Source organism: Hyperolius riggenbachi, chromosome 1, assembly GCF_040937935.1.
Source record: "Hyperolius riggenbachi isolate aHypRig1 chromosome 1, aHypRig1.pri, whole genome shotgun sequence".
NCBI lineage: Eukaryota > Metazoa > Chordata > Amphibia > Anura > Hyperoliidae > Hyperolius > Hyperolius riggenbachi.
In genome coordinates this window covers 274,513,884-274,658,062 of record NC_090646.1, presented here as the reverse complement: position 1 = coordinate 274,658,062, position 144,179 = coordinate 274,513,884, and positions in this window count along the sequence as shown.

Genomic DNA, 144,179 nt, shown 5'->3' with positions numbered 1-144,179 from the left:
TAGCCCTATGTATGAATAAGTAGGTGATCAGGAAAATGATTGTAGCTGTGTAAGTGCAATTGCAACATTGCACATGAAACATATTTCATTCATTGCAAGCTGCATACAATTTGCATTAGGCTTGCATGCACGCCAAATTTATTGCATCTCACTTATCATCTCTAATAAAAATATAAGTGATATGCTCATCTTTTACAACATAGCTTAAACCAGTAATGAAAGTGAATTGCAAATCTTAGAGCTGGTGCACACCAAGAGCGCTTCTGAGCACTTGCTAGCGCTTTGAAGATCAATTGGTTTATGTATTTGAATGGGATGAACACACCAGAGCGATGTGATTTTCTCCCAAACGCAAATGCGGGTCCTGCAGTATTTCTGCGCTTTTCTGAGGTATTCAGCCTCAATGTTAAGTATAGGAACGTGGAAAATCATTCTGAATAGCGCTAGAACAGAGCGATTTTCCAAGCGTTTTTGTTACAGAAGCTGTTCAATTCAAGCTCTACTGAAACAAAAAATAAAAAAACGATACACCAAAACGCTCCAAAAATCGCTAGGCATGCTTAGAAAATCGCTAGGCACAATTCGCCTAGAGTTTCTCTGAAAAATCACTTCAATAAGCGCGGAGCGTTTGCCATTACGCTAGCGCTTTCTGGTGTGCACTGGCCCTTACTTTAACCCCTTGTACTTTAAATGTATGTTGCTGATGCTAATAACCCGCAGAGCAGGAAGGTTCATTTGCTGACCATGCCTGCACTTTTCCTGCTTGTACTAATCTCTGGGACTGAGCATTAGCCTTAGCGTTTGGAGCATGATCAGAGACCAATCAGTGGGGTCTCTCAATAGGTTATGCCCGATGATCACCATGATTGGCCAATAGAGGCAATCAAAAGGGAAAATTTGTTCTGATGGAAGAAACTTCACAGATCATCCAGACATTAAGAAAGTTATAAGATAAGCACACTGAGGCCACACCCACAGTGGTCTGTGACAGCAAGAATGCAAAGCAATGGATTAAGAAACCAATGGCACACATTAACCACTTATGTACCAGCAGTCTCTAGCCCCTTAAGGACCAGAGACTGCTGGTGCCAAAGAACGGTGCCTCCTGATGAATAGTCATTGATACCCACCACTCACGTTGCTCCTCCATCCCCGCAGGCAGTCCTCTCTGCCGTTTCATTGACGGCAGAGCTGTGTGAGCAGGTCAGGCGCCGATTTTATTGGCTCCTGACGCTGTCTATCAATGCAAGCCAATAGGATTGGCCTACAGTGATGACAGTTTCAGGAGCCAATGAAATTGGCTCCTGACTGGCTCATATAGATCTGCCCTCATATACACGCCAGGGCGAGTGATCTGGGGCGGGGAGAGAGCTGCGCGATTGGCGGTAGTGGCAAGGACGCGTGACGGGATGATTGAAGTCTATGCCCGTAGCAGTAAGGGGATCAAAACAGGGCTTAGATTTTAATCAACATGGTCCGAAAATAGTTAAAGGCAAACTATCAATGCCCAAGTGTTCTAAAATGACAATATATAAATAATGTCTAAGTAGCTGTGTAAACATCTTCCGACTTTTCATGTTAAATATCAGAGGCAAAAGCTTTAATTCATTGTGTGTAGATTTTAGCTATGTTTGGAATGTCTCTTTTGCAGAGGTGTGAATCTCTGCAGTCTGACATGCTAAGAACAGTGTAATATTAAAGCAGAGTTATATGAAATTATTCTGGTATCAGGTGTCACACAAACAATTACACGTTTATTTTGCACATAAGATACATTTCCTCTGCTCTCTGTGAGGGCTCGTTTCCACTATAGCGAATCCGCATGCGGGCACTGCATGGGGATTCGCATAGTCAATGTAAGTGGATGGGGCTGTTTCCACTTGTGCGGCGGCAGGAGCGTTTTTCGGTGCGGCAGAAATCTGCACGGCAGAGCCGTCAGATTTCGCGTGCGGGAGGAATGCGGGCGAATCGCCGCTAATGCATTTAATAGGGAAATCGCATGCGGCTTTGTCATGCGGATTTCCCCGTGATTTCGCATGGTTTGCTATGGAGCTTTACTCAGGCAGTGACATGGTTAAATTCACCTGGCTCCTTGCCATGCGAAATCGCGGGGAAATACGCATGCGGAAACGCAGCCGCATGCGATTTCTTCTGCGGTGGAATCCAGGCGATTCCGCACCGCAACAGTGGAAACGAGCCCAGCAGTGGCGGCTCCAGCCTCAGATTTTTGGGGGGGCTCAAAGGGGGCACGAGGGCTGGCAGGCTGGGCTTGGGGGGGGGGGGGGGGGATTTGCGGCGCGTGAAGAGCGCCGTGGTGAAAAATTGGGCGTGGTCAGGATGTCATGTGGGCGGGGCTAACTGTAATGTAGTTGTACCAGCTAACGTAGTTACATGGAAAAAAAATGAAGTAAACGCACATAATGACAGGTAGCCTTTCACCAGTAAATGCACATAAGAATCAGCTTTTCAGCAGTTAATGCACGTAATGACAGACAGCGTTTCCCCATTAAATGGACATAAGAGACAGCTTTTCACCAGTTAATGCACATAATGACAGACTGCGTTTCTGCAGTAAATGCACATAAGAGCCTGCTTTTCACCAGTTAATGCATGTAATGACAGACAGTTTCCCCATTAAATGCACATAAGAGACAGCTTTTCACCAGTTAATTCACATAATGATAGACTGCGTTTCCGCAGTAAATGCACATAAGGGACAGCTTTTCACCAGTTAATGCACATAATGACAGACAGCATTTCCCCAGTAAATGCACATAAGAGACAGCTTTTCACCAGTTAATGCACATAATGACAGACAGCCTTTCACCAGTTAATGCCCATAAGAGACAGCTTTTCACCGGTAAATGCACATAAGAGACAGCTTTTCACCAGCTAACGCACGTAATGACAGACAGCCTTTCACCAGTAAATGCACATAAGAGACAGCTTTTCACCAGTAAATGCACGTAATGACAGACAGCTTTTCACCAGTAAATGCACGTAATGACAGACAGCTTTTCACCAGTAAATGCATGTAATAACAGACAGCGTTTCCCCATTAAATGCACATAAGAGACAGCTTTTCACCAGTAAATGCACGTAATGACAGACAGCGTTTCTGCAGTAAATGCACATAAGAGACAGCTTTTCGCCAGTTAATGTACGTAATGACAGACAGAGTTTCCCCATTAAATGCACATAAGAGACAGCTTTTCACCAGTTAATGCACATAATGACAGACAGCGTTTCCCCAGTAAATGCATGTAATGAGAGACAGCGTTTCACCAGTTAATGCACATAATGACAGACAGCCAGTGTCCCCAGTATATGTAGCCAGGCGTATAGCTGTCCCCAGTATATGTAGTCAGGCTAGTGATGGTGGGCTGGGGGCCCCAGGGCACCTCAGGCCTGGCTGGTGGTGGGCTGGAGGCCTGAGACCTGGCTGGTGGTGGTGGGCTGGGGGCCCCAGGGCAGCTAAGGCCTGGCTGGTGGTGGTAGGCTGGGGGCCCCAGGGCAGCTAAGGCCTGGCTGATGGTTGTTGGATGGGGGGCCCCAGGGCAGCTCAGGCCTGGCTGGTGGTGGTGGGATGGGGGGCCCCAGGGAGGGCAGCTCAGGCCTGGTGGGAAGGCCTCAGGCCTGGCTGGTGGTGGTGGGATGGGGAGGCCCCAGGGCAGCTGGGGCAGAAAAACAATTTGGCAGTTGTCGACTGGCTAGCTGGAGAGGACAGCCACTGCACCCACCTTGTCGGAGTTCCGACTTCCAAGTCCTGCTGGCTGTCCTGTCAGCTCCAGCCTACTCCAGAGTCCAGCCTGAGCCTCCAGTCCCGAGCCGTGCGCTGTCTGACTGTCCGACCGTCCGTGTGGGTCGGTGCCTGGCCTGGGTGGGGGGGTGTGTCACACTGGCACTGCGTGACTGGCCTGGCGTGCCGCAGAGAGAGTGGAGAGTGACGCAGACACTCTCACTCTCATGATGTCGGACTCGGCGGCAACTGGCTGCGCGGCGGCGGCGGGCGTCACGTGTCACGTCGGACGTCCGTGACACATTTTTTAATGCCGCTAGACGCGGCGAGACATCACCACCACTACGTACCTCCCCCTGGGGCGGGCCTCTGTGCGTGACTGAGGCAGAGCTCAGCCTGCGCCCGTCCCAGGGTGGAAGCAGAGACATGTCGCCAGCCAGGGTAGGTGGGTGGGAGTCCGTGTGATGGGAGTGGGACTGATCGCGCTGATTCGCTGGGGTGGGTGGTGCCAGCCCAAGCCCTCGCCCTCCAGACTCCAGTCCTCCCAGCCCCAGGCAGCCAGGCTCGGCTCCACTGCAGTGCAGACTGCATGACGAGCTGAGGTCGGGTCGGAGCAGACACTTGCGGCAGCCGCCGGCGGCGGGGGGGCTTTGAGGGGGGCTAATGAGTTGCCAGCTGGGGCTGAAACCTGGGTAAGCCCCAGCGTGGCGCCGCCACTGGAGCCCAGAGAGAAAGCTCTGCCTGTCTCTGACTGAGCTCTCTGCACACAGGATTGACTTAACACTGCAATGTGAGGGAATTCCCCCTCCCCTCATGGATCACTCTGGCATCAGATTACAGCAGACTGACATCAGAAAAATGTGAAAGGAATTAGATAACAGTAAACAAAGTGATAAAGATTCAAATGTATACACCACTACTTAGCAGCACCTCCCAAACATTTACTATCTCAATTAAAAAATATATGTTAATCGATGCTTCACTGTGACTGTTAGCGCGCACATTTTGCAGTAATGCACTGCATGCAGTGTGTTACTATGCCGCACTCTCTTGTACCGCAACACACCTGCCACACTGTGAGCATCACATAGCTTGTGTAATGCACTACTGTGAATGGTCTTACGCTAATGATTTAAGTTTCAGATGAAAAATCATTGCTTTATTCATGTTTTCTTCTCTTCTTCCAGAATCCTGCCTCTAGCTGCAATTACCATCTCGGTTCAGCACAAAGAGGGAACCATCACTCTGCAGTTGGACTCTGGCAAGAGCTATGTGCTCAAGCCGTATAGAGCCAACCTCCAGGACAGAGTGCTACTTGATTGGGAGGCCTTGAGTCACATGTCTCATGAAGCTGTAAGTTTTTATTTCCTTTTATATCATGTAATCTACAGTTTAGTTGTATAAAGCTGCCCAGATTAGAGCTAACGGGCTCACTACATGTACCACCACCACCGCCACCCCGCCTATGAGGCGGGGTGAGGCAGCTTCCTCAGGAGGTGGAAGTGTGGGGTACAAGCAAAAGAAGGATCCGCAAGCCAGACTAGGTAGAAGAAAAAAGCTGAAAAAATCTTTATTTGCAAAATTCCACAAAACAGTGCAATAAAAGGAAGACTTCCTTTTATTCCACTGTTTTGTGGAATTTTGCAAATAAAGATTTTTTTCAGCTTTTTTCTTCTACCTGGTCTGGCTTGCGGATCCTTCTTTGCTTGTACTCTTGGATTGGCCTGGCTTCCCAGATCCTGCACCGACTGGCTGGAGGTGAGGGAGGTAGATCATATTTGAACTTTCCAATTTTGCATCTGCGTGGAAGTGTGGGGGCAGCACCCGCCTGACCGTAAGTGGGGGGTTTCCACTGAGCTGCAGGAGTAGTGGCCAGGAAGGGGGAGCAGCGGGCTCAGCGGTGGGAAGGGAGGTCAGACCTCCCCTCCCTCACCTGGGGCTCCCCTGTCCACGCTCCCCCTCCAGCTAATTACACAGCATCACCGTCAAGCAGCGGGAGGGGAAAGCAATGACTCACCAGCTTGCATTCCACCGCTGTGTCACTTCCTGCAATGCCATCCACTGTACAGTGGAAGGCATTGCAGGAAGTGACACGGTGGTGGAACACAAGCTAGTGAATCAGTGCTTTCCCCGCTCGCTGCTGTGCAAATGCTGTGCAATTAGCTGGAGGGGGAGCGGGGAGCCCAAGGTGAGGGAGTGGGGTCTGCTCCCTCCCCACCGCTATGCCAACTGCTCCCTCTTCCTTGCTGCTACCCCTCCATGCTACCTATACTGGGGGCAATAATACTATCTATGGGGGGGGCAGCATCCTCAGTTTGTCTCAGTCTAGTCTAGAACCGGCCCTGTTTACCACTTACTTTACACTGTTCTTCACTCCTCCCAAGCATATTCTCTGGATGTTTAAAGTAGGCCTATCAGAAAAATCCACAGAAAAAATAAATGTATTGGGCGCATGGCAGTTATCACACAACATTACATTTTTTTTACTCTCAAAATTTCTTAATTTGAAAATAAAGTGCATTCCATGGGCACAATGGCCCATATGCAATTAACTTTTTCTCCTGAGTTAGTCTCCTAGGTGATATTTTTAAATGTGTCAATGAAATACATTTTAAACCACCAGAAAGCAAGAAAAGACTCTAAATAATTTTGATAGTACTTTTTAATTTACTTTTCGGTACTTTTTTAGTTAAAAAATGCTAGAAAGTTATTTTAAATAGAAAATGAAAAATGATCTCCTAGGAGAAAACTCAGGTGAAAAAGTGAATTGCATATGGCCCAATGTGTTTAAAAAAGTTTCACAAAATGTATAAAAAATACAAAGGTAGTAAACTGTAAATATAGCAAATATCAACTAAAGTAATGCCATATCTAACTTGTGTTTTCTCTTCGGAATATAGAAAGAAAAAGCTAAACAGGCTGAAAAAAAGCCGAAAAGAGACGAAAGTGACTCACGCTCCTTACCGGAGCCAGATACAGCAGAGACTCCTGAAACACAGGTAAGAATTTTTTTATTTTGTTTTAGAAAATGGCTTAACCACCTTAGCGGTATGGACGAGCTCAGCTCGTCCATTACCGCCAGAGGGTGCCGCTCAGGCCCTGCTGGGCCGATTCTTACCAAATAAAAAGCAGCACACGCAGCCGGCACTTTGCCAGCCGCGTGTGCTGCCTGATCGCCGCCGCTCTGCGGCGATCCGCCGCGAGCAGCGGCGAAAGAGGGTCCCCCCAACCGCCTGAGCCCTGCGCAGCCGGAACAAATAGTTTTGGCCAGCGCTAAGGGCTGGATTGGAGGCGGCAGACGTCAGGACGTCGGCTGACGTCCATGACGTCACTCCGCTCGTCGCCATGGCGACAAAGTAAGCAAAACACGGAAGGCCGCTCATTGCGGCCTTCCGTGTTACTTTTGGCCGCCGGAGGCGATCAGAAGAACGCCTCCGGAGCGCCATCTAGTGGGCTTTCATGCAGCCAACTTTCAGTTGGCTGCATGAAATAGTTTTTTTTTAATTTAAAAAAAACCCTCCCGCAGCCGCCCTGGTGATCCTAATAGAACGCCAGGGTGGTTAACCTAGAAGGAGTTAGGTAGGCTCTGAATACAGTTTTGAGGGAGATTTCAAGAGGATAGACATTCTATTGGCAGGCCACCTAGGCCATGGCCTAAGGCACCACAGGAGAAAGGGCACCTTGCTTCTGTGGTTTAGCAGCAGTTTAGCAGCTAAACTTTAGTAGCAGCTCAGCAGCAGGCTAAACTGGTGCAGCATTTGTAAGCTTGCAAATGCTGCAATGCAGGGAGATGAGGTAAGCGCCTGACCGTGGAACTCTGCTGCTTGCCACCTGTGCAGCAGCCATCTTGCTCTCTGTGCATGTTTGCATTGTGGCCAGTGGCTATGGATTTGGGCAGCATTGGAGATGGAAAGAAGAGGAAGCTTCTGCACTGGATATGAGTGGAAAAATGAGTGGCACTGATGGCTGCTGCAGTGTGAAGGCGAGCTGGCTACCTATACTGAAGGGGGTGGGAAAAGGAGAGATTAAGGGAGTCATCTGGCTACTATACTGGAGGGAAAGGGGGAGCGGCCATCTGGCTACCTATACTGGGGGTCATCAGGCTACCTATACTAGAGGGAAGGGTCATCTCGCTACCCATACCGAAGGGGGGCGGCTGGTGACAGTGGCCTTGGGCGGTAAAGAGTACAAATCCAGTCCTGTCTATTGGATTCAGAGCCTTCCCTCTCCATAGGTATGTGACTTTTTATTTTAATTTTGCTTCAGATTTGCTTTAAGACCACATCTAACTGTTCTCTTATCATCTGAATGTGTCATAAATACAAACCCCATGCAGATAGTGCCCTGCCACTTGAATGATGCCATTTGATTACATGACATGCAATTTTGTATTGCTCAGGCAACATGGGTTGAAACACCTCTGCAAGCTGGCGTGGGACCTCTGTACACAAGCTAGTAAGTACAGTTAGTGCACCCGACTCAATGTTTGCACACGCTTTAAGGAAGTAATATTGTGGCATGGTTCCATGTATGTAGCTGTATTTATTCTGTGTGATAACTGGTTGTATTTGCTGGTACTAATTATTATTATTATTCTTTTATTTATAGGAGAGAAGGATGAAAGAAGGGCGTGAAAATGCAGGCCACAAGAAGAGGAGACGCCGAAAGAGGGTAGTGGTGCGCCTCAACCCTCCCAAGTGTACTCCTCAGTGGAAGAAGAGCAGCAGTACTCTTCCAAAGGTATGTGTTTATCAAAGGTTCTTGGCTCTTGAGCCTGGACTGCACAATGTCATGCACAATAGCCTCCCTCCACAGCACTTAGTGACTTTGATTCACCGAAAACTTCCTTACACAACGCACACACTTTCTGATTTTTTTTTAAGGCTTTACAATAGTACTTCCGTAAGTAAGTAAGTACTTACTTACTTTTTAAAACACACCACTTTGTACAACGACCTTTTCACGATCTATGGCGACTTGATCCGTCATGTTGGTCTTTCAACATGCCCAATGTCTTTCATGGTTCTTTGTGCATATTTTTGTACTGATCATTAAACAATACCCACATCTTACATGGTTATAATGAGATTCAAAAGGTCCACAGAATGTATAAAAATACAAACATGTAGTAAACCGCAATCACATATCAACTAAAGTAATGCCATATCTAAGAAAATAATCTAATTTGTGGTTTCCTTCCTGAATATAGAACGAAGACACTAAACAGGCTGAAAACATACCTGAAACAGCCGAAAGTGACTCCACTGCTACGCCACTTCAACCAGAGACAGTAGAAACTCCCAGCCAGACAAAGGTAAGGAAAACTATTCATGTGGAAAAATTCTAACAGAAGGCACCAAATGTTCCAACAATATAGGCTGCATCACTTTCTCATAGTGATCTATAATTTGGTAGAACTACATTAGAGTATAGTAATGGAAACAATCAAATTTGTGTTTTCCTTTTGAAATATTGAAAGAATAGAGTTTAACTTCCCGAGTGTGCCAGCCCACTTTCTGCCCTTTGTTTCCTGGTGCTCTAGGCCATGGCATTTGTGGCCTTTCTTTAAATCCGGCCATAATTGGGATACCAAGAATGCATAACATCAGTAGGCGTATCATTGTGACTAAGAGGAAGAGAGGCGTTGCGACCAGTTGCCAGGACTGGCAATTCAACACATGGAGAGTATTGGTATTGTAGTGTATCGGTGTGCTCCCCTTTCTCATCTAACTGGGCTGAGAGGATGTGTACAGCGGACCTAATCTCTGATCTGAATGTCTCTTTCAGGTCCGCTATGAGTGCCCAAATACCTTTCAGTGCATATGGGAAATTAGAAGCCTGCTCATTCTCAGTGTCAGCTGGAGCTTTATTCTCTGCATTCTTCCTGGACACCACCTTGGGCTGTGTAGTCCAGTGATTTAGCTGGCAGATCTTTCCTCTGCTGCTTTGAGGAGGTCATAATGGGATGCAGCGGCAGTTGGGGTGCCTGGCTGTGCAATTTGGTCTTGCTGTGTGTTGTATAACAGGCGGTTCGGCTGAATAAGGCAGAGCTGTGAGCAGAGCTCACGGAAGGTTTGTCTACATCAGTCCGCACCAAGCATGTGCCCCCACAACATTACAATTTTATTAGAAGTCATTGAAAAAAAAAGGTCCCATGGTTAAGTCAGAAGTTAGAGAGGATTAGTAGCTTTTGTATCTTAAATATAATTAGAAGAAACTGCAATTATAACAAAGAGAATCTATTGTTTTTCATTAGATAAAGGGCTCGTTTCCACTATCGCGAATCTGCATGCGTCCAACGCATGCAGATCCGCACATGTAATACAAGTGGATGGGCCTGTTTCCACTGTAGCGTTGTTGAGGTGCGTTTTTTTCAGCGTGAAAAAAACGCACAAAAGAGCCAACGATTTCGCCTGCGTCGGGAATCCGTGCGAATCGCCGCTAATGTATTTAATAGTAAAAACGCATGCGTTTGTTACATGCGTTTTTACCCGCGATTTCGCGTGCGATTTCGCACCTTTTTCAATTTTATTTAGCCCTGGCAGTGTCATGGTTAATTTCGCATGGCACCCTGCCATGCGAAATCGCAGGCGAAATCGCGGGTAAAAACGCATGTGGAAACGCATCCGCATGCATTTTTACAAGCGTCGGAATGCGGCCGAAATCGCGTCGCAACAGTGGAAACAAGCCCAAAACCTCGATGGCATTATAGGTAATTGCCTCTACTGAGTCAAGTGGAATGTAATCGTAATGTCAGGTCCACTTAAATATTGCCTAGTTGTCTTTTATACATTTATGCTGGAGGATCAGGTTATACAGTGTCTGGTAACTCATCCATACTTGTTGTGTGTGGACTATTGTTAGTTATGGAGTGAATCCGAAGAAATAACAACAATGTTTGGGTAATACTCTTAATGACTAATTGTAGAAGAAGTCTTGTACACTTTGTTTCTTCTTCAGGCATGATAGAGAACTGGATCAGAATTGGTTCTGATGCAGTTCTGTATGATGCCTGAGGAAGAAATTTAACGCTTTGAAAGTAGCCATCTTACTTGGGAACTGCTTTACACTTCCAGGTTCTCTATACAATTTGAACTCGAGGTGAGTGACACGGAGGCTGAAATGTTTATTTCCTTTTAAACAATACCCGTTGCCTGGTGGTCCTGTTAATCTTCTGGCATCAGTAGTGTCTGAGTCACAACCCTGAAACAAGCATGTGGCTAATTCAGTTAGATTTAATTCAGTCAGAGCACCTGATCTACATGCTTGTTAAGGGCCTATGGCTAAAAGTATTAGAGGAACACAATCAGGGAGACAAGCGGGCAATTTTCATTGTTTTAAAGGAAATAAATATGGAAGCCTGCATATCACTCTCTCACCCACCTCAGAATCCCTTCAAGGGCTGTCAAGAATCTACTATATGCTTACTTATAAATGTATAGTAAAATGAAACACTGTACTAAATTCCCTTTTCTTTTTACAGGGAGAAAAACTGACAGGTGAAGACTTGGTAAACACCATCATAGAACAGATAAATGAGTGCGTTCCAACTGTGGACGTTGCCATCGATGGTGTCGCTATGAGAGGACTATTTGACTCTAAAGCTTCAGCTTCTATGCTTCACACCAATGTCTTCTATCAGTATTGGACATCCGCAGATCTGAGCCCTCTTCCCAGAGACTTACATCAGACATTCTGCAATGCCAATGGTTTTCATCCTTCACTAACAGGCTACTTTGTAGCCGATGTTACAATTGGAAGACACACCTATTACAATAAGGTCTTCGTTGTAACGATGTCTATGAACAGCCCCTTGATATTGGGCATGAATATCATCAAGGACTGGTGTAAAGATGTTGAGATGATCACCTGCGCTCCAGGATATCAGTGCAGCAGGCATGACTTCAGAAACATCCTGGCCTCCCGTATATCCTACTAAAGTAGGTTATACCTAAACACCACCCTATGTAAATAATAAAGTTAATAAATTAATCATAAATGTTGTTACCCTGTGTTCTTTTATAATGGTAATATTGATATTATACAGATTATTTTCTTGGGGGAGAGAAGGTATAACAGGGGTAAAATGGAACGTCACACAGGAATGACACAGGAATAAAGACATTTTAGAATTTTGTTATTTAATGTATTTTAATAGTGACAGGAGGTACAGGCAGCAACAATCTGGATATCAGGGCTGCATGTACCACCACAATATCATGCATCTAGTTAAATAACACTGGGACTTCTACCCAGGGCCGGTTCAAGGGGCCCTGTGGCCCTGGGGCAGACTTCATCGTTGGGGCCCCCCCATTACCCCTCTGCTCCCCGGGGCCCTGCTGCAAGTATATTAGCAGCCATAATCACCATAATTAGCAGCCATAATCACCTTATCTCTGTCAGGTGAGGGAACGGGCAGCGGCTTCACTCGGAGACACTCTGTCTCCCTCTAACTGTATGACCCGGCGCGTCAAGTGTAAACACACGCCGGGTCATAGAGTGGGAGGGAGACAGAGTGTCTCTGAGTGCTGCCGCCCGCTCACCCGATGGGGATAAGGTGATTATGGCTGCTAATATACTTGCAGCAAGGCCCCGGGGAGCAGTGCGAGCAGGAAGGGGGTCGGGGGGGTGTAGCAAATATATCAGGGTCGGTGCTGCTGGGGCCCAATCAGAGGTCGGGGCCCGGGGCAAATGCCCCCTTGCCTTTATAGTAGCGCCGGCCCTGGTTCAGAGTGATGTGCAGTGTTAGTTTTACGCCACACATAGCGTTTTGCATTTTGCCAAAAAGTTCAATTTTGGTCTCATCTCACCAGAGCATCTTCTTCCACATGTTTGCTGTGTCCCCCACATGGCTTGTGGCAAACTGCAAACGGGACTTCTTATACTTTTCTGTTAACAATGGCTTTCGTCTTGCCAGTCTTCCATAAAGGCCAACTTTGTACAGTGCATGACTAATAGTTGTCCTATGGACAGAGTCTCCCACCTGAGCTGTAGATCTCTGCAGCTTGTCCAGAGTCACCATGGGCCTCTTGACTGCATTTCTGATCAGCGCTCTCCTTGTTCGGCCTGTGAGTTTAGGTGGATGGCCTTGTCTTGGTAGGTTTACAGTTGTGCCATACTCCTTTCATTTCTGAATGATCGCTTGAACAGTGCTCCGTGGGATGTTCAAGGCTTTGGAAATCTTTGTGTAGCCTAAGCCTTATTTACATTTCTCAATAACTTGATCCCTGACTAGAGTTGGGCCGAACCTCCGATTTTAGGTTCGCGAACTTCCGCGGAAGGTTCGGTTCGCGTTAAAGTTCGCGAACCGCAATAGACTTCAATGGGGATGCGAACTTTGAAAAAAAAAAAAATTATGCTGGCCACAAAAGTGATGGAAAAGATGTTTCAAGGGGTCTAACACCTGGAGGGGAGCATGGCGGAGTGGGATACACGCCAAAAGTCCCCGGGAAAAATCTGGATTTGACGAAAAGCAGCGTTTTAAGGGCAGAAATCACATTGAATAATAAATGACAGGCCTAAAGTGCTTTAAAACATCTTGCATGTGTATACATCAATCAGGTAGTGTAATTAAGGTACTGCTTCACACTGACACACCAAATTCCACTGAACAGAACAGGTATGCAGTGGCGGGTTCACTGAACAGGTATGCAGTGGCGGGTTCACTGAACAGGTATGCAGTGGTGGGTTCACAGAACAGGTATTGTCACAGGAGCCCTCAGTGGCTGACCGCACTTAGCCTTCTAAACGGTGCCAGCGCACAGATCGTGCGAACTCTGGTCGCAGTCAATGCGCAGGAACCGTTAAGAATTAGCCGCAGACAACTCAGAAGGGAGCCTGTGAGACACGGGTGATTACCACTTCACCCACTGGTTCAGAGTAAACTGCCACCACCGCGGTTATCATGGGACCGTGGGGCCCACTAACTGACTGACTAATCCTGCGAATAAAACGGTTAAACACACGATATTCTGTCTGGCCAACAACAAACAAACAGTAGCGTATCTTCAGAGACCCGGGATCATTTCTGTGTGTGCTGATAAGCAGGGTAGCGGAAAGTGAATGACTTGGAGAAAGTCGTTTATTCACGCAATATAAATAATTAATATATACAGACAATTATGAAAATCAACAATTATGAAAACAGTAATAGCCAGTATGAAAAATAAAAGAAGGGAGAAAAATACTTAGTTGCTGGAAAGATGTCCTTATTGTGGGAAGAATCATAAAGTCCTTGGTTTCAAAGTCCAGAGTTCAGAGTTCAGACCAGGTGGATGCCAGCATATCCTCAAGCTGGCATCTGATGAGTGCAAGATGGTTCAGTGTGGAGGACCTGAGTTTTTGTCCTCAGCCATTCTTATGCCCCTGCTTCAGTAGGAGGGAGTGAGGGCGGGGAGCTATACACCTCCTTCAAAGATGAGATGAGCCCTCCTCTTGTACTGGGGCTAGAAATCATATCTACCCATATATGGGCTCTATCTCACAGAACCGTACAGGTCAGGGCAGATTTACTAATATTTCCAGATCTGCCTCGATGTACCCAGCAGTCTGATACCAAACATGAGGGGTGGGACCCCTGTGGTACCATTAGGGCACTGTTGGACTGCCTAATGGGCAGTCTTTACCTCAGAAGGTTCTGAAATGTGCTCAGAACCAACGCCAGGCAGGGCCCTACCTGCTCTGTTAGTTTGGAGGGTCTGCCAGCCTGGCAACACAGAAAATATGATACATATAGCAATTTATGGAATATGAGAGACCCCTGGGATTTATACCAGGTCATTCCCAGGCAAAGGTTCTTTGAAGTTGGCAGCAGCAAGCCACATGTCGGCTCCCTGCTGGGAAAAGGAGTCGGAGTGTCTGAGTTCCCTCACTCTAAATTTGGTTCTGTCATGGTGTTTGTCACCTTATACCTGATGGATGGGCCATCAGCACAGCTTGAAGCCAGGGACTCTCTGGGCCCAGGCTCATTAGCATATCAAAAGGGCCAACCAGCATTTGGAATGGTGCTCTCTTTGCTAAGAAAAGGACTGCAGACCTCCTACACAATAAATCCAGATTGTACCGATTTGAAGCGCAATCGACGCAGGAATCGAGTGCGATCGTTCTTTTCTTCACGGGCGATTCCAGGACGCGCCTGCGTCCCCGCAATCGTCCGTGACAGCCCCCCCCCTTGTCCGTGGCTTAGCCACTCATCCGCAAGATGTGTGGCGGCGCCGCTAACCTGGCTGACGGGCCTCGAGTTGCCGGTACGGCGGGAAAACCTATTGGAGCCTGTGGCTCGGTTCCCCTGGACCGGTCGCGGTCTGCTACCCTCAGGGTTGACCCAACATGGACCGTTCTGGACAGGGCGTTTGCGCCACTGCAGTCGGACGTGGTGTCTGCCGGGACTGCGGACAACGGGCAGTGGGTTGGTTAGGTCAACAGCCAGCCCACGCAGGGTTCCCCTGCTGAGTGGCTGTGGACCTAAGGGAACCCCGCGGGAATCCCTGGACCTGCCCAGCTCCTGACAGACGGCACATGCCCTGCAGTAGTTTGCTACATCCCTGTTCACCAGGGGCCAATAAAACTGGTTCCGAATACCGGCGAGTGTCTTGCGGACCCCTGAGTGCCCTGTCAGAGGATTACCATGTGCGAATTTCAGCACATGTCCCCTGAACGCACTCGGGACCACAAGCCATTTGGTATTCGCGTGGGATCTACCTGTAGGGGGCTGTACAGACTCACTGTACAGTCTCCCACCTTCCCAGTACACCTTGAAAGCGGCCCCGTCTGCGAGGGGCTCAGCGGCTTGCTTCCTGAGCACCTCCAGGCTTGGGTCACTTTGTAGTGCGGCTGAGAATACGGCGCTGTCAGTTTCAGCCAACTGGCTCATGTCACACGAGGCCAGCGGCTGAAAGGTCTCATCCCTGCGGTCAGAGGAGGGGGAGGAGGCCGGAACCCCCTCCACCTGTTCTGAGCTCGGGTTCTGAGCAGTGCAGCTGCGCGGTATTGCTAGCACAGGTACACTGTCAGAATGGCACAGACGGACATTACTCGGATCATCATTGCATGCAGTAATGACATTGACGGGTATAGACATTTTTTCATTACAGACAGGTTGTACAGGAGACTCAGGTACAGTTACAGCATCATCACAACAGACAGTCTGTACCTCAAACTCAGGTGCCTTTGAAGCAGGCACTATTGAACCTGGTACCCTTGAACTGGGCACATTCAACCCACCTCCCCCTGGTGCTCCCCCAAGTGTATAAAGTACCTGGTGGTGGGTGGAGAGTCCGTCTCCTTCCGTGAGCGACAAGGCGGTCGTGGCAGGTTCATAGTAGGACACAAGCTTGCCCAAATCAGTCCCTAGCAACACAGGGACTGGGAGATCCTTCATAACCCCAACAACCCTTTCGTGGACCCCTCCCACTCCCCAATCCAGCTTCACTCTGGCGTGGGCTATGTGGAAAAGGGTGCCCTCTACTCCAGTAAGGGCAAGGGATCGGCTGGAGCTGATGCTCTCCTTTGGCACAAGATGTGAGTGAACTAACGTGATGTCTGCTCCGGTGTCTCGAAATCCGGTGACAACTTTGCCGTTCACTCTAACAAGTTGCTGCTGGTCGGTTCGGTCGCGGATTTCCTGTCCGCGTGCAAACAGGACAAAATCCGATGATCCAGGCTGTGGTTCGCTGGCGGGTTGCCTCTGCTGTGGGTGAGGTGCAGGTGATGCAGATGATCCAGGTGCTGGTGGTGTCTGTCTCCGCTCCGGACAGTCGAATTTCATGTGTCCGGGCTGGCGGCAGTAGTGACAGGTGACCTCTCCAGGCGCTGCGGGCCTGGGTGCAGCAGCTGCGCTGGGTGGCCTCTGTGGCGGACGGCTCACAGGGGCAGGAGGGTCTGCCGAGGTATTGGGCTGACCTCCTCTCCAGCTGGATGGGACAGTTCTGCGTGTATCAGCCACCCGGGTAGTTGCAAAAGTCTCAGCAAGGTCTGCAGCGACAGTTGCTGAAGTCGGCTTGCGTTCTAACACAAATTGTCGTACATCAGCAGGGCAAATGTTCAGAAATTGCTCGAGGACTATCAAGTCCTCCAGGACGCCATAAGACCCTTTGGTGAGGCCTAGAGTCCACTGACGGAGTGTGGTGAGCAAGCTGCTGACCACATCTCGGTACGAATCAGAAGACTTTTTCTGCCAGGCCCTGAACTTTTTGCGATAGGCTTCTGGCGTCAGCTGGTACTTAGTAATGATAGCGTCTTTTATAGCAGCATAATCATTATCCTTCTCCGCAGGCAATTCTGCGAAGGCATCAAGCGCTTTGTAGCGCAGCAAAGGTGTCAGATGTCTGGCCCACTGGTCTTGGGACAGACGATACTGACGGCATGCTTTTTCAAAAGACCGCAAAAACAAGTCAATGTCTGTGTCTTTTTCAATGTTAGCAAATTTAAACTTTGCACTTACGGGTGGTGCAGCTCCTTCAGCAGGGAGACTGGGCGGTGAACTCCGGCTGGCCTGTTGAACCTTTGCCATGTTGAGCTCATGCTGTCGTTGGCGCTCCCGCTCAGCGGCATCCCTCTCTGCGTGGCGTTCAGCAGCAGCAGCTTGCCGCTCCCGTTCCTCTCGTGCTTCCATGTACTGCATGTACTTGTCCAGGTCAGTCTCCATCAGCTTTTGTAATGCCTGCTGCATTACCGGGTCAGCACCCCTGGACAGTCCAGTACTGGCCAGTTCCGGGCGAGTAATGTCAGAAACTCTGGGATTGGGGTCCATACTGACAGTCTCTGGCGTAACTGTTGCAACAGGGCCCGCAGGATGCTCAACCTCTGTACGCCTAAGATCTTCAGCCTCTGGTTCCCATTGATTGTCAGATGGGCTGGTATCCACCTCAGCGGACACTCCCGGCTCCCGCAGTTGCTGGGTATCCCATCTGGACAAGTCGGCTATCAGGTCCCGTTTTGTCTTGCGGAGGATGCCAATGCCCCTCTCTTCGCAAAGATTTTCCAGGTCTGCTAGGCACATGTTCTGGTAGTTCCCGGACATTTCCATGCCAAATAAAATAAAACTTTTGGGGAGGGGTACTGGCTACACAGTCTCTCTGTATATATAAAAAATATATTGCCTTCCAGCTACACCAACAAATTAGTTCGTTTCTCGATAGCGCTAGCGCTATCGCAGATACTTTCAGCACAACACAGGTCTCACCGCTGCCTACCACTGTCACAGGAGCCCTCAGTGGCTGACCGCACTTAGCCTTCTAAACGGTGCCAGCGCACAGATCGTGCGAACTCTGGTCGCAGTCAATGCGCAGGAACCGTTAAGAATTAGCCGCAGACAACTCAGAAGGGAGCCTGTGAGACACGGGTGATTACCACTTCACCCACTGGTTCAGAGTAAACTGCCACCACCGCGGTTATCATGGGACCGTGGGGCCCACTAACTGACTGACTAATCCTGCGAATAAAACGGTTAAACACACGATATTCTGTCTGGCCAACAACAAACAAACAGTAGCGTATCTTCAGAGACCCGGGATCATTTCTGTGTGTGCTGATAAGCAGGGTAGCGGAAAGTGAATGACTTGGAGAAAGTCGTTTATTCACGCAATATAAATAATTAATATATACAGACAATTATGAAAATCAACAATTATGAAAACAGTAATAGCCAGTATGAAAAATAAAAGAAGGGAGAAAAATACTTAGTTGCTGGAAAGATGTCCTTATTGTGGGAAGAATCATAAAGTCCTTGGTTTCAAAGTCCAGAGTTCAGAGTTCAGACCAGGTGGATGCCAGCATATCCTCAAGCTGGCATCTGATGAGTGCAAGATGGTTCAGTGTGGAGGACCTGAGTTTTTGTCCTCAGCCATTCTTATGCCCCTGCTTCAGTAGGAGGGAGTGAGGGCGGGGAGCTATACACCTCCTTCAAAGATGAGATGAGCCCTCCTCTTGTACTGGGGCTAGAAATCATATCTACCCATATATGGGCTCTATCTCACAGAACCGTACAGGTCAGGGCAGATTTACTAATATTTCCAGATCTGCCTCGATGTACCCAGCAGTCTGATACCAAACATGAGGGGTGGGACCCCTGTGGTACCATTAGGGCACTGTTGGACTGCCTAACGGGCAGTCTTTACCTCAGAAGGTTCTGAAATGTGCTCAGAACCAACGCCAGGCAGGGCCCTACCTGCTCTGTTAGTTTGGAGGGTCTGCCAGCCTGGCAACACAGAAAATATGATACATATAGCAATTTATGGAATATGAGAGACCCCTGGGATTTATACCAGGTCATTCCCAGGCAAAGGTTCTTTGAAGTTGGCAGCAGCAAGCCACATGTCGGCTCCCTGCTGGGAAAAGGAGTCGGAGTGTCTGAGTTCCCTCACTCTAAATTTGGTTCTGTCATGGTGTTTGTCACCTTATACCTGATGGATGGGCCATCAGCACAGCTTGAAGCCAGGGACTCTCTGGGCCCAGGCTCATTAGCATATCAAAAGGGCCAACCAGCATTTGGAATGGTGCTCTCTTTGCTAAGAAAAGGACTGCAGACCTCCTACACAATAAATCCAGATTGTACCGATTTGAAGCGCAATCGACGCAGGAATCGAGTGCGATTGTTCTTTTCTTCACGGGCGATTCCAGGACGCGCCTGCGTCCCCGCAATCGTCCGTGACAGGTATGCAGTGGTGGGTTCACAGAACAGGTATGCAGTGGCAGCAGGATCACTGAACAGGTATGCAGTGGTGGGTGGGTTCACAGAACAGGTATGCAGTGGTGGGTTCACAGAACAGGTATGCAGTGGCAGGATCACTGAACAGGTATGCAGTGGTGGTGGGTGGGTTCACAGAACAAGTATGCAGTGGCAGGATCACTGAACAGGTATGCAGTGGTGGGTGGGTTCACAGAACAGGTATGCAGTGGGCTGAGGGCTCACTGAACAGAACAGGTATGCAGCCAGGAAGAAGTTAAGCCTAACTAATCTTTCCCTATATGAGAGACTGCAGCAGCTCGCCCTACTCTCACTAATGCAGGCACACGAGTGGCCGTAATGGCCGCCGCTGCCTGCCTTATATAAGGGGGGTGGGGCTCCAGGGGCTAGTGTAGCCTAATTGGCTACACTGGGCCTGCTGACTGTGATGTAGAGGGTCAAAGTTGACCCTCAGGTGCATTATGGGGCGAACCGAACTTCTTCCGCAAAACGTTCACGTGCGGTACCCGCACGCGAACCACCTAAGTTCGCGCGAACCACGTTCGCCGGCGAACCGTTCGGCCCAACTCTATCCCTGACCTGTCTTGTGTGTGCTTTGGACTTCACAGTGTTGTTGCTCCCAATATCCTCTTAGACAACCTCTGAGGCCCTCACAGAGCATCTGTATTTGTACTGACATTAGATTACACACAGGTGCACTCTATTTAGTCATTAGCACTCATCAGGCAATATCTATAGGCAACTGACTGCACTCAGATCAAAGGAGGCCGAATAATTATGCACACACTACTTTGCAGTTATTTATTTGTAAAAAAATGTTTGGAATCATGTATGATTTTCGTTCCACTTCTCACGTGTACACCACTTTGTATTGGTCTTTCACGTGGAATTTCAATAAAATTGATTCACGTTTGTAGCAGTAATGTGGTATAATGTGAAAAACTTCGAGGGGGCCGAATACTTTTGCAAGCCACTATATATATATATATATATATATATATATATATATATACTAGCTGGACGCCCGGCGTTGCCCGGGTATGTATTTGGCTGGTGTTGGCCCTGCCCCCTTTTCCTAACCCTAACGCTCAATTACTTAATGACCAAGTTTGTGAGCTTTGCGGTCTTTGGCATCAATAAGTTGCATTGAAATAAAATAAATCTGATTGGCTGTGGCTCCCCCCCCCCTTTTCTGAATTTAAATCCCAATCACCCAATGGCCAACTGTACCAGGTACAGGTGATTAACAATGCAAGAGGCTTGTGCCATTAACAGTGCAAGAATGGCAGTAATTAAATATTCCCCTTAAAAATCAATAGGAAGATTTTAATTGGCTTTTGTAGGCTCCACCCACATTTCTGAATATTAATCCCAGTCACTCAGTGACAAACTGTGCAAAGTTTGAGAACCCTACCATTAACAGTGTAAGAATGGCTGCAGTTTACATTTTTCCAATGAAATTTGTATTTTTCTCCACCCACTGATTTCCTGACATTGTTCGGGTATGTATTTGGCTGGTGTTGGCTCCGCCTACTTTTTCTAACCCTAAAACACAATTACTCAATGACCAAGTTTGTGCGCTTTGCGGTCTTTGGCATCAATAATTTGCATTGAGATTAAATAAATCTGATTGGCTGTTTGTGGCTCCACCCCTTTGTCTAAATTTGAACCCCAGTCACCCAATGACCAACTGTACCAGGTTTAAGGCTTGTGCCATTAACAGTGCAAGAATGGCAGCAATTACATATTCCTCTTGAAAATCAATAGGTGAATTTTGATTAGTTTTTGTAGGCTCCACCCACTTTTCTGAATATTAATCCCAGTCACCCAGTGACCAATTGTGCAAAGTTTGAGAACCCTACCATTAAAAGTGTAAAATGGCTGCAGTTTACATTTTCTCAATGAAATGTGTATTTGTCTCCGCCCACTGTTGACCCGGTATTGCCCTATTATGTATTTGGCTGGTGTTGGCTGCGCCCACTTTTCCTAACCCTAACACACAATTACTCAATTACTCAATGACCAAGTTTGTGAGCTTTGCGGTTATTGGCATCAATAACCTGCGTTAAAATGAAACAAATAAGATTGGCTGTTTGTGGCTCCACCCCCTTTTATCAATTCAAACCCAAGTCACCCAATGATGAACTGTACCAGGTTTGAGGCTTGTGCCATTAACAGTGCAAGAATAGCAGCAATTAAATATTCCCCTGAAAAATCAATAGGTAATTTTTGATTGGCTTTTGTAGGCTCCGCCCACTTTTCTGAATATTTATCCAAGTTACCCAGTAATTAACTGTGTAAAGTTTGAGAACCCTACAATTAACAGTGTAAGAATGGTTGATGTTTACATTTTCCCAGTAAAATTTGTATTTGTCTCCTCCCACTTATGACCCGGCGTTGCCCGCTTATGTATTTGGCTGGTGTTGGCTGTGCCCACTTTTCTAACCCTCACACACAATTAATCAATTACTCAATTACCAAGTTTGTAAGCTTTGCGGTGTTTGACATCAATAATTTGCATTGGAATGAAACAAATCTGATTAGCTGTTTGTGGCTCCACCCCCTTTCTGAAATTGAACCCTAGTCACCCAATGATCAACTGTACCAGGTTTGAGGCTTGTGCCATTAACAGTGCAAGAATGGTAGCAATTACATATTCCCTTTGAAAATCAATAGGTAAATTTTGATTGGCTTTTATAGGCTCCACCCACTTTTCTGAATATTAATACCAGTCACCCAGTGACCAATTGTGCAAAGTTTGAGAACCCTACCATTAACAGTGTAAGAATTGCTGCAGTTTACACTTTCCAGTGAAATTTGTATTTCTCTCCGCACCCTTTTTGGTTATGGGAATAAAAAGTATCCTATACTTTATTCCAGGTAGTGTACTATGTGTGTGACAAATTTCATTCAAATCCGTTCAGCCATTTTTGCGTGATCGAGTAACAAACATCCAAACATCTAAACATCCAAACATCCGAACTTTCCCATTATATTAGTAGGATATATATATATATATATATATATATATATATATATATATATATATATATATATATATATATATATATATATATATATATATATATATATTAGAATAGATAGCCCTACAATCACGTACGCATTGAAAATCTTAAAATAACGGTAATATTAAAGGCGATATATTAGAAAACTATAATCAACGCATTATAAGTGTAAAAAACAAAGTAAATACCAAAAGCGACGTATTTCCAATAGAACAAGTTTGAAAACGATATTTAAGCATTATACGTTTGAAAACAAATTTTAAATGATAAAATAGGTGTAAATGAAAATTTACTTGTTACAGCCCTGAAAGCGAAATTTAAAAACGGAAAAATAAGTAAACCACAGAGTTAAGACGAACGTGTAAATGATATTTGTAATAAACCTTATTCTGTAAACGAAAACTTTTGTTAACACGATCCCTGCAACTGCTATTTCTCGGGCGCCCAAATTTCCTGTCGGGCGCCCAATAGCCGATATTTTGCATTGCAGTCTATGGCGGCGCCCTTTTTGTCCATGAGCCATATGCGCCCTTTTTTACTGGCCCAGCAGCAGCAACAACAAAATGGGACCTCTCAGCAAAATTATTATGGGGTCCCATCTTGGTATCCAAACACTCCCCTCCCTGTCCCACCCTTCTCCCCCGATCTCAGCTTACCAAAAAGACTATGGGGAAGTGAAGGCTAGCATCTTGCCTTGCGTGGCATTTTATCTTAAAGCGGAACTGAAGATTACTGTAAAACAAACAGTTTCACTTATCTGGGGCAAGACCCAAGCAGCTGTCCTGTCCCGCATCGGTCCTCCATGATCCTCCGTTCTCCTGCCGCCGCTCCATTTCGTTCCTCGACTTATAAATCGAGGCCTGCGCAGCCCTGCTAAGCTTATCCATTCTACGCGTTCCCGTCTGCAATAGCGCTATTGCGGACTGAAACGCGAAGGATACGCCTGGCCAGAGCTGCGCAGGCACAGTGGCCCGGCAGCAAAACCGAAAGTAGCTGGCGGTGGGAGAACAGAGAATCGTGGATGGCCGGCGTGGGACAGGACAGCTGCTGGGGGCAGTGGCGTAGCTAAGGAGCTGTGGGCCCCGATGCAAATCTTACAATGGGGCCCCTCAAGCACTCTATACATAACAATTGATACGGCGCACCAAAACCTGCCAATGGTAACTACAGTGTCAGAGGAGCAAGAAGGGGATGGGGAACAGCTTGTTAATGATTACCACTATTCAAAGCTATCTATAGAAGTGATTATTATGAGCACAGGACCAATAGAGAGCTAATACTGTAGTTGAGGGAGGGCCCTTCGGGGCCCCTCTGGCCCAAGGGCCCCGATGCGGTCGCTACCGCAGCACCCCCTATTGCTACGCCCCTGGCTGGGGGCTTGGAGAAACAGGTCAGGTAACGGTTTGTTGTAAAATGAACTTCAGTTCCGCTTTAATCCCTTTCTGCCAAAGCAGCACTGGGACAGGTAAACATTAAACTTCTCCACAGCCCTACTCTGCAGAAGGGTAAAGAGTTGCCCCCATGTCTACTTAAGTTACCTCACTTAGTTTGATACTGTTCAGTAAGTGTTAAACCTTAATAAACAATTTGGCCTGCAACTTAGACTGTGTTTTAGATTTTGCCCCCTTACTTAATTGAGTTTGACACCCTTGATTTAAATCTTCATTGCTGTGTGCTATGGATTTCTAGAATGTGCAATCTCATTTTTAGGCACAAACCATAAAACATATCCCTGGAGTGCCACCTATTGATTAGAATAAGTTTGCATCCTTTTCACTGTGCATTTGTTGCTGCCTGATTACTAGTGATGGGAATTCCGTCTCTTTTAAGAGAATCGGCTCTTTTGGCTTGGCTCCCATTAACCACTTCAGGACTCAGCCTTTACCCCCCCTGTAAGGACCAGCGCTGATTTCTAAGATCTGTGCTGGGTGGGCTCTACAGCCCCTTGCACAGATCAAATAACAGGCAGAGCGACCAGATCGCCCCCTTTTTTCCCCACTAGGGGGATGATGTGCTGGGGGGGTCTGATCGCTCCTGCATGCGTGTGGGTGGCGGGGGCACCTTAAAGCCCCCTCCACCGCAGGATTCCCCCTCTGCCTCTTCTCCCTCCCTGCCCCGGAGATCGGAGGCTGCACAGGAATGGATCTGTCCTGTGCAGCCTCTAATAGGCTCCTGCCTGTCATGTGACAGCGATCCCCGGCCGCTGATTGGTCGGGGATCGCTGATCAAGTACAACGCTGCTACTATTAGCAGCGTTGTAAAAATGTAAACAAAGCGGATTATTTCCGCTTGTGTTTACATTTAGCCTGCGAGCCACGATCGGCAGCCCGCAGGCTATTCACGGAGCCCCCCGCCGTGAATTAACAGGAAGCAGCCGCTCGCGCGAGCGGCTGTTTCCTGATTAATTAACCTGCAGCCGGTGACGCAGATGTGCGTAGCTGGTCCTGCAGCTACCACTTTGCCGACGTGCGTTATGTGTGGTTAAAGAGCCGGCTCGTATGGCTCTCAAACGGCTCTTCATTTAATATCATTAGAAGCCACTCAGATACAGAAGAAAAGCCCCGCCCCGTCTCCATGACAACTCCAGGCTGCTTCTCTGAGTGTGGCAATCCCTCCTGCTGCTGCTGCTTTGCTCCGCCCCATACACCCCTGCAAGCTACAAGAGGAGGACTACATCTCCCGGCATGCCTCAGCGCCCTTTATTACAGAGCAGAGGGCACTGGTGAGTGACTCACAGGCATCGGCTCTTTTTAACCACTTGAGGACCGCCCCCAGCCGATGGGCGGCGGCAAAGTCCGGGCCCAAACGACCGCAATACGCCCATCGGCGAGGGCGGCATCAGCGGTGGCTGTGCGGCGATCGCGTCATCAATGACGCGATCGCCGCCGGCAATAGGCTCCGCCCACCCTACTCGGAAACCCGCCGGCCAATCAGCAGCGCCGGCGGGTTTCAAACTTGCGCGATCTGGCCAATCAGAGTGTATAATACACTTTGTTATTGTAACAAAGTGTATTATACTGGCTGCCTCCTCCGCTGATGGTCACTCGTCGTGCGACCATCAGAGAGGACGGCAGCCCTGACAGTAAGCACAGCAACACACACTTTAGCCCACCCAGACCCCCCGATCGCCCACCCCAGCCCTCAGAACCCCCCCTGACCACCCCAGCACACCAGTATCTGCACCCCACCACCCACCTAAAAACCCATCAATCACTCCCTGTCACTATCTAGGGACACTATCCCCTAGGGTAGGTCCCTAACTGCCCCCTAGGGTTCCCTGATCACCCTCCCTACCCTCAGATCCCCCCCAGACCACCCCCCAGACCACTCCCCTGTATACTGTATACGTTTGTATACAGCTGCCATACCCACTGATCACCTGTCTATCACCTGCTTATCACCTGCCTATCACCCCTTGTCACCACCACCCATCAGAGCAGACCCTAAACTGTCCCTTGGGGGCACCTGATCACCCACCCAGACCCTCAGATTGCCCTCAACCCCCCCCCCCCCCCCCCCCGCTGATAACCTCCCCAGTGCATTGTTTACACCTATTCTCCCCTGTAATCTCTCACTGATCTCCTATCGTCACCCCCTGTGTCTGCCACCCACCAGATCAGGACCCAGTCTGCCCCGTGCGGACACCTAGTCAACCCCCCACACCCTCTGATCGCCCTCAGACCCCCCCCCCCCCCTCCCCCCCCATCACCTTCCCAGTGCATTGTAATTGATTGTGCTGTAATTGCATTTGATTGTGCTGACATTCAATTTCATTGTGCTGACATTCAATTTGATTGTGCTGTAATTGTATGTGATTGTCCCGTGATTGTCCCGTGATTGGCCTGTGATTGGCTTTGATTGGCCTGTGATTGGCTTTGATTGGCCTGTGATTGGCTTTGATTGTCCCGTGATCGGCTTTGTCCCGCGATTGGCTTTGATTGTGCCGTGATTGGTTTGATTGGCCTGTGATTGGCTTTGATTGCCCCGTGATTGGCTTTGATTGTCCCGTGAATTGAGTGCCCTGTGATTGGCCTGCGATTGCCTTTGATTGTCCTGTGATTGTTTCTGATTGCCTCTGATTCCCCACTCACCACCACCCCCCTGTCACTATCGTAGTGATCTAAAAACAGTGATCAGTGAAAACTGTCACTTTTTTAGTATCAGTAGTGTTAGCAGTTAGGCCAGTTAGCTAGGCCCCTTTGTAAGTGTCAGTTAGTGCTCAGCCCACTGCACCACAGTCACTAATTAGCGTCATCACTGTCGCTAATCAACATTGGTACTATATAGTATCTGTAAGTGATCATTACTGATCGCAGTCAGATCTATTAGGGTCACTAGGATCCACAAAAAAAAACGCAGTGTTTGCCCGATCAGGCCTGATCGCTCGCCTGCACTTGCGTTCAGCCCGCCCCACCGCAGTGACAGAATTTTTTTTCTGATCACTGCAAAAAACACTGTACAATAGCTGTGGCACTGTAAACCTCAGTTTTGATTTTTTTTTTTTAACAAAACTCAGTGACCACAGCTTTCTACCTCTCAAATACTCCCTTTTGCTAGGTAGGTGCTCTTTTTTCTGCGTAGTCTCAGAGGAATACCCCCTAAATTTAGCAGCCCACCATGGCAAGAAAGGGGTATTCCGATGATGAGGTTCTCAGGTACATGGCCCAGTCGGATGAGGACGATTGGGACGCCTCATTCGACGAATCTTCCGGGTCAGTTTGAACCTGAATTGAGCAGTGGCTCACTGACCGATAGTGATGACGAGGTTGAGGTCCCGGCTAAAGCCAGGCGTACCACACCCCATGTTGTTGGACCGCAGGTGGCGCAGGATCAGCCTCAAGGGCAGCAGAGTGGTGTTCGTGCTGGTCTGAGATTTCATGGTGGGGCAGGCACCAGCAGCACAACATCTCCTGGACCTAGCACCAGTACTTCCGTAAACCCTGGTGAAGTGGCGAGCACCAGCATGGAAGTTGAAACTGGTTCGGTGGCACGTGCAGTAAGATCCCAGTCGCAGCCACCAAGAAGACGGACCCGTACTACCCCTAATTTACCAGAGGTGCTGGCAAACCCAAATTGGCAATCCCCTGATTCCGCCGCACCCGTACTTCCCCCTTTCACCGCCCAGTCTGGAGTCCAGGTGGAGACAGATAATCTAGGATCGGCCCTAGACTTTTTCTATCTGTTCTTCACCCAGGATCTCTTGGACTTAATTGTGGCAGAGACCAACCGTAAGGCCACACAATATATAACCGCCAATCCGGAAAAGTTCCTTGCCCAGCCTTTTCGGTGGAAACCAGTCCAAGTTTCCGAAATGAAAATTTTTTTGGGCCTTCTCCTTCACACGGGACTAGTAAAGCAGAATGTGTTGCGGTCTTATTGGTCTACGGACCCAGCACATCATGTTCCCCTGTACTCTGCTGCCATGTCCAGGACACGATTTGAGAACATCCTGCGCTTCCTGCACTTCAATGACAACGAAACCTGTCATCGAAGTGACCACCCTGCTTTTGACCGGCTCCACAAAATTCGACCCCTCATAGACCACCTGTCATCCAGATTTTCAGATGCTTATACCTCTGACCAGGACATCTGCGTAGACGAGTCCCTCATACGCTTTACCGGGCGCCTTCGCATCAAACAGTACATCCCAAACAAGCGCGCCCGGTATGGGGTGAAACTGTATAAGCTCTGTGAAAGGGCCACAGGCTATACATCTTATTTTAGGGTCTATGAGGGAAAAGACTCAAAATTGGAGCCGGTCGGATGCCCTGACTACCTGGGGAGCAGTGGAAAGGTTGTGTGGGACTTGGTGTCACCCTTGTTCCAGAAGGGGTACCATCTTTTTGTGGACAATTATTACACAAGTGTGGCCCTCTTTCAGCACTTAAAAATAGAAAAAATCCGATGCTGTGGCACCGTGCGGCCTAGTCGCCGGGGCTTCCCCCAACGGCTCATTACCACCAGACTTCAACGGGGGCAGAGGGCCGCCTTGTGTGCTGACGACCTGCTCGCGGTGAAATGGAAGGACAAGAGGGAGGTTTACTTCCTGTCCACCATTCACGCAGACACGACAGTTGAAATTCAACGGCGAACTGAGGTCATTGAAAAACCCCTTGTCGTCCACGAGTATAATACTAACATGGGAGGGGTGGACTTCAATGACCAGAGGTTAGCGCCCTATTTAGTTGCCCGAAAAACAAGACGCTGGTATAAAAAAGTGTCTTTTTACCTCATTCAATTGGCAATTTACAACAGCTTTGTTCTCTACAGTAAGGCTGGGAGAACTGGCTCGTTTATTCAATTTAATAAACAGATCGTGATGGAACTCCTGTATCCAGGAGGTGCCGTGGCCCAACCCCAAGATGCAACTAGCCGGCTGCATGGAAGGCATTACGCCTATCCAATTCCGACTACCCCAGGTCAACGAATCCGAAGAAAACGCTGTCGTGTCTGCAGCAGGGCTGGAATAAGGCGTGACACCACTGTTTATTGTCCCACCTGTCCTGACCAGCCTGGCCTATGCCTAGGGGAGTGTTTTGAGAGGTACCACGAGCAGGTACACTATTAGAGAGTAGGGAACTCCACACACAGCGGTAGGCACACAAGGGTCTCTCAGTGCTATTTCACACTGCTGCGATGCGTTAGGGCAAAATGCCTAGCAAAAGTCACACTTTGCGGTCCCCCCCTACGCCGGAAGTGCTTGACTTAACGCTAGTGCATGCCTACGTTACTGCGTAGCTTCTGTGGCAATATCGATCGGCCCGGAAGTCATGTTAGTCTATGGCGACGCAGTTCATTACTAGGCCGAATGCTACTCTTGTGGTATTGCCTGAAGGTCTGTTTTGGACGATACGGTGCGGCGGGCTCGACCCACCGGATATGTCAATATGCAGTGTGAAACCAAACATCGGGTTTCCAGAGACCCTAATACACAGGGCTGTCAGAAACCTCTCCTTTCACTTGGGACAAATTGCGTAATGTATTTCGCCACAACTCTGTGCGATTTGCACTTCGCACATTGTTCCATGGGGGAGGAGAGGTTTGTCCTCAGGAGGTAAGTTAAAAAAAAACAAAAAACAGGTAAGCAAAGAAGTTAATGTTTGGTTTGCAATGTTAAGTTTTTTATTTAAAAAGTTCAAAGGTTATTAATGTTAATGAAGTAATTGCTTTGCTGTTTGCTTGTTTTTTGTTTTTTTTTGTATTTTTTTTTCTCTTTTTCCATCCAATAACCTTCCAGGTGGACCGAGCGAATGACTAACCAGCTGCAGTACTGATGGTGCATCCTGACAGAACATTGCGCGTCTGTCAGCTTACACACAAGTCGGTGCATGCAGCGCTGCAGGACGAGATTTCTCCTCCGCAGTCAAAAAGATACGTTTGCCGAGGCATATGGGCCGAGGAGTGGTGTTGGGGTTTCATATGCTTTGGCAAACACTTTGTATCAAAAAAGAACTCTGGCAATGATTTGTTCATCCACATCGATCGGTGTGAATGGATAAATCAGGATTGCCAGGGCATACGAGCTGGTGGGTTTGGATTTTTGGGGCGGCAGCTCCTATGTCCTGGCAGATGCCTTCCTCCTCTTTTTTTTTTTTTTTTTTCAAAATTTTTTGGCAGATATTTTTTCATCCATATTGATTGATTGTTTGACGTTCATTTTTCCTTTCAGCCCACAGTGCATTACCCTTATGCCCAATATAAGGAGTATAGCAGAAACTCCTAATACTGGCCATACATGTAATGATTGCAGAGACCCTATAATGCCAGGACAGACCCCACGAATGATGCCATTTTGGAAAGAGGACACCCAAAAGTATTCTGTGAGGTGCATGGTGAGTTCATAGAATGTTTTATTTTTTGTCACAAGTTAGCAGAAATTGCGGTTTTGTGTTTTTTTTTTTTTTTCCCCACAAAATGTCATTTTCCGCTAACTTGTGACAAAAAATAAAATTTTCTATGAACTCACCATGGCCCTCATGGAATACCTTAGCGTGTATTCCTTCCAAAATGGGATCATTTGTGGGGGTTTTTAACTGTCCTGGCAAGTGGGCGGGGTGCTAAATTTTGAGCACCCCTGTAAAGCCTAAAGGTACTCATTGGACTCTGGGCCCCTTAGCGCAGTTAGGGTGCAAAAAAGTGCCACACATGGGGTATCGCCGTACTCGGGAGAAGTAGTACAATGTGTTTTGGGGTATATTTTTACACATACCCATGCTGGGTGGGAGAAATACCTCTGTAAATGACAATCTTTTGATTTTTTAACACACAATTGTCCATTTACAGAGTTATTTCTCCCACCCAGCATGGGTATGTGTAAAAATACACCCCAAAACACATTGTACTACTTCTCCCGAGTACGGCGATACCACATGTGTGGCACTTTTTTGCACCCTAACTGCGCTAAAGGGCCCAAAGTCCAATGAGTACCTTTAGGATTTCACAGGTCATTTTGCGGAATTTGATTTCCAGACTACTCCTCACGGTTTAGGGCCCCTAAAATGCCAGGGCAGTATAGGAACCCCACAAATGACCCCATTTTAGAAAGAAGACACCCCAAGGTATTCAGTTAGGAGTATGGTGAGTTCATATAAGTTTTTATTTTTTTGTCACAAGTTAGCGGAAATTGATTTTAATTGTTTTTTTTTTGCAAAGTGTCATGTTCCGCTAACTTGTGACAAAAAATAAAATCTTCTATGAACTCACCATACTCCTAACGGAATACCTTGGGGTGTCTTCTTTCTAAAATGGGGTCATTTGTGGGGTTCCTATACTGCCCTGGCATTTTAGGGGCCAGTGGCGTAGCTACAAACCTCTGGGCCCCGATGCGGAATCTGGATGTGGGCCCCCCCCCACGGCAACAACAGCCCCCCTCCCCTGGCAACACCCGACGCACACACATATCCAAATCCCTATAGCCAGCTATAGGTCCCCCCAGTATAGGTAGCCAGGCATAGGTAAGCCAGTATAGTTGCCCCCGGTATAGGTTAGCCAGGTAGGTGCCTCCAGCATAGGTAGCCAGTATAGTTGCCCCCAGTATAGGTTAGATAGGCAGGCGCCGCCGGTATAGGTTAGATAGATAGGTGCCCCCAGTATAGGTTAGTTAGGTAGGTGCCTCCAATATAGGTAGCCAGTATAGTTGCCACCTGTATAGGCTAGCTAGGTGCCCCGAATACAGGTTAGACAAGTAAGTGCCCCCAGGTTAGATAGATAGGTGCCCCCCAGTATAGGTTAGATTAGGTAGCTGCCCCCCAGTATAGGTTAGATGAGGTAGGTGCCCCCCAGTATAGGTTAGGTAGCTGCCCCCCAGGATAGATTAGGTAGCTTTCCCCCAGGATAGGTTAGATTAGGTAGCTGCCCCCAGGATAGGTTAGAATAGGTAGCTGCCCCCCAGAATAGGTTAGAGTAGGTAGCTGCCCCCGGGATAGGTTAGAGTAGGTAGCTGCCCCCCCGGGATAGGTTAGAGTAGGTAGCTGCCCCCCAGGATAGGTTAGAGTAGGTAGCTGCCCCCCAGAATAGGTTAGAGTAGGTAGCTGCCCCCCGGGATAGGTTAGAGTAGGTAGCTGCCCCCCAGGATAGGTTAGAGTAGGTAGCTGCCCCCCAGGATAGATTAGGTAGGTAGCTGCCCCCCCAGGATAGGTTAGGTGGGTAGCTGCCCCCCAGGATAGGTTAGGTAGGTAGCTGCCCCCCCAGGATAGATTAGGTAGGTAGCTGTCCCCCAGGATAGGTTAGGTAGGTAGCTGCCCCCCCAGGATAGGTTAGGTAGGTAGCTGCCCCCCCCCAGGATAGGTTAGGTAGGTAGCTGCCCCCCCAGGATAGGTTAGGTAGGTAGCTGCCCCCCCAGGATTAGGTAGGTAGCTGCCCCCCCCAGGATTAGGTAGGTGCCCCCCCAGGATTAGGTAGGTGCCCCCCCCCCCATAATGAAGGGGGGAGCCGCAGCTGCGGGGAGGGCAGCCCGACCTCTCCCTCCCTTCCTCTCCCCGGGGCCCCCCCCCTTCAAATGCAGAGTGCGTGGCGCACGGAAGCGCTGTAGCAGGCAGAACTCACCTCCGTCCCTGCGCCGCTGATCTCCTCCCGCTCTGGCTGCATAGATGTTGTTACACACTGCTTCCTGTTTAGCCGGAAGCAGTGTGTATCAGCATCTATACAGCCAGAGCGGGAGGAGATCAGCGGCGCTTGGAACGCAGGGACGGAGGTGAGTTCTGCCTGCTACAGCGCTTCCGTGCGCCGCGCACTCTGCATTTGAAGGGGGGGGCCCGGGGAGAGGAAGGGAGGGAGAGGTCGGGCTGCCCTCGCCGCGGCTGCGGCTTCCCCCTCCCAATATCGCGCACGGGCACTACAAAAAGACATGGCCCCCCCCCGGGCCCCTCCCCCGCCTCTTCAGGAGCCGGGCCCGGTCGCCGTGGCGACCGTTGCGACCACAGGCCCTACGCCCCTGTTAGGGGCCCTAAACCGTGAGGAGTAGTCTGGAAATCAAATTCCGCAAAATGACCTGTGAAATCCTAAAGGTACTCATTGGACTTTGGGCCCTTTAGCGCAGTTAGGGTGCAAAAAAGTGCCACACATGTGGTATTGCCGTACTCGGGAGAAGTAGTATAATGTGTTTTGGGGTGTATTTTTACACATACCCATGCTGGGTGGGAGAAATACCTCTGTAAATGACAATCTTTTGATTTTTTTACACACAATTGTCCATTTACAGAGTTATTTCTCCCACCCAGCATGGGTATGTGTAAAAATACACCCCAAAACACATTGTACTACTTCTCCCGAGTACGGCGATACCACATGTGTGGCACTTTTTTGCACCCCAACTGCGCTAAAGGGCCCAAAGTCCAATGAGTACCTTTAGGATTTCACAGGTCTTTTTGCGGAATTTGATTTCCAGACTACTCCTCACGGTTTAGGCAGTGCTGGGCCGAAATTACGCATGAGCGTAATTACGCATCGTAATTCAATGTAAATTTACGCGTAAGCGCTACGCGTAAATTACGGTCTTACGCGTAATTATTTACGCGTAAGCAGTAGAGTGGTATCATAATTACACTGTCTACCGTAATTGCTAGGTATGCGTAATTTTACGAACACTTACGCGTAATTTTACGCGTAATTACTAACGTAAAAACTCCCCTTTTCTAAGAGTAGCCAATCAGTCAACATCCTAAGCAACCAATAGTATCTTCTCCCGCCCTTCAGTATAAGCGTACGTTTTGACGCATACGAATGATATGTACGCAATAACTGTCACATTGACGGCTATTGCGTACATATCGTCCGTATGCGTAAAAAAATACGCATTAATGGGTATTACAGCACTACGCGTAACATCGTAGTGTAAGCGCCTACATTACAGTATCCTTACGCGTAACTGCGTAAGTTTACGCGTAATTACAGTGATGTACTGTAGATAATTTCCTACGCCGTAACCATAATTGCGTAATGCGTAATAGCGTAAAATTACGCGTAATGATCCGTAAGCGTAGATTTTTCCATTACGACCAGCACTGGGTTTAGGGCCCCTAAAATGCCAGGGCAGTATAGGAACCCCACAAATGACCCCATTTTAGAAAGAAGACACCCCAAGGTATTCAGTTAGGAGTATGGTGAGTTCATAGAAGTTTTTTTTTTTTTTTTATTAAGATTGTATCATTAGTGGCCACCTTTAGCTGCAGCTGCCTTAGTTTCCCTGCTGGTTCTCTGAGGCTGGGAAACTGCAGATGAAAACCCCCAGCACTGCCACACTGATAGGTACCTAATGCCTTTCCCTAATTTTAACACTAGGTATTGTAAGATTGATCTGTGACATTCATGTCATCCAGTTTATGATGCAAACTAGCAATATCATCTACCTTCCTACTTCTGCCTGGAGCAAAGACTACAGCAACAGTGCTGGCACACACAATCTTCAGAATAGTAAATACTTTCAGGTACAGATCTAGCTTGAGTCTAATCAGGAGAAGGAAATAGCAGGTGGCTTATTTTTAAAGATTCCTTCAAGGCCTGGGATAGGTAAAAAGAAAAAGATAAGGTAGCATGACTTCCACATGAAATAACTAAAGAGGCATCTCCCCAGATAACACAATTAGATGCCCTTCCACCTTTCCCAGATAAAATTAGATGACATGTCAAAAGCAAATTTTCCCTAAATAGTTGGGCATCTAGGAAGGCATGTCATGTCCCCCATATAACAAAATTAGGCAGTAAGTCCCCAGAATAAGAACATTAGGCTCCATCAAATAACATAAACCCACCACTGGAGAGAGAAAGAAAGGTAGAAGCACTAAGCAATGCAGAGTACCTTAGAGATATGTGGACCAGGTATATTTAAGCAGAAAGGGTTTACTGCCATCCAGAGCCGGGCCGAGGCAGAGGCAAGAGAGGCTCCAGCCTCAGGACACAGGGTAGGAGGGGGCGCACAACTCACTCAGCTATCATTCCCCTATTGTGTTTGAAGAAAAGCGAAATAAGAAAAAGGGATACATGGCAGTGACTGCAAGCCAGATATCTAGAGATTTAGGTGTTGGGGGGTTGGGGGCGCTGGAGCGCCTCTTAGTCTAATAGTTAATCAGTGTTTGACGGCTGGGGTGGGAGAGATGGAGGGGCGCACTTTGGTGTCTCAGCCTCAGGTGCTGGAGGACCTTGTCCTGGCTCTGCTGCCATCTCTGATTGATTCCATGTTTTCAGCAGGGTGCTTATGGGCCCTCAGGAGCATGGGCCTAGTTAAGGTAGCCATACACTGGTCGATTTGCCATCAGATTCGACCAAAAGACAGATCCCTATCTGATCGAATCTGATCAGAGAGGGATCGTATGGCTACCTTTACTGCAAACAGATTGTGAACCGATTTCAGCCTGAAACCGATCACAATCTGTTGTGGTGGTGCTGCCGCCGCTCCCCCCGCCCGCATACATTACCTGCTCTGCTGGTGCGACTGCCCCCGGTCACCGCTCTTCTTCTCCGTCTCCGCTCTGGTCTGCTCTGGTCTCCGGCATGCTTCCCTTCTTCCTGTCTGGGGGAAGTTTAAACAGTAGAGCGCCCTCTACTGTTTAAACTTCCTGCCGGGACAGGAAGAAGGGAAGCATGCCGGAGACCAGACCAGCGCAGAGAAGAAGAGCGGAGACCCGGGAGTCGCGCCGGCAGAGCAGGTAATGTATGCGGCTCTATTGCGTCGGTCGTCGGGCACTCGAACGCCGCTAGCTATGCGCTCTTTACCCGCGGGCGATCGACGGTTATTTTCCGCACGGCGCAATCGACGGGATCGGACGGAATGGATCGAAATTCGGCGTGTAGCGTGAACGATTGGCAGCAGATTCGATCCCAGTGATCGAATCTGCTGTCGAAACGGGCGCAAATCGGGCCAGTGTATGGCCACCTTTACTCCTTTGCTATGCCACTGGATAATGGGTGAAAAGATTGCAGAATACTGGAAAAACCAGAAGAGCAAATACAGGATCTTCTCAAAAAATTAGCATATTGTGATAAAGTTCATTATTTTCTGTAATGTACTGATAAACATTAGACTTTCATATATTTTAGATTCAAATACACACAACTGAAGTAGTTCAAGCCTTTTATTGTTTTAATATTGATGATTTTGGCATACAGCTCATGAAAACCCCAAATTCCTATCTCAAAAAATTAGCATATTTCATCCGACCAATAAAAGAAAAGTGTTTTTAAAACAAAAAAAGTCAACCTTGAAATAATTATGTTCAGTTATGCACTCAATACTTGGTCGGGAATCCTTTTGCAGAAATGACTGCTTCAATGCGGAGTGGCATGGAGGCAATCAGCCTGTGGCACTGCTCAGGTGTTATGGAGGCCCAGGATGCTTTGATAGCGGCCTTAAGCTCATCCAGAGTGTTGGGTCTTGTGTCTCTCAACTTTCTCTTCACAATATCCCACAGATTCTCCATGGGGTTCAGGTCAGGAGAGTTGGCAGGCCAATTAAACACAGTAAAACCATGGTCAGTAAACCATTTACCAGTGGTTTTGGCACTGTGAGCAGGTGCCAGGTAGTGTTGGGCGAACAGTGTTCGCCACTGTTCGGGTTCTGCAGAACATCACCCTGTTCGGGTGATGTTCGAGTTCGGCCGAACGCCTGATGGTGTTCGGCCTTTTAAGTTCGGGTTCGTCCCGAACTACTGAATGGCCGCCGAACAGGGCCCCTGTTCGGCCGAACAGGGCCCTGTTCGCCCGAACATGCCGCAATACGGCCCCCCTATGGGGTCGCAGGCATAAGGGGGGAGCATGCCCCGATCGCGGGGGGGTCGGAAATTCCCCCCACCCCCTCCGCTAGCGCTCCCCCCTCTGCCCGCTTCCCCATACAAAAGTTTAAGGCAAGTTAAATAGTACTTGGTGGCTGGCACTGGCAGTGGAGTGAGGAGGAGGAGGAGTCCGAGTAGCAGAGTGACGCGTTGTAATGATCGCTGCTGCAGCAGGTGTTGCTGGAAGTAGTAGTGCTGCAGCTCAGGCAGTTCTGATCTCTTTCCATGCAAGCTGCATAGCTTTGTCTGCCTTCCCCTGCTGTCAGCTTGTGACTGATTATCATTCACCTGTGTGGGAATCTGCATGTCTGCTCCCATTGGATGACCTCAGTATAAAGATCTGCTTCCTGCAGGACTCCATATAACAATAGTTCCCTCACAAAAGGATAAAACTTAACATTTATTATTACATTAAAAAACTAGGATTACTGTCATATTAGTATCTACATAGAAGGTTGACATAGTAGGTAATAATATAAAGAGTCAAATACTCCTCCCACTGTCAACCAGATAATAACTGTTTACAAAAGACCCCCCACCATACATGAAAAACCCAACATGTTTCACTTCCTAATTGGAAGCTTTCTCAAGGGAAAAGTGCAGTGCATTAAGTGCATATAGTGTTAGGATGCATTACAAAGTTATTAAAAGCATTATCAATAGTAGCATAGCGTATAGGCTTATGACAGCAGCCAAGCCATTATGGCGTCTTCGCCCTCCTTTTATACTGATCAGAGGTCACATGGGCTATGGGTGGGGCTGCATTAGCTTACTCCCCCACAAACCCCATAAATGATTGGTTTAGAACTCTGTCAATCATATTTCATCCAATCAATGGAGGGCTCCATCTTTATACATGGGACTCAAAAGAGGCCCTTAGAGAGAGAGATGAGCATGGAAAAAGGGATATTGGTGCACCTTAGTTCGTTGCCTACCTCATGTAGAAAACTGATAACATCATTTGTCCGTGCGCTAGGCTAAAAACCTTATTTTCCTCCACGCCGACATTCCAGGGCGCTCATTGGTCGCCAGAGGTCACATGGCGCTTCCCAGCCTCAGTCAATGACAGCGCGCGGTTTCCCCCATCAAACACAGAGGGCGATGATGATTCGTCCAGACACCAGTAGCCAATCCGCAGGACACATATGCGGAGGTAAATCCGCACAGTCCTCCGCTATAGGCTCACAGCGCAGCGTGGGAGGGAGGGGAGGGGCCAAGTGTGCGTCATTAAAGACGGCTAATGTTACCAATGTGCAGGCCATGATAAGCCGGCTACAGGACTCCTCGGGTTTTCATAGCTTCAGTTTAAGCCTGTCTTGCTGTCGCTTCAGCCCCCGATCGTGTTTCTTGTTCTAAAAGATACTTTGCTGGTTTTGCATCATATATTGGTTCATTGCCCATATATATGCATACCAGCACGTTTATTATTCTCCTTGTATTCGTGTTACGTTGATACATCAGTGTCGCTGATGTATACGTACACGAACTGTTTATATCCTGTGTGCAGTTAGTCAGCTTTCCAGCACGCTTTGGTAGTTTGCGCGTATCGTGAGCACCCGTGCTGAGCTAGTATCCTGCTCCTGGTCCTGTTCGTGGATTGCGTTCATCTCTGCGAGGAGATAACGAATCCTTCTGAATCCTGTCCTGTTACCGTTTGTGGATTGCGTTCATCTCTGCGAAGAGATAACGAATCTTTCTGAATCCTGTTCTGTTACTGTTTGTGGATTGCGTTCATCTCTGCGAAGAGATAACGAATCCTTCTGAATCCTGTTCTGTTACCGTTTGTGGATTGCGTTCATCTCTGCGAAGAGATAGCGAATCCTTCTGAGTCCTGTTCCCTGTATTGCTCCAGTCTAAGTCAGTGTTCCTGCTTATGTCATATATCGGTTCATTGCCGATATATACATATGTTAGTCAGACGTTACAAATAGTTTCATTGATAGCTGTAATTGTAATACGCTAGGAAAACATACTTATTGTATATTTGTCTGTGTTACGTTCATCTATCTTGATCCTGCTATTTCCTGACTATCCTGTCCTGTCTTTGTGAGGCACGCCATCGCTGCAATCGCATTGGCTGTCTCATTCCAGTCTGTCTTGTTTTGGACGCTTTCTGTCGCTAAGTAGCCGCTAGCTAGCAAGCGTTCATTCTGTCTACCTGTCCTGATCTCCTCAGTTCTGGTTTATGCGCTCAGCGCTACTTTGCGCTGAGACGTTATAACGAAAGCATTGTTTGTGGCTGTCAGATCTGCACCGGCTCTGTGCGCCACAATCTCCTATTGGAGTCAGTCCTCCCCTCCACTATACTAGGGATAGCCTGTTTCCTTGTGCTAGTGTGTGTACCTCCTCCACGCCAGCTCATGCGATGCATGCTGACTGTGGAGAATACACCACCAAGCCTTACATTATGAAAACCCCATTACCAATCCCCATTGTGGGGGGGATTCCCAGAAAGTATGACACTGTTAATTATGGTTCCTGTTCCTTTAAGAAATTTGAAGAACTTAACTCTGAAACAGAAAATGAGTTTTTCTCTGAATGTGCCAGGTTCCTGGCCAATCCCGATCTCCAAGCGACTCCTGTTTCAACCTGGGCACTCCAACTAAGTTATATTTTGTTTAAAGGGGAATTATTCCAGTGGGCATTTGATGTTCTCAATCATTCCGATTTGAAAGAGAGACCGCTGGAATTTCTAGCGTTTGTGATCCATAACTGGTTGCGCATAGATCCATTGCCTTTTCCTCTTAATGAACTCCTGGCAGCAGGCCAATCAGCTTCTCCTTCAATTGCTTGCAAAAATGTTCAGCAAGCAGAAAGTGTTACTGATAATTTTCCTGCAGCCTTGAATAAATCACCAAAAACAGCAGGGTCTAAGGCAAAACGCAAACGTTCTAAGAAACGTGTCCGATCTGCAGAGTCGTTATCCTTAGCGACTGAGACCTATAATGAGATTCTGCCATTAACAGATAATGAAATGCAATTGTCTTTCAGGGGAGTTAAATGGACTTATGAAACTACTAATGAACTTTCCTCCCTGGCTAGGGAAAATAAAGATTTTTGTTTAAAAGAATTATCTGAGTATGATTATGAGGAGATATTACAGAGTATTGAACAAATCAACTTATTTGTGAAGCAAGGAAAGTTTGCATACACTACAGTTCAGCACTTGCTACAGGTATTGGAGATTCTTAGGAATAAGGAATCTGCCAATCACCTGCTAATTAACCCAATATATGTCCCTGCTACAATCATATCTGCAAACCATGATCTGCCTGTTAAGTATGCTTGGAATCCTCCATTTGAGGAAGGAGAGATGGAAGCTCTGGTCAATGAATGGAAGAATGATTCAAGTTCATTTTGTCAATTTTACAGTGCAAAAAGTGAATTAGTATTGAATGCATGCATTAAGTCTGCCTATAACCTAATAAAAACTGGTGTGTGTGGGTATGACTTTGTGGCTCCATTGATTGATGTGTGGGAACTGATTTTGGATGATTTTTATGTGACTCCGAATTCTCAAATTTGGCGTTCTGACCCGCCTGCTTCAGCACCTTTGGCTGATTCAGCAGGTGATTCGGAGCTCTTTTTGTGTGAAATTGAAGTTCCTGCAATTCCACCCTGTACCATGGATAACTCAGTGTTACTTACCAGTAAAACAGAAGCCACTGATACATTCTTAACCTTGCCCTGCGCAAATTTCTCAGCAGAGAATCCAGAGGTCCTGCTGACTTCCGAGTCCAGCCTAGCCAGTACTCATGACTCTTTGTTCAGTGAAACAGACACCAGAAAAATCTTGCCTGCCTCTGCAAACACTTCTGTAGAAATTACCTGTGTTAATAAAGTTCAACTCCTGTCTGATCCAGCAGATGCCAATAGATGCACTACATCAGTTTCCGAGTCCCAGCAATCCTGTCTAGAAACCTCAGAACCCCAGCATCTGAATTTTCCAATTTTACAAATGAATGGTGATTCAGATGCGCAAACATTGTGTCTTGATCTTCCTGTTTCTACACCTCGCTCTAGTTTCGTGAATAGCTCAGAGCATCTGCTATGTGAACCTGAAATCGCAGAATTATTACCTTGTTCAGAAAATATTCCAGTAAATTTGCCCTGTACCATGAATTGTGCAGTAGATCTCTCCAATGAAACTCAGGTCACAGAATCATTATGCTGTCCAGCAGGTGCTTCCATGGTTTTGCCCTGCAATATGGACTGTTCAGTGATCCTGTCCAGTGAAGCTGTGGTCGCAGAGTCTTATGCTTCACCCAGTACTTTGGATACTTCAAACCCTCTAGCAGAGGAGTCTGAGGCACTGCTTACCTCAGTTGGTGTTGCAGTAATATTCACTTGTCTAGCAGCTGTTTTGGAATTACAGTCTGCTCTAATAAAACTTGATGAATTTCTGCCCAGCAAAGCAGAAGCCATTGAAATATTGTCCTCGTCAGCAAGTGTGTTAGATACCTTGCCCTGTACACAGTCTGATTTAACCAATGTTGTTGAGTCCCTCTCCAGTGTTGTAACAGCCGAGGAACTCCAGCCCTGTCCTCTGAATGTTTCAGAAGTCTTGCCCTGTAACATGGATAATTCTGATTCTCTGGTCAAAATAATAGAAATCTCAGAATTTCAGTCCGGTCTGATGAGTGTTCCTGAAACCCAGCCCTGTATCCTGAAAGATTCTGGTTCTCTGGCCGCTATGGCAGAGGTTCCAGAGTCCCCTTCCTGTCCAGGGAATTCCTCAGTTTTGCCTAGTCCAGTGGGGGCTGCTGCAATACTGACTTGTTCTGCAGCGCCTCATGAGCTCCAATCCAGTGTATCAGATGAGTCTCTGTCCAGTCCAGAGGTAGTTGTGGAGTCCCTATCTGGTTCAGTGCATACATCAGAAGATTTGTCCTGTCTTGTTAGTGCCCCTGAATCTGATTTGTTACTGACTTTGCTGGAATCAGCGACATCTAAGTCTGATCCTGCATTCTCGTGTAAAAGTCCAGTAGTTGCGAAGTCTAGTCATGATGATTTTTTTTGGGCCAGTCCTGGTTTTGGTCCTGTCTTGGCTGACCCTGAGGCTCACAGTTCCTTGACATGCCCAGAGGTTTCTCTTGTGCCAGTGTGCCCAGATGTTCTTTGTGTGCCCGAATGCCCAAGTGTGTCTAAGGTGTTAGCGTGCTCTGATGCTTCCTTAGTGGGAACATGTTCTGATGTTGCCAGTCTGCCTGCATGCCCAGAGATGGTTCTGGTTCCTGAAAGCCCTGATCTTGATGTTTGTCCTTGTGGCCCTGACTCGGGAATTGCCCTAGGTTCCATAGGGGTTCTTGATAGTTCTCCATGTGAGCCTCAGGGGCATTCTGACCTATGGGGATCTCTTTGGAGCTTCAAGGTGTTCTGGGAGGTCTCTGAGAAAACTTGTCCTGGTGCCTTGGACTGGTTCAACAGTGGGTTTTGTGTTGGTAAAGACAGTCCCGGTGGGCATTGCAAAGGCTTTGGCGTTTTTGAACGGTTCCTGGAAGGCGGTGGGTATCGCTCAGGGAGTTTCGGAAGGGCTTTCTTCTGGAAATCATGGTTCTGATGGGTGTCACACTGGGGCTTGTAGTACTGATGGGCATGGTTCTGTAGGTTCTGGTTCTGATGGGTCCTGTCTTGTGGGGACTGATTCTGGAATTCGGTCTTGCCGGGCTGTCCCGGTCATCATGAATTATCAGTCAGACTGTTTTGTTGGGAATTTCAGTTTTGAAAAGCGTCTGGAATCCGCTTTTAAGGGCGGGGGTACTGTAATGATCGCTGCTGCAGCAGGTGTTGCTGGAAGTAGTAGTGCTGCAGCTCAGGCAGTTCTGATCTCTTTCCATGCAAGCTGCATAGCTTTGTCTGCCTTCCCCTGCTGTCAGCTTGTGACTGATTATCATTCACCTGTGTGGGAATCTGCATGTCTGCTCCCATTGGATGACCTCAGTATAAAGATCTGCTTCCTGCAGGACTCCTCGGGTTTTCATAGCTTCAGTTTAAGCCTGTCTTGCTGTCGCTTCAGCCCCCGATCGTGTTTCTTGTTCTAAAAGATACTTTGCTGGTTTTGCATCATATATTGGTTCATTGCCCATATATATGCATACCAGCACGTTTATTATTCTCCTTGTATTCGTGTTACGTTGATACATCAGTGTCGCTGATGTATACGTACACGAACTGTTTATATCCTGTGTGCAGTTAGTCAGCTTTCCAGCACGCTTTGGTAGTTTGCGCGTATCGTGAGCACCCGTGCTGAGCTAGTATCCTGCTCCTGGTCCTGTTCGTGGATTGCGTTCATCTCTGCGAGGAGATAACGAATCCTTCTGAATCCTGTCCTGTTACCGTTTGTGGATTGCGTTCATCTCTGCGAAGAGATAACGAATCCTTCTGAATCCTGTTCTGTTACTGTTTGTGGATTGCGTTCATCTCTGCGAAGAGATAACGAATCCTTCTGAATCCTGTTCTGTTACCGTTTGTGGATTGCGTTCATCTCTGCGAAGAGATAGCGAATCCTTCTGAGTCCTGTTCCCTGTATTACTCCAGTCCTAGTCAGCGTTCCTGCTTATATCATATATCGGTTCATTGCCGATATATACATATGTTAGTCAGACGTTACAAATAGTTTCATTGATAGCTGTAATTGTAATACGCTAGGAAAACATACTTATTGTATATTTGTCTGTGTTACGTTCATCTATCTTGATCCTGCTATTTCCTGACTATCCTGTCCTGTCTTTGTGAGGCACGCCATCGCTGCAATCGCATTGGCTGCCTCATTCCAGTCTGTCTTGTTTTGGACGCTTTCTGTCGCTAAGTAGCCGCTAGCTAGCAAGCGTTCATTCTGTCTACCTGTCCTGATCTCCTCAGTTCTGGTTTATGCGCTCAGCGCTACTTTGCGCTGAGACGTTATAACGAAAGCATTGTTTGTGGCTGTCAGATCTGCACCGGCTCTGTGCGCCACAATCTCCTATTGGAGTCAGTCCTCCCCTCCACTATACTAGGGATAGCCTGTTTCCTTGTGCTAGTGTGTGTACCTCCTCCACGCCAGCTCATGCGTTGCATGCTGACTGTGGAGAATACACCACCAAGCCTTACACGCGTTGAGGCCGGGCAGCGGGCGGTTCAGCGGTAGTACCCTTGTGGTACTTCCGCCCTTTCTCTGACCTCACGTCCTCTGCATACGAGGGTACAATAAAAGGCTTGAACTACTTCAGTTGTGTGTATTTGAATCTAAAATATATGAAAGTCTAATGTTTATCAGTACATTACAAAAAATAATGAACTTTATCACAATATGCTAATTGTTTGAGAAGATCCTGTAGAATCTTTCAAATCTGGACTGCATTTTTTCTTAATAGTTTGCCAGTACATGCTAAAACTCTGCCACCAGCACTTGGTTCATGCTGAAGAACAGTGTAATTAATAAAAGGTAAAATAATCTGCGTTGTGGCAGCACCCAAAGTGAAAACTAATTTTAATAAATCCAGTTTATCCTAGATGTATGAAAAAAATAAACTCTTTTTGATGGTTCAAGAATGTGATTCCAGTAGCATAAACTGTTTTTCACTTACCATTCAGTTCTCTTCACTATATTCCAATATGTCCCAGACATTGGGCCTATTCACAAAACTTATCATAAATGCCTTATTTATAATTGCAGTAATAATAATTGCAGTATTTGTATAGCCAGGGCCGGCGCTACCATAGGAAAAAATAGGCAGCTGCCCCAGGGCCCCAGAGCCTGTAGGGGCCCCCAAGATGTCCCTCCCCATCTTAACTGTTTCTCCCCAGGGACTCTGGAAAGGGCTGTTAAGTTGGGAGGTGATTGGGGGAGGGTCAGCAGCCAGCTCAGGGGCCCAGGGGGGAAGTTTGGCTGCAACAAAGGGCTTTTAATGACGCTTTTTGGTCGGGGGTGTCTGTTGGGGGGCCCCCAGGCTAATTTTGCCCTAGGGCCCCATTGTTACTTGAACCGGCCCTGTGTATAGCGCCTTTCTCCTGTCGGACTCAAAGCACTTGCGAGGCAGCCACTAGAGTGCACTCAGTAGGCAGTAGCAGTGTTAGGAAGACTTGCCCAAGAAACTCCTTACTGAATAGGTGCTGGCTTACTGAAGAGGCAGAGCCGGGATTTATCACCTATTTGATATAAATAACCTTTCAGGACATTTACAAGAAAAATAACCACTCAAAGTAAGTTGTTCCTGATTAACCTCATTTCAATATTACTTTTCTGACCTTAGTTATATTATAGGGATACTCTTTTGAAGCTTAAAGGATACCCGAACTGAAATTTGACATGATGAGATAGACATGGGTATGTACAGTGCCTAGCACACAAATAACTATGCGGTGTTCCTTTTTTTCTTTCTCTGCCTGAAGGAGTTAAATATCAGGTATGTAAGTGGCTGACTCAGTCCTGACTCAGACAGGAAGTGACTACATTGTGACCCTCACTGATAAGAAATTCCTCTTTTATACCTCTTTCTTGCTCTCAGAAGCCATTTTCTGCTAGAAAAGTATTTTATAGTTGGGATTTGTTATCAGTGAGGGTCACACTGTAGTCACTTCCTGTCTGAGTCAGGACTAAGTCATCCACTTACATACCTGATATTTATCTCTTTCAGGCAAAGAAAGAAAAAAAGGAACACCGCATAGTTATTTGTGTGCAAGGCACTGTACATACACATGTCTATCTCATTATGTCACAGTTCAGTTGTGGTATCCTTTAAGAATGTAACATAGATAAGGTGAAAACTGAGGAAAACTGGTGAAAAAGCTTTGTGAATCATGCCCAATAACACTAGACTTTTATCCCTTTTTTTGCTGATGCACTGTAAGTGGATCACTTACATTTGCCAGAGGTGTCTACTCAAGTAAATAAACCCACAGTGTCCTGGCTCAGATTCCAACCCAGGTCTGGGCAGCATGGTGGCATGGTGGTTAGCACTCTTGTCTTGCTAGCGCTAGGTCCCCGGTTCAAATCCCAGCCAGGTCAACATCTGCAAGGAGTTTGTATGTTCTCCCTGTGTCTGTGTGGGTTTCCTCCGGGTACTCCGGTTTCCTCCCACTTCCCAAAAAACATACAGATAGGTTAATTGGCTTCCCCAAAATTGGCCCTAGACTACAATACATACACTACACTAGACATGTGACTATAGTTAGAGTGACCAGACGTCCCGGATTGCCCGGGACGCGTCCCGGATTTGGAGTCCGCTGTCCCAGGCAGCATGAGGTCCCGGGAAACGTCCTGCTTTTAGTAGCGGGACGTCCCGGCCTCGGGACTCTGGCCACTCTATCCTCATGAACTGGCAGCGGCGTCTATAGACGCCGTGCCAGTTCATTGCCCGCAGCCCCGCTCCAGCCTCCTTAGTCTTCCGGTGTTTTGACACGCAGGCGAGCAGGGCTACGGCAAGATGGCTGCCGAAGCCCTGTACTGGAGACTATTTGTGTCTCCAGTACAGAGCTTCGGGCACCATCTTGCCGTAGCCCTGTCAGCGCAGAACTCTGCAGGAAGAGGAAGGTGGTCCCGGGAGCAGCGCGCCAGAGGCCGGAGACTTCTGCCAGGTGAGTAAATGCTTTTTCCAGGTGACATGTGCTCCCATTGCGTTTTTTTCTGGTGAAATGTTTGCCTGCATTGCGTTTTTTTCTGGTGAAATGTCTGCCCGCATTGCGTTTATTTTCCGGTGAAAAGTTTGCCCGCATTGCGTTTATTTTCTGGTGAAATGTTTGCCCACATTGCGTTTTTTTTTTCTGGTGAAATGTTTGCCCGCATTGCGCTTATTTTCTGGTGAAATGTTTGCCCGCATTGCGCTTATTTTCTGGTGAAATGTTTGCCCGCATTGCGTTTTTTTTCTGGTGAAATGTTTGCCCGCATTGCGTTTATTTTCTGGTGAAATGTTTGCCCGCATTGCGTTTTTTTTTTCTGGTGAAATGTTTGCCCGCATTGCGCTTATTTTCTGGTGAAATGTTTGCCCGCATTGCGCTTATTTTCTGGTGAAATGTTTGCCCGCATTGCGTTTTTTTTCTGGTGAAATGTTTGCCCGCATTGCGTTTATTTTCTGGTGAAATGTTTGCCCGCATTGCGTTTATTTTCTGGTGAAATGTTTGCCCGCATTGCGTTTTTTTTTCTGGTGAAATGTTTGCCCGCATTGCGCTTATTTTCTGGTGAAATGTTTGCCCGAATTGCGCTTATTTTCTGGTGAAATGTTTGCCCGCATTGCGTTTATTTTCTGGTGAAATGTTTGCCCGCATTGCGTTTATTTTGTACTGACATGTTTGCTCGCATTGCGTTTATTTTGTACTGACATGTTGCCCGCATTGTGTTTTTTTTTGTACTGACATGTTGCCCGCGTTGCGTTTATTTTGTACTGACATGTTTGCCCGCATTGCGTTTATTTTGTACTGACATGTCTGCCCGCATTGCGTTTATTTTGTACTGACAAGTTTGCCCACATTGCGTTTATTTTGTACTGACATGTTGCCCACATTGCGTTTATTTTGTACTGAAATGTTTGCCCGCATTGCGTTTATTTTGTACTGACATGTTTGCCCGCATTGCGTTTATTTTGTACTGACATGTTGCCCGCATTGTGTTTATTTTGTACTGACATGTTTCCTGCATTGCGTTTATTTTGTGCTGACATGTTGCCCATTGCGTTTATTTTATGGTGTCCGGGGTAACTGTTACTGCATTTATTATTTAATGGTCATAGATGGCTATGTTTGCTGCTTTGTGGTTGCGGTATACTATTAGCATAACACAGTTTCTGCACACCCATGATGCAAAGTCTTGTTTGACCACATCATGGCGTAAACACTGCTTTCTTATGCCTCGCTGTCACATCATTACGTTAGCTCCGCCCATACAATGCCATGACCACGCCCATTTTTCGCAGCGGCGCGCAGCCCCCCCCCAGTCTTCATCACTGCGCGCTCCTCAGTTCCCCCTACTTCCCCCCCACCCCACCCCCCATCCCAGGTTGGACCCACAAAAAAATGGCCGCTCTACTATAGTAGGGATTAGATTGTGAGCCGCTCTGAGGGACAGTTAGTGACAAGACAATATACAGTGCTGCAGAAGATGTCGGCACTATATAAATGCTAAATAATAATAATAAAGGTCTCTAATTGTTCTGCAGAGCAAAGATGCTAAAACACTGCTGCACCACCCATGTAATTTTTTTGATTGGTGTAAGGCCCCGTTCACACTTGCGTTTTGGCAAGTAAACGGACCGGATCCTGATCGGATCCTGATCGGATCCTGACCTGATCCTGATCAGAACCGTACGGTTCCGATCCAGATCCGGTCCGTTTGTATCAGGCATGCATCAGGCTGCCATCCGGATCCGTGGGCAAAAAATAGCGAAATTTAAAAAAAAAATGTTGGGGTCAGCAGAAGGTGCACCTGGTGCACCTGTAGAATCAGGTTCCTCCGCTGTAGGCCTCACCTCCACCTCTGACATTCTGCCAAACAGCTCCAGCACGTCTGTCACTGCTGCTCCACTCCAGACATGCTTGGCCCATGTGTCCCCATCCGAAATGGCCGCTTGGATACGCATAGGAAGTGGGGTAGAACTTCAGGTTTTTGTAGGCAGTGTGTTCTGTGCCTTCCGTTCCCCATTGGTTTCTGTGTTCCTGATGGTGCTGTCAGGCTCAGGTCCAGCTCCGGTCCGGGTGCGTGGGCCGGAGATCCGGACCCAAAAAATAGCGCATGTTGGAAAAGAGTCCGGATCCGATCCGGCTCCGTACTGTACGGAACGGACCTGTGTGAACGTCCGCTAAGTGTCCTCTAGTGACACACAGCGCTGTTTTTAGCATGGCAAATATACTACTAGGACAGAGCTACAAGTCAAAGCTTGGACACTGGGATTTTAGCACTTATCACAGGTTTAAGCCTAATTTACTAAGGCATCTTTGGTGAATTCTAAGGATCCCCAAGAGGATAGAAGTCGTAAGCCCGGTCATACATGACCTGGACTTTTTGTGTCCCAGCAGTGAGTGTTGTGATTTAGTTGTTGTGTTATTACATCATCAACACAACACGGCTTCCTATTAGTAATTCCAGGACAGCTTAGCTTTATTTAAAAAATAAAAGAAAGCAGACTTCATCTTTATCATAAAGAAGTCAATGATCCTGTGTCAAAAACTCCCATGACAGCGTTTCACCATGGAATGTAATCATAGTAGAGGGGAAAACACTAGAAACAACTGTACAAATAAATTATGGAAAACACAACTTGTGTATCAGTTTTATATTATTAGATTTTTTTTATCTTTTTTGTCTATATAATGGACAGAGAAATTATCTTGTTTTCCAGTAGAGGGCGCTGGTATATCATTTCTGCTATAAGCAGTCCTATTAAGAGTCACAATCCAGCATGAAGATCTGTAAAAAAAAAATGTACAGTGCATTAGTTTATTTTTCAACTGTGAGTTTCAGTGGGATGACAGCATCTCACTATTTTCCACCTATTAATAATGCCTTAACCACAATTACACATATTTTTCAAGCCTGATTTGTGTGAAGAAGTGAATAAACTTTGTGTTGTGTTTATTGCCATTTTAAAAACTTCATACAAGTCTATAATTTAGCTGGTATGAGGTTCTATATGTTTTGTAAATTGTATGTTAATACATATGATGCGACGACATAATATGATGTATTTCTGTAGTTCTGTTGCATTGGCAGACTGGCTTTAAATATTAAAATGTGAAATATTCATTACCTATCATGGCATGATGGAAAGCCAAATAACAAGATTGTAGCAATTTGTATGCACACTGTAGCTGCTTTATAAAAACAGCTTCAAAGAAAACTGGATCAAAAGTGGAGCAGTTCCCCATAACAACTAATCGAGATTCATCTGGGGGATTATACAAAGATTCTGATTTTGGCTCTGGGCAATAGTACATCTTTTCTTGGCACCCGTCTTTATAAGGCAACGCCACCGTATCAAAAATAAAATTTCTTTTGGCCTGTCCTTTATAGATAAACTTTCTGTTCTTTATCTCTGACGAGAGTTTAAACAAAAACTTACAAATTAGTACTGTACAATATAAAATAAAATAAAAGATCAAAGCTGCAGAAAGCTACAGATGCTATGGACATAACTGCTTAAATTAAACTGTATAAAAGTATGTAAGCAATATTTGGGCTAGGTTCAGGGTGGTCAGTTGCATAATGCATGTCTTATAATATGTCATAATGAGAGTAAACTGCAATGGAAACTGGAGACTGGACTAAGGCCCTGCTAACACTTGCGTTACAGTGGCAAACAGATCCATGAAAACGGATCTGATCATTGGTCGATCTGATCCATTTGCACTCTGTTGCCACTCCATTTCCATTCCACTGCTTTCGCTTTGTTTCCCCACATCCCCCCCCCCCCCCCCCCAGACCCCAATCACCAAAGTGGATTTTGCCCCTTATAAAGGTTCGTTTCTTCCCTATTGTGAAGAAATATTCAGTTTTCCCTTTCCCCCAATGTAGTGCTTCAGCTTCCGTTCCACTGGGCTCAGTGGTCCCGGAAAAATTGGTGCAGCAGGAAACTTGCGGTCCGTTCAGCGGATCGTACAGAACAGATCCGTTTGAACAGACGGATGTAAACAGATCCATAGGTTAACATTGGATCCATTTGCATCCGTTTGGATCTATTCTGTTCCGAACCCCGAACGGAATTTTTTTTTTATGCCAGTTTGAACCGGGCCTTAGACTTTAATACAAAGCTTGCATGCAGAGGATTTGAATAACGTAACCAGTTACAACGCAGTACTGTGAACAGCCCCATAGGATATTCTACAATGCAACTAAGCACTGTGAACAGGGCCTCAAAGAAAAAGCTGTTTCTTCAGCTTGACACCCTTTTCTGTTCTAGATGTTTTATCACTTTTACAGAGCAATATTGTTGGTCCTACAGTGCCTTGCAAAAGTGCAGTGGGCCCATAGAAAATAATTTCACACATTTTCGCATTGCGGCAAAACGCTGCTGAAATGTGCTGGTGTGATTGCTTACTTAGAGATATGTTCAATGTTTCCTTGCAAAGTGCTGTGGAAAATGTTTTACCAATATATCAAGATTTAAAGGACACCAGAAGAAGTGAGTAATAAAAAATAAATAAATAAAAAAGTAGGTACCGTATTTATCTCAGATACTTACCTCAGTAGTGGTAAGTTTTGGGGCCTATAGGCTTTCCAGATCCTCCTACAGCCCACTGTTCAAGCACAGGGTCCTTTTTTACCTATTCAACAAACTTTTATTGAATAGTTTTCTTGAGTTCATTCAGATTGGGCATCTGCAGGTAAGGTCCACACATGCTCAGTAGAAGGAAGTACTCATATAGAGAGTCGGAAAAATTATCATGAACTGTTTTGTTCTACTCTGAATGCACAGACCTTCAAGGAAGTGAATTTGAGCGACCTCAGCCACAGACCGCCATTTTAACTGTGGCTATAACAGCACCGAGTGCATAATTTGGGTGCAGACCAAACTAGTGGTGAAGGAACAGATACAAGAAATAACTAGATATCTAAGATGGCGCCGGACTCGGACACCGCGGCCACAGGGCTCTGGACTTTTTCTCTTTTTTAAATGTGACCTCTCACTCTGATCACCTCCGTGCTCTTCTTTCTGCTGAGGCGGGATGCGGAGGACATGGGGATGCTGGTCTCGCTCTCCGCGGCCATCGGGTCGCGGCCTGCGGGCCGGCAAGAGCAAAAGCTGTTTCCTCAGGGCCCACGTGCAGTGCACAGAGGGCTTTGCAACAGACACGAGGGAACGGGGCGGAACTTTGATCTGCCGCCGCTGCTGCCAGACCACCGGCATCGCCTCCCATGTGAATCCCTCCCTGGCCCTGCAGCTCGCTTACACCATGTAAGCTGCTGACCACCGCCGCGGACCCGGATACAACGCAAGTGGGCCCCATCCTCTGCTGGCTCCCGGCACAGGCTGTGCGGGTCTGCCCAGCTGACTTGTCCCTCAGGTGTCGCTGCCTGCAGTAGGCCACACAGTATCCCCTATCGATCCCAGGATCGAATCTGCTGTCGAAACGGCCGCAAATCGGGCCAGTGTATGGCCACCTTAATTGTTTCCAGTACAGGAAGAGTTAAGAAACTAGAGTTGTTATCTCTATACAAAAAAAACATTATCTCTATGACTTTCAAAGTCTTGGAGAGGGCTGTTATCTGACTTTTATTATCTCAACTGTTAGTTAACTATTTACTTTTCCTCTGGCAGAGGAGAGGTCATTAGTTCACAGACTGCTCTGAAAGAATCATTTTGAATGCTAAGTGTTGTGTAATCTGCACATATTACTGTAGAGAATGATGCAATGTTAGAAAAAACACAATATACCTGAAAATAAAAATATGAGAATATTTTCTTTGCTGCTAATCTTCTAGTAATTATTCATAGTACACAACGAATTCATTATATCATATATTTTTTTCCGCTTCAGTGTTTCTTTAAGGACTGCAGTCATAAAACCCCTTAAGGACAAGACACTTTTTTTCCATTCAGACCACTGCAGCTTTAACGGTTTATTGCTCGGTCATACAACGTACCACCAGATAAATTTTGCCTCCTTTTCTTGTCCCTAATACAGCTTTCTTTTGGTGCTATTTGATTGCTGCTGAGATTTTTAGTTTTCATTATATTCATCAAAAAAGACATGAATTTTGTCAAAAAAATGATTTTTTTTTAACTTTCTGTGATAAAATTTGTCAAATAAAGTAAAATTTCTGTATACATTTTTGTCCAAATTTATTGTGCTACATGTCTTTGATAAAAAAAAAACCACCATTCAGCGTATATTTATTGGTTTGGGTAAAAGTTATAGTGTTTACAAACTATGGTGCAAAAAGTGAATTTTCCCATTTTGAAGCATCTCTGACTTTTCTGAGCACCCGCCATGTTTTACGAGGTGCTAGAATTCCAGGATAGTATAAATACCCCCAAAATTACCCCATTTTGGAAAGAAGACATCCCAAAGTATTCACTAAGAGGCATGGTGAGTTCATAGAAGATTTTATTTTTTGTCACAAGTTAGCGGAAAATGACACTTTGTGACCAAAAAAAATAAATAAAAGTTTCCATTTCTGCTAACTTGTGACAAACAAAAAAGAAATCTGTCATGGACTCACCATGCCCCTCTTTGAATAATTTGGGATGTCTACTTTCCAAAATGGGGTCATTTGTGGGGTGTGTTTACTGTCCTGGCATTTTGGGTGGTGCTAAATTATAAGCACCCCTGTAAAGCCTAAAGGTGCTCATAGGACTTTGTGCCCCTTAGCACCTAGGCTGCAAAAAAGTGTCACACATGTGGTATTGCCGTACTCAGGAGAAGTAGTATAATGTGTTTTGGGTTGTATTTTTACACATACCCATGCTGGGTGGGAGAAATACCTCTGTAAATGACAATTTTTTTATTTTTTGCACACAATTGTCCATTTACAGAGATATTTCTCCCACCCAGCATGGGTATGTGTAAAAATGCACCCCAAAATGCATTATACTACTTCTCCCGAGTACAGCGATATCACACGTGTGGCACTTTTTTGCACCCTAACTGCGCTAAGGGGCCCAAAGTCCAATGAGTACCTTTAGGATTTCACAGGTCATTTTGAGACATTTGGTTTCAAGACTACTCCTCACCATACTCCTACACCATACTCTGTGAGGAGTAGTCTTGAAACCAAATGTCTCAAAATGACCTGTGAAATCCTAAAGGTACTCATTGGACTTTGGGCCCCTTAGCGCAGTTAGGGTGCAAAAAAGTGCCAAACATTTGGTATCGCCGTACTCAGGAGAAGTAGTATAATGTGTTTTGGGTTGTATTTTTACACATACCCATGCTGGGTGGGAGAAATATCTCTGTAAATGGACAATTGTGTGTAAAAAATAAAAAAAAATTTCATTTACAGAGATATTTCTCCCACCCAGCATGGGTATGTGTAAAAATACACCCCAAAACACATTATACTACTTCTCCTGAGTACGGCAATACCACATGTGTGACACTTTTTTTGCAGCCTTCATAGAAGATTTTATTTTTTGTCACAAGTGGAAAATGACACTTTGTGGAAAAAAAAAAAATTCTGCTAACTTTTGACAAAAAATAAAATCTTCTATGAACTCATCATACACCTAACGGAATACCTTGGGGAGTCTTCTTTCTAAAATGGGGTCACTTGTGAGGTTCCTATACGGCCCTCGCATTTTAGGGGCCCAAAACCGTGAGGAGTAGTCTACAAACCAAATGCCTCAAAATTACTGTTCAGGGGTATAAGCATCTGCAAATTTTGATGACAGGTGGTCTATGAGGGGCCGAATTTTGTGGAACCAGTCATAAGCAGGGTGGCCTCTTAGATGACAGGTTGTATTGGCACTGAAGTGCAGGAAGCGCAGGATGTTCTCAAATTGTGACCTGGACATGGCAGCAGAGAACATGGGCATGTGAAGTATTGGGTGCGTACACCAATAAGACCGCAGTACATTCTTTTTGACTAGACCCATGTTAAGGAGAAGGCCCCAAAAAATGTTACGTTCAGAAACTTGGAGTGGCTTCCACCGAAAAAGCTGGGCATAGAAGCTTCTTGGATTGGCGGCTGTGTATATTGTGGTTGGTCTCAGCCACAATTAAGTCTTACCAGCAGTGATCAGCGGTGGGGCGAGTGAGGGTTTGGCCGGGTTATCAGAAGCCCGCAGGGGGGCAGATTAGGGCCTGATCTGATGGATAGGAGTGCTAGGGGGTGACAGGAGGTGATTGATGGGTGTCTCAGGGTGTGAATAGAGGGGGGAATAGATGCAAGCAATGCACTGGGGAGGTGATCGGGGGTATCTGAGGGCGATCTGAGGGTGTGGGACAGTCATTGGGTGCCCCCAAGGGGCAGATGAGGGTCTGATCTGATGGGTATGATGGGTAGCAGTGACAGGGGGTGATTGATAGGTGATCAGTGGGTGATTAGAGGGGAGAACAGATGTAAATGATGCACTGACGAGTTGATCAGAGGGGGTCTGTGGGGCTATCTGAGGGTGTGGGCGGGTGATTGGGTGCCCGCAAGGGGCAGATTAGGGTCTAATCTGATGGGTAGCAGTGACAGGGGGTGACGGGGTGATTGATAGGTGATCAGTAGGTAATTACAAGGGAGAATATATGCAAGCAATGCACTGGCGAGTTTATCAGAGAGGGTCTGGGGGGCTATCTGAGGGTGTGGGTGGGTGATTGGGTGCCCGCAAGGGGCAGATTAGAGTCTAATCTGATGGGTAGCAGTGACAGGTGGTGACAGGGGGTGACGGGGTGATTGATAGGTGATCAGCAGGTAATTACAAGGGAGAATATATGCAAGCAATGCACTGGCGAGTTGATCAGAGCGGGTCTGGGGGGCTATCTGAGAGTGTGGGCGGGTGATTGGTTGCCCGCAAGGGGCAGATTAGGGTCTGATCTGATGAGTAGCAGTGACAGGTGGTGACAGGGGGTGATGGAATGATTGATAGGTGATCAGTAAGTGATTACAAGGGAGAAGATATGCAAGCAATGCACCGGCGAATTGATCAGAGCGGGTCTGGGGGGCTATCTGAGGGTGTGGGCAGGTGATTGGGTGCCCGCAAGGGGCAGATTAGGGTCTAATCTGATGGGTAGCAGTGACAGGTGGTGACTGAGGGTGACGTGGTGATTGATAGGTGATCAGTAGGTGATTACAAGGGAGAATATATGCAAGCAATGCACTGGCGAGTTGATCAGAGGGGGTCTGGGGGCTATCTGAGGGTGTGGGCAGGTGATTGGTTGCCTGCAAGGGGCAGATTAGGGTCTGATCTGATGGGTAGCAGTGACAGGGGGTGACGGGGTGATTGATAGGTGATCAGTAGGTAATTACAAGGGAGAATATATGCAAGCAATGCACCGGCGAATTGATCAGAGCGGGTCTGGGGGGCTATCTGAGGGTGTGGGCGGGTGATTGGGTGCCTGCAAGGGGCAGATTAGGGTCTGATCTGATGGGTAGCAGTGACAGGTGGTGACAGGGGGTGACGGGGTGATTGATAGGTGATCAGTAGGTGATTACAAGGGAGAATATATGCAAGCAATGCACTGCCGAGTTGATAAGAGCGGTTCTGGGGGGCTATTTGAGGGTGTGGCGGGTGATTGGTTGCCCGCAAGGGGCAGATTAGGGTCTGATCTGATGGGTAGCAGTGACAGGTGGTGACGGGGTGTTTGATGGGTGATCACTGGGTGATTAGAGGGGAGAGCAGATGTAAACAATGCACTTTCGGAGGTGATCTGAGGGTGGGTCTGTGGGCAATCTGAGGGTGTGGGCGGGTGATCAGGTGCCCACAAGGGGCAGGTTAGGATCTGAGCTGATGGGTGGCAGTGACAGGGGGTGATTCACAGGTGATTGACAGGTGATTGACAGGTGATTACAGGGGAGGATAGATGTATGCAGTACACAGGGGGGGGTCTGGGTAGGATCTGAGGGTGTGGGGGGGGGGTGATCAGGAGCCCCCAGGGGGCAGTTTAGGACCTAATCTAAAAAATAGCGGTGACAGGGAGTGATTGATGGGTGATTAGGGGGGTGATTGGGTGCAAACAGGGGTCTGGGGTGTGGGCGGGGGGGGGGGGTCTGAGGGGTGCTGTGGGCGATCAGGGGGCGGGGGGGGGGCAGATCAGTGTGCTTGGGTGCAGACAGGGAGGGCTGCAACCTGCCCTTAGCAGGAGGCAGCCTGTATAATATTATGTATACATTACAAAGCGTATTATGCACTTGTATTGCGGCGATCGAGGGGTTAACAACCCGCCGGCGCTTCCGAATGGCCGGCGGGAGGACGTCGCGGGTGGGCGGAGCCTATTGCCGGCGATCGAGGGGTTAACAACCCGCCGGCGCTTCCGAATGGCCGGCGGGAGGACGTCGTGGGTGGGCGGAGCCTATTGCCGGCGATCGAGGGGTTAACAACCCGCCGGCGCTTCCGAATGGCCAGCGGGTTGATGTTGCAGCTGGGCGGAGCCTATTGCCGGCGGATGCGTGTGCATCACAGCGCGCGATCCCCGGCCATGACGAGTCCCAGGGCCCGACGCCCATCGTCGTTACGTGGTCCTGGGCATGCCACTTTGCCGCCGCCCATAGTTAGTGGGCGGTCGGCAAGTGGTTAAGCATAGGGTTAGAGTTAGGAGTAGGTAGGGGAAGGGTTAGTGTGGGAAGTAAGTCACGTAAAGTGATAGTAAATTATCAGTAATATTACAAATATCCTACTATCGGCATTATCCAGCACCCACTGGTAAAATATCATTAATATTGCCAATATTCTACTAGCACCTTCACCCTGCGCCCAGATTTGTAGGTTTGTAGATTTCTTTTTAAATGTGTGTGAGAAAACCTTACTCATGTATGCCATCCGAATGTGCTCATCCACAGCAAGGAGTCTGACCAGGAGAGGAAGAGGGACACTGCGCTGGAACACTGGGCTCTGTGAGGATCTGGGAGGTCTCAGCACAGGGGCGTAACAATAGGGAATGCAGCGCCTGCACCCACAGGGTAGACCGGGGCCCCTCTGGGGCCCGCTCAGGGCTGTTTTGGGGGGGCAGGAGGGGTCGCAGCATGAGGGGAGAGCATTGCACATTGGCAGGGAGGGGGGACAGTCCCCCCCTCACTTTGGGCTCTCCCCTCTGCACTCCTCTCCTGCATCTATTACTGGCGGCAGCAGCTATACATGCCTCCATCCACCGCGGAGGTCTCTGATCTCTAAGTGCTTCGTGCTACTTCCTGTTTAAACAGGAAGTAGCTTTAAGCACTTACAGATCGGAACCTCCGGCGGTGGATGGAGGTATGTGTCCTGCCTGCCGCTGCTGCTGCCAGTAATAGATGCTGGAGGGGGAGCGCTGAGGGGAGAGCCCGAGGTGAGGGAGGGGTGGGAATGGCTCCCCTCCCCACCGATGTCCAATGCTCTCCCCTCATGCTGCGACACCCCCTCCCCCCCCCCCCAAAATTGCCCTGACAGGGCACCCGGGAGGGGGCATCCATATTCTTTCAGGGGGTCCTGATGACTTCTAGTTACGCCCCTGTCTCTGGACCATTTTTTGTTTTATTTTTTTCACACCTCCAGGTTGCTTAAAAGTTTTAAGGTGGCCATACATCAGACGACATGGCGGCCGATTGACCATCCAATCCTCATTATTATAATCGTATCAAATAAAAATTGGTGCCGCCAAGTACTTGCCCGATGAACAATATGACCAATTTCATGCCGAAATTGGTCGCATTAATTGGTCAGGCATGCTGCAAGATGTCAGGCCATTGTGGTTGGTCATGTGCATGGTGGTAATGGTAAGCGATATCGGGACTAGTGACAAATTTATACATAACCTGTCCTGTGTCACGGTGCCTATCTTCTTTTGAATACACCGCTGTCCATTACACTTCCCATACATGCTGCCGATGCATAGCATGGCGGCGTGCATGTGATGTCACAAGTCGCTGCGCCGGCCAGTGTGTATAAGGAAGAGCACGGACACAGGACTGGTAATGTATAAATGCACATACATATACATATAAATCTACATTTATACATTAGGGAACAGTGGTGAATGTGGGGGACGTGAAAGGCTCTTCTGATTCCCGAGAGATCTCAGCATGAAATTGATCAGGAATCGGCCTGTGGTTGTATGGGCAGAATCTCTCTCTAATCAGATTCTATCAGAGAGAGTTTTGTCTCTTGGTTCGACTCTGCCCAGCCATCATCGCTAGATGTATGGCTACCTTTACTTACCTTATGCATTATTACAGTTGGACCCCTACAATCAACCTCTCCTTCCTTACAACTGTCCTATTGTAATCAGCTCAGCCCTGCCTTTTCCCACCCTACCCAAAGTGTAGTTCAAGCACACCTCACTGCTCTGTAATTGTTGTGCTGCAGTCAATACATAACCCCTCCTGTATTTTTCCTAAGGTTAACAAAGGTGGCTGGATAGTGTAATGGTTAAGGGCTCTGCCTCTGATGTAGGAGTCCTGGGTTCAAATCCTGGCTCTTCCTACTCAGTAAGCCAGCACCTATTCAGTAAGAAGTTCATTGGGCAAGTCTCCCTAACACTGCTACTGCCTACTGAGTGCGCTCTAGTGGCTGCCTCGCAAGCGTTTTGAGTCCGACAGGAGAAAAGCGCTATACTAAAAAAGGAATTATTATTATTATTAAAGCACTCTACGCCATATATAGCTCTAATGTAAACCCTACTCCTCCATAGTAAGTGCAGTCCAGCATGTACAGTAAACATCAGGGCCGGATTTGGGGGCAGGCCACCAAGGCCCGTTCCTAGGGCGCCAGAATCCATCAGAGTTATAGGGGCGGGCGGTGACAGGTTGACTGCAAGTTGCGAGTCCACAGCTGCCCCTTCATTATGTGGGCTTGACGTGGTGCACACTGGTGGAGAGAGTGAGCCTGCTGTGAACCCCGGGCAGCGCTGTGCAGCTTCCTGTTAGCGGCCACATCCCTTCGCTCAGCGCCCCTCTCTCTCTCCCTTCCCTGATCCTCCCCCCGCACGTACCCACAGAGTAGCAGCAGAGACAGCCACCTTACCTCTCCAGGCTCCAGCGCTGAAGCTTCCTTTGTCCCGCTGCCGCTGGGCGCATCTTTTTCCAGTCAGCATCTCTCCCATGTGACCCGCTGGCAGGTTACCGGTGAGTCACATGGTGGGAATCGCCAGCAAGAGAGAGGCGCATAGCAGCTGCGGGACAAAGGAAGCTTCGGTGCTGGAGCCTGGGGAGGTAAAGTGGCGGTCTCTGCTGCTATTCTGCGGGTAAGTGTGGGGGGAGGATCAGGGAAGGGAGGGAGAGGGACAGAAGACAAGGACTGTCTGCCCTGCGGGGGGGGGGGGGGGGGATGTGAAGGATTTGGTGGGGGACAGAGCATGGCTTCTGGCTACCTATGGAAATGGGGGGGGGATTTGGTGGGGGACACAGCATGGCTTCTGGCTACCTATGGGGGGGGGGGATTTGGTGGGGGACACCTCATGGCTTCTGGCTAACTATGGGGGGGAGGATTTTGTGGGGGACACAGCATGGCTTCTGGCTACCTATGGAAATGGGGAGGGGGAATTTTGTGGGGGACACAGCATGGCTTCTGGCTACCTATGGAAATGGGGGGGGGGGATTTGGTGGGGGACATAGCATGGCTTATGGCTACCTATGGAAATGGGGGGGGATTTGGTGGGGGTCACAGCATAGCTTCTGGCTACCTATGGAAATGGGGGGGGGATTTGGTGGGGGACACAGCATGGCTTCTGGCTACCTATGGAAATGGGGGGGGGAGGGTAATGTTAGCATCTAGCTTCCTATGCTAATTTTATTGGGGGAGGGTGGAGGGAGATAGCATCTAGCTACCTATACTAAAGGGGAGGGCAATAGGGGACAACATCTGTCTACCTATACTAAGAAGGGGGGTAGCACCTGCCTACCTACAGGGCCGGATTTGTACTCTTTACCGCCCAAAGCCAATGTCACCAGCCGCCTCCAGTATAGATAGTCTGATGACCCCCTCCCCCCAAAATAGGTAGCTTGATGCCCCCTCCCACTTTCCCCCCACTATAGGTAGCCAGATGACTCCCTCAATCCCTCCCCCCGCCACCTTCAGTATACGTAGCTGCAGCAGCCATCAGTGTCACTCATTTCTCAGCTTATCTCCAGTGCAGAAGCTTCCTCTTCCTTTCCGTCTCTAATTCTGCCCAAGCTCATAGCCACTGGCCACAATGCAAACTTGCACAGAGAGCAAGGTCGCTGCTTCACAGGCGGATAGCAGCAGAGTTACCCCGGTCAGGTGCTCGCCTGAGATCCCTGCATTGCAGTATTTGCAGGCTTGCAAATGCTGCACCAGTTTAGCCTGCTGCTTTGGTGCCCTTGCTCCTGTGGTGCCCTAGGCCATGGCCTAGGCGGCCTTGGCCTAAATCCATCCCTGCCTACCTATACTAAGATACTAAGGGGGGCAGCACCTGACTACCTAAACTAAGGAAGGGGGGCAGCACCTCACTACTTATACAGGGGGGGGGGTAGCACCTGGCTAGTACCTATACTAAAATGGGGGCAGCATCTGGCTATCTTTACTGGGGGGTCCTGAATATTATTATTATTTTGGATTGCTTACAGAGTATACATAGTCATATGTCTATGTATGTATCCAATTTTTAGGAGGAAGCCAATTAACTTATCTGTATGTTTTTGGGATTGTGGGAGGAAACCGGAGTGCCCAGAGGAAACCCACACAAACATGGTGAGAACATACAAACTCCTTGCAGATGGTGACCTGGCTGGGATTTGAACTGGGGATTCAGTGTTGCAAGGGGAGTGCAGGAACAGTGTTAACCAGGAGGTTTTATTAAAGTGAGCCAGAGGTGAAAGGGATATGGAGCTGCCATATTTATTTCCTTTTAAACAACACCAGTTGCCTGGCTTTCCTGCTGACCCTCTGCCTATAATACTTTTAGCCATAACCCCTGAACAAGCAGCAGACCAGGTGTTTCTGACATTATTGTCAGATCTGACAAGATAAGCTGCATGCTTGTTTCTGGTGTTATTCAGACACTACTGTAGCCAAATAGATCAGCAGGGCTGCCAGGCAACTGGTATTGTTTAAAAGGACATAAATAGGGCAGCCTTCATAGCCCTCTCACCTCGGGTTTACTTGCAGGTTGAGTTTTTTTGTGTGTTCACAGGTTCACGTTAAGACTTTTTGCAGGTTGAAAAAGAGAGTGCATGTTTGGGGGTGTTGAGAGGTTGTTGGAGGGGGGGGGGCCTCTGGGGACAGTGGGCCTTGGGCGGTAAAAAGTACAAATCCGGCCCTGGTAAACATTACTTTGTCTATGCTGACTACAGTGTGTGCCTTTTGTAACCTCTTTACAGCTTGACCCATTTTCCCCTTATGTACTACAGCAGTTTGGACATTATGTGTATGTCCCGATTTTATCAGCCATAACTCATTATTTATCAAACTTTATTATATAAACATTGATACATTTCTTTGGGACAAAGTAGACTTTCTTTATTGGGTGCTTTTTTGGTTTCTCTAGTAATTTTTTTATTTCCTATGCATTTTAAAGAAAAAACAATGAAATAAAAATACAGTTTCTAAGTTTTCAACCATCATATTTTTAAAATAAAAATGCTGTTTTTAAAATAAATAAAAGGCTATTTATCAAATTAATCATAAAACTTAAATTGTGTTTCAGCAACAATGTATGGTGATGATATTCCATTTGGACATTTTGAAAGGCATAATTTATGCATTAATTACTTGTTTTTTCCTAGTATCGCAATCATAATAAAAACCATTTGGAAAGGTAAAAAGGAGGAATAAAAGGTTCATAGAAAGTTTAATTAGTTGTTTTTTTGCAGGGGGTGTGGTCTAAAAAATGGGTGGGTTTATAAAAAAGGTGGCTAAACAGTGTTATTATAATAGCCCCTCTCTTTGTTACAGCTTGTAGTGCATTATGCCACATGTCTCCAACACAAATAACCAATAGTGAAACAACTTGGAGGAAAAAGAAGGCCAGGTCTTGGCTCAACATTTATTATTATTTATTATTATTATTATTATTGATTGTATTTATAAAGCGTCAACATATTACGCAGCGCTGGACATTTATAAACATTTATTAAGAAAGTTTAAATGTTACTTTGAGGCTGGTTTTACACTTATTTTTTTGCGTTGAGATGCAGTGTGATGCTCCTGCCACTACGCATTGCAATACATAACAATCATATATGAGTGTGCCAATAGAGCAGGAAGTAGGTCACTGGGATTCCCGTTGGTTTGCGCATGCGGGGGCCCGATGCACTGAGCTTTTTTGTTTACACTATCTGCGTCGCCCAAAGACTTCCATTACAGCAGGCTCCATGCGCGGTGCCTGGAGCGCATGGGTCAGATTGGATACTTCCGACACACTGCAACAGACCGCATTCAGTTAACAAGTCTCCTTAAAGGAATACTATCGATTCACATATTTTTTTCAATTGACACAGGAATTGTTTGGGAAGTGCTGCTAAGGGCTCTTTCACATCAGAGCTTGCGTTGGAGAACGCTCAAAGCATACGTTTTGTTGTATGCGTTTTGATATGCGTTGCACTGCAGTGAGTGTGCGTTTTTAATGCGTTTTCAATGCGTTACAGCACATAGGAAGACGCAGGTAAATTTTTTTTCTTTTTCTTTTCAACTTTCTACATTGTTCCTCTGATGCATTCTGGGACTGATTGCCTGCGTTAACGGTTTAAAAACGTGCATAGTGTGCGTTTTACATTGACCAACATTGTAACGCATAAAGCTAGCGTCGGGCGAAAAACTGCGCCTGCTGCAGTGTAACGCAACGCACAAAAACGCAGCGTTATATGTGAAAGCTAAAATGAAAGTCTATGGACTTTCATTTTACCTTGGATAACGCAAACTTTACCCGTTGCGTTGAAAAGCAGAAAATCTGCCCTAATGTGAAAGAGCCCTAAGTACTGGTGTATACATTTTAGTAGCAACTTCATTGTTTACAAAATACTTTAAAACTTTACTGACGCCAAAACTGACGGCTGACACTTCATCGGTTAACTCTATGTGTAGCTCTGTGTGTGACAGAGAAGAGAGCTCCCAACAGCTGCAGCTTCTGTGTCCTGTGTTTCTGACTGACGTGTCTGAAGAGAGCAGAGGAAATGTAACTGTCACAGCTTTTCATACTGTTTTTGCTATCAGAGTTTGATATATTTGATATTTGCTTTCTGTAGTCTGATATGCAACTCTGGCTGTGCATTGAAGCAGACACCCCTTCTGCAATTGATTTGTCCCAATATAGCTAAATCCTACCTTCAATAAATTACAGCTTTTGCCTCTGATATTTAACATGAAAAGTAGGAAAATGTTTACACAGCATTATTTGCACACTGTCATTTTAGAACACTTGGGTATCGATAGTATTCCTTTAAGCTTGCATTGCTCTTGCGGTAGCAAAGGGTAATGCAATGCAGGTTTAACCAGCAAGGGTAAAAAGGGCATACATTTTAGAAGCTTGTATCACTGCAGCCATTAAACATTAATATATACAGTTTTGAATAACAGTAAATTCAAATTATCTATTATGTCACCACATGTCCACTTAGTATTGCTAGGATTTCTAACTTGTTGCGAATGATGCATCATGGGAAATCGCAGATGCTCACTTAAAGCTAAATTATGACAAATTCCTTCTGTTTTAAGAAGGCAATATATATTGTACAAGATTTAATCGCACAATTCCACAAACCAAACATTCTGAAGAGTGTAACAAACTACATAAGATCTTCTGAGTGCATGGCATTATCTATAACCTTTCTAGTTGCACTACCCAAAGTCATTTGTATGTTTTTATAATGTAATAGTAGAAAGTTAATGGACCCGATTTAACCCTCGTGCATGGTTAATTCATCTCCACTTTGAAGTTTGTACATCTTTAATCCAGGATTGAGTGAGCAAGCTGTTTAATGACAGAAGCGGATGGATGATAGAAAACCTCTTGGAATTAAATGGGATTGTCGGATAAAGAGAGAAACACATTACTGAGGGACAAACATGCTCATTATAGGAAGTCCTGTGTAACGATGTCACACTTTGAACTTCAACAACTTTAAAGAATCACTATAGTATGGTGACAGTACGCTTGCCTGTGTTTTGTGTGGGAAAATGTTAGTAGAAAGCCTTACCCATGAATAGGAGAGCTGTATGTTTCATAGCTCTTAGTCTGCAGCATCCAGTACTTATTTACAACAATACTCCAAGAACATAAAGAAACTGAGCTATGCGCTGCATACATATTCACAGGACTGTCAATCAATTCACAAAGCAAGGGAAATCTCCATAATGTTTTCAGATGATATTGGACCGACAACAGCAATAAGGCTAATTTTCCACTTGCTGATATCTGCTACAAAAAGTAGAATAACATGTAAATCACCATTAACATGTAAATCGCAGTGCTGTTTTTCCATTAATGTGATATGTTTTTGTTGCAATCGCAATCGCTGGTCTGCGCAATTTTTCGTGCAATCTTGCTGTTACACCCAGTGGTTCATGGCGCAATTGGGGCAAAATTGCAGTAATTTTGTCACAATTAAAGCCGATCACTGCTGAGCCTTTAGAGGGGGCTGTCCCCAGTACAGTGCTGCCATAAATCATAGCGCTGTACTGTGCTAATAGACAGCGGCTTTGCCATCTAACAGTTTTCTAGCGGCAACTGCCGCTGGGAGACTGATGATGGAGCTGAGCTCTGTCATCCAAGCGGAGATGCGCAAGATCTCCTGCAAATCCCCGCCCCAGGACTTTATGCCAATCGGCGTTAGGCGGTCTTGGGGCTGGCGCCGCATGCTCGCCCATCAGCGTGAAGCGGTCGCCAAGTAGTTAAGACAGTCAGTTCCCCCCTCTCCCTTAGATTGTAAGCCAGTGTTTTTTGTCATTACTTTTGAGTGGATGTCCCCCAGCTTGACGACGTGGGTCCTGTTGGTGAGAAAGTCCGTGATTCACAGGCATAGGCCGGGATGGACATTAAGTGCAGCTAGATAATCCTGAAGAATATGTAGGCAGATGGTATAAAAGCCCGAGCTAAAGTACTGGAGTAGTATTCTGGCATACGCGTCTGGTCTGTCAAAGTGGTCATAGAAGAACTCCAGGCAGATGTTTATGGCATCGTCCGTGAACCTGTTTGCCCTGTAGGCGAACTGATAGGGGTCCAAAAGGGGCAAAGTGGAGAGCTTAAAGGGAATGTCCAAGCAAAATAAAAAAATGAGTTTCACTTACCTGGGGCTTCTACCAGCCCCATGCAGCCATCCTGTGCCCTAGTAGTCACTCACTCCTGCTCCAGTCCCCCGCTGGCAGCTTGCCGACCTCGGAGGTCGGCGGGACGCATTGCGTACATTTTTACGCATTCCCGCTAGTGCAGGAACATTAACACATACATTTTTACGCGTTACTGGTTCAATGCGTACATTTTTACGCATTGAACCAGTAATGCGTGAAAATGTATGTGTTACTGTTCCTGCACTCGCGGGAATGCATAAAAATGTACGCAATGCGTCCCTGCCAGCGGGGGACCGGAGCAGCAGTGAGTGACTACGAGGGCACAGGATGGCTGCATGGGGCTGGTAGAAGCCCCAGGTAAGTGAAACTCATTTTTTTATTTTGCTTGGACATTCCCTTTAAGGAAGGATAGGACTGCCCGCTCCAGGGTTTTCACAATGATGGATGTCAGGGCCACGGGTTGTTAAGATCAGAGACCCCCTGCTTCTTAGAGACCGGTATGATAGTAGACCTTTTGAAGCATGCAGGGATCTTGCCTTCCTTTAGTGACTTGGTGAAAATGGCGGAGAGGATGGGAGCAAGTTGCCGAGAGCAGGTTTTCAGGCAGACTGGGGACATGCCGTCGGAGCCGGAGGCTTTACTGGAGTAATGTTGACAGGAGGCACAGGACATCGGCCTCATCCACCACCAGTGTAAAGGGTTGGTCCATGGCGTTGTTCTGTTATTACAGCCAGGAGGGGAAGTAGGTATGATAGGTGCTGACCAGGTGCTGCCTGTCCTTCAACTCTGCAGTAAAATTTGGTAAAATCTTATGCTAGTTCAGGGCTGGGTGGTGCCTGTTGGGGGGGGGGGGGGGGGTTGTAGTTAGTGGCAGCCTTAAATCCCTTCCCATACAGCATGTGAGTCATTTGAGCTCAGGTTATGCCTCAACCTTTCAGCGTATTCCTTTTTGGCGGCTCTCAGTTCTCGCTTCAGGTGTTTCTCGCCCTTCTGTAGTCCTCTTGGTTGCCCAACCTGTGTGCGACCTCTTTGCACTTCCGCAGTTGCCGTGTTTTTTTTTGGAGAACCACCGTTTGTTATTTGTGTAGACATTGAAGAATTTGGATGGTACACAAGAGTCCTCAGAGAACCTGACGTATGAGGCAACATTATCTGCCCACTTGTCCAGGTTTGGCGCTTCCAGGGACTTCCAGTTGGTGCAGTCAAAACAGGTTTGGAGTCGGAGCTTGGCCTCGTCTGACCACACTTTGGTGGACTTGAGGGTTGGTTTCGCTGATTCCAGATGCCTCCTGTAGGTGGGGATAAGATGGATGATACAGTGGTCGGAGGAGCCAAGAGCCGCCCATGGGGCCGCCAAGGGTGTTTGGCCCCTAGTGGGGCAGGCTACATGCTGGTGATAACGTGGCATCTCCTGGCGAAGGCTGGCCTTATTGAAGTAGCCCATGACGATGAACAGTGAGTCTGTGAGGTACATCTCCCACTGTGATATGAAACAAATTCAATGCAATCCATGTTATCGAGTCTTTGCAAAGTGCTACACCAATACAATCGCTTTTATCGCTCAACAGTTAGCAAAGTGATTCGGGATTGCCCAGTCAGGTTCAATGGACTATACATTTTATCTTGATTTCTGATGGTAGTTATAAAATTAACTTAATAAGGGGTTTTGAAATGAATAGGAGGTTCTCTCCAGTGGAGAATGAGGATCATGCTAAAAGTAAAAAAACATAAAAACATTTAGCTAAATTTGAAGTCATGGTCCATTGCCAGAAACAAAGCTGGCTATGACCCTACCAATGGGCTTTGAGCCCTAACCCTATGAGGGGGCCTTGGGAGGTAGACAAAGCCTTTGTTTAGCCATGGCTTAGTGGAATTATGGCTTCAGCAACATGGTGCGTGGATTGGGGGAGGGAAGTAAGTGGACTGCCGCAATTTATCCATATTACAGTGTCCCCTATGCAGTATACTCTTATTTAGTAGCAAAAGGAAGGAACGCTACAACCACCGCTGTACAAACCGAGGGAGCAGGAATCACAGGTCTCAAGGCATACAAACAAAAAGGAGGACATTCCGCTGCACCAAGGCTGGGTAAAAGCTTTTTCTTCAACTTTATTGACACATCAGTAAGCACATACAAGGCTGACGTGTATCGGAGCTCTGGAAGGCTCCTTAATCATAGCCAGCATACACATAATCACCACAAGTTTAAATAGTCAGGTGCCCACCCACAGAGGGCGTGGCTACCTCTCTTAAAGAGACATAGACAAATTTCACATATAAAAACATAAACATAATCAATGTATAAAATCCAGTATAAAAAAAAACAGAGATGACATGGTTGGGCACCAGATATGAATATATTTATTAGCATCTAGCTACCATCCGAGCCATACCCTGAGGGCAATTCCTTATGGAGAAATGATGAGAGTGGCGCGCAACTGTTCTGACCCGGGTATACTGGGCCAGGAGCTGGATTTGGTGGAGGGGAGGCTCCGGGAGCGGGGTTACAATAACCAATTGATTAAACAAGCGAGACAGCGGGTACTACATAAAAACCGTCAGGACCTGCTGAGCACGGGTGTGGGGTGCGGGACTAGGCAAAAGAGACATCTGACCTTTTCAACTCCATACAGTTTGGAGTACAATAAAGTTGTCAATATTGCAAAAAAGAATTTGCCTGTCCTACATTCGGACCCCAAACTTTGCAAGATCCTGAATGAGGGATGTGCCTTTTCAGCACGCCGTGCCCCCACCTTGGGGACCCGTCTTTCCCCGAGCTTTTTCTCCAGTTCTTCGAGACCAGTACCTACCTGGCTGTCCTATAAAGGTTCCTACAAATGCGGGTATAGCACCTGCAGGTACTGTCGAGTCCACAACCAAACGCGGGAGATTCTTTCCATCTCAAAAGGAGAGAAGTTTGAAATAAAACAATACATCAATTGCAATTCTATTAATGTTATATACCTTATCACCTGCGGTGCTTGTGGTCTGCAGTACGTGGGATGCACTACCCGTCCTCTGAGACAACGCATCTCGGAACACTATAACGGATCGGGTAGATGTTTGAGAAATGAAGCATATGTCACCCAGATCTCCAGTGTATCCAAGCACTTTTTGAGGGAACATCAGGGTGTCATGACTAGCTTTACCTTTGAGGGTGTAGAGAGAGTGGTTCCTTCACCTAGATGGGGTGATTTACGCAGGCTATTACTCAAACGCGAGGCCTTTTGGATATGGAGGCTGGGCACACGTTTGCCCACAGGGTTGAACTCCAAAATGGATATCAGTTTAACTTATGATGTAAGAATATAACTATTTCAGAGTATAGGTCTGTTTCTCCTCTCTTCCTTTCTTTCCTTCTCTCTTCTTTCCATTTTTTCAACAGCGTCCTCAATCTTGTTTACCTCCTTGTCATATCATGTGACATGTATTATATATTATATATTGTGTATGATACAATCTGAAGAACTTATGTTTATTGTGTATTCATATCTGGTGCCCAACCATGTCATTTCTGGTTTTTTATATACTGGATTTTATACATTTGTCACAGGAGCCCTAGTGGCTGACCGCAATTGGCCTTCTAAGCGGTGCCAGCGCACAGATCGTGCGAACTCTGGTCGCAGTCAATGCGCAGGAACCGCTAAGAATTAGCCGCAGACAAACCACGAGGGCGCCTGTGAGATACGGGTGATTACAACTTCACCCACTGGTTCAGGGTAGATCTGCCACCACCGCGGTTACCATGGGACCGAGGAGCCCACTGACTGACTAATCCTGCGAATAAAACGGTTAAACACACGATATTCTGTCTAGCCAACAACAAACAAACAGTAGCGTATCTTCAGAGACCCGGGATCAGTTCTGTGTGTGCTGATAAGCAGGGTAGCGGACAGTGAATGACTTGGAGAAAGTCGTTTATTCACGCAATATAAATAATTAATATATACAGACAATTATTAAAATCACAATTATTAAGACAGTAATAGCCAGTATGAAATAAAAAGGGAGAAAATACTTATGGTTTGTGGAAATATGTCCTTTTGTGGGAAAATCATAAAGTTCAAGCAAAACGGTTTCAAGTTCTTAAAGCTCTTCGTTTCAATCAAAGTTCAGCAGAATTCTTTGTTCCAGGTTACAGAAGATGCCAATCAAGATGGCCGCTAGCACATGTGTCCTTTGTTTCAGATGGGTCAGCAAAATGGCCACCAGCCCTATGTCCTCTGGCTGGCCGCAGGATGTTCTCAGATGGATGGAATGGGAGGACTCGCAGCCCGCCTGCTGGCCAGGTGCTTTTGATGAAGCTGGTTTGGGGGTGTGGCAATGCCGGCCCCTCTGAGTCACCAACCAATGCCAGTCCATTCCCTCTGAGAGATTTTAGGGCTAAACTTATGAAATGCTGTAACTCCTGAACCATACACGTTATATGTAGGGGGGTAGCAGCTTCATACTTGGTGGAAAATACAGATTAATATGATATCCGACATGGCTAGTGCAGCAGATCAGGGTCCTGGGTAGATTCATACCTGGGTTGTAGGGGCCCCGGGCCCCTCTCGACTGGTATCAAGAGATCCAGCATGACCCTACGGATCCAATGATACCGCTCTCATAACCACCCTATTTATTGTATTCTGTAAATGGGCAAAAGATTATATAGTACATTCATTTCTTCCTGCTAAGGCTGGAGCCAGGCTGACTGGAGTCCAGCTGTGTCTGCTTCTTGGGATCTCCCTCTATGAAAGGCCCTGTTGGCTCCTTCAATTAACATCTGAATGTGAGATCAGCTTAGACAAACTTTGAGTTTACACCTCTGGCTTAATCAGCAGTCACAGGGCCAGTCTTCCTGCCAGCTGCTAACAGGGGAAAAAAACTGCCTATTTAAAAAAAAACAGGAATGTCAGTCTCTAAATCGCTGGCCTGACTACACTCACGGGCAATCGGCGCAATAAACCGATTGCGTTCTCGTTTCTCACGGCTGTTCCGTGACAACATTGATTATGTTTATCTTTTTATATGTGAAATTTGTCTATGTCTCTTTAAGAGAGGTAGCCACGCCCTCTGTGGGTGAGCACCTGACTATTTAAACTTGTGGTGATTATGTGTATGCTGGCTATGATTAAGGAGCCTTCCAGAGCTCTGATACGCGTCAGCCTTGTATGTGCTTACTGATGTGTCAATAAAGTTGAAGAAAAAGCTTTTACCCAGCCTTGGTGCAGCGGAATGTCCTCCTTTTTGTTTGTATACTCTTATTTAAAGGATACCACAACTGACATGTGGCATAATGAGATAGACATGGGTATGTACAGTGCCTAGCACACAGATAACTATGCTGTTTTCCTTTTTTTCTTTCTCTGCCTGAAAGAGGTAAATATCAGGTATGTAAGTGGCTGACTCAGTCCTGACTCAGACAGGAAGTGACTACAGTGTGACCCTCACTGATAAGAAATTCCCCCTTTTTTAATCTCTTTCTTGCTCTCAGAAGCCATTTTCTGCTAGGAAAGTGTTTTATAGTTGAAATTTCTTATCAGTGAAGGTCACACTGTAGTCACTTCCTGTCTGAGTCAGGACTGAGTCAGCCACTTACATACCTGATATTTACCTCTTTCAGGCAGAGAAAGAAAAAAAGGAACACAGCATAGTTATTTGTGTGCTAGGCACTGTACATACCCATGTCTATCTCATTATGCCACATGTCAGTTGTGGTATCCTTTAAACAAAGCAGTGCTATGCATGCTGTTCCTGTTCAAAGTGCCTAGATAAGAGCTCATTCACACTATGTGAGTTGCAGTGAGTTTTGACGCACTGCACATAGTGTGCATTAAACCCGGTAACATGAAAGTCCATAGACTTTCATTTTAACATTCACACTAAAACAGTGGGTTGCTGTGCATGCATTTCAACTCGTCGGAAGTGATTAAAACTCATAGAAATGCATGCTATGTGAGTTTCAGCACATGGATTGTGTAGATAAGCCCAGCTGAATCAAATGGTTTCCTTTCCCTCTACGTCACTTCACAGTGGTTTGACAATGCAGTAAAACTCATTGAAACTCATGGAAATGTGTGGAAATACACAAAAACTCAATGACCAATTCATGGGTTTTAATTCAAGTATTTTAATGCATTTCAAAGCACTTACTAATGTGAATGTGTCCTAGGACACTGTTGAAGCAAAGGATGACTGTTTCGCTCACTACTAATAAACAGTAGAGAACATACAGTATGTTGTTATCCGTTATTTACAAATTTAAAAAAAAATGGTATTCCCCTTAATTCTGTTTACACTCAATGATTATTATTATGATCAGTGCTTTCAAACCAGAAAGCATTTTTATATACCATTTTAGTCTTGAGATATTTATCACTGACTTTAAAGTTGATCTTGTTATGGTGAAAATGATACCCTTGTCTGCGACCTTACAGAGAGAAGAAAGCTGTATGACAATACAACATATAGCCTTGAACCAAATACTCTTGATTTATACAGTGCAGGTGCCACAGGCTCATCAGAATTTTAAGGCAAGTGCATTTTTCCCACACCATATTTCTTTAAGGGTGTGAGATATCAGTGTGAGCAGCATATATTTGCATGAACATTATTAATAGGGGTGGGACGACGAATCCGGCGAATCCACGAATCCCTCGAATATTGGGAAATATTCGAGATTCGTGGATTCGAATCCCGACGCCATTTTTCACTTTCCGAATCCGCCGAATCCCGACGCTGCATCGCCGCATACGCCGCTCCCCCCGCCCGCACTCGTCCTCCCCCGACCTTCTCCGACCCCCCCGCGCCTCCTCCGTTCGCCAGCATCAACTCACCTGAGCGGAGCGCACAGAGCGGCAGACCTCTCGCCGACTTCCTGGTTCCCCCTAGTGACCGGCTCTTACAATGATGTCATCAGTAAGAGCCGGTCCGGCCACTAGAGGGAACAGGGAAGTATCGAAGAGGTCTGCCGCTCTGCACTCCACGGACAGGTGAGTAGATATTCATGCAGGGGTGAGCGGAGGAGACACGGGGAGGGAGCGGAGGAGGCACAGGGGGAGCGGAGGAGGCACGGGGGGGCGGAGGAGGCCTGGGAGGGGGGTTGGCGGTGAGCGGAGGAGGCATGGGAGGCCCCTATACCTACCTACAGGCCCCTATACATACCTACAGGCCCCTATACCTACCTACCTACCTACCTACAGGCCCCTATACCTACCTACCTAAAGGCCCCTATACCTACCTACCTAAAGTCCCGTATACCTACCTACCCATCTACCTACCTACAGGCCCCTATACCTACCTACCCACCTACAGGCCCCTATACCTACCCACCTACAGGCCCCTATACCTACCTACCTAAAGGCCCCTATACCTACCTACCTAAAGGCCCGTATACCTACCTACAGGCCCCTATACCTACCTACCCACCTACAGGCCCCTATACCTACCTACCCACCTACCTACCTACCTAAAGGCCCCTATACCTACCCACCCATCTACCTACCTACAGGCCCCCCTACCTACCTACCTACGTAAAGGCCCCTATACCTACCTACCTACCTACCTAAAGGCCCCTACACCTACCTACCTACAGGCCCCTATACCTACCTAAAGGCCCCTACACCTACCTACCTAAAGGCCCCTATACCTACCTACCTACCTACAGGCCCCTACACCTACCTACCCACCTACCTAAAGGCCCCTATACCTACCTACCTACATACCTACCTATACTGAAGGTCCCTTTACCTACCTACCTAAAGGCCCCTACACCTACCTACCTAAAGGCCCCTATACCTACCTACCTAAAGGCCCCTATACCTACCTACATACCTACCTATACTTAAGGCCCTATACCCTGCTACCTATACTGAAGGTCCCTTCACCTACCTACCTAAAGGCCCCTATACCTACCTACCTAAAGGCCCCTATACCTACCTACATACCTACCTATACTTAAAGCCCTATACCCTATATACCTATACTGAAGGTCCCTTTACCTACCTACCTATACTGAAGGCCCCTATACCTAGTTAACTACCAATACTGAAGGCCCATATACCCTGCTACCTATACTGAAGGCCCATATAGCCTGCTACCTTTACTGAAGGCCCATATACCCTGCTACCTATACTGAAGGCCCATATAGCCTGCTACCTATACTGAAGGCCCATATACCCTGCTACCTATACTGAAGGCCCATATACCCTGCTACCTATACTGAAGGCCCATATACCCTGCTACCTATACTGAAGGCCCATATACCCTGCTACCTATACTAAAGGCCCATATACCCTGCTACCTATACTGAAGGCCCATATACCCTGCTACCTATACTGAAGGCCCATATACCCTGCTACCTATACTGAAGGCCCATATACCCTGCTACCTATACTTAGGGCCCCTATACCTTGCTACCTATACTGAAGGCCCCTATACCTTGCTACCTGTACTGAAAGCTACCCATATTGAAGGCACCCATACCTAGCTAGCTATACTGAAGGCACCTTTACCTCGCTACCTATGCCTGGGTACCTATACTGCGGGCAACTATACCATGGATCGCACAATTCTTATGTGCAGGATTCGTTAGATTCGGGATTCGAAAGGTTCGAGATATTCGAGAACCTTTATAGATTCGGATCCGGATTCGAAGAAATTGTGGATTCGTCCCATCCCTAATTATTAATATTATTTTCCAAGGTGCTTTACAAAGCAGGTTAAACAGTTCCAGCTCCTAGTTGTTCCTTAGTGGGGCTAAGCTTACAAATTAAAATGTTTTATTCTCTAGTCATTCTCAGTAAAACATTTTACTTGAGATATTCAACAGTTTAATGTTTTCAAAGTTTCACGGTGAAAAGCAGTTTTACGTTTACAAAATTGTACATGAAAACAAGTGAGATAATCAGGGAGACGTTGTTGGTGGTTTCCTCCTTATGGTCATTCAAATGTTACAGTGATTGCCTACTATGGTCCTGTCCACACTTTTGTGTTATATTGCTGATTTTATGCTAGTGTGATCTGCAAGGCCTTTAGACAGTGCATAGATAGCAATATTACTTGTACCAGTGCCAGCAGAGTACCGCATGTTCCGCAATTAACACGACCTGCAGTACATGGGTAACTCTGCTAGCGTTAGTACCAGTGAGTACCAGTGATATTGCTGTGCACTGCTTGCACATGGCAATATCACCATAGTTTCTTGCATCTGGCCCATATATTCTGTTGATACGTACTTTGCGATAGCAGGTATCCATATGCATGTGTCTGCAAATTATTTCAATGTGTAAAAGGCCCAGTGTAGACCTGTGATAACGACCACCTGAAACAATCATTCCTGATTGGTTTCTACAATTCTCTGCACAAACACAATGAAAACTTTTGCCCAGTGCTTCCCTTCAATGACTTTCAGTAAAGTGTAATAAATGATGGTGGAGTGCAATGATTACATCAAATAGCCTTATTAAATTATTAAAAGTTACTAGATTTACATGTGGCATTTAAAACCCATGTTCTTGCATTGTTGTTAACCAAATATTTATAATTTAAAAAAAAAAAAAACTTAGTGTGGTTCACTACTTCTTTCTTTAATGTTGTTTAATTAGCAACTTAAAGGACCACTATCGCGAAAAAATGTAAAATGTAAAATACATGTAAACACAAATAAGAAGTACGTTTCTTCAAAAGTATAATGCCATACATTACTTTTCTCCTATGTTGCTGTTACTTACAGTAGGTAGTAGAAATCAGGTTTTGGGTTAGTCTCCACTCCAAGGTGGATTCTCAGCATGGCCTTTATTCTTTTTAAAGACACTCCCTGAGAACGATTTATACAAAGATGCTGGCCAGCCTCCCTGTTCGCTTCACACTTTTTTGGCAGTTGGACGGAGCAACCATTTACTGAGTGCTTTTGAAAATAGAGATACCCTGAGAACCCCCCCCCCCCCTCCCCTTCATGAGGAGATGGACTACTCCAAAACCCGTTGGTTCTGTCAGATTTCTACTACCTACTGTAAGTAACTGCAACATAAGAGAAAAGTGATATATGGCTCATTTTACTTGGGAAGAAATGTATTTCTTATTTAAATGTGTTTACAATTTTCATGATAGTGTTCCTTTAAAATCATATTAACATTTAAAGCTATAACATTTTTGATAGATGATACACTGTGGCTGGATAGTGTACTGGTTAAGGACATGAGAGACATGGGAGACCAGGGTACCTGGCTAGGGTCAGTACCTATTCAGTAAGGAGTTCAAGGCAATACTCCCTACCACTGCAGGATGGCCTCCTGAGCGCGTCCCAGTGGCTGCAGCTCTTGAGTGCTTTGAGTCCGACAGGAGAAAAGCGCTATACAAATGTTCAAATTATTATTATGATTTCAACAATTGCCAACATGGTATTATTATTTTCATTTAGAATTTAGTAGAACAACGTCCGCAGCGCTGTACACCGTATATATTGTCTTGTCACTTAACTGTCCCTCAGAGGAGCTCACAATCTATTGTGGTACTGTATTATGGCACTGTAGCCAACAATGTGCATTATGTACTTTTATTACTATTCTAAAATGATTGTGTTGCTTTTGTTGGCTATATCTTTTTTGGTACAGGTGGAACACAAGCTATACATCTTAAAAACAAAGCATCTCTAGGTCATATTTCAAAAAGCAAACCCAGAGATTATGTATTGCCTTCAAGAGATCTGAAAAGGTTTTATCTACCTTGTCTTCACCCTGTGGTCTACATTACAATGTGTAATTTATGGCCATCTCCTCTTACTGGCTTAAATAAGTGACACAGAGGAAAAGCATCTTTTTCCAGCCGATCGTTCACCACATGTTTAATGTATTAAGGCCAATTTTTGCTTATTAGTCACATAGGAGTTGTCAGCACATTTTATGTATGAATAAAAGTTGTATGTCAGCTTCAAAGACAAGCCTTTATTGGCATAAATGTGAATTATAGACTGATGAGAGGATTAGTTACCTCTTAGCTGATGCACCACTGGTGTGTGTGTGTGTTTATGTGTGATCTTATGAGTGTTCAAAGCTGAATTTCAAGTTGACCAGTTTAAAATGTATGCTATATCATCGCTTGTTTAGACAGATTCCACATTTAGGGCCCATTCACACTTGCGTTTCCAAAGCGCTGGCAATTTTTGCCGGCGTTTTGCAGGAGTGATTTTTCCGCGATTTCACGTGGAAAAAATCACTGAACACTACGATGATTTTTACGCGATCGCGTTTAGCGCTTCTATAGCACTGAAACGCAATCGCTGGGAAATCGCCTGAAAATGCTGCAGGCGGCGTGTTTTCGTTTCACGATTTTGGGGGATTTGCGGCGATTAGCGCAAATCACCCAAGTAAGGGTTTTATTACACTTGTGCTTTTTGAAAGCGCTAGCGTTTGAGCGTTTTGCCAAAATCACGGCAAGACGCTCTAGTGTGAATGGGCCCTTAAAGAGAAATTTCATCCAGGGCTGTGAGAACTGCCATCTTCATTCTCTTCTAAGCAATGCCAGCTGCCTGGCTGTTATGCTGAGCTGCTGAGCTGCTGAGCTTTTGGCTTTAGTTGTTTTTGAGTCACACACCTGCAACAAGCATGCATAAAACCAGTGGAGCCAGACCAGAGTCAAGGCATCTGATTTGCATGTCCATTTTGAGACTGAGCATCAGCACCAAAGTCAGGCAACTGGCATTTTTATCACAGAATGAGGATGGCATTCTGTGATCTCACTTCAGTTTCCTTTTAAGGTGTACTGTCCAGTGGACTGTTAAATCAATATTTTTGTATTCTTTTTTTAAAATTCATTGATCCTAAAGAGCACCACCTGGTTTGTACTAATGTACAGTTCAAAATCCCAAACCCCTTATGAAAATGTTTAAGTGCACTAGTGCCTAATGCTTTCACATCTCAGAGGACACCATTAATGTTGAAAGATACTGTACATATACAAAGTCTTTAGCAACAAAGCATGTTACAATGCAGGCAACAACTTTTTCAGGAAAGGTCATGCCTATTTCAGCAAGACAATGCATGGCATTAGTCATGTATTACAACAGCATGGTTCCACAGTAAAAATACTCTGAGGGCCATATGCAATTCACTTTTTCTCCTGAGTTTTCTCGTAGGTGATATTTTAATAACTTGTTGTCATAAAATGCCTTTTAAGCCACCAGCAAGCAAGAAAACAGTCAAAAAAATCTGATAGTACCTTTTTACCAACATCTGGTACTTTTTCAATTGTAAAATGCTGAAAAGTTAGTTTAAAGAGAAGCTGAAAGTTATCTCCTAGGACAGGGATCCCCAACCCTTTGGTCCGCGGCCCACTGGTGGTCCGCAGGACGTTTTCAGTTGGGCCACGGGACTGTCCTCTTGTCTGCCCCCACCGCCCCGCCCCCTCCGCGGCCGCCGCTGCTGTTACCTTTGGCGGCCGCGTGGTCTCTTATATTCCCCTCTCTCTCTCTTCCCAGCGTGTGAGTCACAACAGCGCACCCTGCGGCTGCTGTGATAGAGAGGGAGGAAGCAGGAGAGAAAGAGCGGCCTCCTGTAGCGGCGCCCCGTTACTATGGGAACCGCTCTCTCCTTCCTGCTTCCTCCCTCTCCATCACAGCAGCCGCAGGGCGCGCTGTTGTGACTCACACGCTGGGAAGAGAGAGAGAGGGGAATATGAAAGACCGCCGGCCAAGGTAACTGCAGCGGCGGCCGCGGGGGGAGGTGGGGGCTGCTATACTGGGGCAATATACTTGCTATACTGGGGCACTATACTAGGGCACTATACTTGCTATACTGGGGCACTATACTTGCTATACTAGGGCACTATACTTGCTATACTGGGGCACTATACTAGGGCACTATACTAGCTATACTGGGGCATACTAGCTATACTGAGGCACTATACTTGCTATACTGGGCACTATACTAGTCGTACTGGGGCTTTACTAGCTATACTGGGGCATACTAGCTATACTGGGGCACTATACTAGCTATACTGGGGCACTATACTAGCTATTCTGGGGCATACTAACTATACTGGGGCATACTAGCTATACTGGGCACTTTACTAGCTATACTGGGGCACTACCTACCCATACTGGGCACTATACTAGCTATACTGGGGCACTACCTACCTATACTGGGCACTATACTAGTTACACTGGGCACTATATTAGCTTTACTGGGCACTATATTAGCTTTACTGGGCACTATACTAGCTATACGGGGTAACTGTACTAGCCATACTGGGGAAACTAAACTCCCTATACTGGGGCAACTATGCTAGCTATGCCCCCCCCCCCCCGTAACCCGATGTGCACGACACTGTCCACTAGGACGCTAAACCAATCCCGCCCCCAGCCCCCCATCCCCCCCCCACCACCCCCCGTGGGCCCCGGAAAAATATTAGTCGTCATCTCGCCGGCCGCCTCCTGTCATCACGGCAGCCGGCGTGACAGTACTGCGCATGCGCGGTTTAATCAGTACTGTCACGCCGGCTGCCGTGATGACGCGAGGCGGCCGGCGTGATGACGACTAACATCATCTTTCAGGAAGAGAGAGCCCGACACTCGGTCCCGGTGTCGCCAGGAGTCATTTCTGAGCAGGGACTGGGAGAGGAGCTAGAAGGACGCCGAGGGACCTCCCGACCTACGGTGGGCTGTAGAAAGCCCCAGGTACGTTCAGATTTTGTTTTATTCAATGCTCAGAGTCCCTTTAAAGAGAAGATGGAAATTATCTCCTAGGCGATAATGCAGGTGAAAAATTGAATTGCACATGGGCCCTAGGCCCATATGCAATTCACTTTTTCTCATGAGTTTTCTCTGGGGTGATATTTTCAGAACATGTCAATAAAAAGCCTTTTATGCCACCAGTAAGTAAGAAACTACTCAAAATAATTTTGAGGACTCAAACCCACCAGAAGCCTTTTAGAAGAGTGATTTGAAAGAGCTCTTGCTAATGCAATGCTATGGTGTATTTTTTATAAAATCACATCCCTCTAGTGGGATCACACCCATAGCATTATATTAGCAAGAGCTATTCAAATCACAAAATGCCCAGAAAAGTGCTCCTAGTGGGTTCCAGGCCTAATGGTACTTTTTCATTAGCATTGTGCTGAAAAGTTATTTTAAAAAGCAGTTGAAAAATGATCTCCTAGGAGAAAACTCAGGAGAAAAAGTCAATTGCATATGGGCCCTGAGTTTAAAATAACTTTTAAGCACTTTGCAATAGAAAAGTACCAAAAAGTAGGTGAAAATGTACCTTAAAAATCATTTTGAGTATTTTCTTGCTTGCTGATGGTTTAGAAGGCATTCTTATTGACAAGTGTGAAAATATCCATTCCCCTAGGAGAAAACTCAGGAGAAAAAATGAATTGCTTATGGGTCCTGTGCCTATATGCAATTAACTTTTTCTCCTGAGTCTTCTCTTTGGTGATATTTTTAAACTTGGTAATAAAATGTCTTTCAAACCATCAGAGAACAAGAAAATACTCCGAATAATTTTGATAGTACCTTTTCACCTACTTTTTGGTACTTTTTTAGTTGAAAAGTCCTGGAAAAATTATTTTAAATCAAAGATGAAAATGTATTACCTAGGAGAAAACTCAGGTGAAAAAGTCAATTGCATATGGCCCCTGGGCTCATATGCAATTCACTTTCTCTCCTGAATTTTCTCTAAGGGCCTGTTTCCACTACACGCAGATTGGATGCAGAACGGATGCAGAAACACTGACTCCAATGAATGTCTATGGGAAAATCTGCATCAGAAAAATCGCGTTTAGTGGAAACAGGCCCATAGGCATTCATTGGAGTCAGTTTTTCTGCATCCAATCTGTGTGTAGTGGAAACAGGCCCTTAACTTTGCAATGGAAAAAGTATTAAAAAGTAGGTAACAACATACTATCAAAATTTTGATTATTTTTTTTGTTTGCTGGTGATTTAAAGGGACTCTGACCTCTAAAAAGAAACAAAATTGGTACTCACCTGGGGCTTTCTGCAGCCCACCGTAGGTCGGGAGGTCCCTCGGCGGTGGTCCTGGCTACTCTCCCGGTCCCTCCGCCACATACTGCACTGGGGACACCCGCGCCGAGTGTCGGGCACTCACTTCCTTCCTGTGCGGGTGTCCCCGGTATGCAGCGGAGGGACCGGGAGTGGAGCCAGGACCACACCGGTCCCTCCCGACCTACGGTGGGCTACAGAAAGCCCCAGGTGAGTACCAATTTTGTTTCTTTTTAGAGCTCGGAGTCCCTTTAAAAGTCATTTTATTGACAAGTTTGAAAATATCACCCAGGAGAAAACCCTGGGGCCATATGCAATTCACTTTTACTCCTATTTTTTCTCCTATGAGATATTTTCACACCTTGTTAATAAAATGCTTTTTAAACAACCAGCAAGCAAGAAAATGCTCAAAATAATTTGATAGTAATTTGTCATCTACAGTTTGGTAATTTTTCAATTGCAAAATGCTGAAAAGTTAATTTAAAAATAAGTTAAAAATTATCCCTTAGGAGAAAACTTAGGAGAAAAAAGAGAATTGCATATGGGCCCAAGTTTTCTCCTAGGGGATCATTTTTTCATCTTCTATTTAATATATCTTTTCAGCACTCTGCAATTGAAAAAGCTCTAAAAAGTACTATCAAAACTATTTAGAATATTTTCTTGCTTCATGCCTTCATGGTAGTCTATAATTGACAAGTTGTGAAAATATCACCTAGGAGAAAACGCAGGAGAAAAATGTAAACATTTTTGAAAATACACAACTTGCTGCATAATTTTCAAAAATGCATGTAAAACGCACATAATTCATCCCAATGGAGACGCAGAGCAATGCGCTTTTACATACGTTCTTGATTTTTTTTTTTTAAATATACAAATACAATACTGTATTTTACTCCACTGATTAGAGAAAATAATAAAAAAAAAACGCAAACACACCAAAAATGCATAAAAAACGCAAATGTGAAATGCAAATGCATACATACATTCTGCAAAAAATTAAAACCGCACAGTGCAGAAAATGCTTGGTTTTCTGCACTGCCTAGTGTGCTCCCAGCCTGAATGATACATAAGTGACAAAGCATCTGGCAATTTATATATAATTTTAATCCTGAACTCACGTGTTGTTACAGCATGTTTTAAATTGAAAAAAAAAAACAGGAAAAAAACAAAGATGAGATACTAATGAGCATTATTAGCAAGTAGAAATACACTAATGTGCATTCAACAGCTTGCATACCATAGTAAGTGTAGCCACTATTGAAAACAAAGCACACATTCATAAGATGGTTTTGTGGCATATGACAGAGCCCATCAACAGATGACACTAGAGAATGACCTAATGGTGATTGGAATTGTTGTCATGCTAGACACTTGCATTGCTAATACAGGCAAAATTGTCTGCTTGTCATCACAGTAGATAGCTGCAGGTGCACGCTGAGAATATACTTATTTGTGGGGGTTTAACTATTTTTTCCTATTTTCAAGAGAACTGCATACATTTTGCTTTTGGATATGGAGGGACTTTAAATAATAGCAAATAGAAACTCTAAAGCTAAGTACACACATGCAATAATTCCCTCACTTATTCCCTCTTATGCTAGGTACACAACATACAATTTTCTGGCAGATTTTCCTTCCTGATTGATTATTTCCAACATGTCCGATCTGACTTTCGATCAGAAAATCGATTGGAAAATCGATCAAAAATCAAATTGGACATTTTGGAACTAATCGATCTGGCAGATAAATCTGTCAGAAAAGTGTATGGTGTGTACCTAGCATTATTCCCTCTGGCGACAATGCAGGGCATGATGTTGTACATGTTGTGATAAGGAGGCCACGGCTGCGCAGCTCTAGGGCCTCCCTGCCCGATCCACGCTGTCTCCTGTAGCGTCTGTGCGGACTGCGCAGCCGCGGCCTCCTCCGGCAGCCATTTTTGAGGAGGCAGGAGAGCCCGACCCGGGCTGTGGGGTCGGGATCTGGCCGTTAGGAGATTAAGCAGCGGGGACCCGGCGGAACTGCACGGAGGGCGTGGATGGCGTCCTCCGTGCCTTAAAAAATCATGCAGGTACAGAACTTTTTTTTGGGCTCGTAAGTCCTTTAAGGCTCTGTAAGCTTTCGGAAGGCTTCGTGAGCACTCATTTTGACAAGCACTCCCAAAGACAGGCGGTTCTGAACTGCGCATGTTTGAGCAGGCTGGAGTGCACGCTCTCACATGCGCAGTACGGAGCCATCCACCTTCAGGAGCGATCAGGGACTTGGGTGCTTCCAAAGCTTTCCAAGAGCTGACGAAGGTGCCAAATTTGAAAGGGGGTGATAGCCATAGAATCAGGACGTCAAGGGAGGAATGGGAAGGCTCTTTAGGATCCAGCGTCCCTCTACATAGGTATGTACCTGACTTTTTTTTCTTCACCGTAGATTTGATTTAAGCTTCAGGTTTGTTTGTTTTTTTAAAGTACACCTGTGAGTTTAATTAAAGTATAAAATCAGATGGTTACCTCGGAAAGGAGAAGCCCCCGGAGAAACAGGTACCACAATATTTACACTGTGAGCCTCGCGTAGGTGCAGTATCAGCTTCCTGCTTGGGCTCCAGTGGAAATAGCAGAGCCCGATCAGATCTGCTGTACTGTACACTACTGCAAAGGCGAAGAGCGCTTGCGCCTGGGCAGTAGAGCTGATGTGATCGGGCTTGGCTATATCAGCTGGAGCCAGAGGGGAGGCTGAAACTGCAGAGGCTCCTGACAGGCAGCAACAAGCAGATCTTTGGGGTTCCCAGCACGGGGGAAGCCTCTTTAGGATCCAGAGGCTTCCTCCTCCTGAGATAAGATTTTACCTTCTGGTACACTTTAAGTTTCCAGGCACAAGGGAAGGCATGATGTGGATTAGAAGGGACTTTGCAGGGGCATAAATAAATAACTAAGAGATTTAAAAATGCTGTATAGAAAACAGAAGTAATGCATCTTCTCCTTTCTGCTTTCAGCATCTTTCCTTGTCTTTTGAAAGAAATGTAATTCATTCAACCTTGAAATACCTAGAGCCCTACTCAGAATGTCAAGTGTTTGTTCATTATTTCCAGGGAAGGACATCTCTGACCCAGGGCATTCCTCTCCTTTCCACATTCCACACCAACTGCCATAATCTCATTAACTGCTTGCACAATAGCCTTACTTAACCCAAATAACATCTTCAGAATTAACTTGCATAGTCTGTCAAATCAATGTAGTGAGGGTGCTTTGCTCAGTCGAGGCAGTGCCAAAGCTCAGAAAATCTGAACCCAAACTATGCAGTGTTATGTTTAAATTATATTAAGTTATAAATGTAGCATAATTTTCACTGTTTGTATCAATGTATCAATGTTCAGAATTTGTTGGTCTATCAGCCATAAGTTAGTTCAATAAATTAAGTTCAAACCAAAGGGGGGATTTATTAAAAACCAATGCAAGGATAATTTGAGAAACTGTGATGCAGAACAGGTGCAGAATTGGAGCAGTTGCCCATAGAAACCAATCAAAGTCCTTGATACGGATGTGTATTCCATTTTTGCACTAGTACTGCTCCAGTTTTCCCTTCACTGCTTTTTATAAATCTGCCCCTGTATTTGGTACTTTCAAACTCTTTTTAGGAGGGACTTTAAATGATCTTATAAATATGCTAAATTAATCTCTACTTGCCCCCAGTCAATAATGCAGTTATGATGTGTTACTAACGATGCCATGCTTATGAGATCTGAGAATTATTGGATGATTTTCGTGACCTATAAAAGTAGGATTTCTTTACATTAAGGTGCCAACCATCTCAGGGCTGGGTTTGTCCATTTTATCGTCCAAGGCCCACTGTCACCAGAAGCACCCATCCCCTGTCCTGTGCTTCCCCCATCCTGTACTGTGCTCCCTCCCTCCCCCAGTCCAGTATATACAACAGAGTATATGCACAACAGTAGCTGTGCTTTTCTAGCTCCTCCTCCGGGCAGAGGCGGGACAAGGTCCTTCAGCACCCAAGGCTGAGACAGCAAAGTGCGCCCCTTCATCCCTCCCACCCCAGCCTTCACACACTGATTGCTATTAGACTAAGAGGCACCCCAGGGCCCCCAACCTCCCCAACACCTTAATCTCTAGTTATTTGGCTTGCAGTCACTGTCTTGTATCCCCTTTTCTTATTTCTTTCTGCTTCAAACACAATTGGGAATGACAGCTGAATGAATTGTGCGCCCCCCTACACTGCGCCCTGAGGCTGGAACCTCTCCAGCCTCTGCCTCGGCCCGGCCCTGCCTCCGGGCACTCCCTGCCCATCCTCTTACCTCCCGCTCTTCTGCCAGGCATCTCCTCCTGCATTGCTTGATTACATGCAATGTCAGGAGATGAAGATCCCGGGCACTAGAGCTAGAAGTGAGCAGTAACAGGATGGACATCGCAGGAGCACCCAGAGGATAGAGAAGCATGGCTGCCACTTTGCCTGCTACTCTCCATAATGGGCTGGGGGGCACAAGACAGGGGGCGGGGGTGTCACTACCGAGATGTACCCTGTGGAAACAAGGCAGATGCAGGCGGTGTGTATATATATATGCTGCATTTTACATGTTTGGCAGTGTGCCAGCCTGCTGCCCACCCCTTGCTGTAGCCTTGCCTCAAATCCGGCCATGACCATCTCATTACGTTAATTAGTGGTGTAGCCAAGACACTGGTGGTTAAGCTCCCATGACTCAGGGAAGGTGAGCAGCTTTATGGAGGGCTGTGTAAATAACTACTGGAAACACTGTGAATAATGGCCCATACTCACAGGCAACTTTTTTGGCCTGTCGCCAGCACACGTGAGCGTGTGCGCGACAGGCCGGCGACAGCTCGTCGCCAGGTCCCTCCGCATACACACGGCGGAGGGACCTGGCAACTGATGTGGCGGAAGCTGTCGCTGTTGCTCCTCCCCCCGCTGGAAGCCCAATGTATTCCTTTCTTGTTGCTATCGCTAGTCCGCGTACTCACGCGGACTTGCGACAGTTGTGGCGGCAACTGTCGCCAGGCGATTGGGCGGTTCAATCGCCTGGCGACATCAGCGACGAGCGACAGTTCGGGGTGCGCGCCCGTGCAACGCCGCATACTCACAGGCGACCTGTCGCCGCAACACGCGCACGCCGCGTGTTGCGGCGACAATTGTAGCCCGTGAGTATGGGCCATAAGATATAACCTGTATCCTGGCACAAATCATTCAGTATGGACACCTTAAAGGGACTCTGTAACAAAATTGTGTTTTCAACCATCCTACAGGTTCCTAAACCTATTATAATGTGCTCTGGCTTACTGCAGCATTTTCTACTATCACCATCTCTGTAATAAATCAGCTTATCTTTCCCCTGTCGGACTTGTCCTCCTGTGTCTGGAAGGCTGCCAACTCTTCAGTGTGATCTGCTATACATGCCCCCTCTATGCACACTCCCCTGTGTGTGTGTGTTATTTACATTACCCAGCTTTTCTCTGCTCTCTTATCTTTTACAAGCTGGATAAATCCTCTGTTCACATACCGATGAGTCACATACTGCAGAATTACAGACAACCGGGCCGAGCTGTCTGCAAGAAGAAACAAACAATCAGCTTGTAACTCTTCAGTGAGCTGCAGGGGGAAAGAAACACACAAATGATCTCTTGAGATTCAAAAGGAAGGATGTATACAGCCTGCTTGTGTATGGATGTATTTTGTATGTGTGGACATACTGTACATCAACCTACTTCCTGTTTTGGTGGCCATTTTGTTTGTTTACAAACAAACTTTTAAAAACTGTTTTTGATTACTTTTAATGTGTCGGGGAGCGGCGAAATTGTGACAGAGAGGGTAATAGGAGATGTTCCCTAATGGCCCATACTCACGGGCAGCATTTGTGGCCTGTCGCCAGCACACGTGAGCATGTGTGCGACAGGCCGGCGACAGCTCCTCGCCAGGTTCCTCCGCGTACACACGCAGTAGAGGGACCAGCGGCGCGACGGAAGCTGTCGCCAACGTTCCTCCTCCCCCCGCTGGAAGCTCCGTAGACTTCAATGGAGGTTGCTGTCGCTAGTCCACGTACTCACGCGGACTAGCGACAGTTGCGGCGGAGTTGCGGCGGCGACTGTCGCCATGCGATTGAAACACTGTGAATAATGGCCCATACTCACAGGCAACTTTTTTGGCCTGTCGCCAGCACACGTGAGCGTGTGCGCGACAGGCCGGCGACAGCTCGTCGCCAGGTCCCTCCGCATACACACGGCGGAGGGACCTGGCAACTGATGTGGCGGAAGCTGTCGCTGTTGCTCCTCCCCCCGCTGGAAGCCCAATGTATTCCTTTCTTGTTGCTATCGCTAGTCCGCGTACTCACGCGGACTTGCGACAGTTGTGGCGGCAACTGTCGCCAGGCGATTGGGCGGTTCAATCGCCTGGCGACTTCAGCGACGGGCGATGGTTCGGGGTGTGCGCCCGTGCAACGGCGCATACTCACGGGCGACCTGTCGCCGCAACACGCGCGCGCCGCGTGTTGCGGCGACAATTGTAGCCAATGAGTATGGGCCATTACACACTGGTATGTTTACTTTTGTGTGATTTTAACAATACAGATTCTCTTTAATATACCACAAAACTTCCAAAATCATTAATCAAACTATTATATATCATAAAGGACACCCAAAGAAACTATTAATAATTAATTACACTGGTATTTGAATAAGCAATCTGCCTGAATTTCTTTAGAAGAACATTTATCTTATATGCACACATTCCTCCCCATACCAACCTTCCTGCTGCATCTATTATAATTGATACATGTGGTAATTTTGATGCAGTACATGGCAAGTATTATTCACTTTGCATAAGAGGCAAATTATTCTATGCACTCTATACTGACTTGTACTTTGTTAGGCAATCAATATGTATATAGTTTATCTTATATAATGGCAGCATACTGTTTACTGAGGTAGTTCAACCATGTGCTTGACATGGTGAGTACAAAATCCAGATGGTGTCTGCAAAATCCAAAGTGATGTCACAGAAATTAGATGTTTTTTGATAGACTGTAATATATGCTTCTGTTCGTATACATATAGGCATACAGGGGACAGATCTACTTAATAATTTTGTCAGTAGTATTCTCAGTGGCAATAGAGAAAGGACAGTACTATAATAAAGGGAACAGGTGAAGGGCACTGCTATGAAAGGTGGCAGTAAAAAATAAAACAAAATGAGCATTGTCACATGAGCCCCACTGGCCGTGAACACGCAAAACCGTCCGATCCGATTCTAGCACACAGATTGAGAGCTATGGACGCAATCTGCGTAGAATTGGCGGAGTTTGAGCGTCACGACGCAGTAGGGAGCCTGTGAGGTTACGAAAATACACTTTTACTCCAACCCAGGGGTAGATTTGCCACCATCTCTGTTTTCTATCAGCCCAGAGAAAACTGCTAACTGGCTATAGACCTGTGAAACAAACAACCGGTTAAAACTGTGCAATTCCTATCTATCTATCAAAACAGTAGCGTCCCTTCGGAAGTTTAGGTCTCGTCTGTGTATACTGAATAGAAGGTTTTACTGAGAGGTAAAGACCTTTAAAAAAGCCTTTATTTGTTACAATATAAATAATTAATATATACAGACAATCGTGAACAATTAAACGATGAGAGACAGTGATAACACAGTACATAAAAGAAAAAGGGATAAAAAGGAACGAATACTTATGATTCTGTGGAAAGTCCGTTCGGGAAAAGACAAAGTTCCTTTGTTGCAGTTAGTTCGCAATATGGCCGAACCACATGGCCGTTGCTCCGCCTGCAAGATGGCCACTGCTATTTCCCCAAGCAGTGGCAGTCTTTTCGGTATGATGGAAAGTGGGGGAATTGGCTGGGGGTCCTCATGCAATCAGTTTTGAGCACTGACATTTCTGGGCGGAGTCTCAAGCTCAGCCCAGGGGCGTGTCAGGCAGTGAGTTCTCAGGGGAGGAACTTCCAGCCATCCACAAAATATGTCCAATTTCATACCCCGCCGGGGTTTTGTCGCACATGCAAACCGATTTCATATTCAGATTGGGCTGAGAATACACGTTCATAGGACATCAAACTTGCAATATTTGGGGCGCACGGGGACCCCATTATTCATATCTCAGCCCCTGCTCGGGTTACCTGGCTATGTCTAGTATCACCATATTCTACAGAATTAGGGAAACAAAATTATGTAATTTTCATATTCCTCCCATGGATGGTATTTGCAAAATGTGACAAAGTTATCAACACCATGCATTCCATACTCAGTCTAGTCGGTGCCGTCAAGACTGGGAGGAATGTAGGTGTCAATAGACCTCATGCTGTGCTAGCTTCCCCTGTTGAATAGACTCTGTTGGTATTTCAGCTCTGCCCAATTAGCACATTAGTGTCACCAGAGCTTTTCCGGGAGCCTTAACAGGATTTCTTGCTAAACCAGGTTGCTTTAGCCATATGCTAACGCAGGCCCATTCAGCCCTCATGGCAAAAGGGGGGGGAAGGCAGGAAGGAAAAACTTCTATTTTAAAAATAAAGAATGTCAGTTTTCCGATCACGGTTGCGATCGGACAATCGGCCGCGAATCCTCGGACGACTGGGCGTCGCCCGGCGTCACACCTCCCCCTTCCCGAGCTCTGCTCAGGGAGGTGTCAACAGGACGCCTTCCGTAGCAGCTATTGGCGCTGTTGGGTCGGGTTCCCCCTGACACCGCGACAGCCCATCAGCGTTTTGGTGTCGGCTGCCTGCTTTGTGTTGGATCGTAAAGTCGTACTGCTGCAATGACAGGCTCCACCGTAGGAGCTTGCCGTTGGTTCCAGCAGTACGGTTTAGCCAACTCAGGGGATTGTGATCAGTGACGATCGTGAAGGAGCGGCCGTACAGATACGACTGCAGTTTCTGTAGGGCCCACACGATCGCCAGGCACTCCTTTTCAGTTGTGGAGTAGGCTACCTCTCGGGGCAGGAGCTTCCGGCTCAGGTAGAGGATAGGGTGTTCATCCCCCTTTCCATCCACCTGGCTGAGGACTGCGCCGAGACCGTAGTCAGAGGCATCGGTTTGCACCACAAACCGACGACTGAAGTCTGGGGCCTGAAGCACAGGGGCGCTTGCGAGGGCCTGCTTCAAGGCCTGGAAGGCATTCTCGCAAGCGGGGGTCCAGCTAACAACCTTGGGGTGCTTCTTGCTAGTGGCATCGGTCAGGGGCTTCGCCAGTGTACTATAGGCGGGAACAAATTTCCTATAGTAGCCGGCGGTCCCCAGGAACGCCTGGACCTGCTTTTTCGTGATAGGTCGAGGCCATGCCAGGATGGCGTCCACCTTTCCCGTGTCAGGTTTCAGGGTGTTACCCCCCACCCGGTGACCTAAGTACTGCACCTCGGTCATGCCAATCTGACACTTACTCGGTTTAACCGTCAGATTGGCCATGGCCAGCCTCTCTAGTACCTGGGACAGGTGTTTGAGGTGTTCTTCCCAGGTGGGGCTGAACACCGCAATGTCATCCAGATACGCTACAGCGAACCCTTGCATTCCCTCTAGCAGGTCGTTCACGGCCCACTGAAACGTGGCGGGGGCGTTCTTCATCCCAAAGGGCATCATCGTGAACTCGAAGAGGCCGAAAGGGGTGATGAAGGCCGACTTTTGCCTCGCGTCAGGTGCAAGTGGTATCTGCCAATACCCCCGGCTCAGATCCATGATTGATAGGTACCTGGCTGATGCCAGTGTATCTAGCAGCTCATCAATGCGAGGCATGGGGTAGGCGTCTGTAGTGGTGATGGCGTTCAGTTTCCTGTAGTCTACGCAGAACCGAGTTGTCTGGTCCTTCTTGGGGACCAGGACAACAGGGGCTGCCCAGGCACTACTGGACTTTTGAACCACCCCTAACTCCAGCATCTCCCTCACCTCCTTCTGCATGTCCGCCTGTACCTCGGGAGAGACACGGTAAGCGGATTGCCTGATGGGGGGATGGGTACCTGTATCTACCCCATGCACCGCCATACTGGTCCGCCCCGGGATACCGGAGAAGGTGTGCTGGTACTGGCCCAGCACCTTCTGTAACTGCTCTTGCTGGGCTGAGGCGAGCTGTGGATTGACGTTTAGGTCGCCGTCCACATCTCGTACGTCAGCCAGCAGGTCTAACAGGGGGTCTGCCTCTCCCTGCTCTAACCGGCTGCACACTGGCAGCGCATACTGGGTCCTGTCATGGTGGGCCTTCAGCATGTTTACATGAAAGCTCTTCTGCTTCCTGCCCCCCATGTTCACTAGATACGTCAGAGGGTTTAACCGCTGCACTACAGTAAAAGGCCCCTCCCAGGCTGCTTGCAGCTTGTTCTGCCTCACGGGAAGAAGGGCATATACCTTGTCACCCACATCAAATGACCGCTCTCCAGCAGTGCGGTCGTACCATGCTTTTTGTTTGGCCTGAGCCTGGGCCAGGTTGTTGGTCACTACTGCGGACAGGGACTCCATTTTGTCCCTGAACTTGAGGACGTAATCGACCACGGAGACATCAGTGGGGTCGCCCTTGCCCTCCCATGTCTCCCGCATCAATTGTAAGGGTCCTCGGACATTCCTCCCATACAGGAGTTCAAACGGGGAAAACCCGGTTGACTCCTGCGGCACCTCCCTGTACGCAAACAACAGATGAGGCAGGTATCGTTCCCAGTCCCCACCTTGCGACTCAACAAACGTGGTCAGCATTTGCTTCAGCGTCCCGTTGAACCGTTCACACAGTCCATTGGTCTGCGGGTGGTAGGGACTGGAGACAATGTGCGTCATGTGTATCTTTTTGCACAGGGCCTCCATGAGTTCGGACATAAACTGGGATCCCTGATCGGAGAGCATCTCCGCAGGGAACCCGACTCGGGAGAAAATGTTAAGTAGCGCGTCTGCTACCTTGTCCGCCCTCAGGGAGGAAAGCGCCATGGCCTCAGGATAGCGGGTGGCGTAATCCACCACCGTCAGGATGTACCTTTTGCCACTGCTGCTGGGAGTGGGCAATGGTCCAATTATGTCGACTGCCACTCTGTGAAAGGGCTCACCTATGATTGGCAGTGGACACAAGGGAGCCTTGCGGGGGTTCCCAGCCCGTTTTACCTTTTGGCAAACAGTACATGAGCGGCAATAGTTGGTCACATCGATCCGCATCCTGGGCCAGTAGAAATGACCCTGGATACGGTCAAGTGTCTTGTGGATTCCCAAGTGCCCTGCCAGGGGAATGTCATGTGCGGACTTCAGCACATGCCCCCGGAAGGCACTGGGTACCACAAGCAACTTGGTACCCACACTTGTTTCACCTTCGGTGGGCTGTACAGGCTCGCTGTACAGCTTACCACCTTCCCAATATACCTTGAAGGTATCTTCATTCGTGAGGGGCTCCGAAGCCTGTCTTCTGAGTGCCTCGAGGCTAGGGTCAGTCTGGAGTGCTTGCACAAATGCAGCACTCTCGCTCTCAGCCAGCTGGCCCGTGGCATATGCAGTTAGTGGCTGAAGGCTACCATCCCTGTGGTCAGAGGAGGGGGAGGAGGCCGGAACCTCTTCCACCTGCTCTGAGCCCAGGTTCTGAGCAGCGCGGCTGCGTGTTACTGCCAGTACAGGTACACCTTCAGACTGGCACATACTGGCATTACTCACATCCTGGCTGCATGCATGAATTACAGTGACAGGTACAACAACATTTTCATCACAAACAATCGGTATATCAAACACAGGTACCTGTGACACAGGTACTATTGGACTCGGTACCCCTGGACTGGGCACATTCAACCCACCTCCCCCCTGTTCTTGCCCCTTGGTGCAAAGTACCTTAGTGTGGGCGGAGAGTCCGTCTCCCTCCTGGCAGTCTGAGGGGCTTGGGGCAGGTTCATAATAGGACACAAGCTTGCCCAGGTCGGTCCCCAACAAAACTGGGACCGGCAGTTGGTCCAGGACCCCAACAACCTTCTCTTGAACCCCCACCCCCCAATCGATGGACACCCGAGCCTGGGGAATGCGAGAAAGAGTGCCCCCCACTCCAGTGAGGGTAAGGTATTTGTCAGGGAGGATATTTTCCGTCGGGACCAGGTGCGCACGCACCAGGGTGACATCCGCTCCAGTGTCGCGGAAACCGGTAACAAGCTGGTGGTTCACTGTAACCAGCTGGTGGTTGCTCGTAGCGGAGTGGATCCCTCTCCCACCTGCGAACATGACGTTGTTGGGTGCTCCCGGCTGGGGTGCGCTGGCTGGCGGCAGTTGCCGTGGGCGAGGTGTAGGTGGTGCAGGAGCTGGCGCTGTCTGCCTCCGCTCCGGGCAGTTAAACTTAGACCTCATGCTGTGCTAGCTTCCCCTGTTGAATAGACTCTGTTGGTATTTCAGCTCTGCCCAATTAGCACATTAGTGTCACCAGAGCTTTTCCGGGAGCCTTAACAGGATTTCTTGCTAAACCAGGTTGCTTTAGCCATATGCTAACGCAGGCCCATTCAGCCCTCATGGCAAAAGGGGGGGGAAGGCAGGAAGGAAAAACTTCTATTTTAAAAATAAAGAATGTCAGTTTTCCGATCACGGTTGCGATCGGACAATCGGCCGCGAATCCTCGGACGACTGGGCGTCGCCCGGCGTCACACCTCCCCCTTCCCGAGCTCTGCTCAGGGAGGTGTCAACAGGACGCCTTCCGTAGCAGCTATTGGCGCTGTTGGGTCGGGTTCCCCCTGACACCGCGACAGCCCATCAGCGTTTTGGTGTCGGCTGCCTGCTTTGTGTTGGATCGTAAAGTCGTACTGCTGCAATGACAGGCTCCACCGTAGGAGCTTGCCGTTGGTTCCAGCAGTACGGTTTAGCCAACTCAGGGGATTGTGATCAGTGACGATCGTGAAGGAGCGGCCGTACAGATACGACTGCAGTTTCTGTAGGGCCCACACGATCGCCAGGCACTCCTTTTCAGTTGTGGAGTAGGCTACCTCTCGGGGCAGGAGCTTCCGGCTCAGGTAGAGGATAGGGTGTTCATCCCCCTTTCCATCCACCTGGCTGAGGACTGCGCCGAGACCGTAGTCAGAGGCATCGGTTTGCACCACAAACCGACGACTGAAGTCTGGGGCCTGAAGCACAGGGGCGCTTGCGAGGGCCTGCTTCAAGGCCTGGAAGGCATTCTCGCAAGCGGGGGTCCAGCTAACAACCTTGGGGTGCTTCTTGCTAGTGGCATCGGTCAGGGGCTTCGCCAGTGTACTATAGGCGGGAACAAATTTCCTATAGTAGCCGGCGGTCCCCAGGAACGCCTGGACCTGCTTTTTCGTGATAGGTCGAGGCCATGCCAGGATGGCGTCCACCTTTCCCGTGTCAGGTTTCAGGGTGTTACCCCCCACCCGGTGACCTAAGTACTGCACCTCGGTCATGCCAATCTGACACTTACTCGGTTTAACCGTCAGATTGGCCATGGCCAGCCTCTCTAGTACCTGGGACAGGTGTTTGAGGTGTTCTTCCCAGGTGGGGCTGAACACCGCAATGTCATCCAGATACGCTACAGCGAACCCTTGCATTCCCTCTAGCAGGTCGTTCACGGCCCGCTGAAACGTGGCGGGGGCGTTCTTCATCCCAAAGGGCATCATCGTGAACTCGAAGAGGCCGAAAGGGGTGATGAAGGCCGACTTTTGCCTCGCGTCAGGTGCAAGTGGTATCTGCCAATACCCCCGGCTCAGATCCATGATTGATAGGTACCTGGCTGATGCCAGTGTATCTAGCAGCTCATCAATGCGAGGCATGGGGTAGGCGTCTGTAGTGGTGATGGCGTTCAGTTTCCTGTAGTCTACGCAGAACCGAGTTGTCTGGTCCTTCTTGGGGACCAGGACAACAGGGGCTGCCCAGGCACTACTGGACTTTTGAACCACCCCTAACTCCAGCATCTCCCTCACCTCCTTCTGCATGTCCGCCTGTACCTCGGGAGAGACACGGTAAGCGGATTGCCTGATGGGGGGATGGGTACCTGTATCTACCCCATGCACCGCCATACTGGTCCGCCCCGGGATACCGGAGAAGGTGTGCTGGTACTGGCCCAGCACCTTCTGTAACTGCTCTTGCTGGGCTGAGGCGAGCTGTGGATTGACGTTTAGGTCGCCGTCCACATCTCGTACGTCAGCCAGCAGGTCTAACAGGGGGTCTGCCTCTCCCTGCTCTAACCGGCTGCACACTGGCAGCGCATACTGGGTCCTGTCATGGTGGGCCTTCAGCATGTTTACATGAAAGCTCTTCTGCTTCCTGCCCCCCATGTTCACTAGATACGTCAGAGGGTTTAACCGCTGCACTACAGTAAAAGGCCCCTCCCAGGCTGCTTGCAGCTTGTTCTGCCTCACGGGAAGAAGGGCATATACCTTGTCACCCACATCAAATGACCGCTCTCCAGCAGTGCGGTCGTACCATGCTTTTTGTTTGGCCTGAGCCTGGGCCAGGTTGTTGGTCACTACTGCGGACAGGGACTCCATTTTGTCCCTGAACTTGAGGACGTAATCGACCACGGAGACATCAGTGGGGTCGCCCTTGCCCTCCCATGTCTCCCGCATCAATTGTAAGGGTCCTCGGACATTCCTCCCATACAGGAGTTCAAACGGGGAAAACCCGGTTGACTCCTGCGGCACCTCCCTGTACGCAAACAACAGATGAGGCAGGTATCGTTCCCAGTCCCCACCTTGCGACTCAACAAACGTGGTCAGCATTTGCTTCAGCGTCCCGTTGAACCGTTCACACAGTCCATTGGTCTGCGGGTGGTAGGGACTGGAGACAATGTGCGTCATGTGTATCTTTTTGCACAGGGCCTCCATGAGTTCGGACATAAACTGGGATCCCTGATCGGAGAGCATCTCCGCAGGGAACCCGACTCGGGAGAAAATGTTAAGTAGCGCGTCTGCTACCTTGTCCGCCCTCAGGGAGGAAAGCGCCATGGCCTCAGGATAGCGGGTGGCGTAATCCACCACCGTCAGGATGTACCTTTTGCCACTGCTGCTGGGAGTGGGCAATGGTCCAATTATGTCGACTGCCACTCTGTGAAAGGGCTCACCTATGATTGGCAGTGGACACAAGGGAGCCTTGCGGGGGTTCCCAGCCCGTTTTACCTTTTGGCAAACAGTACATGAGCGGCAATAGTTGGTCACATCGATCCGCATCCTGGGCCAGTAGAAATGACCCTGGATACGGTCAAGTGTCTTGTGGATTCCCAAGTGCCCTGCCAGGGGAATGTCATGTGCGGACTTCAGCACATGCCCCCGGAAGGCACTGGGTACCACAAGCAACTTGGTACCCACACTTGTTTCACCTTCGGTGGGCTGTACAGGCTCGCTGTACAGCTTACCACCTTCCCAATATACCTTGAAGGTATCTTCATTCGTGAGGGGCTCCGAAGCCTGTCTTCTGAGTGCCTCGAGGCTAGGGTCAGTCTGGAGTGCTTGCACAAATGCAGCACTCTCGCTCTCAGCCAGCTGGCCCGTGGCATATGCAGTTAGTGGCTGAAGGCTACCATCCCTGTGGTCAGAGGAGGGGGAGGAGGCCGGAACCTCTTCCACCTGCTCTGAGCCCAGGTTCTGAGCAGCGCGGCTGCGTGTTACTGCCAGTACAGGTACACCTTCAGACTGGCACATACTGGCATTACTCACATCCTGGCTGCATGCATGAATTACAGTGACAGGTACAACAACATTTTCATCACAAACAATCGGTATATCAAACACAGGTACCTGTGACACAGGTACTATTGGACTCGGTACCCCTGGACTGGGCACATTCAACCCACCTCCCCCCTGTTCTTGCCCCTTGGTGCAAAGTACCTTAGTGTGGGCGGAGAGTCCGTCTCCCTCCTGGCAGTCTGAGGGGCTTGGGGCAGGTTCATAATAGGACACAAGCTTGCCCAGGTCGGTCCCCAACAAAACTGGGACCGGCAGTTGGTCCAGGACCCCAACAACCTTCTCTTGAACCCCCACCCCCCAATCGATGGACACCCGAGCCTGGGGAATGCGAGAAAGAGTGCCCCCCACTCCAGTGAGGGTAAGGTATTTGTCAGGGAGGATATTTTCCGTCGGGACCAGGTGCGCACGCACCAGGGTGACATCCGCTCCAGTGTCGCGGAAACCGGTAACAAGCTGGTCGTTCACTGTAACCAGCTGGTGGTTGCTCGTAGCGGAGTGGATCCCTCTCCCACCTGCGAACATGACGTTGTTGGGTGCTCCCGGCTGGGGTGCGCTGGCTGGCGGCAGTTGCCGTGGGCGAGGTGTAGGTGGTGCAGGAGCTGGCGCTGTCTGCCTCCGCTCCGGGCAGTTAAACTTCATGTGTCCGGGCTTGCGGCAAAAGTGACAGGTGATGCCCTCTGTTACTGCAGGTCTGGACGCAGCAGCTGCGCTGGAGGGCCTCTGGGGCGCACGGCTCACAGAGGTAGGAGAGTCTGCAAAATTGTGGGACTGACCTCCTCTCCAGCTAGATGGGGCAGTCCTGCGGGTCTCCGGCACCCTGGTCGTTGCAAAGGTCTCAGCGAGGTCTGCAGCGACCGTCGCTGACGCCGGTCGGCGCTCCAGCACAAACTGGCGTACATCAGCCGGGCAAATGTTCAGAAACTGCTCCAGGACGATTAAGTCCTCCAGGACACCGTAAGACCCTTTAGTGAGGCCTAGCGTCCACTGGCGGAGTGTGGTGAGCAGACTGCTGACCACATCTTGATAAGAATCAGTAGATTTTTTCTGCCAGGACCTGAACCTTTTCCGGTAGGCTTCTGGCGTCAGCTGGTACTTAGTGATTATAGCCTCCTTTATAGCGGTATAATCATTGTCCTTTTCCACAGGCAGCTCTGAGAAAGCATCAAGCGCTTTGTAGCGCAGCAAGGGTGTCAGATGTCTGGCCCACTGGTCTTGGGACAGACGATACTGACGGCAGGCCTTTTCAAAAGACCTCAAAAACAAGTCAATGTCAGTGTCTTTTTCGATAATAGCAAATTTAAATTTTGCACTTACTGGAGCGGCAGTCCCTTCAGCAGGGAGGCTGGGCGTTGAACTCCGGCTGGCTTGCTGCACTTTCGCCATGTTCAGCTCATGCTGTCGTCTCTCCCGCGCCTCTGCAGATTGGCGTTCCTCTCGCTTTTGCTCCGCCATGTACTGCAGGTACTTGTCCACATCAGTTTCCATCAGCTTTTGCAATGCCTGCTGCATTACTGGATCAACATAACTGGACAGTCCAGTACTGGCCGGTTCCAGGCGAGTACTTTCAGGGGTTCTGGGGTCGGGGATCACACTGACAGCCTCCTGCGTATCTGTTGCCGCATTGCCCGCGGGTTGCTCAACCTCGGTACGCACAGGATCTTCAGTCTCTGGTTCCCCTCGACTTGCGTTAGATGAGCCGGTGTCCTCCACAGTGGACACCTCCAGCGTCCGCAGATTCTGGCTATCCCATCGGTACAAGTCCGTTATCAGGTCCTGCTGTTTCTTGCCGCGGATGTCCATGCCTCTCGCCTCGCACAGACTCTGCAGGTCGGATAGGACCATGACCTTGTAATTCCCGGACATTTCCATGCCAAATAAAAGAAAACTTAGGGGAGGGGTACTGGTTACACAGTCTCTCTGTATATATGAAAAATATATTGCACTCAGTCACTACCAACGAATTAGTTCGTTTCTCGATAGGGCTAATTCGATAGCCCTACCTGAGATACTATCAGCACACACAGATCCCAAACGCTGCCGACCACTGTCACATGAGCCCCACTGGCCGTGAACACGCAAAACCGTCCGATCCGATTCTAGCACACAGATTGAGAGCTATGGACGCAATCTGCGTAGAATTGGCGGAGTTTGAGCGTCACGACGCAGTAGGGAGCCTGTGAGGTTACGAAAATACACTTTTACTCCAACCCAGGGGTAGATTTGCCACCATCTCTGTTTTCTATCAGCCCAGAGAAAACTGCTAACTGGCTATAGACCTGTGAAACAAACAACCGGTTAAAACTGTGCAATTCCTATCTATCTATCAAAACAGTAGCGTCCCTTCGGAAGTTTAGGTCTCGTCTGTGTATACTGAATAGAAGGTTTTACTGAGAGGTAAAGACCTTTAAAAAAGCCTTTATTTGTTACAATATAAATAATTAATATATACAGACAATCGTGAACAATTAAACGATGAGAGACAGTGATAACACAGTACATAAAAGAAAAAGGGATAAAAAGGAACGAATACTTATGATTCTGTGGAAAGTCCGTTCGGGAAAAGACAAAGTTCCTTTGTTGCAGTTAGTTCGCAATATGGCCGAACCACATGGCCGTTGCTCCGCCTGCAAGATGGCCACTGCTATTTCCCCAAGCAGTGGCAGTCTTTTCGGTATGATGGAAAGTGGGGGAATTGGCTGGGGGTCCTCATGCAATCAGTTTTGAGCACTGACATTTCTGGGCGGAGTCTCAAGCTCAGCCCAGGGGCGTGTCAGGCAGTGAGTTCTCAGGGGAGGAACTTCCAGCCATCCACAAAATATGTCCAATTTCATACCCCGCCGGGGTTTTGTCGCACATGCAAACCGATTTCATATTCAGATTGGGCTGAGAATACACGTTCATAGGACATCAAACTTGCAATATTTGGGGCGCACGGGGACCCCATTATTCATATCTCAGCCCCTGCTCGGGTTACCTGGCTATGTCTAGTATCACCATATTCTACAGAATTAGGGAAACAAAATTATGTAATTTTCATATTCCTCCCATGGATGGTATTTGCAAAATGTGACAAAGTTATCAACACCATGCATTCCATACTCAGTCTAGTCGGTGCCGTCAAGACTGGGAGGAATGTAGGTGTCAATAGACCTCATGCTGTGCTAGCTTCCCCTGTTGAATAGACTCTGTTGGTATTTCAGCTCTGCCCAATTAGCACATTAGTGTCACCAGAGCTTTTCCGGGAGCCTTAACAGGATTTCTTGCTAAACCAGGTTGCTTTAGCCATATGCTAACGCAGGCCCATTCAGCCCTCATGGCAAAAGGGGGGGGAAGGCAGGAAGGAAAAACTTCTATTTTAAAAATAAAGAATGTCAGTTTTCCGATCACGGTTGCGATCGGACAATCGGCCGCGAATCCTCGGACGACTGGGCGTCGCCCGGCGTCACAAGCATGACAACCCTGCATGCAGGGGCGTAACTAGAAATCACTGGGGCCCCCTGCGAAAATTTGGATGGCCCCCCTCCAGGTATAGGTGCTAAAGCAGGTGGTTTTGGCACATGGAGATCACCGCCGGGTGCTCCAGTACAGATAGCCAGGTATATGTGTCCCCCAGTAAAGCTAGGTATAGGTGCCCCCAGTATAGCCAGGTATAGGTGCCCTCAGTATAGCTATGTATAGGTGCCCCCAGTATAGCGAGGTATAGGAGCCCTCAATATAGCCGCCCCCAGTATAGCCAGGTATAGGTGCCCACAGTAGCTAGGTTTTGGTGCCCCTAGTATTGCCAGGTATAGGTACCCACAGTATAGCCAGGCATGGGTGCCCACAGTATAGTCAGGCATGGGTACCCCCAGTATAGTTAGTATGGGTGCCCACAGTATAGCCAGGCATGGGTGCCCACAGTATAGTCAGGCATGGCTACCCCCAGTATAGTCAGGTATGGGTGCCCACAGTATAGTCAGGCATGGGTACCCCCAGTATAGTTAGTATGGGTGCCCCCAGTATAACCAGGCATGGGTACCCACAGTATAGTCAGGCATGGGTACCCCCAGTATAGTTAGTATGGGTGCCCCCAGTATAACCAGGCATGGGTACCCACAGTATAGTCAGGCATGGGTACCCCCAGTATAGTTAGTATGGGTGCCCACAGTATAGCCAGGCATGGGTGCCCACAGTATAGTCAGGCATGGGTACCCCCAGTATAGTTAGTATGGGTGCCCCCAGTATAACCAGGCATGGGTACCCACAGTATAGTCAGGCATGGGTACCCCCAGTATAGTTAGTATGGGTGCCCACAGTATAGCCAGGCATGGGTGCCCACAGTATAGTCAGGCATGGGTACCCCCAGTATAGTTAGTATGGGTGCCCCCAGTATAACCAGGCATGGGTACCCACAGTATAGTCAGGCATGGGTACCCCCAGTATAGTTAGTATGGGTGCCCACAGTATAGCCAGGCATGGGTGCCCACAGTATAGTCAGGCATGGGTACCCCCAGTATAGTTAGTATGGGTGCCCCCAGTATAACCAGGCATGGGTACCCACAGTATAGTCAGGCATGGGTACCCACAGTATAGCCAGGTATAGGTGCCTTCATTATAGCCAGGTATAGGTGCCTTCAGTAAAACTAGGTATAGATGCCCCAGTATAGCCAGGTATAGATGCCCCCAGTTTAAACAGGCCTGGGTGCCCACAGTATAGCCAGCCTGGGGCTGGAGCCGCGGTCACGCCCATCGGCATAACACGGCTTGTCTAAAGGTTAATATTATGTTTTTTTGTTTTAATTTTCTTGTTTTGGTGGGGGGGGGGGGGTATTGTTAATGATATCGTAATAATTAGCATTGGAATTTCAAACAGTATGGGTTCCCCAGAATCAAACCTCCATTTCATACCTAGTAATAATATAATCTAGCATAAGTAGGTACATACAGTATATCTCTGGCTAAGGAGGCATTATTGATGTAATTCACTATAAAAGAATGATTGTTCACAAAGCATTTCTTCTTACTTTAGTATGAAGAATGCTTTGCTAACTGAAACCTTCAAACAATTAAGTACTTTCAGTTTTAAAGGACAACTGAAGTGAGAGAGAGGTATATGGAGGCTGCCATATTTATTTTCTGTTAAGCAATGCCAGTTGCCTGGCTGTCCTGCTGATCCTCTGCCTCTACCGGTAAAACTTGTAGCCGTAGACCCTGAACAAGCATACAGCAGAACCGGTGTTTCTGACATCACTGTCAGATCTGACAAGATTAGCTGCATGCTGGTTTCTGGTGTGATTCAGACACTACTGCAGCCAAGTAGATCAGTGGGGCTGCCAGGCAACTGGTATAGTTTGAAAGGAATGAATTATAGCAACCTCCATATCCCTTCCATTACAGTTGTGCTTTACTGCAATTTCATTAGCTGTGATTCCCGTTAAAATTTTTGGGAAGAAGATTTTACAGCTGCATCAGTCCAGACTGAAGTAATTTGAAGTCTATGTCTAAGATAATGAGACATTCCCAAAAGTTTTTTCATGGATAACAAAAATCACCCACATTTGGTAGGTGCAAGTTGTGTATATGCTAAAATATTATTGCAATATGTCCATGTAATGACTCATATTGTTTATCTGGGTGTGATAAGAAAAATAAGCCCAAAGCATGGTGGCTTAAACTACTAGATTTTCATCTCCCAAAACTATTGAATGACAGGCTTGGATGAAAATCTAGTGTAAATACAGTTGTGCCCCCAATATTGGCAACCACCCACACAGTGATATTCCAAGTTAGATCCTCCTCAGCAGGGGTCTAGTCCTGGGAAAAGAAGTGAGTGGACTCACTCGGAGAATTCCTGCGCTGCGCACAGCGAGGGGGTGCCAAAAAATGGGCGTGGTCAAGCACACCGTGGGCGTGGTCATGGGTGGGGCCAAACATACATGACCTTAGCAGTGATGTAAAAGGTCTGCCGAGGAAGTTTGAGCTCTGCCGTAGTGTATCCCCCAAAAATAGATGTAATCTCACAGCATTTCACCAAAAAGACAATCTGGTAGAAGTTCCTCCAAAATACAGATAATATGGAAGTGGTTCCCCCAAAATAGACAATGTGGCAGCAGCAGTTCCATCAACATACACATAATTTGGAAGCAGTTCCCCAAAATACGCGAAACCTGGCAGCGGATCACCCAAAATACACGTAACACCCAAAGGACATATAATCTGGCAGTAGTGGTCCCCCAAACATACACAATCTGGCAGCAGTTCCCCAAAATACACGAAATCTGGCAGCAGCCGTTCCCCTAACATACACATAATTTGGCAGCTGTTCCCCAAAATACATAACAGCGGTTCCACAAAAATGCAGATAATCTGACAGCAGTTCCCCCAAAATAGGTACCCCCAGGTAGCCAGGTCTATAGGTGTCCCCAGTATAAGTAGCCATGAGTATAGTAGTCCCCAGTATATGTAGCCAGGGTATAGTTGCCTAGTATATGTAGCCAGGGGTATATGTGCCCAGTATATGTAGCCAGTGGGATATGTCCCCAGTATATGTAGTCAGGGGTATATGTGCCCAGTATATATAGCCAGGGGTATATGTGCCCAGTATATGTAGCCAGGGGTATATATGCCCAGTATATGTCGCCAGGGGTATATATGCCCAGTATATGTAGCCAGGGGTATATATGCCCAGTTTATGTTGCCAGGGGTATATATGCCCAGTATATGTAGCCAGGGGTATATATGCCCAGTATATGTAGGCAGGGGTATATGTCCCCAGTATATGTAGGCAGGTGTATATGTCCCCAGTATATGTAGGCAGGGGTATATGTCCCCAGTATATGTAGGCAGGTGTATATGTCCCCAGTATATGTAGGCAGGGGTATATGTCCCCAGTATATGTAGGCAGGGGTATATGTCCCCAGTAGATGTAGGCAGGGGTATATGTCCCCAGTATATGTAGGCAGGGGTATATGTCCCCAGTATATGTAGGCAGGGGTATATGTGCCCAGGTAGCCAGGTGTGCCCCCACCCGGAGGGAGCAGAGCAGAGAAGGCGAGCTATGGGGACAGTTGGGTTGAGCGGACATCTCCCCCCCCCCCCCCCCCCATCCCTCACCTTTGTGCTCCCCTTCCTGTCTCTCCCCTCCAGCGTTGTTAAGTGTCGGGCCCGGCGGCGAAAGTGGGCGGAGACTTACCTCGTTCCAGCCGCAAGGGACGCTCCGCTCTGTGTGCGGCTAGTCTGGTCTTCTAGCCGCACACAGAGCGGAGCGTCCCTTGTGGCTGGAAGAAGGCGGAAAGTCTCCGCCCACTTTCGTCGCCGGGCCCGACACTTAACAAAGCTGGAGGGGAGAGGCAGGAAGGGGAGCACAAAGGTGAGGGATGGGGGGGGAGATGTCCGCCCATCCCCACTGTCCCCATAGCTCGCCTTCTCTGCTCGGCTCCCTCCACACAAGCCAGGGTGAACGGCGTTCACTCTGAAGAAAAAGTGCGTGAACGCCGTTCACCCGCGTCCACGCAGGACTCGACCCCTGCTCCTCAGCAGACCACTATATTATTCCTACTTTAAGCTGCAGCAAGTCTTTTTCTTCTCAATCTCTCTTGTATGTTATCTGTGTACTTGCACAGGATTCTTCTGGGTGCTCCCATTTCCTTCAACTCCCCCCAAAAATATTGGTAGGTTAATTGGCTTCCCCATAAAACTGGCCCAATGGGGGACAAGAAAGTTAGACTGAGGAACAGTTAGTAAAGTGAATTGTTTAATGTATTCTGTAAAGCATTATTACTGTATGCTAGACAGTTAATATTAACTCCTGTTGACATAATTTCAGGTACCCCTTTATACATACAGTGGGTTGCAAAAGTATTCAGCCCCCTTGAAGTTTTCCACATTTTGTCACATTACTGCCACAAACATGCATCAATTTTATTGAAATTCCACGTGAAAGACCAATACAAAGTGATGTACACGTGAGAAGTGGATCGAAAATCATACATCATTCTAAACATTTTTTACACATAGATAACTGCAAAGTGGGGTGTGCGTAATTATTCGGCCCCCTGAGTCAATACTTTGTAGAACCACCTTTTGCTGCAATTACAGCTGCCAGTCTTTTAGGGTATGTCTCTAACAGCTTTGCACATCTAGAGACTGAAATCCTTGCCCATTCTTCTTTGCAAAACAGCTCCAGCTCAGTCAGATTAGATGGACTGCGTTTGTGAACAGCAGTTTTCAGATCTTGCCACAGATTCTCGATTGGATTTAGATCTGGACTTTGACAGAGCCATTCTAACACATAGATATGTTTTGTTTTAAACCATTCCATTGTTGCCCTGGCTTTATGTTTAGGATCATTGTCCTGCTGGAAGGTTAACCTCTGCCCCAGTCTCAAGTCTTTTGCAGTCTCCAAGAGATTTTCTTCCAAGTTTGCCCTGTATTTGGCTCCATCCATCTTCCCATCAACTCTGACCAGCTTCCCTGTCCCTGCTGAAGAGATGCACACCCCAAGCATGATGTTGCCACCACCATATTTGACACTGGGGATGGTGTGTTCAGAGTGATGTGCAGTGTGAGTTTTCCGCCACACATAGCGTTTTGCATTTTTGCCAAAAAGTTCAATTTAGGTCTCATCTGACCAGAGCACCTTCTTCCACATGGTTGCTGTGTCCCCCACATGGCTTGTGGCAAACTGCAAACGGGACTTCTTATGCTTTCTGTTAACAATGGCTTTCTTCTTTCCACTCTTCCATAAAGTCCAACTTTGTACAGTGCATGACTAATAGTTGTCCTATGGACAGAGTCTCCCACCTGAGCTGTAGATCTCTGCAGCTCGTCCAGAGTCACCATGGGCCTCTTGACTGCATTTCTGATCAGCGCTCTCCTTGTTCGGCCTGTGAGTTTAGGTGGATGGCCTTGTCTTGGTAGGTTTACAGTTGTGCCATACTCCTTCCATTTCTGAATGATCACTTGTACAGTGCTCCGTGGGATGTTCAAGGCTTTGGAAATCTTTTTGTAGCCTAAGCCTGCTTTAAATTTCTCAATAACTTGATCCCTGACCTGTCTTGTGTGTTCTTTGGACTTCATGGTGTTGTTGCTCCCAATATTCTCTTAGACAACCTCTGATGCCCTCACAGAGCAGCTGTATTTGTACTGACATTAGATTATACACAGGTGCACTCTATTTAGTCATTAGCACTTATCGGGCAATGTCTATAGGCAACTGACTGCACTCAGGTCAAAGGGGGCTGAATAATTACGCACACACCACTTTGCAGTTATTTAATTGTAAAAAATGTTTGGAATCATGTATGATTTTCGTTCCACTTCTCATGTGTACACCACTTTGTATTGGTCTTTCATGTGGAATTCCAATAAAATTGATTCATGTTTGTGGCAGTAGTATGACAAAATGTGGAAAACTTCAAGGGGGCCGAATACTTTTGCAACCCACTGTATGTACGCCATAATTGTGTATGTATGGTTTCTAAACTTTCCCTTACTTTTTACGTTAACTAAAAATACAACTTCCTAAATTCAATAGATGTAACCCCTGGAGTACATATATCACCATTTGATAACCTGGGCTGTACAGTATAGCAAAAATTGTGACACAGCTATATAAATGTATAATAATGTACTAACTTCGCACTAGTATGTGCAGTGTCAAAATTATAATGTAATATCAATACAGTCTATCCTAATTTCAAATGAGATGACAAGATTTTTTTGTAATCAATCACATTACTAGTGAAAGGGCTGACTCCTGGTGGAGGCAAAAGTTAGGCATTGCTAATGGACAGTGCCTCCCTTAACTATCACCTTTGACACATGATCTGAGGACATCAAAGTGAAATGCATTGTAAAGAATCACAGCTGGTGTCTTGCCTGTCAACAGCATCCAAGAAGACAATGTTTCTGATATTTAACAAGTTCTCATGAGGACTGAAAGCATGAGAACTAAAATGCCACCTCTTGCATGGACATTTATCAGCAAGACATGTAGGCTGTCTAGTGGCAAGTGAAGGGGATTTTGTACCTGAAATTCATTTTGATGTAGCATAACATGTTGGTGCCATTATTAAAATTATTATTGCTCTTGTTGCTATCCACGTTAATAGCATCAACTAGTTTTCCCAACCATTCATCAACCATCTCTCAGCTTCAGCAAGGCTACCAATATGATTCAAATTAATAAATCTATTTGTTCGACAAGCATGAACACCTGTAATACATCATAACCCCACCAGTAATACATCATAAGCAATAGACCTAAGAGATGCTAGGAAAAATGGTCGCTGGTAATACTGATAGAAGAAGATCACTAATGTTACCAATATTCTGCTATCCCCGATAGTAGAATATCTGTAATGCTACTGATATTCTACTATCCTGATTGGAGAATATCCGTAATTATTTTGATATTTTAATAACCCTCTGTACCCTAATTCTCAAACTAACCCTCCCCCTAGACCCCTACCTATGCCTAACAATAACACTAACGAGCCACCGCCACTCCTAACACTAACCCACACCTACTCCTAACACTAACTTCCCCCCACCTACTCCTAACACTAAGCTCCCCCCACCTACTCCTATCGCTAAGCTCGTAGCAGTAGACACCCCCACCTACCCCTAACACTAAACCCACTAATTAACTGGCTAGGCTGGTACTGCTCCCAGCCACTGGCTATCTGTAGCCACTCATTTTTTCAGGAATTGCTGGAGTCCGCTATTAACAGCTATTTGTAGCCCAAATTTGCTGCTTTATGTACTTGCTGGAGTTTATTTCTGAGTTGGTCATCTTATGATAATAGTTGGTGTGTTTGGTCACATGGCTCATTTGCTGATTGTTTGAGCACCTTAGGCAGGAGGCCAGGTAGACCCAAATGTTCACTATCTTGGAATGTACACTTTGACACACCTGGGAAGACAGATTGACCACTATGGGGGAGAAGAAAGGGTGCCACTGACTACCATTAAAATGTATATGGGGTGGCATAGTGACCTGACCTGGCAGTGCTAGGGTCAAATCTGAATGAAGTTGTATGTTCCCCTGTGTTTGCAAAGTTTCCCACTGGGTACTTTGGTTTTCTTTCACACCCAAATACATCTAGGTAAATGCTGTGACCAATAAAATTGGCCTTACACTACAGTAGGAATATAAGGCAATAACTGACTATGGTAGGGAGAATAATGTGAGCTTCTTTGAGCGACATGTTACTGACATGACTATATATGCTATAAAAGTGATGTGGAAGCATTATATAAATACATAAAAATAAAATATATGTTAAGACAGCCCACTGCCCATTATAGAGGGAGGTACACATGTGCTGAGCAGTGAGCATCAACAATGGCATTTACCAGCTAACCACTGGGGTAGGATTACAACCTTTTGCTGTAGAGCTCAGGGATTTCTAGCTATGCCAATCGTAGATCCCTTCTCTGTACAAAACTAAAGAAAAAATTATTTCTGTAGAATGAGTTTAACTAATGCTTTGCCTGACAGTGGCTTTGTTGGCCAGAACAAGAATGTATCTCCTGACTATAAATTTCAGGGTTCACTCCAGCCCATATAACAGTGTTTTTCTAATACTGGTGCCTTTTTACAGAGGAACCTGAATTACCTTGTCTGGATGCCTGTGCAAAAAAAAAACTGTGCCAAGTTCAGTTAGATACAGTACATTAAGGGATTTTGGGCAAATAGTTCAGCTTGTGGCAAATCAGTGCTAACAACAGCTTTGGCAGCCAGCTGACATAAAGTGATTAGTGTGATGCTGCACTGGCTCCAGGGTATGGAGACAGAGGGACTGTAATTTGCAGAAATGTAAGTGCTTTATAGCGTGTATGAGTCTCTGTTAGGCAGGCAAATGAGCTGTAAGGATCAAAGCTGGAAAGTTGTAGTCTGGGAAGTCCAGCAGATAGCAGGGCCAGGACACTATAGTCTGTGAAATGATAAACTAGGTTCTTCAAAGTAAAATGGATAGAAGACATTATACACACATTTTACATACAGGCAGGAGCAATAGATACACATAGATTTTAATGAGGGATAAGATGAGAGGTGTCAGCCCATTTACTTTACACAGAGATGATCGTAATTAGCTCATTACAATTACGCTAATTTTTGCATACATTTTCACTTTTCCGCCTATACATAATGATGAATTGTTAATTCAATTGACTTTGTATAAGCATTCATAATGACGCATGAATTAACTCATAATTTACACGTAATTTCGTGCCGACTTTGGCAGTGCATAGCAAAGCCTCCATACATGCTATTGTTACCAGTACATAGAGGGTACTAGTCAAAACATTTAAAAAAAAAAAATACTTTGTAGATTTTGAGAAAATCAATTTTTAAAAATGCAAAGAAAAATGTTTTTTAACCTCTTGAGGACGGCAGTGTTAAATCCCCTAAAGACAAAGCTATTTTTTGTTAATTGGCCACTGCAGCTTTAAGGCCTCGCTGCAGGGCTGCACAACTCAGCACACAAGCAATTCCCTCCCCCCTTCTCTCCCCACAAACAGAGCTTCCTGTTAGTGGGGTCTGATCCCCTCCCCCAATCGCATCCCCCCCCCCCCCGTGTTTATTTTTTTTATATATATTTGTGTTTATTTTTTTATTACATTGCCCTATTTATTTCTTTTTTTTTACCTTACTCCCTCCCTCCAGCCAGCCACTCACGGCGATCGGCTGTCAAAGGCTTCAGCCTATGAGAGCCGATCGCTCTCCTGTGACCCAGGGGGATGACGGTGTCACACAGTTGTCTTCAGTACAGTGCTGCTGTAGATCACAGCGCTATACTATGCTAATGGACGGTTTCACCGTCACCGTCTAACAGTCTGCGAGCGACTCTGGGAGACTGAAGGCGGAGCTGAGCTCCGCGCGCAATCTCCTGCAAAAGCCAGCCTCAGAACTTTACACCCATCAGCGTGACGCTGTCGGATATAGGTTGAACTCAGAAAAATGACAGTTTAAAAAACATTTTTGTTTGTATATTTAAAATCCATGTTCTCAAAAGCTACAAAGTCTTTTTGCAAATTTCTTTTTTTGACTTGTACCCACTATCCTTTTTAATATATGTATTAATTTTAGTAGCAATAGCATGTATAGAGGCTTTTCTATGGATAATGGGCAATCATCAATAGACAATCATAAATGGGCAATAATCAATGGACAACTGACAATCATCAATAGACAATCGGCAATGGACAATCATCAATGGACAATGCACCATCAGCAATGGACAATAGATAATCATCCATTAACAATGGACAATGGACAATCATCAACAGACAATCATCAATGGACAATCCACAATCGACAATGGACAATCAACAATGGACAATCGTCAATGGACAATCGACATTGGACAATCATCAATAAACAATGCACAATCATCCGTGGACAATTAACAATCATCAATGGACAAGGAACAATCGACAATAGACAATCATCCGTGGACAATTGACAATCATCCATGGACAATAGACAATCATTAAAGAACAATGGACACTCAACAATGGACAATGGGCAATCATCAATGGACACTCTACAATGGACAATTACCAATGGACAAAGGACAATAAATGATCGCAATCAACAATCATTAATGAACAATACACAATCATCAATAGTCAATGGACAATCATCAATGGACAATCATCAATAAACAATCAACAAGGGACTATCGAAAATAGACAGTGGATAATCATCAATGCTCAATGGACAATCATCAATGGACAATGAAAAATCAACAATAGACAATCATCAGTGGACAACTGACAATCGACAAGGGACTATCGACAATAGACAATGGATAATGAACAATCAACAATAGACAATGGACAACTTACAATGGACAATCGAAAATGGAAATTAGACAATAGACAATCATAAATAGACCATCATCAATGGACAATGGACAATCATCAATGGACAATGAACAATCAGCAATAGACAATGGACAATGGGCAATCATCAATGGACAAGCATCAATGGACAATGGACATTTGACAATGGACAAATATCAGTGGACAATGGACAATAATCAATAGACTATGGAAAATCATCAATAGACAATCATCAATAGACAATCATCAGTAGACAATCAACAATCGACAATTGACAATCATCAATGGACAATGGAAAATCATCAATGGACAATGGAAAATCAACAATGGACAATCATCATGGACAATAGACAATCATCAATGGACAATGGGCAATCATGAACGAACAATGGACAATCCTCAATGGATAATAGACAATCATCAATGGACAATAGACAATCATCAATGGACAATGGACAATCAACAATGGACAATAATCAATGGACAATCATTGATGGACAATAGACAATCATCAATGCACAAAGGACAATAGCCAATTATCAATGGACAATGGACAATCATCAATGGACAATGGACATCATGAACAACCATCGATGGAAAATTAACAACTGACAATCATCAATGGACAATCATGAATGGACAATCAACAATAAACAATAGACAATCATCAATGGACAATAAACAATCATCAATAGACAAATGACAATCAACAATGGACAACTAAAAATCATCAATGGACAATCGACAATCATCAATGGACAGTGGACAATCATTAATGGACATTTATCTATGCACAATGGAAATCAACAATGGACAATGGACAATCATTAATAGACAAAAGACAATCAACAGTGGATAATAGCCAATTATCAATGGACAATGAACAATCATAAATACACAATGGACAATAATCAATGGACAAGCATCAATGGACAAAGGGAAATCATCAATGCACATTAGACGATCATCAATGGACATTAGACAATGGACAATTGACAATGGACAGTGGACAATCGTCAATGGAAAATGGACAGAACACAATCGACAATAGACAATGGACAATCATCAATGGACAATCATCAATGGACAATCCACTATCATCAATAGACAATAGACAATCATCAATAGACAACCATCAATAAACAATCAACTATCATCAATAGACAGTCATCAATAGACAACCATCAATGGCCAATCAATAATGGTCAATGGAATATCATCAATGGACAGTGGACAATCATCAATGGACAATCAACAATGGACAACTGACAATGGACAATCAACAATGACCACTGGACAATAGACAATGATCAATGGACAATGGACAATAGAGAGTGTCAGCCTTTCTTGTTGGATTGTTGTAGCTAGCTTAGAGTAATTCTGGGGACTGCACAATGGACAATCATCAATGGACAACCATCAATGGAAAATTAACAACTGACAATCATGAATGGACAATCATGAATGGACAATCGACAATGAACAATGGACAATCATCAATGGACAACCATCGATGGAAAATTAACAACTGCCAATCATCGATGGACAATCATGAATGGGCAATCGACAATAGACAATAGACAATAATCAATGGACAAATGACAATCAACAATGGACAACTGATAATCATCAATGGACAATGAACAATCATCAGTGGACAGTGGACAATCATCAATGGACAGTGGACTGTAATGATCCGCTCAGCTGGCTGAACAGGCAGCCAGCTGTTTGACCATTCCTTATGTCTGAGAGATGCAGGTCTCTGGAAAAGAGACCTGGCTTCATCTTGCAACTTTCAGAGTTGCTTTGCTGAGGAATTTGCATATATGCAAATTGCTCAGCTGTCTCGTTGGAGGGCTGGCAGTATAAAAGCCTGCTGCTGACCAGAAGGCTTCGCTGGTCATAACGATTTGTTAAATCAATCCTGGAGTGTCAGCCTTTCCTGTTGGATTGTTGTAGCTAGCTTACACCATCAGTTGGCTTATGGTGTAATGGTTAAGGGCTCTGCCTCTGACACAGGAGACCAGGGTTCGAATCTCGGCTCTGCCTGTTCAGTAAGCCAGCACTAATTCAGTAGGAGACCTTTGGCAAGTCTCCCTTACACTGCTACTGCCAATAGAGCGCGCCCTAGTGGCTGCTGCTCTGCTCTGGCGCTTTGAGTCCGCAAGGAGAAAAGCGCAATATAAATGTTATTTGTCTTGTCTTGTCTTGTCTAGAGTAATTCTGGGGACTGCACTAGGCAGCCTCTCTAGTGCTGTTAGCCTGCTTATCTGTTTTGTCTGTATTGTCTCTCTGTTGCGATTGTCCTGTCGCCAACGGTGGTCGTCAGGAAATCGTTCTGTCTGTCTGTGGGTGGTAACCAGAACAGCGGTTGTTACTGGTAGCCCCTTCTGTTTTATCTGTCTTACTTGGATTGCACTAGCCTCTAGTGGTAGTGGCTGTGGATCCTTCTGATCGCTTTCTTGGAGTATAGCTGGAGCAGCGGTTGCCACCGGCTATCTCATCTGTCTGTCTTGCTTGGATCGCACTCGCTCTGGCGGAAAGAGCAGTGGATCCTGCTAACTCTGCTTCTATACTTGGATCGCACTCGCTCTGGCAGGGCAGAGGATCTGTTCCTCTGCACTCCACAGCTCCATCTGCCGACAGGAATTTCCCTCTACAGGTGCGCTGCACCTTTTGCTGGGTTCTCTCAAATTATACGCTTGTGGAGGATTTCCGCAGTGTCAGCGCACGTCCTGTGCGCTGACCACGGAGAGAATTCCACAATCGTTACATGGACAATCATCAATAAACAGTGGACAATCATCAATGGACAATCAACAATCAACAATTGATAATCATCAATGGACAATGGAAAATCATCAATGGACAATAGAAAATCCTCAATGGACAATGGAAAATCAACTATGGACAATCATCAATGGACAATAGACAATCATCAATGGACAATGGGCAATCATCAATGGACAATCCTCAATGGATAATAGCAAATAATCATCGACAATAGACAATCATCAATGGACAAAGGACAATAGACAATTATCAATGGACAATCATTGATGGACAATAGACAATCATCAATGGACAAAGGACAATAGACAATTATCAATGGACAATGGACAATCATCAATGGACAATGGACATCATGAACAACCATCGATGGAAAATTAACAACTGACAATCATCAATGGACAATCATGAATGGACAATCGACAATAAACAATAGACAATCATCAATGGACAATAAACAATCATCAATGGACAAATGACAATCAACAATGGACAACTAAAAATCATCAATGGACAATCGACAATCATCAATGGACAGTAGACAATCATTAATGGACATTTATCTATGCACAATGGAAATCAACAATGGACAATCATTAATAGACAAAGGACAATCAACAGTGGATAATAGCCAATTATCAATGGACAATGAACAATCATAAATACACAATGGACAATAATCAATGGACAATCATCAATGGACAAAGGGAAATCATCAATGCACATTAGACGATCATCAATGGACATTAGACAATGGACAATTGACAATGGACAGTGGACAATCGTCAATGGAAAATGGACAGAACACAATCGACAATAGACAATGGACAATCATCAATGGACAATCATCAATGGACAATCCGCTATCATCAATAGACAATAGACAATCATCAATAGACAACCATCAATGGCCAATCAATAATGGTCAACGGAATATCATCAATGGACAGTGGACAATCATCAATGGACAATCAACAATGGACAATCAACAATGACCACTGGACAATAGACAATGATCAATGGACAATGGACAATAGACTGTGGACAATGGACAATGGACAAAGGACAGTGGACAATAAACAATGGACAATCGACAATAAACAATTGACAATGGACAATAGACAATCATCAATGGACAATGGACAATCATCAATGGACAATGGATAATCATCAATGGACAATGGACAATCATCATTGGACAGTAGACAATCATCATTGGACAAATGACAATCATTAATGGGCAATGGACAATAATCAATGGACAGTTTTTAATCAACAATGAACAATGGACAATCATCAATGGACAATGGAAAATCATCAATGGACAATGGAAAATCATCAATGGACAATGGAAAATCATCGATGAACAATGGAAAATCATCATTGAACAACAGACAATGGAAAATCAACAATGGACAATGGAAAATCAACAATGGACAATCAATGGACAATAGACAATCATCAATGGACAATAGACAATCAACAAAGAACAATGGACACCCAACAATGGACAATGGGCAATCATCAATGGACAATGGACAATCCTCAATGGACAATAGACAATCATCAATAGACAATCAACAATGGACGATAATCAATGGACAATCATTGATGGACAATAGACAATCATCAATGGACAAAGGACAATAGACAATCATTAACGGACAATGGACAATCATCAATGGACAACCATCAATGGAAAATTAACAACTGACAATCATCGATGGACAATCATGAATGGACAATCGACAATGAACAATAGACAATCATCAATGGACAAAAGACAAACAACAATGGACAACTGATAATCATCAATGGACAATGAACAATCATTAGTGGACAGTGGACAATCATCAATGGACAGTGGACAATCATCAATAAACTGTGGACAATCATCAATGGACAATGGACAATCATCAATGGACAATAGACAATAATCAATGGAAATTTATCAATGCACAATGGAAATCAACAATGGACAATGGACAATCATTAATAGACAAAGGACAGTCAACAGTGGGTAATGGCCAATTATCAATTAACAATGAATGCTTATCAATACACAATGGACAATAATCAATGGACAATCATCAATGGATAAAGGACAATCATTAATGCACATTAGACAATCATCAATGGACAATGGACAATCATCAATGGACAATAGACAATAATCAATGGAAATGTATCAATGCACAATGGAAATCAACAATGGACAATGGACAATCATTAATAGACAAAGGACAGTCAACAGTGGGTAATGGCCAATTATCAATTAACAATGAATGCTCATCAATACACAATGGACAATAATCAATGGACAATCATCAATGGATAAAGGACAATCATTAATGCACATTAGACAATCATCAATGGAAATTAGACAATTGACGATGGACAGTGGAGTCTGAACCCTCGAATCTTCAGCCAAATCTTCAACAGATGGGGTTACCCACCAGTAGACCTCTTAGCACCTCACAAAAATGCGCAGCTTCCTTGGTTCTTCTCACTAGACCCGACGTGTCATCCAGATGCGTTGGACGCGTTCCTGCAGTATTGGGGGCTGGAAAACGGATTTGCATTTCCACCACTAAATCTGATAGGCAGAGTAATTCAAAAGATCGTATCCGACCGAGCTCAGGTCATACTAGTGACCCCGTATTAGCCCAAAAGGGCTTGGTTCTCGATGCTCCTTTCGTTATCGATTGCAGAACCATGGAAGCTGCCTGTGAGTCAGAAGAACCTGTTGAGTCAGGGACCAGCCAATCACCCAAACCCGGAACAATTGGCTCTGACGGCCTGGCTATTGAAAGGCTAATCCTTCAAAGGAAAGGTGTTTCAGGGAAAGTAATTGAGACTTTGCTTCAGTCTAGGAAGCAAGTCACCTCGGACATTTATCCCCGTATTTGGAAATCTTTTTGTAGATTTAATCTAGACAGATAATGGTTTATTGAGAAGTTATCAATTCCCAATGTTCTGGATTTTTTGCAAAACGGGTTTGATATGGGCCTGAGGTTGAGTACGCTCAAGGTCCATATTGCTGTGTTGTCCGTGTTTTTTGACGTTTCGATAGCAGTGGATCCGTTCATTAAACGTTTTGTTAAAGCCATTAAAAGAAAGTCGGCAGTCAAGCCAAAATCGGTGGCTCCCTGGGATTTAAGTTTAGTCTTAAACATGTTGACTGGTGAACTGTTTGAGCCTTTACAAGATATTCCTTTGAAATACATTTCCTGGAAAATGTGTTTTCTAATTGCAATTACGTCAGCAAGACGAATTGGAGAGATACAGGCATTATGTATATCTCCACCATATATGACTATTTCGGAACAGAAGGTAGTTTTTAAACTTCCTCCCAGTTTTTGACAAAAGTGGTATCTTCCTTTCATGTTGAGCAAGAAATTGTCTTGCCGTCTTTTTGTTCAAATCCTAAGATTCCAGGTGAGGAGACGTTTTCTACACTGGATGTTAGGAGGAAAGGGTGCAAGGAAAGGGTTTAAAGCCTCTAAACCCACTTTAAGCAATTGGTTGACTCAAACAATTTTGTTAGCTTATACTAGCTCAGACTTGGTGCCTCCAGGAGGTTTAAAGGCACATTCTATGAGAGCAGTATCCTCCTCTTGGGCAGAAAAGGCATCCGCTTCAGTCTCTCAAATTTGCAAAGCAGCCGCATGGTCTTCTTTTCATACTTTTATAAAGCATTATCGCCTAGATCTGCAGTCCAATCAAGAAATGGCATTCGGAAGGAAGGTTCTGTCCACTGTGGTCCCGCCCTGAGGAGGTAGTAATCTGGAAGTCTCTCCAGCCCCATCATGTGGGACTAATGGAAGTCCAAAGTTACTCTTACCGGTAACTGTATTTCCATGTAATAACACATGATGGGTCTACTAATACCCGCCCGGAATGGTGAGTAAACTAGAGATTAAGTATGTACACATGCAATATGACGAGGTAATCAGAAAATACACTGAGGTCTGCATGGTGTGACATGCTTTTAAAGCCTTACTGCATTTCCTGTCCCTTTCACGAAGGGGAAGTAATCTCCTGCCCCCATCATGTGGTACTACATTTTACAGTTACATTATACAGTTACCGGTAAGTGTAACTTTGGACTTTTTTTTTTCTTTTTGCTGATCAAACTCCACTGTTGAGCCTGAAAATCTGGAGTTAGAGCTCCAGATTCCTCTTCAAGTAATGGGTGTGATATCTGAATCTCACATTCCCTCCAGTTTTGCCTTGTACATTGCAGGGATTAATAGTAAGGGTATTTCAGCTTGTTTATGCTGTAAATATTTAGAACATTTCCTTGTAATATAGAGTTATTCAACAGGGCTCTTAACAGGGTCTATTAGAATCCACATTTGCTACCAGTTACTCAGTTAGTCCATGTGTGGAAGAGGAGTAACAATTGCGCTTTTGCTGTGCAGCTAATTATTCATGCATGCAGGAGAATGGAACATTTCTAGGCAGTCCATACTCCAAAAGTAGAGAAAAAATTCCAGAGCAATTTTAATTTCAGCCCATATTTAAAATTCATAACTTGATACAGCATCAAATGGGAAGATATTTTTAAATAGCAATAAATTATGAAAAATCTTGCAGATAGTAGGACCTGCTCATCATTTCAATAATTGTAGCTGAAATACTTTTCCACTGGGCAGCCAGTTTTGTGGGCTTCTATCCGTTAACATCAATATTCACCAAGTCTACTAGCTCATCAAATCATAGAGGATGTCTGAGACATAGCAGGGAATCTTTGGCCTGCACTTATTTTGTAGAACAAGCAGTAATCCAATATTCTAGTATCCCTATGGGAGCAATATTTTATGTTAAATTATATGTTTTTTAAAGGTAGCTGGATAGTGTACTGGTACTGGTTAAAGACACCATCTTTGACACAGTAGAGCTTGGTGTAAATGCCTTCTTAAAACAGAAGGAAATTTGCAATAATTCAGTTATAAATGAATATTTGTGGCTACCCACAATGCACTACTACTAAATATGCAAATCCCTTTTCACCCTTGTTAAGCCAAGCAAGCATCCAGAACCGCTGGTGTATAGCAAGCCTATAGCTTTAAGTTTTACACAGCCATATCAAACCCACATGTAGACAGCCTGTTTCGGACTTTTGGTCCTCATCAGTACATGGCAGGGATTGATAAGGCTGTATGAAATAGGGCTTGGACGAGTACAAAGTCCGAAACAGGCTGTCTACATGTGGGTTTGATATGGCTGTGTAAAACTTAAAGCTATAGGCTTGCTATACACCAGCGGTTCTGGATGCTTGCTTGGCTTAACAAGGGCGAAAAGGGATAATTTGCATATTTAGTAGTAGTGCATTGTGGGTAGTCACAAATGATCATTTATAACTGAATTATTGCAAATTTCCTTCTGTTTTAAGAAGGCATTTACACCAAGCTTTTCTTTTTTAGTAGGAGGGCTTTTTGGTTCCTTTTATCCCCCTATACATTCCTGGTAGTTTGGGTCGTCCTGAGCTGCTTGGTTACTCTGACACAGTAGACAAAGGTTTAAATCTTGGCTGGAGCCAGTTACATATTTGGCAAGGAGTAAGGCTCCCTACTGCTCCAGGGTGGCCTATTAAGCACCAGACAGGAGAAAAGCACTATACACATGTTAGTATTAATATTAATTTGCATTTGAGCTTAAGGATAGTCTGCATTCATAAACCTGAATTGAGTCACATCTGGTAAATTTAGTAAAATTATCTGAAAGCTTTGGTCCAGCAACATACAGAACTTAAACTGGCCATAGATGTGGGGTGTGGGGTGTTTTTAATGATCTCAGGCCAGGGACAACATTAAAGTCCCTACAGACTCCTGAGAGATAATTTATTGCAGGTTTCCAGTGCTCTAATTCTATTAATACACCTGGGACTATGGACACCTTAGCAGATTTTCCTGGCACACATATGACCAAATATAATTTAGTTATTTATAATTTCAAAAAGTGCAAAAAATCAAAAGGTAAATTTTGAATTGGGAAGGTGTTGTGCATCTGCTAAACCCTTTCACCCATCCAGCTTTGCCTTTTAATCTGTTAATAACATTTTGCCACAGGGCATCAGACCTTTAAACTTATACTTCATGGTTGAACACATCACTTCCTTATCTGTCCTTAAATTGTTCATGGGTTGATGACATAGAAACAGCTGCAGTTGTTCACAGGTCAGTAAGAGGTCATGCTTTAAGAGAATCTTTGTATTGGCATAATCAAAATGTCAAAGGGAAATGACAGACCAACTTATTGGCTTGTTTGTTTTCCTGAGTCTCCTCAGACCTTGTCACTAGTTTTGATCTCTCTTCACTATTGACCCAGAATGATGCATTTCTTGTCATTCTAATAAATCCGCATATTTTCCATCATTTGTTTAATAAGATAATGGACAGTGTGAAGCTGTAAAGGTGGGTTGCTTATCGCTACAAGGGTTAAGGTTTTACTCAGGAAACGTAAAGAACTTCATTGTCAGACACTCAGGCTACGTTCACAGTGGTGCATTGTGGTGCGATGTAACAGCTGCATTGTAACGTGGGACATCGCACTTCAATGCACCACCTATGGAATTTGGAAGTTGGGCTATGGAGGAGTGTTTTACCTTCTCTACCATTGGGTCTAGATCATCCTCCTCTTTGCTGCAGCTGCTGTTCTCCCACACTTCCATGCAGTTTCAAAGAGCAGGTGAGAAGAAACAGTGATAGTAGTTGCTGCAGTGGAGAAGATTATCTGGAACAAACACAATTGCTAACTTCCAGTCAGAGCAATATCCTGCCTCTATCTGGCCAGCAGACGCTAGTCAGCCAATCAGGTGCACTGTCATACACCCTTTGCCTGCTGTACCATACCTAGCAGGAATTACATAGATTAGCATTCAGGTGGGAGGCTTCGGTTGGACGCAATCGTGAATTGCGTCGTTTACAGGGACGCCCCGTGTAGGCACATCTCCCACACGGTCCCCTCCCTAACCACTCACCTGTCAACCGCATCCTAGAAGCTGCAAAAAATAAATTAAAATCACAAACACTGGTCCACATGACAGCCCAGGGGCCCCAGGTCTCTCTCACTCACTGGGGCCCCCAAACCACCATGCGACACCATGGGCTGTCATGTGGACCAGTGTTTGTGATTTTAAATTTATTTTTTGCAGCTTCTAGGATGCGGTTGACAGGTTAGGGAGGGGACCGTGTGGGAGATGTGCCTACACGGGGCGTCCCTGTAAACGACGCAATTCACGATTGCGTCCAACTGAAGCCTCCCACCTGAATGCTAATCTATGTAATTCCTGCTCGGTATGGTACAGCAGGCAAAGGGTGTATGACAGTGCACCTGATTGGCTGACTAGCGTCTGCTGGCCAGATAGAGGCAGGATATTGCTCTGACTGGAAGTTAGCAATTGTGTTTGTTGCAGTTGGCATTCAGTTTAGAGGTGGTGGGGTGAGTTCCCTGGAGGTGAGAGGTCCAGGGCTTGCCCGCACTTCCCTCTAGGTGTCGCATGGTGGTTTGGGGGCCCCAGTGAGTGAGAGAGACCTGGGGCCCCTGGGCTGTCATGTGGACCAGTGTTTGTGATTTTAATTTATTTTTTGCAGCTTCTAGGATGCGGTTGACAGGTGAGTGGTTAGGGAGGGGACCGTGTGGGAGATGTGCCTACACGGGGCGTCCCTGTAAACAACGCAATTCACGATTGCGTCCAACCGAAGCCTCCCACCTGAATGCTAATCTATGTAATTCCTGCTAGGTATGGTACAGCAGGCAAAGGGTGTATGACAGTGCACCTGATTGGCTGACTAGCGTCTGCTGGCCAGATAGAGGCAGGATATTGCTCTGACTGGAAGTTAGCAATTGTGTTTGTTGCAGTTGGCATTCAGTTTAGAGGTAGTGGGGTGAGTTCCCTGGAGGTGAGAGGTCCAGGGCTTGCCCGCACTTCCCTCTAGGTGTCGCATGGTGGTTTGGGGGCCCCAGTGAGTGAGAGAGACCTGGGGCCCCTGGGCTGTCATGTGGACCAGTGTTTGTGAGAAGATTATCTGGGCCAGATGCTGGAGAAAATAATAAACTCCTCTACAGCCCACCACTGCACTACTCTGTATATGGGGGAAGGAACATACAGTAGCTTCCACAGGAGTGCAGGGAGGAAGCCCATGTCTCTGGATGTGATTTATGCTTTTTTGTGATGATTATTAATGGTTATCACTGAAAAGTTTCAGACATTTTTCTGACTGGCCACTGGATTTTTATCTTTTTAGTCTTCAAATTAAAAGCTATTTAAAAGCACTGACGGAGGGCGTGGCCGGAACGAGGATGTGAGCGGCAGCATCTCTCGGAGCTCCTCTGCACACGGGCTACATTAATCCGTCAAATCCACACTGCAAGGCATAATTGAGCCTCCTGGGGTACGTGAATCCTTCCCCTACCTCTCCTGCACTCGGGGAACCCGCTTTCTGCTGCTAAAATGCCGCCTAAAAAGAACGACAAGCCGGAGAAGACTGTGGGCCCGCTCGACAAGTACCGCCGTACAGACCAAGATGGCGACGGCCCCATAGGAGATGATGCACCATCGCCTGCTCCAGACACGCTTCACTCGGCAGAAGCCCAAACTATCCTGGAGGCCATCTCCACCCTCCAAGCATCCCTTACTGAAACTTTCACCATCAAAATTGAGGAGGTGAAGGCAGATTTCCAGCTTCTCCGCCAAGATGTGCGAGCGGTGCGGGAGAGAGTCTCGGCAGCGGAGGCCCGCATATCCCAGCTAGAGGACGACATCCGTCCACTCTCCTCCGACATGAAAACTATGCAAACACAACTCATGGCTGTTGTCACCCGGCAAGAAGATATGAAGAACCGGCTACGGCGATGCAATATTCGGCTGGTAGGCCTACCCGAAAAGGCGGAGGGTGATGACCCGGTCTCTTTCCTTGAAGAATTGCTCACTCAGTACTTCGGCCGCGAGGTCTTTACACAAGCCTTCTCCGTGGAGCGAGCGCACCGCATCCCAGCAAAGCCTAATCCTCCCGGGGGCCCTGCCACGCACTTTTATCGCTAAGCTGCTCAACTATAAAGATCGGGACACGGTACTCCGCCTCTCGAGGGATAAAGGTAACTTGAACTTTGATAATACTACTATTTCGATTTATCCGGACTTTGGCGTGGAAACACAAAAACTCAGGGCCCGGTTCCAAGATGCTAAGCGTAAGCTCAAGCAGCACGGCCTGGTGTATGCTATGCTTTTCCCAGCTCGCTTGCGGGTGGTTGCCGACGGCAAGACTCTTTTTTTTTAAACCCCATCGGAGGTCTTCTCTTGGCTAGAAACTCATTATACCAAGAATGTCTCTCATACAGGCAGGCAAGACTGATAATCCTAGGATATTTTTTTATTTCCTGCCTACAATTGAACTGCAGTAGCCCTCCCCTTGTCATAGGCCTCTAGATTGTAAGCCTTTGGCAGGGCCCTCTTCCCTTGTGTATCATACTTGACTGTGTGCACTTTTACCCAGAATTTGGAACTGGTAATTTTTACCACTACCATTCCAGTTTATGATCTGGCATTGTACTATTATCTGCATTGTGTTGTGTATCTTATTGCTATTACCTGTATTGTTGTATCTATGGTCCGTTACCTGTATTGTTCTGTCAACCCTGTTATCATTGTCTGTAAGCCTATTTATTGTACAGCGCTGCGTAATATGTTGGCGCTATATAAATCTAATAAATAATAATAATAATAATGTTCTTTTTCCCCTTTGTTTTTTCTTAGAACACCAAGTATTTTACTCTTGCATGGGCATAACTCCTGCCGCCTAGTGTGCAGAAGTGTGCAAGGCCATATGTGACACCTGCTCCTCAGATGTCATACCCTCAGGTAGCTGCTATATATATAAAGCACTGGTCAGTAGCAACATACGCGGAGCTATTCCGTGACTGCTTCCTCTATTGCAGCTACCTTGAACTGTGTTACGTTATGGGTAAATGCTCAGACCCTACGTTTAGGGCCATGAGCTGGGTCTTATATCTTGTTAATCTTTACTATTATTTTTCTTGCCCCGCCAGGCCACTATTACTCTTAATACTGCTGATTTATGTGTCGACTAACCTGCTTAATGAGTACACTCTCTCAATCTTCACATGACACTGTGTCTTTTCTGACTTGGAATGTGAGGGGCCTGAGAGATAAGGTTAAGAGAACGGTTGTCTTAGAGTTTTTACGTAAGAAGTCGGTTGATATTATAGCTCTGCAGGAAACACACCTGGACGGAGACTTACCCAAGGCCCTCCGCCGCTTTTGGATCGGATTGGACTTTCATTCCACCCATTCCTCTCACTCCAGAGGTGTTTCCCTACTTATATCTAAACGCACTCACTTTCAATTTATTAGCAATGTTATAGACCCTGATGGTCAGTACATTTTTCTACATTGTTTACTTTATAACATCATAACTTTGCTACTAGTGGTGTATATACCGCCAGCCTTTTCTTTCTCGGTTATTAAGGTTGCCCTGGATTATGTATTCCAGTACCCTCATCTGCCTTCAGTCTGGCTCGGGGATTTTAACTACATTCTTCTCCCTAGACTTGATAAAACCCCCCAGCCAGCTGTGTCGCAATCCTTCACTAGGGACACTAAACTATACACAATATTTCAGGATGTCGCCATTCTTGACACCTGGTCTACTCTCTACCCCGGGGTCCCCGCTGTGTCGTGCTATTCTGCTTCGTATAAGACTCACTCCAGGTTGGATTATATTTTTTCCACTAGTAGTCTGATTCCTAGTCTAACTAAGGCCTTTTTTTTGCCTTCTTTGCTCTCAGATCACTCCCCATACGTAGCCCACTTTACATGGCACTCTCACCACCAGTCACCTACCTGGAGACTGAATCCCTTCTGGATCACTAAGATTCAGGAATCAGTTCAAATTTCCACTGCACTTACTAACTTTTTTGAAATCCAGGCCCAGTCCACTACATTCCCGATAATTTGGGAGACCTTTAAACTCTTTGTCAGACGATATTTATTGTCCGAAATTAAACGTATTAAAATAGAAACAGCTCAAGCAGAGCAAAAACTGTCCCTAGATCTAGAGCAAGCCATAAATGAATTATCCTGTAATCCAACTAAGCACTCTCAGAGAAACCATAGCATTAAACTAAATGCATATGAACAATTCCTTACCGGTAAGGCGCATAGGAAAATTATTTTTACTAAGCAAAGGGTATATGAATTGGGAGAACAATGTGGCTCTCTTTTGGCTAAAATATCCAAAGAGCAAACCTCCCCCCCCAATTATAATCCGCATTGCAGATCCCAATGGAGCTATACTTACCACGCCCTCTGATATCCTAGATAGGTTCACTCAGTTTTACATAGACCTCTATGCTAAATCCACCTCTAAATCACTTTGCCAAATTGCAGAGTATATGGAGGCAATACCGCTCCCCTCCCTGACTGAACCCCAGATTGCCTTATTGGACGCTCCCCTTACCACTACAGAGATTGAAAATGCCATTGCTGCTCTCCCATCATCTAAAGCCCCAGGCTTAGATGGTCTCCCCGCAGAATTCTTTAAATCCTACTCACCTGTCTTGGCGCCCAAATTACTAAAACTTTATAACTCTGCCCTAGAAAGTGGAACTTTCCCCCCCACAATGCGCGAAGCTCATAACTTTGATCCCAAAACCCGGCAAAGACTTGCTGTAATGCGAGTCCTACCGTCCCATCTCTCTCATACAAGTAGACGTTAAAATACTTGCAAAACTTCTGGCTCTTAGATTGAACACCGTTATAACCTCCCTGGTTCACACTGACCAGTCTGGTTTTATTCCAGTGGTGGTATCTCTTGATGCTGCTAAAGCTTTCGACACTATAGAATGGGACTTCCTAGATATGGTCCTCAAAAGATTCAACTTTGGCCCTAAATTTATAAGTTGGGTACAGCTACTGTATACTGATCCTTATGCCCGCATAAGAATTAATGGTTGGATCTCTGGCACCCTTCCTCTGGCTAGAGGCACGAGGCAGGGTTGTCCCCTTTCTCCCCTCCTTTTTGATCTGGCCCTTGAACCCCTCGCAGCTCTGATTAGAAATGACAGGGAAATTCACGGTCTCCACCAGGGAACTAACGTGGATAAAATCAGCTTGTATGCGGATGACATGTTATTATATTTGTCTGACCCTGGCCACTCTCTTCAACGCGCCCTACAAGTGATCGAGGAGTTTGGCTCTTACTCTGGCCTTCGCATCAATTGGTCAAAGTCCTCTATCCTTCCTTTAGATATTTTCCCTCCATCCCTGCCTCAGGCCTCTACTCCTCTTCAATGGGCGTCAGAGATCACTTACCTAGGCATACGTATCTCCAGGTATCCTCAGGAATGTATTCATCTTAACTGGACTCCATTAGTCCAATATGTACAGTCTAAATTTCAGGCATGGTGTAAACTGCCGATTAACATGGCCGGTAGAGAGAATCTCTTTAAAATGATTTTGCTACCCCGTATTCTATATGTATCTTGGAATGCTCCCCTGTACCTCCCATTCTCGCTCTTCTCCAAAATAAACACCCTTCTTACCCAGTTCATATGGAATAAGGGAAGGCATCGTCTCCCACTTCAAACACTACAATGCCCCAAAGACCTTGGCGGTTTGGCAGTGCCTAACTGTCACGTATACTACCTGGCTGCTCAGTTATCGCACATTTACTTTGATCTTACTCTTCAGAAAGACAGGTTGGTGGGACTTTTATCAGACTCCCCAGCACTCCAACAAATTGACCCCATTACTATTATACTTCTAGGAGCTAAAAACTCCTATCATGCTAAAGAGCACCCGATCACTCTTCTTTAAACCTTAAAGGTCTGGGACACAGCCCACAAATATCTATGCCTTGAACACCCTCTTAAATATACCCCACTATGGGAAAATCGCAGCCTTCCTGAACTACGCAAACTGCCAAACGCCAGGCTCTGGATTAATCAGGGTATTTTATACCTCTACCAAATAATAGACTCAGGCCACCTTATTCCGTACGAACAACTTTCCACTCAATATAATCTTCCCTCCCACATGAGATTCGCCTACCTCCAACTCACTCATGCAATCAAGGCCCAATTTTTAACTTTGCCGACAGCTTTTTCAGACTCACCAATCTTATCTGTAGTTAAGGGTGCCTCATCCGCTCAGTTGATATCCACAATGTACAACATCATAACAATTGAGGTTTCCACTCGTAGGGCCTTTCTTAAAAAATGCACATGGGAACAGGACGTCGGAGAACTAACTGATGAGGACTGGGAAGATGCCCTTGACAACATTCCTAAGGTATCCCCCCATATCCCTGATCGATTGCTGGCTCTTTATGTATTGCACAGAGCATATTTAACTCTGGTACGCTTATCTAAATTTAAACCAGGTTACTCCCCTCTCTGCCCAAAGTGTGCTTTGACCCAAGGTTCTTTCTTTCATATGATGTGGTCCTGTCCTGAGGTAAATTTGTATTGGCAACAAGTAACAAAGTTTCTTCATGATAAGATGGGCTGTTCTGTGGCCCTGGACCCTAAGATCTGCCTACTTAACATTTTTCCTCCTAATACATACAATAAATTTACTACCCAATTGATCATTTATGTCTTGCAAATTGCCCGTAGAACTCTAACCAAGCACTGGATTCTTCCCTTGGTACCCTCGATGGCAGAATGGGTCGCATCAGTAAAAAACACTCTTCCTTACCATGAAGCTGTATACCAAAGACGAGGTGCGGTGGCCAAATACCACTCTATCTGGGACCCTTGGATTCATATAGTACGCCTCTGATCTCCTTCCTATTACGGTAGTAAACACGTGATCTTAGACTCTCTTATAGTTCTACCTCATTGGAAAAGGTTGGCCTGGCGGGGCCTAGGGTATTTTGTTTAATTTTTAAATTTTTATCTCTCACTATTTTATTTTTCGTTCCTATAGCTTAGTTGTGGTAATTCCACATGTCACTTTGTTTAGCTGTTGCCCTTCAGTGTTTCAGTAGGATCATATATTGGAATCTTTTCTCTGCCACAGGGCAACTTTATCTGTATGATGAATCGTTTATTCTTTTATATATACCCTGCCTGCGAGCAGAGAATGTCTGTGTATTTCAACTGCTAACTCTTCCAATAAAATGACTTGCTGAGTTAAAAAAAAAGCACTGACCATGTGCTATAAGTATCGGAGTTCTCTCATTCTTCAGTGAATACAGTCAGGCCATGTAACTTCAAATATATTCAAATCTGAATGTTTTCTAATTACCGTATTTTTCGGACTATAAGACGCTCCTGACCATAAGATGCACCTAGTTTTAGAGGACCAAAAAAAATAATAATAACCAAAAAATATATACTAAACCTGGTGCATCCATGGTGAAAGGACACCTTGTTGATTATGCCCCCTTTGTACCTCATGATCCTTGTACCTCTTGTGTCTCACTGTGTCCTCCTATATCCCCCTTGTGTCCTCCTGTGTCCCCCATTTGTCCGCCTCTGTCCTCCTTGTGTCCTCCCTTTTGTGTCCCCATGTGTCCTATTCTATGCCCCTTTGTGTCCTCCTTGTGTCCTCCTCTATGCCCCTTTGTGTTCCCCAGTGTCCTCTGTTTGTCCTCATGTGTCCTCCTCTGCATGGGCACAGTACAGGGAATCTCCGACATTGCGGCGTGTTGGAGGTTCGTATTGGCAGGCGTTCACAAGTCAGGAACTCCCTGCATTTGGATTATAAGACACTGACTTTTTTCCCCCACTTTTGGGGGAGAAAAAGTGAGTATTATAGTCCAAAAAATATAGCAAATGTTTACATGCATTCCGGAGCCAGTTTGAATCAGCCATACAAGCAATTTGTGAATAAACTGCTGATCCATGACTTTTGAAATATATTTAATAGATCTGTAGTGTGTTTGTTCAGGTGACTATGCTTTGGCACCAGGGAGGGACTAATGTGTGCCTTCCAGCTTCAGCTGCACCCGATAGCATACTATTCCTAATTATCCCTACTTTATGCAGAAACATGGTCTGGTTAAAAATACCATGACCTTTGCATGAATAAATAACTAGAAAAATGTTTGTTTTCAGCTAATCAGGAAAAACATAATTAGCATATACAAATATGACGTGTGATTCAGCTTGAAGCCTGCTACAATTAGGTAGGTGCTTTAAGGTGCATACACACGCACTACTAAATGCAACGACGGGTCCGCTGGACCCTCCCGCTGGGTGGTCTTTAGCCGACAGTATGCGCATGTGTACGCACTGTTGGCGGACTGATAAGGCAGAAACAGCCTTATCAGTCCGCCGACAGCGCGTACACACGCACTACTGTGGGCTGAATGTCCGCCCAGCGGTAGGGTCCGGCGGATCAGTCGTTGCCGGCGGTAGTACGTGTGTACGCACCTTTAGAGATAATATGCCAGCAATGGATATGCAATGGATATGCTGAATATGTAATAAATAACCAAATAAGTAAGTACTCATTGTGCAGGAAACCCACTCAGTCCACTGACTAGGGTATCGGAAAGGTATGTAAAGGAATCATTTTACATGCTTTACCGGATCACTTAAAGTGGATCCAAGATGAACTTTTATACATTGCATAATTGTGTTCCTTACATATAGGTTATAGGGCATTCCTCAAGCCAAATACTTTTTTTTTGTATTAATACTCTAATTCACTATAAACTAAATAAGCATAGCCCACTGCTTCTCCAAATGCCAAGGTACTCAGACCCATGTGGCAAGGGCTTATGGGAGCTCAGTCTGGGCAAAAGGAGGAGGAGGTTACTAGCCAGAGATTTCAGAGACAGGGGAGGGGGGAGTAAATTTTTCACAGGCTGAGGGGTGGAGATGCAGTTGCAGATTACCTGTGTAATAATGACAAACAGAACATTGCCACTCTCATTGTATCACAGGAATAAATCATCTTAAACCGTTGAAGCTGTATGCAGCCAGATTTGCTGTGTAAACTATCTAAACTTTAGATAAGATATATAGACAAGTTACTTGTGAGGCCTGGTGCACACCGAGCGTTTTTTGTAGCGTTTTCCAAACCACTTCCACCTGTGAAAACGCTTGTCTAATGTATTTCAATGGGATGGTGCACACCAGCGGTTTGAGGTTTTTAGCAAATAGCAAACGTGGGTCCTGCAGCACTTTTGCTTTTTGCAGAAGCGTTTCTGCCTCAATGTAAAGTATAGGAAAAGCTCAAACCGCTCTGGAAAACGCTACATCAGAGCGGTTTGCCAGGCGGTTTTGTTACAGAAGCTGTTCAGTAATAGCTTTACTGTAACAATATTTGTAATCTGCTACACAAAAACGCTCCCAAAAACGCTAGGCATGTTTAGAAAACGTCTCTAAACATGCCTAGAATGGCTCAGAAATCTGCTCCAAAAACCTCTAGCGTTTTGAGGATCTGCTAGCAGTTTTGTTGTGCACTGGGCCTTATAGTTAGTTTTTAATCTCGGATCCGCTTTAATAATATTACTTAATAAGATGACTAGAGCAATGTTGGAATACAAATAGCTTAACACTGTGATAAGCTTTTAGAAGATCTACTTACCTTTTCAGATCCACAGCACTACTATTTTATTGTCCTCCCTTATTTTCTATCAGCAGTGGTTATGAACTGAGGGAGGGAAACAGCCAGAATGCTACCCTGTGGACTATGGCATGGTTAATTGTCAGATGTGGCAATGTGAGAAGAGGGAGTGGGTGGTGCTGACCTACCACTCATTCTACCTTCCAGTATCAGTCTGTGGCAGGAAATGAGGTTGGAGGGGGCATCTGGACTGTACATTTAAAAGCACCTTATGTAAATGTAACAATATTCTACTATCTCCTTTTTATCAGTAGGGTATTGTTAGGGTATTGATCCTTTTTATCAGTAACCTAACTGATTTTCTACTATCACTTAAAGGGAAGGTTCAGGGAGGGTGGGTAAAAAATAGAAATCAATTTCCACTTACCTGGGGCTTCCTCCCGTGGCAGGCAGGAGGTGCCCTCGCCGCCGCTCTGCAGGCTCCCGGTGGTCTCCGGTGGCCGACCCGACCTGGCCAGGCCGGCTGCCAGGTCGGGCTCTTCTGCGCTCCAAGGCCCGGAACTTCTGCGTCCCACGCCGGCGCTCTGACGTCATCGGACGTCCTCCGGGCTCTACTGCGCAGGCGCAGAACTACTGCGCATGCGCAGAAGAGCCCGGAGGACGTCCGATGATGTCAGCGCGCCGGCGTGGGACGCAGAAGTTCCGGGCCTTGGAGCGCAGAAGAGCCCGACCTGGCAGCCGGCCTGGCCAGGTCGGGTCGGCCACCGGAGACCACCGGGAGCCTGCGGAGCGGCGGCGAGGGCACCTCCTGCCTGCCACGGGCTGGAGGAAGCCCCAGGTAAGTGGAAATTGATTTCTATTTTTTACCCACCCTCCCTGAACCTTCCCTTTAAGGTGGCCACTAAGTGTCCAATTTCTAGTGAAAAATCGTTCGAGCGATCAGAAATTCTGATCGGATTGGTTATAAATAATCTCAGTTGATGGGCACAATCGATTATAAACGATTATAAAAATAGTCGTCCGATTGGATTTTCGTCAAACCAAAATTTGGATTTTCTTATTAGTTGTGATAGATAGGAAGCAAAGATTGGTTCGTTGATGGTGTAGTGAACGATTTTTCTTTCAATCAGAATTTCTGATCGCTCAAACGATTTTTCGCTAGAAATTGGACCTTTAGTGGCCACCTTAACCCTGACAAAACTTTCACTTTACCCCATCCCTTCATTACCTACACCTAATGCTAACCCGCTCCCTTGCCTATACCTCACACTAACTCCCCCATAACATCTAATACTAACCCTCTTCTACCCACACCTAAAACTAGCCTTACCCATAGCTATCTAGCTAACATACTAACTCTGGCACCAGCTACTGCTGCTAAATGGAATTCAACTACATAGTGGCTGTGATCCATAGCAAATGATCACTACGTAACCAGGGCGTTTCTAGGGTCCTTGGAGATCGGGGGAACCTGTGGGCACCAGGTGGGGAGGTATATGCAAAAAATGGGCTTGATCATGAGGTGAGTGGGCGTGGCCATGGGTGGGGCCAAATGTACATGAACTTAGTAGCGGTGTAAGCTACAGATAACGGGCCTGCCCATCGAAATATTGGATGGAGCCCCCTGTCCTTTATTTAGATAATTTACAATCAGTATAGGCATAGATCAAAGATGTATACGTACATACAATTTTGATTGGTCAATCACTGACCACCAATTTTACCACCCCCGTGCAGTAAGTGGGCCAACAGACAATGAATTTTATGAACAGAGCTAAAATTGGCTAATCAAAATTGTATGTGTGTACCAGGCTTTACAGCTAATACTGTACATACTGAAAGTAGCAGGGATCAGCATATAATACAGCTGGTTTACAATCAGTAAAGGCACAGAGTAACACCTTACACTGTACACACTGGAGGTAGATCAGCACACAGTGCAGGGATTAGAGAACAGCGTATACTGTACATACTGTAGGCAGCAGAATTCAGCACACTGCAGCTAGCGTGCCAAAAATATAAGGATCACGTTGTGCGGCGCGCTTATCGCGCCACACCGAAAAATGGGTGGGCCATGGACCAGAATGTAGGTGTGGTAAAGGGTGGAGACAAATTTACATGAACCTAGCAATGGTGGGACATTAGATTAGTCACGTATTTTGTAGTATATACAGGCGCTGATCCAAACTTTATCTCATGTGTATGTTCCACCAGCTGCTCAGGATAAACCACATCCACAATAGGTTCCAAGAAAAATGCATACAGATCCACAGCGCTTGGTACTCAAATCGGCATCTGCAGTAACCCCACAGTGCTCAAAAGCATATTTCCACAGTGACCATCACCAGAAATAAATTGAGAAAGATCACTTCTCCATCCAAGAATCACAAACATTTATTAGAAGCTGAATCTATATCACATATACAATGACTTACTTCCAGGGTCCTTTTGACAGGAACCCTTAGTAGTTAAAAGCTTATAGTGTAACCCAGTACACCTTTAAAATCCAAAAAACTATCTCATAAGTTGCCCAGTCTCCAGTTCCTACCGGTTTCGGCCTTGCGCCGTCATCAGGTTCTGGTGATGGTCACTGTGGAAATATGCTTTTGAGCACTGTAGGGTTACTGCAGATGCCGATTTGAGTACCAAGCGCTGTGGATTTGTATGCATTTTTCTTGGGACATTAGATTAGGACAGTGGTGGCGAACCTTTTGGAGGCCGAGTGCCCAAACTGCAACCCAAAAGTCACTTATCTATCGCAAAGTGGCAACAGCAATTTAAACTAAATACTGTACAAACGTTTTAACTCATACATGAACATTATGGAAAATCCAAGTTGAAAAAAAACTGTGAAGATAAACAATTTCATCCATCCTACTCCTGAAAAATGTATTCAATTTTTTAGAACCTCCCAGTTTTATTTTCTGTTTCAAAAAGCTAAAAAAGTAGGTTTAATGCTATTGTCTCATATGATAAGGATTCAGCTTTTCCCATAGTCTCGCAGTTAGCAATCATGTGACCCCCAACAAGACAAATTCAGCAATCATGAGGCCCCCGACAAGACAAATTCAGCAATCGTGAGGCCCCCGACATGACAAAATTCAGCAAATGTGAGGCCCCTGACATGACAAATTCAGCAATCGTGAGGCCCCCGACATAACAAATTCAGCAATCGTGAGGCCCCCAACATGACAAATTCAGCAATCGTGAGGCCCCCAACATTTATTTATTTATTTATTTATTTATTTATTTATTTATTTGTTGTATTTATAAAGCGCCAACATATTACGCAACATGACAAATTCAGCAATCATGAGGCCCCCAACATGACAAATTCAGCAATCATGAGGCCCCCAACAAATCATGAGGCCCCCTACAAGACAAATTCAGCAATCATGAGGCCTCCAACAAATCATGAGGCCCCCAACAAGACAAATTCAGCAATCTTGAGGCCCCCAACAAATTATAAGGCTCCCAACAAGACAAATTCAGCAGTCATGAGGCACATAAATAGACAGCATTTCACATAAATAGGCAGAATGCCCCCTTAATATGGTAGCCCCCCCAAGTTAGGTAGTGAGTGACAGGGACCCCCAGGTTAGCTAATGAGTGACAGGCGCCCCCAGTTAGTGAGTGACAGGGACCCCCGATAGTGAGTGACAGGGACCTCCGTTAGATAGTGAGTGACAGGGACCCCCGTTAGATAGCGAGTGACAGGGACCCTCGTTAGATAGTGACAGGGACCCCCATTAGATAGTGACAGGGACCCCCGTTAGATAGTGAGGCCCACAACAAATCATAAGGCTCCCAACAAGACAAATTCAGCAGTCATGAGGCACATAAATAGACAGCATTTCACATAAATAGGCAGAATGCCCCCTTAATATGGTAGCCCCCCAAGTTAGGTAGTGAGTGACAGGGACCCCCAGGTTAGCTAGTGAGTGACAGGCGCCCCCAGTTAGTGAGTGACAGGGACCCCCGATAGTGAGTGACAGGGACCCCCGTTAGATAGTGAGTGACAGGGACCCCCGTTAGATAGTGAGTGACAGGGACCCTCGTTAGATAGTGACAGGGACCCCCATTAGATAGTGACAGGGACCCCCGTTAGATAGTGACAGGGACCCCCATTAGATAGTGACAGGGACCCCCGTTAGATAGTGACAGGGACGCCAGTTAGAGAGTGACAGGGACCCCCGTTAGAGAGTGACAGGGACCCCCATTAGATAGTGAGTGACAGGGACCCCCATTAGATAGTGAGTGACAGGGAACCCCGTTAGATAGTGAGTGACAGGGACCCCAGTTAGTGAGTGACAGGGACCCCCGTTAGCTAGTGAGTGACAGGGACCCCCGTTAGTGAGTGACAGGGACCCCTGATAGATAGTGACAGGGACCCCCGTTAGATAGTGACAGGGACCCCCGATAGTGAGTGACAGGGACCCCCGTTAGTGACAGGGACCCCAGTTAGTGAGTGACAGGGACCCAAGTTAGTGCGTGACAGGGACCCCAGTTAGTGAGTGACAGGGACCCCAGTTAGTGAGTGACAGGGACCCCAGTTAGCTAGTGAGTGACAGGGACCCCCGATAGATAGTGACAGGGACCCCCGATAGATAGTGACAGGGACCCCAGTTAGCGAGTGACAGGGACCCCATTTAGATAGTGACAGGGACCCCAGTTAGCTAGTGAGTGACAGGGACCCCCGATAGTGAGTGACAGGGACCCCCGATAGTGAGTGACAGGAACCCCCGTTAGCTAGTGAGTGACAGGGACCCCTGATAGTGAGTGACAGGGACCCCCGATAGATAGTGAGTGACAGGGACCCCCGTTAGCTAGTGAGTGACAGGGACCCCCGTTAGCTAGTGAGTGACAGGGACCCCAGTTAGTGAGTGACAGGGACCCCCATTAGCTAGTGAGTGACAGGGACCCCCGATAGTGAGTGACCGGAACCCCAGTTAGTGAGTGACAGGGACCCCAGTTAGTGAGTGACAGGGACCCCAGTTAGCTAGTGAGTGACAGGGACCCCCGATAGTGAGTGACAGGGACCCCCGATAGATAGTGAGTGACAGGGACCCCCGTTAGATAGTGACAGGGACCCCAGTTAGTGAGTGACAGGGACCCCAGTTAGTGACAGGGACCCCCGTTAGCTAGTGAGTGACAGGGACCCCGATAGTGAGTGACAGGGACCCCGATAGATAGTGAGTGACAGGGACCCCCGTTAGCTAGTGAGTGACAGGGACCCCAGTTAGTGAGTGACAGGACCCCCGTTAGCTAGTGAGTGACAGGGACCTCCGATAGTGAGTGACAGGGACCCCCGATAGTGAGTGACAGGGACTCCAGTTAGTGAGTGACAGGGACCCCAGTTAGTGAGTGACAGGGACCCCAGTTAGCTAGTGAGTGACATGGACCCCCGATAGATAGTGAGTGACAGGGACCCCCGATAGATAGTGAGTGACAGGGACCCCCGTTAGCTAGTGAGTGACAGGGACCTCCGATAGATAGTGAGTGACAGGGACCCCCGTTAGGTAGTGAGTGACAGGCGTGCCCCCTCCCTTACCTCGCAGCCAGCAGACCTCGATCAGCGCCGCGGGCGACCCGACCAGATAGAGCGGGCGCCGGACGCACCACGCTGTATATGCGGAAGTGATGTCACTTCCGTATATCAGCGGTGTACGCTAGGTCCTAGCGCCTGCTGTATCTGGTCGCCCGTTGATCGAGGTCTGAAGCTCAGGCCGCGGGGACAGCCGGGGGGGGGGGCAGCGGCGGCCAGGAGAGGACAGCGGCGGCCAGGAGGGGACAGCGGGCAGTGCCGGGCACCCCTGGGGAAGAGAACCGTGGCACCCCAGGACAGATTGAGGGCACATGCCCCCCAAAATAGGGCTAGCGACGCCCCTGTACGTAACTAAGTTCCACTACACAGTAGCCGTACTCCATAAGAAATCACAACTGCTCTCGTCACTAAACCACTAATTATGGAATCCAGATTTCAGCAATTTCCACAGTCAGCAGACACATGGCAGCCAATCATGCTGCTCTCACCCACGGACCCCCACCCCTCCTATAAAAAAGCTGCACGTCGGCCATGTTCTTACTCTGCTAATGCTGCTATTAGTGAGAGGAAGGGAGAGGTCGCTGGAGAGATAAAGAAAGCTTTAGTTAGGCTCTTGTTAGCTTGCTCCTTACTGAAATTTGTTGCTGAAAGCACCCTAAAACAACTCTTTTAAGGGCTAATGTTCTCCTGATGTGTTTTTGTGTTTGTGTGACACTGACACAACATAGATATAGCCCTGTCGCTGCTGTGCCTTTGCTTGCTGACACACTGTATTAGATCAGTGCATTTCTTCCCACTCTATTTGTGTGATTTAACTTACTAAAGCATAGAATTAAAGAATAGAATTATTACCTTGAAATGTTTTATTTTTTTATAAATAAAGTTGTTTTTCTTACTAACAAATCTATACATAAATAACTTTCAGGTTTTTTTTCAATAACCTACCTTTTCCTGAAACTTATAAAAACTGATACTACAACTTGATATGGCATAGGTGTTACTTTGTACACAGCACAAGTTCTTTATGGCACCATACAGGTCAGCGCTTGTCGGCACTCGGCAGGTATCAGCTCTAGAATTACCACAGTTATCAAAGTAACATATCAGGAAAAAATATTTTTAGAATTTTATAAGTAACTTCAGTTTTCAATTAATCAAAAAAAAAAACAACAACAACGTATTTTTCAATTTTCATCAACATGGCCTGCACTCTCGCCAACGTGCGCACGAGCATGGCCATAACTACACAAACATTGTCACTGAGAGGACTGACAGTTTATGTCCTGAAAGTGTCAACTATAGCTGGCCACTAATGATCCAATCTTTTTCATCCAATTTTACCATTTCTACGTAATATAAGATAACTGCCTAAATCATCCATTGAATATATTCGCTCGGTTTAACCTTCTACCACATAGATTTGGTAACATTGGATGAAAAAGATTGTATCGTTAATGGCCACCTTAATGACAACCCTTTGCGGCTGTTTGCAGCGGTGCATTAAACAGTGAGTTTGGTCTGCCAGTGTGAAGCAGTAAACTACTTACACTACCTGATCGATGTATACACACGCAAGATGTTTTAAAGCACTTTATGCCTCCAATTTACAAATGCAATGTGATTTCTGCCCTTTAGGTATTATAACCCTACTCTGCGTCAAATACGTAATTTTCCCAGGGACTTTTTGCATGCATCCCACTCTGGCATGCCCCCTCCAGTTGTTAGACCCCTTGAAACCACTTTTCCATCATTTTTGTGGCCAGAAACAGTCTTTGTAGATATTAAAATTCGCCTGCCCATTGAAGTCTATGGAGGTCCGCCCGGTTCACGCGAACTCAAAACTTTTTTGCAATTTCGCGGCCGCAGTTCGCGGACCCAAAATCTGAGGTTCGAGCCATCTCTATTTAACAACAGAATAGGCTAGGACCTAGGTTCTCAACGTGTGGTACGCATACCCTAGGGGGTACTTCTGATGGTTCCAGGGGGTACTCAGGCGTGATATACTTAACCAAGAACAACAAATTTAGAGTTTAAGAAAATTATAAATCTTATTTAAACAACACCAGATTTGTATTTTAGCTAATCAAAAGCAATAGTAATTGCTTGGAAATGGTTTAGGAACCAAGTATCATGTACTAGGATTAAATATATATTTTTCAAGGGGTACCTGTGATAATCTTTACTATGCCAGGGGGTACTTGGTGAGTACAGGGTTTTAATAGGGGTACATACCAATAAAATGTTGAGAAACACTGGGCTAGGACACAGTATGCAGGGCCGGGCAGAGGCAAGAGAGGCTCCAGCCTCAGGGCGCAGTGTAGGAGGGGGCGCACAATACACTCAGCTATCATTCCCCTACTGTATTTGAAGCAGAGAGAAATAAGAAATGGGGATACATGGCAGTGACTGTAAGCCAGATAACTAGAGATTAAGGTGTTGGGGAGTTGGGGCCTCTAGGGCGCGTCTTAGCCTAATAGCAATCAGTGTGTGACGGCTGGGGTGGAAGGGATGGGGGGGTTCACTTTGGTGTCTCAGCCTTGGGTGCTGGAGGACAATGTCCCGGCTCTGGTATAAAGCATGTGGGATGAACTATTTACCTCAGGTTTGTCCAATCTGTGTCAAACTGCAGTGTGAGTCAGCCAACTAAAGCCTCATACACACGCTCAACAATAGTCTTTTTAATGCACAATTATCAAACAACTTTTGTTGTTGAGGCAAGTTGAAACAACCAAAAAAAGTTGTTTGCTTTTGTTCAAACAACTGATACGGACCAGCTCAAGTCAATTCAACAGTTGGATTGACTTTTTTTTTTAAACATGGTTTTATTGAAAAATTCAGCAAAAAAGTACAAAACAGCATAGCATATCCTCATTACAAGTACAGGGAGTGGTACAGGAGATAACATATAAGGATATCAGTAAGTCAAGCAGATTATTCAAATAACCAGAGGGTATATGTCAACCGGACATAATAAACATAACACAAACAGTGAGTCTATCAGATACATTTCTTACAGCTGTTACAGTAAGCCTAGAGCATATTAGAAGACCTTTATAAAATCACTGTCAATGGTGATAAGATCCATTTACTCCATACTTTATTGTATTTACCGGGACAGTTTCTATGTTGGTATACTAAATTAATATAAGGTAATACACTATTGACTTGAGTGATCCATTCGGACACCGTCGGTATTCGTGGTGTAATCCATCCTAAAGTGATAGATCTTCTTGCATACAGAAGGGCTTCACGTAGCAAAGTGCGCTCAAATTTGTTGTATTGCTGTTCAGGCCCTATTCCCAATAAGCAGATTTTAGGATCTCGTGCAATTGGCTTTTCCAATATTTCAGCTAGCAACCGGACAACCTGTGTCCAGAAAGAGAATATTTGTGGGCACTCCCACAGCATGTGCCAAAAGTCGGCTGAGTCGGCCGAGCACTTGGGACACATTGGGGGGTAATTGTTTTTAATTTTCGATAGTCAAAGGGGAGATAAATATGCTTGTCTAACTGTAACGATCAGTGTAACACAGAGAGGGTCTGATTATTGGTGATCTGCAGTATCACCAAGAATACAGATATATACCTGATTATTGATGATCTGCAGTATCACCGATAATCAAATATATTACTAACCTCTGGACACCTGAGAGAAATGAGTGTTTGGTGCAACAGTAATACTTTGAGAACAATACCAGGAGGACAGGTACAAGGCAGTAAGAAATACTGCTGGAGTAGTACCTTTCAACGGCCTGAAACTCTCCCGAGGGGAGGAGTCAGGCTGGGAGAGGGAAGGACCAGAGTGTGAGTGACACCAAAAGAAGGATGCCACTGACTGATCTGTGAACTATCTCTTAACTGGGGAGATAGCTCTCAAGGTCGGACAAGCCAGGTCGGCAATACACTGACATACAAGGTACAAAGACAGGAGGCTGATTTGGTAATCCTAAGGCAAGCAGAGTTTGGCAACAGAGTATCAGATATAGCGAAGTATCAAATCAGTGAACAGAAGAGTGGTCAGGAAAGCAGAAGGTCATAACAGATAATAAACAATGCCTAGTCTTGGGTGTGAGCTCCGTGATCATCAACACCCTGGAACTAGTCTGAGGTATAACAGAATGATAACACAGATTCCTAATCTTTGGGTGTGAGGTCCTTGATCATCAACACCCTGGGACTAATCTGAAGTATAACAAAATGATAACACAGATTGCTAATCTTGGGTGTGAGTTCCTTGATCATCAACACCCTGGAACTAGTCTGAGGTATAACAGAATGATAACACAGATTCTGACAATAAGGTCTGAGTGCTTCCACGTAGTGATCGCAACGGCAGACAACCAGAGAATGACCAGCACCCAGTATATATAGCCCAGCGCTCTCCAGCGCCTCCCCTAAGTGCTGGATCAATGGGAACTTGTACGATCGTCAGCTGACCGGCTTGGTCAGCTGACTCCCTTCTGGCTGTCATAACAGTTCTGCCTCTTAACGCGCGCGCGCGTCCTTCTGAACCTGTGTGGACTATCAGTCCCAGCCACACCAGACATGTCTTGCGTACCACCTGCCGCGCTGGACGCGGAAACCGCCGCACCGCTATCAAGGCATGCGGCGGTTTCTCCGCGTTTGGCCATACTAGCAGATGTAGGCCCACGCGTGCAGACCGCCACGTTGGACGCGGAAACAGCCGCCTTACTCTGAGCGCACGGGGCGGCTTTTCCGCGTTTTCTCACAGTACCCCCCCCTGAGGAGTGGACTCCGGACAGCTCCTACCCGGTTTCTCAGGATATAGGGCGTGGAACTCCCTCTTCAATTCATCCGCATGCATGCGGCACTCAGGTACCCATGCTCTTTCCTCAATGCCATAACCCTTCCAGTGAACCAAATACTGTACCGAGTTCTGTACAATACGTGAGTCTAAAATCTTATCCACTTCATACTCAGGTTGGTCATCCACCATCACAGGGGGAGGAGGAGTGGAATCTACCTGCACTGCTGGCTTAAGCAGGGATACATGGAATGATCTCACACCCCGCATACTGGCAGGAAGATCAATGGCATAAGTAACATTGTTGATTTTCCTGGTTACAGGGAAAGGACCCACGAATCTGGGTCCTAGCTTGGGTGAAGGCTGTTTTAGGGCCAAATGACGAGTGGACACCCAGACCAAGTCTCCTGGCTGAAACTTCCACTCTATGGAACGTTTCTTGTCAGCTTGTCCTTTCTGACTCTGGAAAGCCTTCTCTAGATTCCTTTTTACCATTCCCCAAATGTTTTTAAATGACTTTTGCCAAGCCTCCAGAGCTAGAAACGGAGTAGAGGCCACTGGCAATGGGGAGAACCTAGGCAACCTTCCTGTTACCACCTGAAATGGAGAGAATCCAGAAGAAGAGCTTTTCAAATTATTGTGTGCAAATTCTGTGAACGGCAAAAACTTGACCCAATCAGTCTGTGCATCCGCCACATAACATCTTAAAAACTGTTCCAGAGATTGATTAATTCTCTCGGTCTGACCATTGGTCTGTGGGTGGTAGCCCGACGAAAATGAAAGTTCCATGCCCAACTGATGACAGAATGCCCTCCAAAATTTGGAAACAAATTGGACTCCCCGATCTGACACTATATTCTCCGGAATACCGTGTAGCCGGAAAATATGCAGGATGAAAAGATCGGCCAATTCCTGGGCCGAGGGGAGTCCTTTCAGGGGCACAAAATGGGCCATTTTACTGAATCTGTCGACTACCACCCAAATGACCGACATGCCCTCAGATTTCGGGAGTTCGCCCACAAAATCCATGGACAAATGGGTCCATGGTTCACTCGGGGTGGGTAAAGGCTGCAATGTTCCCACAGGTGCCTGACAGGAGGGTTTACTTCTAGCACACACTGCACATTCTCTCACATACTCCTTGCAGTCAGTGGCCATTGAAGGCCACCATGCACACCTAGCAACAAGGTCCTGTGTTCTGGTGGCACCAGGATGTCCAGCATTTTTGTGGGAGTGGAACATCTGCAAAATCTGGAGACGGAACGGCAACGGTACAAACATGACCCCTTCAGGCTTTCCCTCAGGAACATCCTGTTGGAAAGGACTTAAGGTTTCAGTCCAGTTCCTCCAGTTCTCTGTGGCTGCCAACACCACTTTCTGTGGGAGAATAGTCTCTGGGTCTGAGGGCTGTGCTGTCTCAGGCTCGAAACATCTGGATAAAGCATCTGCTTAAACGTTTTTACTACCCGGGGTATACATGATTATAAATCTGAATCTCGAGAAAAACAGTGACCACCGAGCCTGTCGGGGACTCAATCTCTTAGCCCCCTCGATGTATTCCAAATTTTTGTGATCAGTGTAAACTGTAATCGTATGTTCTGCTCCCTCTAGCCAAAGATGCCATTCTTCAAAGGCCAATTTAATGGCTAGGAGCTCCCTGTTGCCTATATCGTAGTTTTTTTCTGCGGGTGAAAATCTACGAGAGAAATAGGCACACGGGTGTAACCTTCCCTGCAACCCAGATTGCTGAGACTGCACAGCCCCTACCCCAACCTCTGAGGCATCTACCTCCACAATAAAGGGATAGGAGATGTCAACGTGTCTTAAAGAGAAGGTTCACGCAGGAGCTGTAAAAAATAGAAATCCAAATCCACTTACCTGGGGCTTCCTCCAGCCCGTGGCAGGCAGGAGGTGCCCTCACCGCCGCTCCGCAGGCTCCCGGTGGTCTCCGGTGGCGAGCCCGACCTGGCCAGGTCGGCTGCCAGGTCGGGCTGCTTCTGCGCTCCAAGTTGCGTGTCACTTGTGCGCGCTGACGTCATCGGACGTCCTCCGGGCTGTACTGCGCAGGCGCAGAACTTCTGCGCCTGCGCAGTACAGCCCGGAGGACGTCCGATGACGTCAGTGCGCACAAGTGACACGCAACTTGGAGCGCAGAAGCAGCCCGACCTGGCAGCCGACCTGGCCAGGTCGGGCTCGCCACCGGAGACCACCGGGAGCCTGCGGAGCGGCGGCGAAGGCACCTCCTGCCTGCCACGGGCTGGAGGAAGCCCCGGGTAAGTGGATTTGGATTTCTATTTTTTACAGCTCCTGCGTGAACCTTCCCTTTAAAATGGGTGCAGTACAAAACAATTCCTTCAGGGTGGAGAAAGCAGCAAGGGCCTCGGAGGACCAGTGGTTATTATCTGCCCCTTTCTTTGTGAGACTGGTAAGGGGTGCGATGACTGTGGAGTACCCCTTTATGAACCTTCTATAGTATTTAGCAAACCCTAAGAATCTCTGGAGAGCCTTCAGACCCACAGGCTGAGGCCACTCCAGAACAGCAGAGACCTTGGCAGGGTCCATAGAAAGGCCCGAGGTAGAAATAATGTACCCCAGAAAGGTGACAGATGTTACCTCAAAAATGCATTTCTCCAATTTGGCGTATAACATGTTTTGTCTTAGCTTGTGCAACACAAACCTGACATGATCCCTATGCTCCGAGAGGTTGGCTGAGAAGATTAGTAGATCATCCAAATATACCAGGACAAATTTGCCCAAAACCTCTCTGAACACCTCATTAATGAGTTCCTGAAAGACGGCCGGGTCGTTACACAACCCGAAGGGCATCACCAGGTACTCGTAGTGCCCATCGGGTGTGTTAAAGGCCGTCTTCCATTCATCGCCCTCTCTGATCCGTACCAGGTTGTATTCACCCCGCAAATCCAATTTTGAGAAAATCTTAGCATTGGTGACCTGAGTAAATAAATCGTCTATCAAAGGCAATGGATAGCGATTTTTTACTGTGATTTTATTCAGGCCCCGATAATCAATGCACGGCCGAAGGCCTCCGTCTTTTTTCTTAACAAAAAAGAAACCTGCACCAGCAGGCGACCGGGAAGGGCGAATGAACCCTTTAGCTAAGTTTTCACGGATGTATTCCTGCATGGCCAACTTTTCGGGCCTAGATAAATTGTAGAGATGACCTCTAGGGGGCATACAACCAGACTGGAGATCAATCGGACAATCGAAAGGGCGGTGTGGAGGAAGTTTATCGGCCGATTTAGGACAAAACATGTCCGCAAACTCAGAATACTGATCTGGCAATCCTTCCACATGAATCTTGGTCTCACCTAAGGTTACCTTCGCTAAACAATGATGAAAACACTGGGAAGACCAGCTCGTTAACTGACCAGTAGCCCAGTTAATCTGAGGTGAGTGAAGTTGTAACCAAGGCATGCCAAGAATGATTGTGGAGGTTGTCATAAGTAACACACACAAAAACAAATTTTCCCTATGCAACACCCCGATAGCGACCCCTACTTCTGGAGTCTGTGACAGAGGACTGTTACTCTGCAGAGGGGAATCATCTACTGCAGTAACCTGTATCTGTGGTTCTACCGGGGTGACCGGAATACCCAATTTTTTTGCAAATTCAAAATCCATAAAATTTGCTGCTGAGCCTGAGTCAATGAAGGCTTCAGTGACTTCAGACCTATCTCCCCATGAAATGGTACAGGGAAGAAGCAAACGTTTATCATCTAGGGATAACAATTGCTTGCCTAGGGTATTACCCCCGACTACACCTAGGCAGTAGCGTTTCCCGACTTCTTCGGGCAATTCTGTACTCTATGACCCCCTCTCTGCACAATAAAGACAGAGACGCTCTGAGATTCTGCGTTTCCGCTCCACTTGAGACAACTTTGACCGACCAATCTGCATTGGCTCTGGTGGAGGTGAAGCGGGTGGAAGTGAAGTTACTGGGGAAGCAGCGTGGGACACCATTCTTACATGATTTTTACCCCGGGTCTGTCTCTGATATCGCAACCGGCGATCTATCCTGATGGCCGATGAAATAGCTTCATCGATGGACTTAGGTTCCGGCTGACTTAACATAAGATTGGAGGCCTCGTCTGACAACCCTGATAAAAAACAATCTAAAAGGGCAAATGTGTCCCACCTGGCCGATACTGACCATCTCCTAAATTCAGCAGCATAATTTTCAACCGGACTCTTGCCTTGACGTAAAAGTTTGAGCTTCCGTTCAGAAGTCGAGGCAATGTCTGGATCGTCATAAATTATAGCCATAAGTTTAAAAAATTCCTCTACAGAGGTCAGGGCCTGGTGACTGGTGGGAAGGCTATACGCCCAGGTGTGAGAATCGCCAGATAACAAGGTTTTAATAAAGGTAACCCTTTGGGCCACAGTTCCTTAAGAATTAGGTCTTAACTCAAAGTATGATAACACTCTACTTCTAAAATTTCGGAAGTCAGATATGTGACCAGAACATTTTTCAGGTACAGGCATACGTATGTCTGTGCTAAGAGGAGATCACACATCCTTCACAGCCGTCTGGAGGGTTTGTAAAGATCCAGACAAAGCATCCATTACCGTCTGGTGACTGCCCAGCACAATAT